The sequence below is a fragment of the Micrasema longulum genome, unplaced genomic scaffold (assembly GCF_059751315.1).
Source record: "Micrasema longulum isolate JH-2025_06_02 unplaced genomic scaffold, ASM5975131v1 h1tg002619l, whole genome shotgun sequence".
NCBI classification, from domain to species: domain Eukaryota; kingdom Metazoa; phylum Arthropoda; class Insecta; order Trichoptera; family Brachycentridae; genus Micrasema; species Micrasema longulum.
Genome location: NW_028279754.1, coordinates 1 through 116,215, shown reverse-complemented (window position 1 = coordinate 116,215; position 116,215 = coordinate 1). Strand labels below are relative to the sequence as shown.

General features: G+C 32.3%; 7 protein-coding genes across 13 annotated transcripts; 4 read left to right on the top strand and 3 right to left on the bottom strand.

Annotated features, from left to right (window-relative positions):
* Positions 1-10,888: 10,888 nt before the first annotated feature.
* LOC148271863 (uncharacterized) lies at positions 10,889-22,360 on the bottom strand. The gene is made up of 5 exons (XM_088240827.1): positions 21,826-22,360; positions 20,127-20,224; positions 12,818-13,092; positions 11,384-12,705; positions 10,889-11,296 (listed from the first exon to the last, which is right to left on the bottom strand). Exons 1-5 carry the CDS (start codon positions 21,826-21,828, stop codon positions 11,177-11,179), a joined length of 1,818 nt encoding a protein of 605 aa, XP_088096953.1. The 5' UTR covers positions 21,829-22,360; the 3' UTR covers positions 10,889-11,176.
* A 2,872-nt stretch (positions 22,361-25,232) lies between these two features.
* On the top strand, positions 25,233-27,937 carry LOC148271862 (tRNA ligase complex-associated NAD(P)H dehydrogenase PYROXD1-like). Of its 4 annotated transcripts, none has more exons than XM_088240828.1 (2): positions 25,233-25,339; positions 26,312-27,937. In XM_088240828.1, the coding sequence occupies exon 2, from the start codon at positions 26,395-26,397 to the stop codon at positions 27,811-27,813; it is 1,419 nt and encodes a 472-aa protein (XP_088096954.1). In that variant the 5' UTR covers positions 25,233-25,339; positions 26,312-26,394; the 3' UTR covers positions 27,814-27,937. The 4 variants fall into 4 exon arrangements, with proteins under 4 accessions (XP_088096954.1, XP_088096956.1, XP_088096955.1 ...); XM_088240830.1 differs by having other exon boundaries at positions 25,233-25,423; XM_088240829.1 differs by lacking the exon at positions 25,233-25,339 and adding an exon at positions 25,397-25,529.
* Positions 27,938-34,498: 6,561 nt separating this feature from the next.
* LOC148271861 (protein catecholamines up-like) lies at positions 34,499-35,965 on the top strand. Its single transcript, XM_088240832.1, has one exon. It carries the CDS (start codon positions 34,660-34,662, stop codon positions 35,713-35,715), a length of 1,056 nt encoding a protein of 351 aa, XP_088096958.1. The 5' UTR covers positions 34,499-34,659; the 3' UTR covers positions 35,716-35,965.
* A 1,926-nt stretch (positions 35,966-37,891) lies between these two features.
* Positions 37,892-45,534, bottom strand: LOC148271860 (tetratricopeptide repeat protein 19 homolog, mitochondrial-like). Of its 2 annotated transcripts, none has more exons than XM_088240833.1 (5): positions 45,093-45,534; positions 43,563-43,751; positions 42,378-42,538; positions 39,555-39,702; positions 37,892-38,367 (listed from the first exon to the last, which is right to left on the bottom strand). In XM_088240833.1, the coding sequence occupies exons 1-5, from the start codon at positions 45,363-45,365 to the stop codon at positions 38,116-38,118; spliced, it is 1,023 nt and encodes a 340-aa protein (XP_088096959.1). In that variant the 5' UTR covers positions 45,366-45,534; the 3' UTR covers positions 37,892-38,115. The 2 variants fall into 2 exon arrangements, with proteins under 2 accessions (XP_088096959.1, XP_088096960.1); XM_088240834.1 differs by having other exon boundaries at positions 44,881-45,533.
* A 1,429-nt stretch (positions 45,535-46,963) lies between these two features.
* LOC148271859 (kinesin-like protein KIF14) lies at positions 46,964-61,489 on the top strand. Of its 2 annotated transcripts, none has more exons than XM_088240836.1 (3): positions 46,964-48,230; positions 48,352-48,528; positions 49,329-50,176. In XM_088240836.1, the coding sequence occupies exons 1-3, from the start codon at positions 47,166-47,168 to the stop codon at positions 49,863-49,865; spliced, it is 1,779 nt and encodes a 592-aa protein (XP_088096962.1). In that variant the 5' UTR covers positions 46,964-47,165; the 3' UTR covers positions 49,866-50,176. The 2 variants fall into 2 exon arrangements, with proteins under 2 accessions (XP_088096962.1, XP_088096963.1); XM_088240837.1 differs by lacking the exon at positions 49,329-50,176 and adding an exon at positions 61,214-61,489 and having other exon boundaries at positions 46,974-48,230.
* Positions 61,490-72,113: 10,624 nt separating this feature from the next.
* On the top strand, positions 72,114-95,981 carry LOC148271858 (aromatic-L-amino-acid decarboxylase-like). 2 transcript variants are annotated; one of them, XM_088240838.1, is made up of 7 exons: positions 72,120-72,274; positions 74,966-74,997; positions 76,853-76,937; positions 84,778-85,012; positions 89,404-89,653; positions 94,312-94,460; positions 94,550-95,981. In XM_088240838.1, exons 2-7 carry the CDS (start codon positions 74,967-74,969, stop codon positions 95,264-95,266), a joined length of 1,467 nt encoding a protein of 488 aa, XP_088096964.1. In that variant the 5' UTR covers positions 72,120-72,274; position 74,966; the 3' UTR covers positions 95,267-95,981. The 2 variants fall into 2 exon arrangements, with proteins under 2 accessions (XP_088096965.1, XP_088096964.1); XM_088240839.1 differs by lacking the exon at positions 74,966-74,997 and having other exon boundaries at positions 72,114-72,274.
* A 3,863-nt stretch (positions 95,982-99,844) lies between these two features.
* Positions 99,845-108,482, bottom strand: LOC148271857 (aromatic-L-amino-acid decarboxylase-like). The gene is made up of 5 exons (XM_088240840.1): positions 108,397-108,482; positions 106,806-106,926; positions 106,063-106,176; positions 101,104-101,223; positions 99,845-100,954 (listed from the first exon to the last, which is right to left on the bottom strand). Exons 1-5 carry the CDS (start codon positions 108,474-108,476, stop codon positions 99,845-99,847), a joined length of 1,545 nt encoding a protein of 514 aa, XP_088096966.1. The 5' UTR covers positions 108,477-108,482.
* Positions 108,483-116,215: the final 7,733 nt, after the last annotated feature.

Genomic DNA, 116,215 nt, shown 5'->3' with positions numbered 1-116,215 from the left:
TATCGTCCCAGTCCACAAGGCACGGTTAAATTGAGGTGGGTAGGGGGTGGGTTATAATTTAATTTTTTTGTCACATTTAGTTTCTACTCGCAGATAAAAAAATTGCAAATGGAAATCGAGTGGAGGGTTAGTCGGCCTCGTGGTGTACTGGTTAATGCGTTTACCTGCCATTGAATAAATAATAATTAGGATACGATAAAAATCAAACCGCCCTATGTTACTTTATCGTGCCGGGTGGATTTTTACTGTGGTGTGAAAATAGTCTTAGGTGTGCTCTGACTGGCGACAAAATCTCTTACAGTATTTCGACTAATGTGTTTTTCCAAAACTAGGCAATACTGCTTGTATAGACGCACAATTTTAGTGAGAGTAAAGTTTGTAGTTTTAGAGAGCATAGAAGCCTCAAGTTAGTAAAAATTATTGGCGGAAGTTAATTGCAATTTATTATAGAATTCCACAAATTGGGGATAACAAATGACCGGTTTCGCGACACCTTTGAGACCGGTATATTTTAGAACATAGACGCCGGTTTTCGACAGTATTGAAAAATCTGATTCAAAACGCGATATTGACTTCTCTATTACCGAATTTTCGATATAAGACGAGTTTGATTTTAAAGTTTCAAACATCAAACGTGATTCCTTGTACGCCATTCCGCTCATTCAACCAATCAGAAATCGAAATGCTAAATTCGTTCAACCAAACTCCGTCACTATAAGCGTCAGTAGCTTCCTAGTCATCTTAGTTTGTTGACATTACTACTACAAGCCATGCTCGCCAGCAACACGCTGAATATTTTCCTTTTTTAGATTGTATTTAATGCCTACAGATTTGATTAAAAGATCCTAATTTTTGTATTATTTATTGTTATCAAATTTGTATTATTTGTTTACTTATTTTCTTACTTTCTCCGAATTTGAGAATATAAGTATCACTAGTCTTTTAGTTCAATAATAGCATAGAAGCTAAATAATTGTGTTCCACGTTTCATCGATATTAACCCTTTGCACTCCAGAACTGGTATTCCGAACGCTCTCGCGAGTGGAGAGAACCTTTCGCTTGCACGTAATTCACATACTAATTACGTGGTAAGCATTCTCTATACCCGCGAGAACGTTCAAAATCGCACCCCAAATTACTTTTTGTCACAGACAAATTCGGTCCAATAAAATCCTTGAAAGATTTGTATGCCCTATCACGTCTGATTCAAATAAATTCTTATTCATTTTGATAGATGCGTGACAAAAAGTAATATTGTGTTACGCGTAGAAAATTGCGCAATTAATATAATACATGCGTCCGAACAACTGCAATGATTACTCTAATAGGTACATAATCATCATCCGCATGGTACATAATCATCATCCGCACCTTATGATGCATAGGGCACTGCATTGGTACAACAATCGCAGCGTATCTTGATATTTTTTAGGGACTGAGAAATACTCTAGTGAATAAACACTTTAAATAAATATTTCATGCCAACCTTGTCGGGAATCGAACCCGAGACCTCTTGTATGGTAGACAAACGCGCTGACCACTACACCACGAGGCCGGTCTCTTAGGTACTATAACCACTCGCTAAGAAAAAAAAAAAACCAACAGTCGCAAACAGAGTGCAGTAGATTAACATCTTTACTTTTTTTGGGTGCAAGTTGTAAGTAAAAAACCGTGAAATACAAGCAAGTTTGCGTAAGCTAAGTATGAGTTGTGTTTTACCCTGCCCTGCTAAGACACGGTGGTTACGAATCTGCACGGTTCGTAACGAGCGTAAAGCATCATCTACTGGTACATTCATTTAGACTTATCTGCGCGGTCAAAATCGACACGTCGGAAACCGCGTTTCCACTGAACACTTCCTTGCATACAATTGTTTTCTTCTAAACATGTTCAATTATAGGTTACCGATGAAAATACTTTAAATGTTCATGCAAATATACTCATTTTCGTACACAAATATCGATTTTTCTTTATAGACAGTCGAAGATAACTCTGTTAACTTCCCCATTCTAATCGGGGCCCTGTGAATCAAGGATGTTTGAATCCAAGTTGAACAACAAGTCATATGGCCAATTAGACTCCTCTTTCTTAAAAAGTATAAAGACATACGTGAGTGAGCACATCCGTTTGATATAATCAGGACTGAGGAGACTACTGTTAGAGATACGAGCGTTTGATGAAAACTTATCTCGCGGTTTAAGGATGAAAATTAAAACTGTCGTTTTTTCGATTATCGATCGCGTAGCATTTGGTGTCATTGGGGCATGATGGTTTTTATCATATTCTTAGCCCGTCAAATCAAGGAGAATTTGATACCCTAGTATTCTACTTTTCCACTTTTGTAACTCTCGTCATTTCCGATTTATCTTTTACATCAGCGTTTATAGATTTAGTCCGTTCCGAGCTAACAATTGATTCATTTCCTCCCATTTCTTTGCTGCGCATCAATTGTTTGTCTGCGTGAATTATCTTTTTTTAGGGGTTTTGACTTTATATGACGTTGACAAAATCTTATTTTGAGAAAATACCACTTAACTTTAACAAATAAGAGTTATCCCACCAACGCGTGAAAACGCTGCTTAGTACATAGTCGGTTTATAATTTAAGCCAGAGGTCTTTAAACCACAGCTCGCGGGCAAAGATTCTCCCGCGGACCTGCCTTGCATTCCAGTTTTTTTTTTTCTTTGAACAGTTGTAAATATTTTTCTTTATTTGTATCCAAATATTGTTTACTGTATAATAAACGTTCGACTGTTATGTATGTACGAATAATTGTTATGGCTGGCCAAGTAGTGGACCCGCTGCTTGTTATACCGAAATACATTGTTTAACAGTAATATTGGTGCGCTGTACTTCTAGGTGTTTTGGCCGACTGTTTTTTTAGTCAAATTGCGATTGACAAATTACCACTCTGGATGAGAGCACGTTTATTTATCATACTGATCCTCTCACTTAAAGTGCAGAGGGAACGGGGGTAGAATGCCGCACAAGAGCTATCAATTTCGGTATTTCTGTGCCATAAGGCCGGTTACACGTAGACAATATATTATTTTGTCCCAGGACTTGACCTTTGTCCACGTGTAAACAGCAATTGTAGGACAAAAAATTGTCTCAAGACATCGCCACCGAGATAAGACGGGCAGGGCAGGCTATCTCCGCGGAACAATGACTACCCCCAACACTGCACGCGGCGTCCTCGTGTGAACACGTGCGGACAGGACTTTGTAACAATGGCGATTTGCTTGACGTGAACACGTTGCTGCTGAAAATGACAGCAGAAATTCTTTTTTATTTAGTTCGTCCTTCACATCTTGGTATAAAATTGATAATATTTTTCGTGAATTCGCTCATAACAAACGCCGTCGTGTATTCATTTTAGCAGTGCCCACGTGTGAATTGCGGCCGAATTTTCGTATTGTCCCAGTGTTCTGTCCTGCGCGGTCAAGGCTGTTCACGGAGACGATATGGTCATGTCTATTGTATTGTCCACATGTAAACGGCCGTTTACCCATTGGGTGAATAGCGGGATGGGATGTAAATGAACGCTACACCACTATATATTTTTATGACCTCGCTTCCTCTACATTTATGCATCTTCTCATGCATCCATGTCGATTATTCTGACTTTTCCATCTCCAAGTACCAGTTGCATTTGGTCGTGTTATGTCCTTAGTTTTCTACATCCGTCAACGTTCACATTGTAAATCTTTTTTCCGTTTTTTCGGTCTAAATGTTCAATCTCGATAATGCTGTTCTTAGCAATACATTCCTAACATATAAGCATTTTACCACACATTCGCCTAAAATCGCATTAGGCCTACATTCATTCTTGTTTTTCCATTTCTAACGAAGTCGGTACCAATACTGTACACCCCTGAGACAAATAAAAATAAAAAATGCCCAAGGTTGATTTTAGCACACCCAAGTAACTTTTTTTTAAATTCTATATTCGGCAATGTACTAAAGTAAAATCAGAAATCGTATTTCAAGGTGGAATTTAATGATTCTGTTAATATTGTATTAAATGCGTTAATTATAAACAATAGTATGAGTTAAATAAATTATTTAAAATTACAAAAACTTTTTAATTTCCGCGAATTCATCTCGACGCCGCGCGCCGCCGACGCGACGTCACGAGTAGTACCACAGTTATTGCGTGCTGCATCGTCCGTAAGTTTGTTTACGTATGCATAAACGCATTTATAGCGCGTATTTAGTACGTAAATTCAGGCAGAGAATACACACAAACATAACTGCTTCCTACACATTCATATATGCGCGCCGATTAATTTATGACAATATGTCTATCACATTTAGCAATATTCATGTCATAAAACAAAACTACTGTTTTTATTTTAAAATTATAGTAATTGTTAAAAATCGAAATAAATAGTAACAACTTTTAAAACAGAATCTTTCTTGTATGAAGGAATACTTTTTTTAAAAACTTTAACTTCTTTTAATTTTTAACTATTACTACTGATCAAGCAGCAACCCGACTTTAGTCGCGCGATTTATTTATTCATTGTTTCAGTTATAAACAAAGATTAACGATAAAAATAACGTGACCTCACTGGGGTTAGCCGTGCCGAGGAAATTGAATGGTGAATTAAAAAAACTGGGTTAATCATTAGTTTATAAGAGTATTATTACGAATTTAGATAGGTACTTAAACTGCTCTCATATAATATGCAAAAAGAAGGCTTTACGACAAAAATCACAAAATTCATTAAATGAGATAATGTTTTATAAGAAATTCCGAACCATTCGATATAAAGCAAAAGGCAGCATTTTTTTAAATTTAAAGTTGATAAATAGTAAAAAGTTTCTTTATCTCAAAATATGGCTTTTGTAAATGGCTGCCTTTTGCTTACGTGGACAGTACAGTGCATCGACTTAGGTGATATTTTTCGTTAAAAATTGATTTATTATTTTTATCAAATCAAAAAAAGCTTTCTAATTTATTTTGACCGAACCAAAAGCCGCGTTTTTACTTTTTAAAAATTAATTTAGCGAACATTTTAGTCGATGTTATAAGTAATGATATTCTTTGGTATAAGAATATAAATTGTTTTTTTTTCCTTGAATCAGTTCGAAAAATCAAGGTAGTAAGGCCGCTTTGCGCTAAGCGTGCATGAGTAAAGAGCAAACTGTAACGTGTCGATTACAACTTCACGTAACCTACTATAGTCCTTAAAATATAGCTTGATTAGAAATACAGTTTTTAGCAAAAGTGACGACATTACTTTGTAGTAACGTCTAAGGAGTGATTTATATTGACACACGAAAAACCATTCGTATCTGGCATGATAATTTATATTTTTAATACAATGATTGCCATATAAATAAACATAAATGTATAAAATCAGCTTTAAAACTAAAAATAAACCTAATTATTAACGACGTTCTTACAAGGTTACATCACTTTGCAAAAACGTTAGAGATGGGACAAATTGATCGAATAAAAAAATAATTTTTTTGATATTGTTCATGAAAAAAAGTAAAAATGACTTATTTTTGCGTTATTATATCAATTTTCGGAAACAGGAGTTTTATGTTTGCATGAAAAGAACTGATAAAATCGATTAGATTAGATTATGATCAGTGATTTCCCGTCACTAGTGACATTAGTTTGGCAAGCGTTCTATAAGGATTGAAATGTTTTCATTCGGGCAAACTCTATCGATTAACTTGTCGTATGATCTCTGTCCAGTTCCATTCGTAAACCTACTACAGCCAAATGTCAGCGTATCCGGAAATGTAAAAGAGAAAGTAGCGACCCGCGGATCAATGAACGTAGCTTAAAAATGTAGTTAAATAAATCATTTTTTGATCGAATCCTAAAATATTAATTTTGATAATTAAAAAAATACTAGGATTTTACGCGTTTAAATAATACGAAATAATAATAAAATTATTTTTACAAGAAACAATTAATTGTTGTGAAATCAAACTAAACATCGTTGGCTTTGGGAAATCACAAATAATTTTAAAGAGTTATTTCAATACTTTTTGTAAAAAAAAAAAAAACACAAATACGAAGGCGACTACCAAAAACACTTCTCAATTATCGATGCATATGAGCAATCAGTTGGATAATCGAATAATTATTAAGTCATTTATTAATCGGTAAAGTACATCCTTAATTGGACGTAGTTATGCAGAAAGCGCCCAACCCTCAATATGATAAAAATTAGCTTAATGAAGATTTCGATAGCGTGCTGAAAACGTCCAAGCTCTAAGTGTTTTACTTATTTGCCAAATGAAAACATTAAAATAAAAATACGAAAAAAATTAAATAAAAAAAGAGCTGCAGAAAACAGTCAAACCACTTGGACGATTTTAGTGTTAATATAACAGTGATAGCCGTAATGTGGGTTAGAAATTTCGTTAATCGTCAAAAAAAATAATAACACTTGGAGCTTGGACGTTTTTAGCACATAAAGATGACGTAGTATGCTATTGAAACAACCATTACGCATTTTTAGCATTTTGAGGGTTGGAAGCTTTCTGCATAATTACGTCAAATTAGAAACGACCAAATTTTTATTTGTTCGTAATTTGGATAAAATAGCTGCTAATATTTGGCTTTAGCGCCTGGTTCATATTTCGTAAGCTAGTTGATAAAGTACAAATCAAATTCCAAAAACGAATTTGAAACCCAAGACTAAGAAGCAAAATTACAATGTACAAAAAAAACTGAGGTACTAAGACGTGCAAGTTAATTGGAAATCGAAAATAACATGGAGCGTTCAGATATGATTGCGCTATGCTTGTATAGAGCGTAATTATAAGGAACTAAAATATGTAAATTATACGTCCAAAAGCGGTCTCATTTTACAAATTCGTATTTTAACTAAACAAAAATTGTTCTCCTCACGGTCAGTGCGCGTAGATTCACGCGTGATGCGCGAGGGTTGTGTTTTGCTTTCACGGAAAAGTAATGGCCCGTGCTCCATTAGGTGCATATAGGCCGAGATGTACTAATGGGAAATGTACAACTACATAAAAGAGTGGGTACTTTAATAGTTCCACTGTCTAAAGGCAGCCGTACTCAACTTGCGGTCCGCCAAGCTTTTATGTGCGGCCTGAAACGCATTTATTATCAGGAACGTAATTTAAATTTCCTTGTATTCTATGTTTTGAATATGTTCAGATACGCGCGAACAATCATTGCTCGCTGCGAACCGACACCGGCGGTATACAGATATGACGGAAAAAATCATTTAGGGAAAAAATACGCTGTCAATGTTTGAGCTGGTATGCTGATAAGGAACCAGTATTAATATCATTACGTTTCAGTTTTTTCACAAAAAATATTTGTTTATTTATCAAATAGCAGTGCCCTAATCTTTAATCAAACAGTTTTAACAAACAGGTTTTAACCAATACTGTTTTTTTTTCCACACCATTGCAGTGCCCTATGCACCATTAGGTGCGAGACGGGAATGGTTATGTTTTTTTCCTATACGTATTTTTTTTTTGTCATATCTATAATGTTGCGGCCCGCGCAACTTAGCATACATAATATGTAGCCTGAAGAAAAAAAGGTTGAGTATGACTGGTCTAAGGCTTATTAGTATCAACCATTGATCTGTTTTGACTTTTCAAAAACATTAATTTTTTCGTAAATTAATTTAATCCTGTCTGTAGAATTATTATATTTTTTTATGTAATTAAAAATCTATTGTATTCCATACCTGCCCAATCCCATACATGGATAATTAAAAAGTTTTCCATTTTTGCAATGGAATATCAATTAAGCATTTATTGTTTAAGATGCAACGAAAACACCCAAGTCAACTTGTTCCAATCATTCCCCAATGTCTTCACATGCTTTTGTTTGTTTTACTGTGTCAAATCTTCCTCCTGCGCTTCTTCTCACATCTGACGAGGGACAGCGAAAATATTTTATATGAAAATGGGAAAACTTCAAAATGGCAACAAAAATGCCAATTATAACAGGGTGCTTTTCTACAGTCAGAAAACTTCCCTCTGTATGTACATGAATGTGGGCTTTAATTATTTATTAAGTTTAAATAATATTTCTAAATCAATAAAACATTTATAAAAAATATTATTATTTATTGCCTATTGACATTTGATATTAAAATATAATTAATTTAGAGGAACTTATTGAGTAAATTATTTTATAATTTGCTGTTTCTTTTGGAAACAAATCTAGGAATTTTATTGAAAATAATTTAGAAACGATTATTGGGCGTCATTTACATGGAGGTAGCTCTATAATTCCCGCATTCTACCCTAGAGCATTTACCTTGTCCAGGGGTACTACAACCCTTCTCCAGCGAGGAGATATCATATAATTTTTCTTTTTTTTAATGAAAAAAAGTATTTTACACTTGTGACACTCGGTAGTAGTAGAAAACATATCTTTTATTTTAAGTGTGAAGAATCCTTCCTTTTATGTTTTTAAATTCATTCGCTCCTTGACAACACTTCTAAATTATGTTTACCAATTCAACTAGAATCAATAAATCTGTGGAAAGATATTTAGGATTCCAGAACTGATTTCTTATTTTTACAAATTTAATTATTGTCTAGTACTACTTTTGAGTTTTTCAAAAAATAAACTTCACAAACGTGTAGAGTATGAGAGCTTAGAAGTATGTAATATTGAATAGTGTCAATTAATTTCTTTGCATTTTGTGTGTTAAAATAATACTGAGTTTAAAATGCAGGAAACTGATATTACACCACGTGATTATTTTTTTATTCCACTAGTTTCCTGTTTCTTTATGAACAGCCAATCTTACTAAGAGAGCCTGTGTGGTAAAAATAAGATTATTAACTAAGCTGATATATTTATCATAATATAGTTAATATCCCCTATTTTAAGCGTCCTGGCAAAACTATACTTAAGAAATTATGTTTTGATAAGAGCATAGTTAATATTGAATATTGCATTGTGCAACCGTTGCACTGAGGTTTCAAAGTCAATTCTAGCGGGAAATCGGGTTATTTATTAACTATTTTTAATTCCAATTATTTTTTACATAATATCTTTAAAAATAAATGGAGCATCATAAACCAAGTCAATTACCCACATGGCAACAATGCTAACGCGATGCGATGTTGCCAAAGTTGCTAATGAAGGCACCAAACATTCTTCATTGTTTTAATCGTGTTTGCATTCCCAAGTTGACAACACCTTTTTAGCAAAGCGTTAGCATTATTGTTTGATTTTACGTTATGGATATTTTGATTGAAGGTATGTTCTTAATAATTCACTTTATTATATTATTTTGCTTTTTTATTTCATAGGCTTAAGGGGAAATAACAAAACAGTGAATTATCGGATTATTAAAGTTTATCAACTGAGTTTGTGAAGGCCTACAAAAATATCCCCGAGACACCCGATCAATATTATTATTTTATTTTATTGAGTGATATATATGTTATAAAATCCATAAGAAATTAGCTGCCAGAAATTGCCTATTTAGAATGTATGTTACTTTTTATTTCAGATTGCTCAATTTCTCGAAGAATCTTGTTTGACATTTGGCAAAGGGGAAATAATAAAATTAAAGGAAAAAATGTTTTGGCTCAAATTTTTCAATAATTACAACTTAAAAAATTTGATAAAGAGACCGTTATGTCTATAAACAAAAAAAATGGAGTTTTGTGGCACATTAAGATCGAAATAAGTCGAAAGTAACGGAACACTACAAATATTTATGAAAAAAAAGTGGTTGAATGCTAAAATTTATTTTTCTGAATTGATTTCTAAAGAGATTCCTTACATATCAGAACTACCACCTATTTCTGGAAATACCAGCAGGAAGTAATCTTTTGGTAATTATACGAAAAAAACTAAGCGAAAAATAGTAAAGCCTATTCTTGAGTTGGTGTCTGGCGACGAGTTAATGTACGCTGCACAAATTAGTTTAAGATCTGCGGGAAGCAGAGATGCTGCAGCAATGATTGAGGAGATTACGTTTTCTCCAAAGAGAGTAACTAAAATAAAAAAAGCATACAGAAACTCTCCTAGGCCGGTTAAAACTTACTCATCTGAAAAAGCACTAGCTTTGTTTGCTGACGCAAAACTTACTAAACGACAGTACATGCTCATTCAATTCAGTTTTGAATCGGATTGTGGTCCCGTGGCTAGTGTTGCGGACTCACGGATCAGAGGACCGAGGTTCGAACCCCACTCGACTCCCAACTTGATTTCCATTTTCTAATAGTGAGTTATTTACAACTCGTTGAAAATGGTCACCAAAATAAAATATTTGAGTAAATATTAAGAACGCTAATATTGCTTTTTATTAAAAAAAATTTTTTTTTAAATCAGAAGCCAATGCAAGAAATTCACATTTCTTTAATAAAACAAGTATTTCATATAATAAATATTGCAGTTTCTGTATTTTAAAAATTTTCAAACCGTTAATTACCATTTTATTGTATATTTGAGAAATTTCCCGTCAGAATTGAATTTGGGACCTCTGTGCGTTGAAGAATAAGCGTATATTTTTCTTGGTGGTGGCTTTTTTTGGATTCAAACGAGAGTTACCAAGCTGTCCTTTATTTCCACAGATTTTTATTAAACAGACCATTTTTGTTTAAAACATTAAAACAAAAACAAGTATATTTTTTCATAATTGAATTACGTCTATTTGCAAAATAAGTATGCAATGTATACATAAAATTGTTTTTAAGTTAATTTTAGAAAATAAAAACAATTGATGCAACACAAGAGCAAATAATCACATTATTTCTTAATTGAGATTTAATGAAAATTGTGAACATTAAAAAATAAAAAAAAGCTTACAATATTTAGGGAAAATATTTACACGAAAGTATAAATATAGATCTATAATCAGGTGGGTGCCTAGCCTGGATATAAAATCCAAAAAAGACAACACAATTTAATCATTTTCTGATATAATTCCATACAGGTACAGATACATAACAACGACTGAATTTGAAAATAAAATTTTAAAGATATTATAATGTTGAACTTGATTAAAAATTATTACAAATGCTTTTAGTAACCTAACTATTATCTCGTAATCAAATACTCACACGCAGAATGATGTAAAGTCACATTTCTTCAGGTACAGGAGCATGGATTCTTATCAATATTTCCAAGACCTATTCACGAGAAAGTTTTTTTTACACTAAGTTGTGAAGCAATATTTAAATACACTTGTATTTAAATAATGTTACCAAACTTGCATATGCTGCAATAACATAGTTTATCCCAGATATATAAACTTACTGATGGTACATGAAGAACTTCGCAAGTCCCAGCAAATTGATTGTCTTGAAGATACTGTTGGAAAACATGGTTAGGAAAACAAAAATATCACTGGAGCTAGTTTATAATCTTATTGCTTTCGTACTAACTCATTAGACTTACCAAGTCACAAAACTCATGTATCATGAGAGCAGCTTGGCCAATAGGGTCAGTATCTGAAAACAAACAACTAGTTAAATTTTTCAGTAAAGTTTTGATATATATATGAAAATACTTACGTTTTGGTTTAGCAGGTATTAGTTTTATAGCACCGGGTTTCTCTATATTCTCCAAAACTTTTGCCTTCTTTTCTGGAGGTGCTTCAGTTGAATGTACAGGAGAAGATCTTTTGAGTATCACGGGAGGTGGAGTTACTACAGGAGGAATAACTTTTTTGACAGACCCACGCGGTGGAGGGGGCTTTGCTTCCTCTTCTAAACCATGGGATCTAAATTTGGAATGAAACATTTTGACTGTTTTTGGTCTACTTGGATCATTGGGTTTTCGAACTTCAATAGATATGGATGGTTTGTCTTTCTTAACATCAGTTTTATCTGTGGTATTAGATTTTTTTGGTATTTTACCCAATTTACTTAAAGGAGAAATATTTTTGGAATCTTTAATTTTATCTAATATATCTTTATTTTTGTCAACATTTTTAAGTTCTTTAGATTTATCTCTACTTGTGTTATCCTTCGTATCACTAGATTTATGTCTTTCTTTATCTTTACTATATTTCTTAGATGAATCTTTTTTAGGGTCGTTATCTTTCCTGGAATCGCCATCTTTTTTGGAGTCGCTATCTCGTCTAGAGTCACTTTCTCGTCTAGAACCACTTTCTCTCCTGTGATGTCCATTGGATTTAGAAGAACTTCTAGAATGTGAAGAACTCTTTTTTGAACTAGACCGGCTAGAACTAGTGCTTCTACTTTTATGAGATTCTTTCTCTTTGCTTTTATCGCTCTCTTTGTTTCCGTCACTTTCTTTATCTTTGAGACTTTTTTCAGAATGAGATTTTTTATCTGAATTTTTTTTATCAGATTTTATAATAGGTTTTGGAGAATCTAACAATTTTTCACCTTGACTGATTGGATGATTATCAGAATCGGAAGACATAGCATCAGATAGTTTGTGATCCTCATTTTTAATTTTGTCATCAATTTTCGACACCACTTGTTTACCATTTTTAAAACATATTTTAAACGGCGGAATAGGTTCATTTTTTATTTCTTCATCAATAGAAGGAAGTTCTTCTAAATGAGTTTCATCCTTTTCATCTCTAACGGGTTCTATACAGTTCTGATCACTAACATGATTATTTATAATTATTTCTTCAGGAAATTCAGGAAGGGGGGGTAACTCAGATGCTATTAGCGGTGGAACCACTTCACCTTTTACAACTCTTAACCAGCGCTCAACTAATTTAGAGGCCAAAAATTGCACACCTAAAAAAAAAAGACTTTAAAATAACAATAAAATAATAATGTATTGGCAGATTTTAGAAGAAAAAAAACAATAACTTAAATACTTGTAATGAGCGCATAAACTAGAACATACCTGGATTATTTCCTTCTTTGGAAAGACCTTTTACCCTTTTGGGAAAAGTATTAGTTTTTAATCTCTCAACGTCTACAGGGCAGAGAAAAAGTAACTGCAGAATTTCCAAAACTAAAGGCCAGTTTTTGGCTTCAATGCTTTCATCTATCCATCCCAGTGTTAGTGTCCATCCTCCGGCACCCATAAAAGAACCCAGCACATCGGTGTCTGTGCTCTTCAGAATTTGAATGTATATGCATTTTGAAACAAGTTTCTTGGAAAACCTCAACATAAGTCTAAAACAACAAAAAAATTATACATGAAGAACAACATTCAGACAGGTAAATAAGGTTAATTTATATGGGTGCACACCTTTGGATTTGTTAATATATATATATATATATAAAGTTAAATGAAGAATTCTGATTTTTTTACGATTCTGCAGGAAGTCTGAAGTTGTTTTAATTATTACATATTTTTTTGAACATTTTATTTATTCAATACTTATTTGTTAAAACAGATCCATTTCCCTAAAAAATAACAAAGCTAAAAAATAATTCAAGGAGAGAAAAGTAAAATCATTTAAATTCCACATCATTGAGCATCTGTGATTCTAAAATAAATTTAAAAGTTGGGAGCTTTTTTTGCATATCATAATAAACTAATACATAATTAACTATAAATAAGTGCTCTAGATATCCTTAAAAATTATAATTTATGTTCTAAATCACATCACTCGTATTAAAATTTTATTTGTTGTACCTACTCTACAGAATCATTTTTTATCTATACCAAGAATACTAAGGCTTTACAATGACATCAAAAAGTCAGCAGTAAACTACAAGCTATTGGTGCAAGAGATCTTTTATTATCGTTTTTCAGGTCTTGCCTCAGTGAAAGAAAACAGTTTATTCAAATTGATAATTTCTTGTACTCTCCAATCACTGTGACTTCTGGAGTACCTCAAGGAGCCCGCCTTGCTCCATTGATATTTCATATTTTTATAAATTATGCTATCCATTTTTTTCAAGATACAAAATTCTGGCTTTTTGCTGATTTAAAGTTATCGACTTTCCCAATGATTGTCTTCTTTTCCTACAGGCTATTGATTGTTTTGATGAATGGTACGATATCAATTGTCTTCAACTTAACACTGTCAAATGTAAAATAATATCTTTCTTGCGACTAAATAAACCTATACAATTCAACTAAAAATATTATATATTATAATGGTTCCTTCAATAAAGGATCTTTGTATTATTTTTAACAGTAAACTCTCCTACCGTGAACACATTGATAATATTGTAAAAAAAATCTTTCAAACATCTTGGTTTTATCAATAGAATGACGACGGTGAATTTAGAATATGCTTCTCCAATTTGGTCTACATTCTATAGGACTCATATTGACCATGTCAAGTCTGTCCAACACTGTTTACTAAGAAAAGTGGCACGAGTGCTCTGATTGCAAAGGGGTAATTATTCCTATATTGAAGTAGAAATATCTTTATCTGTCTTCATTGAAGAAATATAGAACGAAGGTGGACCTTATATGCATTTTCAAAATACTTAATGCTATCTCTGTTACAATCAATTTCTTTTTGTTTCTAACCGTTTCACCAGAAGTAAAAATTTGATATGTAACAAATCTTTTAAGAGCAACTTGTTTCTTGTTTTATTTCCCATGTCCAGAATGTGTAGATAAGTAAATTTGTCGCACAACTTGGAATTTGGAATAGATCTAGATTAACAGTATGGTAGAAGAAGCATCGGTGTGGCTTAGCTCGAAGTTTCATATGTTGATCGTGTTTTTGATTTATTTTATTGTCATTGCTGTTTTTTTTCTTTTTTTTTTATAAAAATAAATATTTGCATTCTTATAATTTATGCAAATATTTTTATTTTGGGGCCATTTTCAATGAGTTGTAAATAACTCATTATTAGAAAATAGGAATCAAGTTGAGGTAGAGTGGGGTTCTAACCCTTTGACCTCTGATGCATGAATACCACTAGCAACGAGATAACGGTTTGTCTTTACTACATGGCTTTATTTTCTTTTTGTTCAGTTTCTTGAACATATTTTTCTTCATATAACTGTTGTAATTATCTTAGAATGTAAATAAGAAAAAAATGTTACGTTTATTATTTAATGGATGAAACTTGCCGGAAAATGTCTTGAATCTCTGCAATATGGTTTATCTTATCTCCTAACTGTAAATATTAAACTGTTTAATATTTTCTGTTATTAACCTATGTTTACTTTTTTATGTTCACATAAGTAATAGTTATCAATCCATTAGGGTTAAATAAGTATTTTGTTAAATTATAGGTACAATATTTTATACAAAATTAAATAATGGACCGCAATGCCATTCTTGTTTTATTATTTTTATTTGGAAAAACAACAGTTAACAATTCATATTATAATATGATTTATGAGTCCAATTAAAGTTTTTACGACTATATAATACTTTGCATGGACATGCAAGAGGTCTCGGGTTCGATTCCCTACATGGTTGAAATGAAATATTTATTTAAAAAGGTGTTTGCATGTTAGAATATTTCATAGTCCCTGGACTGGTATCTGAAGCGTAAGACCGATCATTTTACCTTCATGTTACAAAAATGTTTAATATCAAAAGGAATTAGATACAATTTGTAAGTGAATTATGTAACAACGAGTGCCTGCATCTGTACAATATAAAAATATTCAATCCGTGGCTGGTAAGAAGGGTGTGGTTTCTCTACACAAAATATGACTGCCGCAAATGAGGAAACAAATCTACTAATCAGATTTAAATTTAAGGAAAATTCACAAACAAGTCATTTTTGACATGCAGATGTGACATGTAATTGAGGACAGCAAAGACTATATACAGGGTGTTCTTTAAACCCTGTCACATCCGAAACCAGGATGGTATGGGCAAGACATATTAGCATATTTAAAAAAATAAAATATAAAAATAAAAAAAATATTTAAAAAAATAAAATATTTAAAAAAATAAAATATTAAAAAAAATAAAATATTAAAAAAATTAAATGTTGAAAAAAATTAATTATTAAAAAAAAATCAAATATTAAAAAAAAAACAAATGGTTGCTAACTTCTGCAGGGGAGAAGCGAGGGGAGCGCGGTTGATGGTGTATCAGACTCCCCCTCTCCCCTCCTCGTTTCTCCCCTGCAGAAGTAAGCAACCATTTGTTTTTTTTAAATCCGTAAGGGTTTATAAATAAATTTTCAAATAAAAAAATATATATATATTTTATTTTTTAAGATTTTAGTCGTTCTAAAAATTTATTTTAATGTGCCAATATGTCTTCTTGCTCATACTGATCATCGTGGTTTCAGATGTGGCAGGGTTTAAAGAACACCCCGTGTATATATATATATATATTTTTTTTTAATAAACCAAAAGACACGCAGTACATGCTCAAGCTTAAATCACAAAATAAACTTAATACTTTAAATTCATGAACTAAATACAAATCTTCTTTTGCATGTTAGTGTAATTAGTGTCCCGACGAAGAAACGGGACATATCGAAACCGATACACATTAAAAAGTCGGTAATTATATACAAATATTTACTGACACAGAAAAAAATAAATAGTATATATACAGGTATTTAATATAATTTTATCTTTTAAATTTTACTTCATCTCTTTTATATATCCATATAATATGTGTATTCTAACTTATATACATGTTTATTTCTTTAGTTATACTTGAGGGAGTTAAAAGTAAAAACGTCACTGTTCACGATCACTGTTTTTGGAAAAAACCAACAAAATCAGTAGCTAAGATTATTTCTTTTAAAGTTAAATGTGCAACTCATGTGTGGTACGAGTATTACCAGCAGCGAAAAGACTATTAACTGTGAACTTAAAAAAGATAAGCCTAGTTGCTACTGGTTTTCCCAAAAACAGTGATCTTAGACAGTGGCATTTTTGCTGTTGACCTCCTCACTTGATCTATGGTTGTTATGGTTTTGTTTATTTTAGATGTTTACTGTTTCTCATAATTTTTCATTCCTACATATTTTACGACTAGGGCGTATAAAGAAATAAAAAATATATATTAGACTAGTTTCTACTAAAAAGATCATACAAATTTTATCTAGCTATTATATAGCCGATGTAAAACTGAAAGCCAAACACGGCTTTGCCATTTTTTACAATGTCACTGTACTTATCTCAGTGTCAGTTATGGTGATGAGTTTTTGTTAAAAATGAACACTTTAAATAAAAATAGGATCCTAAAATAAGAACCGATTTATTTGTTTGAAATTTAGATTTTTACTATTTAGATAATAAATTACTAGGCACTGTTTTAGACATTTTTATATGTCGACTATCTTCTTGTTTATGCAAAACAGTTCATATTTACACAGAATACTGCAGTCTTGATTGTATGTGTGCTCAACTTTATGCATACATTTTAATTTATTTGTTATGTTTTTATGATACTTTAGCACACACATTTTTAGGTAGGTAATTGTTTTTTTTCTTCTTTAAGTTACTTAAAAATTTCTTGACTTTCTAGGTACTTACTTATTAGATTTTCTTATACCAAGGAATAACTACACCTGGTGTAACTATTTATACCCGGTATAAGAAAGAGGTTACTTGTAAAAATATTTACAAACTAGTTCAACTATACTAAGCTTATTCCTTTGTCTATTTTTTGACACATACTGAAAAATGTGACAGGTGACAGATCACAGGTTTATTCCAGCGTTATACCACGTTGGACACAGTTATAAACGTGGAATAAGTTTATATGGTCGCTATCCCAGCTCTATACCGGGTATAACTTTATGCGAGGTTTATGTGTAAGAATTTTTACACCATCCTTATTCTATCACTATGCCTAGGTGTAATTTTATACCTAAGTCATTAAAAAGTTGATTGTTTTATCAAAATTTTAAAATCATGTAACGAACTAGTCATAACAGTCTCACTGTAGTAGGCAGAGAGAATAGAATGCTATACCACTCTTACTCGTACATACATATTTTGCGTAGTTTACAATCAAACATCTTATACATGCAAGCTGATTATTTCTACATTCATCATATCTACTCTCAACAATTAGTTGGACTTCATCATCCTATGTCAGTCTCTGAATTCCTCGGCTTCTGCAGCCATCTACAATCACAATGTAAATCCTTTTAGTTGTTCTTGTGTCCTCTATTAGCCCTACCGATTGGAGATAGTTTATGGTACCGTGCTAGTGTCGTGGATTCCAGATCCATAAATCTGAGGTTCGGACCCCGCCCTACCTTTTCTTAAACGGTTATTTATGCCCAACAGAAAATAACTCCAGAATGGAAATATTTGGGTGAATCATAAGAACGCAAATGTATCTTTAAAAAAAAATAATTCACAATTCATTATTGTGAAATAGCTTATTATTTCACAAAAATAACTAGCCTAAAATATTCAAATTAATTAGTGTAATTTCTAGATGAAAGTTTATAGTAATTTGATAAAATAACAACAATTTAAAGTTTTTATTATTTACTCAAATATTTAAATTTTGAGTGCCTCGAACCTCTGATCCGTGAGTCCGCGACACTAGCCACGGAATCACAACTTGGTTCTAATGACGGGCTGACACTAGCCTAGTCAGTTTAGGATTACAATGGAATGATATTAAAATTTAGATATTTCCCATTCTATTTTTACAGTATTATCCTAAAATACTAATAAAATAAATTCGAAATGTTAACACTGCTGAATATTACACTAAAACAGAAAGATCTCTTAACAAAGGTGTTTTTTTTTTTATTAAAAATTAAATAATACTAATTGCAAACAATTTTTAAAATTGACAATTGTAATTAAAAAGAAATAGGCTGTGTTGACTTGTTAGCATCGAAGACTCACAGATCAGAGATTCGATGTTCAAACTCCGCTCTACCACAACTTGATTCTACCACGATTATTTAAGATTAGTTAAAAGTGTCTCTATAATGGAAATATTTAGGTAAATCATAAGAAAGCAACTACCTCTTTAAAAAAAGACATCCAAATAACTTAATGGAATTGATTACACTTTTAAAAAAAAGATACAATGATTGTTTGAAAATAGGAATTATGAGGTTAATTTTTAGGAGAGTAAATTTGATCTAAAATTTATTGCCATGTTCTGGATTTATGTAGTATTGTTATTAGAATTAAACTTGAGAAAACACATTTACTGAACGAAATGATAAAATTCAGCAAATTCAACATTGAAATTGAACCTTTTAATATTGAATTTCCTCTCCTGCAAAATAACAAAAATTGACAATCTTCATCGAAGCAGTTGACCTAACAAAACCTTTACGATTTAAAAATTGTGTTGAGCAAAACTCAAGTTTGCATTATTTATCGATTGCTTAGAATATTGGATAGATAATTAAACAAACTGAAATAACAAATTCTACATAACAAAATAGAATTGGGTCAGTAATCCTTTATGACTGTCCACAGCATGTGAGTTACAAAAATCATGAGGAATTATTAAAAGTTAAATCAAAAACTTGTACAAAAAAAAAATAAAAACTTAAAATACAAAAAAAATGCAAGCAAAAGTTAGGTTTATACAAAAAATAATCGAAGGCAACAATAATGAGGAAATTCAGTGCTACAGGAAATTGGATATAAACAATGTTTTCTTACGTGCGGTAAACATTAGGGCATTTAATTGTACGGTGAAGTTTCTCCAAAATGTATGAAAATGATTTAAATATAAATGAACTACATCACAAGTTTACTCGGATAAACCAATGATAGTGTCGAGATAGATTTCCGGTTTCCGAGAAGCCAACTCACCTATCAGCAGAACTCTCCGACGAGAACTTGTGATGTCATGTGCGGAGCATTTCAAAACTTTAAAAAATCATAGCACCAATAATATGAGACATGAAAATTTTTATTTTTTGGTTTAGTTTGATAGCCATTAACAAATATTAATAATAAAAAAAAAAACCGTTAACTTCCTCATTGGAACGATCCTCTTGAAAATGCTCAACAAGTCTCTAAAGATATCAATGTTTCTCGCAGTGTCTTATATTGTCTTGGTGAAGAAAAGAATTAAGCTACAATATCAGATTTGATAAAAATTAACAAAAAATACATCTTTCGGACATTTATTCAGTATAAAATAAAATGTTATGAAAAAGTTTGTTACATGATATTAATTATACATATTTTACAAAATTTAATTTCCACTAGAATGAAATATATATATACATCAAAAACTATTTCCAACAGGTGTGCACTTATACTAAAAGAACATAAAATATGAATATATAATTAAAAGTGGAGGATTTTAGGTTGTACTTACGTAGCAAGGCGTTTAACTTCCTCTGTGCTCCTGATTCCACCATTAGGAGACAGAAGCACACTCAGGCATCGGAGGAGTTGTATGGGATCAATTCGAGGCTAAAACAAACCAAACATATTTTTAGTTTGTACCCAAATATAGAGATTATCTAATTCATTTGGGGAAATTACGAAACAATAAAAATACTAGGATCTTAACAATGTAACACCTATAGACAGGAATTGAGCTAGCACAACCAGTTTTAAAACAAAATATTAACCTTGCATCCTAAATATTGTTTCATTCATGGATAAAATAATTGAATAAGTTTAAACAAAAAAAAGACCCTTTGCTTTAATTAACCTGTAAAAGTGCAAAGAGAAATTGATTTATAAGTTAATTTAACAGTTTCTTTAAGAATTTTCAAAATGAATTATGTATTAATATAAGGGCCGGTATGCATCGAGGAGGGGCTGTGTAAATCTCCGAGACCACATAGCAAAAATATACAGACTTGGTGGGCAACAAAATAATTAAAAGGCAAAACAACCTCTTACCAAAAACAATAGCTAAAATAGATCAGATCTTGTCTCGAGGTTGTTATTTTTTGGACCTAGTTTTATTATTATTTTTAGTTGTGTTTTCTTTCAATCATATTTGTACATTTAAAAAATGTAACTAAATTGACTGTATAGTCCGTAAATAAACAAATACTATAGTGAATAATGCACTCTTATGAACTAACTGTACAGTATGCAAACTGAGTAGATTTGCGGCCTCCGTTGTGTAGTGGTTAAGAACTTGACATACACATGGAAGGTTCTGTGTTCGATTCCCGACGAGAACACAAAAAATAAATTTGATTTTTCTCAAGCCTGGGTGTACTGTGCCGTAATTAACCTCTGTAATTGGGCCTCAAGGCCTGTTGTGGTGCATAAATTAAATAGAAAATAAAAATACGCTGATGCAGAAAGAAGTAAATAGCTAATAAAGTCAAAATAATAAAGCATAATACCTGTTAAAGCAGTGGAATAATGGAGAGATTGGGAAGAATACAAATATAAATAGTATTTTGAGAAACAAAGATTGATGTGGAAAGTTTCTATAAATAATGTAAGTGTATAGAAGAACTACTTGGTAATTTTACCACTTTTATTAAGCACATTATTGTTAAAAGAACCAACCAATATATTTTTAAAAGAAAAAATAACAATCAAAGTTTATTGTTACGATATCATTAAATATTTAAAGAATAATATAAATAAAAGCTTAAATGCAGTTTTCGCGTGTGAATTGGACGATTAGACAATGAACTGCTTGATCGCTTTTAATTTGCAGTACAACTGCTAAAACTATTTGTTTTTTATGTGTATGGAGTAGGATAATCAATAAAATGTATGGGCATTCCTACTTTATTGCTTTCGTAATCAAGGTTTTTGGGTCGTCAATGATCGCATCAGTTGTTATGCTGGCAAATGGCAGAGGGAAACGCCCGACACACCATTCTTAAGCAGTTAATAATGATTATGCCAGAAAAGGCGCTATATCCTTGCTATGGAATTATATTGGTAATATTACCGAATTCGTATATTTAAATCAGATAAGTTTATGATATTCGTTAACGAAACCCTATGTCCAATGTTACGGAGCGCTCGCCATTTGTCACGATTCACGTGACACGGAACTATTAATAGTTTTACAAGTCACGTATTGAACTTACCATTATACTGAGTGTGAATATCCTCAAATACAGTAGATTTTAGCTCATAATGCACGATGAAAATGTCCTAGCGAATGCAGAACTAGGCAACGCGAGCGTTCGATGACGTCAGCATCTAACCACAAAATGGTGGAAAAACTGGAAAATGACGATGGTGCCCTCTCACTAAATTACATTAAATACAGGTCTTTACGTATCACAAACACCATAAGATTACTATAATTTAGCGCTCAGTTTCTTAACTAGAAACGAAAGCTATCATTTCACTTCAATTGTTATTTATGACGTGGCACACATTCCAGGTCAACCCAAAGCTTTCTACAATAATGTACCTATGCCACCTATGCAGTATAATTTCAACTTATTATAATTAATTTTTTAATAATTAAAAAGGATGAACTGTAATAGATTTCTTAAGTAAGGTATTTTAAGTATTACATATTATATAATGGCAGAATATTAAAGAAAAATCCTTATTTTTTTAACACGCCTAGTATCCTCGGCTTCCGAATCGCAACATGAAATCGACGGAAATGATTATTCAGGAACCAAGAACAGAAATTTATATCTCACATAGAAACATAATTGGTGTCTACCTTAGAGTATTGTCTATGCACATCTTAGCTAAGGACAGCGCTCCAAAACGCAGTCACTACAAATTCGCGAACAATGGTAAATCTGACAACGGAAAAATTACGGAAAAATTATATTTATTTATTTACTGATTCATATTTTTTCCATTATGAACTATATTTAATAATAAAAATGATGTGACCTCACTGGGGTTACCCGTGCACGAGACACTTAAAAAAAATAATTTTACATTTGAGAATAAACAAAAAAGACTATCTTAATAAAGAGAGATTATTTTTTTTAAATGTTCAGACATTAAACACTACGTTTTTATGTTTATAATTCATTTATGCACATCTATATTATTAACATAACAAAACGCGCAATGAAAGAACAAAAACAAAATATAAGCTATACACTTGTGGAGCAGTTGATTCAATATTGGTTTAGGTGAATGAGACAATCCATTTTACTTCTACCTAGCTTCACCATCATTTTTTTATGGCCTTTTTGAAAATTTTCTGATTACTAATTGTTTTAATAGATAATGAAAATGGGTTATAGATTTTAATTGAATAATACTAAAAATCCCTTTGTCCGAAAGTGGTATTAGTTTGTATTTGTTTAAGTTGTCTTTGTGTTGAGGATCTAGTGATTATATTATTTGTATGTGATGTATTATAGGGGCTATTTCTTTCATTTGAGTAAGAGTACTTAGTTTTTTAATCTGTAAGTGAGTATTGTTTTAGCGTTTAATTATTTTATTTTTATCTTGATTAGAAATTTTATTATTACATAAAGGCAGTCTTTGTGAAGTAGTGACTAAGACACTTCAATCACGCCTATGAGGTTCTTAAAACAAAAAAATGTTATTGTTCTTAAGCCTGGGTGTTCTGTGCTTAGATTCACTACTGTGATTGGGCCTCCTAGCCTATTATGGTGCAAAAAAATAATAGGTACTGAGAAATTTCTTAAAAAAACAGTATATCAAATAATATTAAATCAGCTCGTTTCAAAATTTACTTTTCTTTTAGAAAATGTCTATACTTATTAAAAATGAAAATGACAATCAGTAATTATAAAAGGTCAAAAACTTCCAATGCCTTATGCGCTCTAAAAATATAATTAATTATTTTACCTGTAGCGTAGAGAATTTCAATATTATTATAGATTATAGATTCAAAATGATAGATTTGGTCACTATATAAGCAAATAAACTATTTAAAGGTATAAACACCCTGAAAAAAAATTACTACGCATTTGTTAGAAGTTGGCTTGAACTATGCAATTTTAATCTGGCCCTCGTACTATGAAAGCCACAAATATAAACTAGAAACAATTCAACATAAATTATTGAAATGTCTATTTTACAAAAATAATTTCCAATTCAATAATAACAATGAAGTGAGAATACATATCAAGAATGACTCCTTGAATAATAGATGACAGATTGCTGACTCAATGTTTTCATTCAAGCTTTTAAATAGCATTACTGAATGCCCTAATTTACAACGAGTTGTAAATAATTTTATTTTGAAAATGGGAATCAAGTTGTGGTAAAGTGGGGTTTAAACCATCTCATCTGCATTGTAAGTTTGAGATACTAGCCACGGGAGCACAACTCAGTTCGAATTCAAAGTTTAATTTATTTCCATGTACCCTTTAAACGTAATCGTCACACCAAATTATTTTACAGAGTCGACGTAAACACTAATGCAGCAAAAATTCATGCATACATAGAATTTGCAACTTCTACTATAACACAATAGGAGCTAATGCGAGTGATAAATTCAATTTATATAATAATAAATTTTAAAGGGAAATCAGCGACAGCATGCAGGCATTTTAATTGTAGGGGAGTAATGGTAGGTAAATACATTGTATTTTCAAAAATTTTTTTTTCAAACTTACAAAGGTAAATATATAAAAACATATTTTTCTGTTTTCCAAATTCTATTAATGTAAAATATAATTTTATTTATGACACATTAGGTGTATTGTCAATAATAGGTTTGGAATTTTTTTTTTGGTCCAGTATGAAGTTTTTAAAAATATTTTTACCGTATTATTATGTACATGACTGAAGATTTAACTAATAAATAAACGATAATAATAATAAATATGGTTTGAAACATACATTTAAAGGAGACAATAAATTGATATACAATCATAATATCAATTCGCAAAATACGACAATATTTTATGGAACATAGTATATTATCATAAATGATATTGAGTTTAATAATGTATGTTATGTTATTACGTGGCATCATTAATCACGTTATTCTATAAATCAAAACTGTTTTTCGAGAACGCTGAGTTAAAACGATTGATGACGATAAATAATTATACACTCTATGCTTATAAATTAAGTGAAAAGAAATATTTGCGTTATGTTAATTTACCCAAAAATTTCATTTTGAGGCCATTTTCAATGAGTTTTAAATAACTTACTATTAGAAAATGGGTTTCAAGTTGGGGTACAGTGGGATTCGAACCAGGGACCTTTGGTCCGTGAGTCCGAGACTCTAGCCACAGGACCACAACCCGATCTTTTTTCCAAATTTGAGAAAACAACTTGAAGCTTTAGTTGTGTTTTTAAATAAAAGCTCTTTTCTATTTATTTGATAAATCTATTCATGTGATCTTTGTTTATGTTCAAATGATCCTCATAACATAATAATGTAAAATACAAAATTCATGTTACGTTTGTAAATGGCAGCATTTTCGCGCACTAATATAGCCATCAAAAATTTTGTTTCCAGTGCCCAGACCTTAAGCTAGGTGGTATAGCCCTGACAGTCAGTGAATAATATTTAATTTAATCTATGGTCAGTCACTGACAAGTGTCAAGACAAAAGACAAGTGACAGCCAGCAGATGACTAATTGGCAAGAATGCCTGAGAAGAGCACAATTATGAAATTTGTGCCCAAAACCATGGTCAGACGCCCCAAATTAAACTAAATCATAACATATTTCTACTAAAAGCATCAAATTGTTTTTTATTAATAAATTTCATAAATGGTACATGTTTTTTGCATCACAATGTTAGACCTTAGCATTTAGCATTAATGAAATAATTAGGAACCGACCATGTATGGGTATTATTGTGGCTTGAGTGGTGAAAAGGGTCAGTTTATAATCAACCACGTCTTGAAAATCACTGTATTTGTTTTATAAATCATATTAAAATGAAGGGGTTGTAAACTCTTCTAAAAGTTCTTCACTAACATGTTCACTCTGTGTTCTTATTTACGAAGGGCGTTCATTTAAAAAAACAGTCTAAACTTATATGTACGTATATAAATATAATATATATTAATTTATTTTGGTGAAAAAAATAAACATACTAAGTATACAAAATGTTGCAATGATTAGATGTTACACCAGTTAAGTACTTTTTATAAGTAGGTTAACAAGTAATTACCTACTGTTTAGTAGTAATATCCATTCAATTCTGAACTATCCCAAATGCCAATTTTTTAAAATATTTTTTACGGTATATGATTCTCTGAGAAATTCACTTCTGTTCTGTATTGCCAAAAATGCAATACTTTTTAAGACATTCAATAACTTCCATTTATCTAATATGCCAAATACTCGAAATCATTCATCTGAATTATCCTAAACCCCTAGGATACTATTAAAAGGCAATTATACTTTGAATTATTTACTGGATTTTTTCGCTTTTGACAATTTTACAATAACATGGCGTTTACAATACTCTGGAACGTGTCGTTTGTGAAGTTGAAAAATTGCTCTCCTGCACATTTTATGTTTTGGCGTTGAGGATAGTTCAGAAGTGAATAGACGATATATTACCGATATGACTCTTTCAGTCTAATATTTTTTATTATCCAAATTAGCCTTCTTTTTGCACAGTAATAAAAAATAACATTCAATTTATTCCAGGTAAACACATTATTCAGGTATTCACATTATGAAGACATGATAGAACCACATCATAAAGTGATTGTTGTGACCCTCCCAAATTAATGACAAACATGACTTCTGCAACATTTGTGGTGATTGGTGGGGGAATTGCCGGAGTTACGTGTATAGAGTACCTCTCATTTTGTGCTCCTAATGAAAAAGTTATTTTAATCACAGCATCTTCTTTAATAAAGAGTGTAACCAACCTTGTTCCTTTAAGTAAAATGGTCTGTTCTTTTACTGTCACCGAAAATGATGTTGAGTTACTTAAAAATAAACATCCGAATCTTACTATTGTATATGATAAGCTTTCAGAGATTATCTCGTCTAACAATACAATTGTAACTGAAAAAGGATTATACATCAAATATAAATATCTTTGTTTATGTACTGGAGGTTTGCCATACATTATTCCTCAAGCAGAGAATAACCCTAGAGTTCTTGGCATCAGAGATACAGATTCCGTTGAAAGATTTCGAGGTAAGATTAAGGAGTCCAAAAAAATTATGATTGTTGGAAATGGAGGAATCGCATCCGAGCTGGTGTATTCCATTGAAGGAGTAGAAATTATATGGGTTATAAAAGATAAATACGTTACTTCTACTTTTATTGATCCGGGTGCTGCTGAATTTTTTAGAACCAATTTAATGTCATCCAATAAAAAGGGTAGTACTCAAAATGTTAAAGGTGCAATAAAGAGAATAAAATACTCTGAAGAAGATATTCAAAATCCACTAAAAACATGTGGAGCTGCTGCACTCGGTCCAGATTGGTTAAAAGAACAAAACATTTCGGGAGTTAGTAATTATTCTCTCAAAATCATATATGAAGCGCAAGTTACTAGTATGGTAGAGCATTCTAAAAATGGTTCTCTAATGGTCGAATTAACTAATGGGTGTATTTTCGAGTGTGATTTGGTTATTTCGGCCACCGGAGTAATTCCATCAATGCAGTTTGTATGTGACAATGTGTTAAAGTTGGGCACAAATGGGGGAATTGCAGTAGACTGGCGAATGGAGACATCAGTAAAAAATATTTTTGCAGCTGGTGATGTATGCTCAGCTGATTGGCCCGCAGCCGCTCATTGGTTTCAAATGCGCTTGTGGACACAAGCCTATCAGATGGGTGCTATGGCTGCCAAGAGTATGCATGCCGACCACATTCAAGAAGTAGTTCTACAAGATTTCTGTTTTGAATTATTTTCACACACAACTAATTTATTTGGATATCAGATTGTGCTTTTAGGTAAATACAATGGCCAAGGTCTTGATAAAAAATATGAGATGCTAATTCGCACTACACCGAACATGGAATACATCAAATTTGTTCTTGTGGATAATAAATTGCAAGGAGCTATTCTAATTGGAGAAACGGGCCTCGAAGAAACTTGTGAAAATTTGATATTGAACCAAATTGATTTGTCCCCATATGGAGATGATATTCTAAATCCAGATATAGATATCGAGGATTATTTTGATTAATAAATTAAGTTTTTTTATTATATGAGTGCAGCGCACATAGACATTATTATTGGTAAAAAAAAAAAGTAAAATAAATATGAATTTTTAATGCAAACAAATAATAAAATATTTTGTAATACCAAAACATTTTTTATTTCACTACTTAAAATATAGGTACCAACTTTAAAATTACTATCATTAGAAAACAAAGTGTGGTTATTCTCATACTATATGAATTATTTTGGATATTAAATTAATGTCTCATTCCTCATTATCTCTTCTCAAGGTAGTAGGGCACTCTAAGTACTTTTTAATAAAGGTCAATCATGATGATTAAAATGTTTATTTTTTCTCCTTTTATATTATACAAAAAAAAAACCTAGGTATTCATAATTCAACAGATAAAAAATAAATAAAAAATAATCACTTGATCAATTATTAACTAAAGTTCAGAGTACACAGAGTATCTATGTACAGATATTATACTCTATATTTATAGCGCTAGGGCTCCAGTTTTATTGCAATTCTTTAAAAAACTGTTCAATCATATTTTTTTTTTCAAAGAAAAAAAAAATTGCCTTACGATTTATCCAAATATTTCATTGTGAGGGACATTTTCAGCGAGTTGTAAATAACTAACTATTACAAAATGGGAATCAAGTTGGGGTAGAGTAATTTCAGAGGTAATTTCATTTCGTAAGTTCAATTGTTCGTCATGTATCCATCTCACCCTCGTTCCCTCATATAATACGAATGAATTTATGAAACGAGTTAGTTACAGAGTATGGCCACATAGTTTTGCATTTCATGAACAGTGGTGAGGGTAGAGGGTAGCTGCTGTAATAACATAAAAATTGACCATTTTTTAGCAGCGCTGGGTGAGAGCGAGAGCCGTCCACTGGGCTAACACTTGTGATACCTAACTTGCTCTTTTAATGGCTTTCACATTTCGTATTGGCTCACTTTTCGCCAGAGTTTCCAGATCCGAACTGGCATGGCGTCAATATTATTATTTATGATGAGATCAATAAATTGAAGCAAAGATTTATGAATCAGATTTTTTCAAAATTATCAATCAATTAAGGGCATAAATTTTGGAGAATTACCAAAAATAATTGAAATTTTTTATCAATCCCCATTAGTTAGATTTTTGAGGAACCCCTTTTTCCCTTAATATGGAGACAAAGGTGAAACTGCTTATCAGGCGACACGGTGAAGATGAAGTTAGTTTTAAAGATTAATTATAATAATATGCTTTGCCAAAAATTTATGTTTTTGAAAAAAACAGAATAATCTCATACAAATACAAATATATATGAATTTAATAATCAAGCTGGGCCCTACTATTGTAATTTGGCATACTCAATTTTTTATTTTATTTATTTATTTATTTATTTAGTTCTATGTATTTACATAGTCTAATATATATTTACAACACAATATTTACATCTATACTTATTCTAACATTATTTATCACTATTATACACTTAAAATCCTAATTTATAATATTCACTGTTTCATATGTACATTTTCATTAATTATATTCACTATTTACACTATTTACTACCTAATATTTTTCACATATATACTTTTTACATTTCATTTTAAATATATTTATATTAATTTCATTTTTTATGCTTTCTGGCATTTCTTCAAACAGTTTTATTCCCTTGTACATAAGGCAGTTCTGGGACATTGCTTTTGATTTTTTTTCCAGTCTTATATTTTTAGATCCTCTTGTTGCATAGTTATGAAAGAACTCATTATTTTTTAGTTTATCTTGAAAATATCTTGGAACTATTCCTTTAATAATTTTGTTTATTTCATTGGCAACATTGAATTTGATTCTTTGATCAATTGTCATGATATCTAGAAGTTGAATCATTTTCTTAACATTTGTTCGTCTCCCACATCTTAATATTATCCTCATCGCTTTGTTTTGTATTATTTGGAGTCTTTTTAGATCTCCTTCATTACTTAAATATAAAATACTGGAGCAATAATCAATGTGGGGAACGATAATACTTTTAAATATCAGCAGAGAGGTTTTAATGTCTAATTTATTTCTTATCCTTCCTAACAGGGATACCTTCTTTGCGATTTTCTTACTCGTATAGTCTGCATTTTTTGAAAAAGATAATTTAGAGTCAATCCAAACTCCTAGATATTTTATGCTTTCAACATTCTCAAGAACTTCTCCATCTAATTCAACACTGTGATCACTGTTAAAACAGCGTTTCTTACCCATTATCATACATTTTGTTTTTCCTACATTTAGTTTTAGCTTATTTGCTTTAAGCCATTTGGAGACTGTTTTTAATTCTGCATTTATTTTCCTTATTGCTGAATCATATTCGTTATCAGCTACATAAATTAAGGTATCATCTGCAAAAAGTCGAACTTGGCAATCAGACAATGTTAAAGTCATATCATTTATGTACAAAATAAACAATAGTGGTCCCAGAACAGATCCTTGTGGAACTCCCAAATCATTTTTTTGTTGATCTGACGTTTCATTATTAACCTTTGTCATTTGCATGCGATTGTTGAGGTAATTTTCAAACCATTTTATTTCCGTGTTTTTAATACCAATATTTTTCAATTTTTTAATGATTATATTTCGGTCAATAGTTTCGAACGCTCTTTTAAAATCTAAAAACACTGCAACTACATATTTATTTTTATCGATGTTCTCTTTCCAGTCATCTATAACAATATTAAGGGCCATTTCACATGAATTTTTAAACCTAAATCCCGATTGTTGATCACATAAAATATTATTTACATCTAAAAATTTTGTAAGCTGCATCTTTACTACTTTTTCCAGAACTTGTTCATATTTTGGTAGAGTATTTATAGGTCTAAAATCATCACATTTTTTTGGTTGTTTTATTTTTGGTATGGGAACTACTGTAGATATCTTCCACTTCTCCGGAAAAACTCCTGTTTTAAGTGATTCATTAATTATTTCTACAAAAGTTTTTCCAATTACAGCAAAAGCATCACACATCAAATTTATGGTTATTCCATCGGGACTTGCCTTGGATGTCATAGATTTTAGAATAGCGAGTAATTTTTGTTCACATATTTCTTCAAAAGCAAAGTCATTATATAAATGCACATTATTATTTTGTTCTGCTTCTTCCACCGGAATACTCTCATTTATTTCAATTATGCTTTTTATATAGTAGGTGTTAAAACGATTTGCCAAGCTTCTGTCGTCTCCCAAGTCCTTTGGAAATTCTATATTTTCATCAATATTGGTAATTGGTTCACTTTTGATCATACCTTTAATATTTTTCCACAATCCTTTTGAGTTATTTTTGCTTTTTTCGATTTTACAAACATAATAATTATTTTTGTTTTCTTTTAGTGCTTTGACATATTTGTTTCTACTTTTTTTATAGTTTTCCCAGTCTATGTGGCTTCCCGTGAGCTTTGTTAATTTATAGTACTTATCTCTTTCCATTCGCATTATTTTTAAGTCTTTAGAGTACCATTTGTTGTACGGTTTGTTTATTATTTTCATTTCTGGTATAACTGTATTGACAGTTTTTTCAATGAACTGTATCATTTTATCAACTTTTTCTTCGAATGAAAGTTCGCTCAAGTTTGACCATTGATTTTCTTCTAATTTTTTCAGAAAAGATACTTTATCATAACATTTGAAGTTTTTTATGTATTTACATCCATGAATATTATCTTGTTTAAAGCCTTCTAATCCTATTTCAATTGTATTGTGGTCCGTGATCTTATAATCGTCAACTATTTTTACATTCAGATTAAAATCATTACTTATAACATAGTCAATTAAAGTTGAGGATGTCTCTGTAACTCTTGTATCATTTGTTACTAGTTGTTTCATACCGTTTTGTCGTATTATTTTCAGTACCTTTTTGGTATAGGTATCATTACTTTGATTTAGATTTATGTTGAAGTCACCTGCAATCACATTAATATTTTTTTCTATCAGCACATTTTGGCACCATTCATCAAAATATTCTAGGAATTTTTTAGCACTTGAATTTGGTGATCTGTATATTACACAGTAATATCCCTTTCTCGGTCCTTTTCTAATCTTTATTCCTAATATCCAGTACTCTCTCTCGTACGATTCATTAGTCACTTCATCAAATATGATTCCTTGTTTGATAATTATTATTACCCCTCCTGTATGTCTGCTATTTGAGTCACACCTTACTGTAGTATACCCTTTATAATTTATTTCAAAATCTTGTATGTCTTCCGTAACATGGGTTTCACTTAACATTAACATCAGCGGTTTAGATTTTTCCAGTAATATTTGTACTTCTTCGTGGTGCGAAATAAGACTTTCTATGTTCATATATAGTATTATTTCACTTTGGTATTTTTTTATAAAAAAGAATATTTATTTTTTTCGTTTTCAATCTTTTTCTTATAAACTGCGCAGTCGTAACTCCATGCTGCATGGTTTGTGTCTATATTAAGTTTTAGTAAATTTTTTGCCGTAGTGCAATTGATGCATTTTTCATTTCCTGCGGGTTCTTTACACTCCCTACTTTTGTGGTCACCCATACATTTGGGGCAAGTCGGATGCTCATGATTGCATTCACTTTCCTTATGATTGAATCTGTAGCATTTAAAACACCTTCTTACATCAATAGCATCGTATACTCGACACCTTTCCCACCCGATGTTTACTTTTTTATTTTCAATAAATCTTTTGTGTGTCGCTCCATCCACCTCAAGATAGATGGTAAAATTATCGAATTCTTTTTTCGGTGAAGAATATATGTTAACGACATTTATTAATTTAGGTTTATATTCCTCCATGAAGTCATTTTGGTTTAATATATTATGTAATATTTCATCCTCAGAATATTTTTGAGATATATTTATTATTTTTAATCTTGGTAATCTTTCTTTTGGTATTTTAAATTTATATTTATCTCCTATTTGAGTTTGAATAGTTTCTATTTTTTTATTGTTTTTACATTCCAGAATGACTTTTCCGTTCCGAGCATTTTTTATTCCCGTAATGCCTGTTATTACTGGGTCAATCTTTTTTTTTATTTCTCTACGAATTTTTCATGATCATTCCATGTCCGCTCCCTAGTTGGAGCATGTGGTGTCCTCAAAGAGCTTCCATGCATCTCTATCGGCTGCCAGCTCCTGTGCGTCCTCCCAAGTCAGGTTTGCGTCCCGTAGTTCTGACATAAACTGCCGACAGACAGTCAGCGGTGGATGTCGAGAACCTGCGATGCCTTGTAAAGTAAGCAAGCGCGGTTAAGGCTTTTAGAAGACATCCACAATAGCCTCCGTGGTGTAGTCATCAAGACGCTTGACTAACAAACGAAAGGTTCCTGTTTTGATTCCCGGTGAGAACACAAACATTAAAATGTGATTTTTCTCAAGCCTGCGGGTGTTCTGTGATGTAATTCACCACTGTAATTGGGTCTCCTGGCCTGTTGTAGTGCAAAAATAAAATAATAAAAATGGCTCAGCCAATTGTATCACCTCTGCTTGATGACCATTATCACCGAAGTTTGCTGCGCCCTTTCTTTTATTACTTCATTCCTCACAAAGCCAAACCACCGCACACCCAAAAAAATTCTTCTGAGACACCTATTCTCTAAACTCAGTATTTTGCTGTTTTGGGCCCCAGTGAGATGCCATAATTCGCATATGTAGAGAATATGTGTTATGCAGGCGTTATATAGGTGGCATTTGGTTTTCACCAAGTAAATATCCAATCTCCTAACAGCCTTCATATTGTTGAATGTGGCGCCTCTACTCCTAGCCGCTCTTCCAGTTATTTTTGAAAGCTGCCATTTTCTGTAAGATTTCGATAATTTGGTTTGACAATCATCATCAGGGGTTTTTGCAATATGGTGCTCTATGAATAAATCTTTTATTAATATTATTTATTGAATCGGCATTCACTTCGTAACACTTCATTATAAATTATTGAAACTGAGACTGAAATTAATAATCACACATTTAATCACCCCGCGCCTTTATTGACTATGTTCCCTTTACGACCTCCCTCACTCCACTTACCCACTTAGACCCACACGTCTGTTAACACTCTCTTAGCCGAATGATATGTCTTCCTACATATTAAATCTTAGGCTTAATTATTATAACTTCCACTTATGTGTTAAATTTTAAGAAATAAATTCTACGTAATGTCCTTTCCCTTATTGATCATATTTTCATATCTGTAGGTACTTTAGATAACTATCCATACATATGCTAACACCTTAGATAAGTGGAAAATAACCCCCCTCTGCTTTAAGTTTCACTGATTAATTTGTTTATTTTTTGTTTAAAGTCTATGTCATTGTGAACAATATTTTGTGTTTACTATATTAGTTTTATACCACTCGTCGATGGGAGAAGTGCTCTCCCGAAACTGTAGTAGTGTTTTTTTGTAAAATAATAAAAATTGTGTAACGCTAGTAAAAAAGTTTTATTTTCACAATAATTTATAAATCTTTTATTGATTAAAAATACCGAATTTTCTGAAATCACCGGGCTTGTCCTTTTTGAAAGGTGGCAGCCTGCATAGTGCTTTTTTTTATGTTCACCAAACAGCAAAAAATAATAAAAAAACAACGAAAGGATTTGAAAAAAAGTGTAGTTCTTACATTGGTACTAGGTTTATTTCGATTACTTGCAACATTACTTAGTTATAATTTTTTACTTTTTTTATTTCAAATATAAACATTTTGAAAACGTGGCAACCCGGTTGAGCAGCCGGCGCGGCGCATTATTGACTTGACATTTGTCATTTTTTTAAATAAGTGTGTTAACTGTTAACCTACTCAATCTTTGGTGTTAATAGTTATTGTATGTGTTTTAGATATCGTAAAAATATTCAAAATGAACAGTTATACAAGTATGTGGCGGACGTTATTTCTAATTACGGTACTGTCGTCTTCTTGTCATTCTCATGGACACACGCACGGAGGCTCTCATGATCACTCTCACGATGAACCGCCAAGTTTTAAATATTCGAAAGCTGCCAACCAGCCTGTCAATCATGATTCGGACCCTCGAGGAAAGCAGGAGGCATCCCACAATACGGAAGGAAACTACGATTTGTGGCTCCACGCAATGGGATCGACACTTTTGATTAGCGCAGCACCTTATTTTATTCTGTTTCTGCTTCCAGTTGATGGCACTTCAGAAAGAAAGCCACTTTTGAAAGTTTTACTAGCTTTCGCTTCTGGTGGACTTCTCGGAGATGCGTTTTTACACTTGATTCCCCACGCTCTCGCCCCTCATGACCACGGAGGGGAACATTCACACAGCCATTCTCACGAACATGAAGACGAAGGTCATTCGCACGACATAAGCGTCGGTTTAGCTGTATTAGGAGGAATAATAACGTTTTTAGTAGTGGAAAAAGTGGTTCGATTCTTGAATTCAGGTCATGGGCATAGCCACGGAAAGAAAAATAAAAAAGATGAAAAAAATGATCAAATTAAAGTGTCTGGTTATCTGAATCTAGCGGCTGATTTTACGCATAACTTTACAGATGGGCTCGCCATTGGAGCTTCCTATATTGCGGGCCGGAGTATCGGAATTGTCACAACATTCACTATTCTTCTGCACGAAGTGCCTCACGAAATAGGCGACTTTGCCATTCTGCTACAGTCGGGTTGCTCGAGGAAGAAGGCCATGTACCTGCAGCTGCTGACGGCACTGGGAGCTGTGGTGGGAACGGCTGTGTCACTGTACCTCGGAGGTACCTCAGATACCTTTACGGCATGGGTGTTACCCTTCACGGCTGGTGGCTTTATTTATATTGCCACAGTGTCCATTATTCCTGAACTCTTAGAAGATGCCACAACTAAGTATTTACAGTCTTTGAAGGAAATAGTCGCTTTATTATGCGGCGTTTTTATGATGGTGCTAATAGCTAAATTTGAATAATTTTTGATAATACTTAGGTACCTATATGCATTTTAATCACCTAATTGCAACAAATATCTTGATGCTGTATGTATATTAATGAACTCCGGTAACATTCTGCACAAGGATTGGCGGGCTGTTGTAAATACACTACAATACGTACTTTGGACTTCACGAATACACTCTTAAAACTGTGCTGTAAAATAGTGTTACCCTAAGTGAAAATTATTTTTATTTTGAAATAAATAAAACAGTAAATGTTTATATTTTTAAATGACAAATATTCTTTGTTGAATTTCGATGTTAATATACTTAGATATATTAATATGTTGATATGTTAATATACTTAGAATATACATAAAATATAAGGCTGTTATTTTAATCCATGAGATATATTTTTAAAAATTTCTTTATGCAAAGTAGATGGATAAGATACTGGGTTTTCTGTAGTTAGCTGCTTTCAGTATAACTAAGAAAATAAAAATAAAACCAAACTTACACAAGGAATAATACACGCATTGACTGTCTGACAGATCAAACAATCTGAATAAGTTGAATGCTATCGGCTTGTTGAAATAAGCAAAACATTTTAATTATAATGAGTAAAAGGAAACCAACACAATTTTAGTTCTAAGTTTTCCATACAATCCTCTTTTATAATAATTAGTGTAATTTATTGTTTTTCTTAAAGAATAATTATTTTCATAATGAAAATTATGATGATAAATTATTTGAACTCATTTCTGAAAATATAATAAGTGATAAAATGATAGGCAATTAATCTGCGATTGCCTATTATTAATTATGATTAGTTTACACCCTAATTGTTTTTGAAAATTCATTTGTCAATTCTAAGGAATTCTTATAATAAAAATGTCTGAAGAAATATGTAACAGATATTATAAACACTTAATTGAATGACCTAAATTTAATCAATTGAATAGTGTTGCTTAAATACGACAATAGAATTTGCATGTCGGAATATTATAATTCAATGTAATTGTAATAGTGCAGATCATACTCCTTTTATTGTTTTATTATAGTGTAGAATGAAATTAGTATTATAAATAAAATTATTAGAAAAAAATATGTTTTGCCATAGATTTATTAATTCTCTTACACAAATATTGTATAATTTCAAAACACATGTTTATGAACCACAAAAATTATTTAATGTGTGATTCAAATTTGGTAATAAAAATACCTTGATGAATTTTAATCAATTCTGCTAACAGTTTTAATTTATTTTTAGTTTTTCTTTTTTAATGTTTGAAATAATAAAAATTTGAACCAAAAATTGGAAAAAAACTATGATTTATTGACGCTCTGACGCATCTCTTTTTGCTTTCTAAAAAATAAATTTTATAGCAATGTTTGCATACCTAAAACGATAAATATATCATTTGTGCATTAAAAAACACAATCTTAAAATGGTACAAAAACAAAGGCCTAGATATATATTACATATTACTCGTGGAATTAGTTTTATATGAAAATTAGGAATCTTGTATGCTACACTCAATATATAAATATGTATATAATGAATTGCTGGAATTAACAGTTACAAACCCCAATGGATGAATTAAGAAAAAAAGAGATAAGGGTGCCATTATTAACATTTTGAAAAATCTACAAATTAAAACGACTGTGTAACAAATCCCACTCTATTGTATTGAAATATCAAAATAAATATTCAGGTTAGTTGCAAAACCCACTTTGACTCGTACGTAAATCGTAAAGCAATTGTCTTTTGTTATTTGCTCATAAGTAGAAAAAGCCACCAGAGTGGGTTTTGTAACTTAATTAATTAATCAGTGCAATGTATATAATATTTTTTTCTGTGTTTAATCAAACATTTGTAAAATAAAGGCAATACGATCATTCTTACACTTAGATCGGTCCATGAAAATTGATGTATTGGAGTGAAAAAATATCCTTTACATAAATCTTTATTGTAGCCAAATGAGCTATGTAATCACTAAAATTACCACTGAAAAATATTATTTCATAATAAAAAATATAAAGTAAGCATGTTTAACCAACTAAGAACTGTAAAATCATAATACTATTTACTAAAAAAATTCAGCAGCTGAAAAAAAAGAAATATAATTAAAATTAAATAACTTTTTTTAACCACTTATTATTATTAAAAACAAAGTTGTTTAATTTTAATTATAATAAATAGCCACAAAGTAAGTGCTTTAAATATATTTTTTTATTTAAAATGAAATATTTGTAACTTTATTTGTCAGCATGAACTCTTATGAAATTTTACATAGTAAATGTTTATTTTATTCAGTACCTTTTTAAAGCTACATTGCACACTTAAATAAATTAAACACTGTTTTTGGAAAATATATACTGTGAAAATAAATGGTACTTTACATATTTACACATTTCTATTTGTGAACTTACAATTAACTATTTCCGATTCATTTTATTTATTTCTTCTAAACATAAACTTGCTTCATCTCGGTATTCCTGGTTATTTCTATCAATACCTAATTTCCAGCCGTAGCCACAACATTTTCTTGCTTTTTCAAATAATCGTTGTCTTAAGTAGATTCTTCCTAAATTAACATATATTGGGCTAAGTTCTGGCAATTCTTTAAGCAAGTGTCCCCGCCTGATCGCTTCTTTTAAATAAGTTTCTGAAGAAGTCAGGTCATCCAACTGTAATAAATATAGTAATAATTATATTCATATAGTAATGTGCAATATATCTTAAAATGAGAACACTCTTTAGCAATGACAACCTCCTGAACCTTAAAATCAAGCAGCGTTTGGTGGAATGTTACATTTGGTCCATATTATTGAAAGGCGTTGAAATATGGACCTTAAAGAACAATATTTCCAACAAGCTGGAAGCCTTTGGAATCTGGATACACCGACACATGCTAAAAATCTCATGGATAGAAAGGGTAACGAATGTAGATGTACTCCGTAGAGCAAGAGTGGATCGTGAGTTGATCGGTATAATTTAACGATGTGAATTTGGGGTACATCCTGCGTGGGTACAAGAATAGACTGCTTAAACTTATTACGAAAGGCAAAATAAAGCAACACCAAGAAATGGGACGGCGTCGGATTACGTAACATGCGAGAGTGGGCTGGCATCAGGAGTGTCAGAAAATTCTTCCAGATGGCAGAAGATAAAGAGGCCTATTGCATAGTGGTCGCCAACGTCAGAGGGATCTGTTGGGGAACTCGAAGAAGAATAATAATGTATACTTACTATGCATTTCTTTATATCAAATGCATGTTTTTTTGGATACTTGGCAATTTATAAAAAAATATGTTTTAAAAATAATATTTGATTTATTTACGAAATATAAAAATGTAATGACTGGCTAAAAGTCCATCTTTGATATCCTTATTAAGTCCCAAATAGACTTCATCAAGGCACTTCAAACGTATTTGTCGCCAAATGTGAAAATCATCAAATGTTTAAGCATAACTGGTAGATACTTGTTACAGTCAATGTTTTCCCAATTGTCAGCCATATTCGACAGTCAATATTTGTTTGCGACATTTGACGATCGTATCTGGTATCAACTAGTGACATTTGATGATTTATTTGTTGTTATTTAACATCTAGTATGTTTGTAGGCACCTTCAGAGACGGAGAACTCCTTTGAGAGGAGGATTTTAAAGGAAATTCATTTACTAGGTTATATGACTTATCGGCTGATTTGAGTAATCACTTTACACACTGTGTAACATTCACCATTATTCAATATTGTGTAAAAACATTTGGAAATACTCCAAATATTGTTTAAAACATAATTATTTTTAAAAGGATGGACCAAACAATAAATATAATAATCAAATTGAAACATTCCAACATTTTTAAAACTTACTTTTTCGCACATAGTTCCAATATCACTTAGCAAGATAACAATTTGCTCTTCATGTCCTTTTTCAAAATGGGTTAAAATTTCATAAGAGATTTTCATGTGTTTCAGTGCATCCTCATATTTTTTTTCATCTACAAGTATTCGAGCATACCTGTAAAGATATTTTTATCAGAATGAAACATTTCATCGGCCGGCGTGCATTACCATCAATCTACAATTTTGGCAAAAATGATATTTTCATATTGGGGGATTTTTAACACCTGTCTCCTGGAAAAGGGTGATTTAGTAGATTGACGGTAATACACGCCAACCGACGATTCATTAAATAAAAAAATTATCTCCTCTGCAGTACTCTGCACAGTGAGGTTAAGTTTAAGTTTTAAAAAATATATTTAAAAAAAAACTAAATGCACAGTATGTAGGTAAAGTGTGTTGGAATGTTTAATAAGCATATGTTTATGTATTAGTGCCTGTCGGTGAACAAAGTAAACATATGTTAGTAGGCTCAGTCTTTTGCTCATTCGGCTCATTTAGGCCATCATATCTCCCCATCATCGTATCATTTGTGTCTCCATATCTTTCATGTCTTTCATGTCTCTAGTTCGTTTCGTTCGCTTGAGCCAAATGTGTATGAGTGGTGAATAAAGCAAATAATTCTAAACCTTTGACTGGTTTGTCAGCATGATTTTCTTTATAGATTTGATAATATTGTTCTTTAGATATTATAATATCACAAACCTGTAGAAAACAGATTATTATATAGTTATATTATATATTATAGAAAGTTATATTTCATGCTAGGTTTATTTATTTTTTATTTACTTATACAATTAATTTTTAAAATCCCTTAGAGGGTTTACATTTTTAAAAATTAGGTTTTTATATTTATAACGTGTGCAGTTATAATACATATATTTCTAAATAAACTAAGGCAATAAAAGGAAATGAAAAAAAAAAATACACAAATAAAAATTTTAAAAAAACATTATTCGGCCTCTAGCACAAAATGGATAACTGACCTAATAAGTTATTCCACAATTAGGTTGTTATGTTTTACATTGTTTCATTTGTAATTATTTTTTAATGTTATATCGTCCGATTGGACTGTTATTCTGAAATTCATATATTTTAATCACTATTTATTTTAAGTTACTTTATATTTTTTAATTTTAATTATTATGGTTTAACATGGGCACAGCCTAAAAAGCCATTATTAGGTTAGTGAGTATGAATGTTTTCATAATGAATTAATAAATAAATTAATTCATCAAATTGTTTCTGTAATTATTTATACTGAACAGAAAAATATATAATCTAATAAACTGGAGTGAACAAACTAACCTCTTGTTCACATTAGAGGGCATTAATGAAATACGAATACCTAATGTTTTCATCTCAACAATTCATAAAATAGCATTTTTATCATGACATTTCATAATTAGTGTCAATTAAATTTCAAGTGTGATGCTCAGGAGATAAAGGAGAACAAAGGAAGCCAGTATAGGCATTTAGGTACCTACTATAGATATAGAGTGTATATGTAGGTATCTAATCTACCCACTAACCACAGAGATAAGGACACAATCTCGTTCAATGAATGAATGAAATGAGCTAGAGATCCATAAGACACGAAGATATGAAAGATCCAAATGACACAAAGAGCCATTTAATTCGGCGCTCTTTTCGTTCGCGAACTAACTGACCAAGATGAAAGAAACAGGTCTCTAGTTCAATGTTTCTGGCCTTCTCAGTATGACAGGGTCGTTCGCGAACTACACACCTCTAGTAAATATACCATCTGGAAGGCACTTAACGTCTGGACAAGAGGTTTCATAATTGGAGGAAGGAAATGATCCAACCTGAGATATGCTGATGTCACCGCATTCATTGCATCGTCAGAAATTGAAATGAAGGAGCTAATTGACCGAATAGAGGCTACTAATTCAGACCTGGGTCTCTCAATGAATATGAGCAAAACTAAGCATATTTATGGTTATTGGTCGAGCTAATAAAGTAGCAACATTATTTTTGCTGCATAACTTAGAAAGAGCAACAATTTAATTTATCTAGGTTCTCTCTCTCATCAGCGATGGTGGTGGGTGTGAAGGTAAAATACTTGACTTGTTGGTATTGCCAAAAGTACTGTGAGTCGGCTGGTGAAGATTTTGAAGAATTGCAGCATTACCATTAACACCAAAAAGAGACTGGTGAAGGCCTTGGTTTTCTGTGTTCATGTAAAGTGTGGAGTGATTGACACTGAGAGAATCTGAAAAAAAAATCTAAACTTTCAAGTGTGGTGTTTGCGGCAAATGCTGCAGATTCTTTGGACAGCCAGACGTACAAGCATATCTATACTCCAGGAACTAGACATAAGAGAAAGACTAACATCCATATGTGAGAAAAGAATTCTGCAGTTCTTTGGACATAATTCCAGAGGAATTTTGATAGTTTGGAGAAAACTATCCTTCTGGAAAGTGTCGAAAGGACAAGGTTACGTGGACATCAACCGACAAGATGAAGTGGCTCGGTCACTGAATTATCAGAACTATCACTGATAAATGCCTACAGAACAGCACAAGGCTGTTCCGGGTGGAAGGAGACTGTCCACAGACGAGTCGTGCCTGGAGTCGGGCGTGATCACCATCCTCAGACATGAGGTACGGATTAAAGAGACCTACATTTAATTTTAAAATGTACGCTTTTGCCTACATATACAAAATTCTCGATTGTCACAAAACTGTTATATTAGCTAAACAAATCTGATGTTTATATTCAATAATTTGTGGTATAGACACAAATAATTAACATGAATTAAAAAATACTTACCAGTCATTAGCAAGTGCTATTAATACATTGTTTTCAGATTCAGTGTCATATCCAATATTCTTATGTAAATTTTCTAAACTCCACTTATATCCCAGAGTTGCCCTTTCTTTATCTCCTTTCATATGGTAAATTCTTGCCAATTTCAAACTTATATGTATGTTCTAAAATGATAAAAATAGAGTGTCAAATAGTTGGAACTAATATTTATGACATACATGATGCCAAATTAAGTTGCCTGTAAAAAAATACTACGTAAAACAACTAACAAAGAACCTCAATAATCATTGTTTGTCCTCAAAATAAATAAAATATATTTAATTAATTTAAATCACTTTTGTAAAGCACCCTTGAGGTATTATTTTATGAAAATGGCACTTTTTCAGAAAAATAATTATATGGATTTTACTGGATACGCATAAGCGATCAAGAAATTATATATTTTTTTATTAATAAATTTCATAAAAGGTACATGTTTTTTTAAAATTCTATACAGATCTACTTTTATACATCTAGTAAATGTTATCACTGCAACTCTCCAAAAAAAGAGACTAACTCTTGTGCTTGGAGAGTGACTTACACTGTTGTAGTTGTTTATTTATAAGAGTTTATATAATTTTAAATATACAAGTACATGAGAAAAAAAAACATAGGATATATAAAGAAAAAACAATAATACATTCATACTAGAAAATTTTGAAAATAGATTTTTTACAGTATTAACTTTAGACCTAAAGCAAATCCAAAAGTGTCGCAATTAAAAAATATTACTTAAATCTTTTTGATAGTGATAGTTATTAATGTAATTTATATAGATAGTGTAAAGTACGGTGTTTTATGTTTCTTATATTATGTTTTCCTACTATTTCAGATGTATAAACTATGTATGATATTATGTATTGTCACAAAAATGATTTCTTTTTTATGTACGGTCCCAAATGAGTTTTTTTTATAACTCCTGTGAGTATAATATCTACTAAATGTAATATGTTTTATTAAAAAAATAAAGGAAAAAGACATACGGATCGTGGTAATTAGATATTTCCTTCCTAAATAAGTTCTCCATCTCTATTGAGATACATGTAAATAAATTAAGTATTTAAATCTTTTATAAAAAGTGGCTAAGTTTTCCATTGCATATGTTTCTATTTGTATGATAATATAAGTGTGATTTAAAAATATAAAAACCTTTATATCATCTTGTTTTAAACCAGTCGCGATTAATCTTTGCATAATTTCAACAAAGAGTTTCTCGGCTTTATCATACTGACCCAAACCAAGAGCAAGATTAGCCATGACATCGTAGGTATAAGTAATGGCATTCTGATTTTGTGTTTGTTGTGCCATACGGAGTGTTATATGTAACAATTGTTCAGCCTGAAATAAATACGCATTTGTCATTATAAAAACCACTAATAGAAACAAAATGAATACTGGAAAACTAATTTATATCAGACTATGTATAGTTCAGCTTTTAGAGTGTAAATAATAGATTTGAAAATTCAGTAAAATTATAAATTAGCATATTAATTTTTTAAAGATATGGATCATGGAGTTCACTCTTCATTCACTCTGAATGAATTCGAAAAAAAAAGAGTTAAGGGTATTATTTTTCAATGTTTCTGAAAATCTACAAAATAAGATGACTGTGAGTCCCGTTCCATTTATTTATTTAACACTTTATATACATATACAATATATATACATATAAGGGCGGGCACACTGCCTTAAGGCAATTTCTTCCTACCTATCAAACCCGTTCAGTTTGAGAAAATTACAAGTACACGGACATATTGAATCTTATGATTTTATACAAAATTAAAGACAAAGATTAACTAAAGAAATAAAAAAATTAACTCTAACTATGAAGAGAGTCCATTTCGTTGAAATATAATCAATATTCAGGTGAGTTACAAATTCCGCTCTGACTCATATTGTGAAAATATGTATGTTGGAAACTAACTGAGTCGTATTTTTGCAGACGGAAAGTAAATTTAAAAAAATATATATACATAAAAATAGTAACAATTGCGAAAATGTCCACCATATTGTGCATCTTGCGCTTATGGTAACCATGCATGATGCCCTAGGTATGATTTTGATTTATTTTATTACAAGCTTATTTTATGTCAAATGATGTTTCCTCACTGGGAGACCCCCGTATTGAGGGAAAGATTTTATATTTTAAAATTCAAACTAGTTTGTAATTAATTGAATTTAAAAACATTTTCATTTACCTATAAATATATAAGCTCTATTAACTCGAACTTACTATTAATCAAATATCTATATTTAAGAGTGGAAATTCTAGAACTATTACAACTCGCTAAATACATTCATTTTAATGGATTTTAGGTCAAGAATTTGATTTGTTGTTGATAAATGTTTTAGGTATGAGGGAGCAGCGCCTCCATAGCCCCGACTATCAAAAATTATGCAACTAAGGTATCCGCATTAGGGAAAACCACAAGGGTCAGTCCAACCATAGTGTACAAAAGGGCCTCACCCTTGGGGAACCGGCTTATTGATTACAATATTCTTGACGCCATGTAAATATTTAATTTTGCTACAGAAATAAAAGTCAGGTGACATGTAAATCCTCAAACATCGGATAGTCAGGTTGAAGAAAATTTGGAAAATAAACTACCACCCAATTTGCAATGTCATAATAAATGACAATGTACCTACAGTGACAGTTATAATATACACATTACTAACTTTGGCATATTCTTTTCTCTGAATAAGAAGAATAGACCATTTTAAATTCACAATCATTTCATCTTCAGCGTTTGTCTTTTTATCTATCTCGGGCCAACTGAATAGAGTCAAACCAAATGCGGTTGTAAAAAGTGGTTTGGCATTAATCTTTCCCTGGAAATATTGGTTTCTAAAAGAGTGTGCTGATTTTGTGATTTGCGTAGCAGAGTATGATGAGGAATATTTTAGTGAATTCTTTATTTTATGAATGGCAAACCAACTTCTCCTGTACATTTTTCAACTATTGATTTAACTCGATTAGACTTTTATTGAATATAACCTAAAAATCTAGTAAGAATTCACAAAATAACTGTGACAGTTCCCAGTATAGAAAAATAAATCAAGGAAGAAAGTATTGTACAAAAAGCTGAGCTGAGATGATGTAAATGGTAAACCAAAGAGAACATTTAATTTAGAAATAAAACCTACCCACCAAAAAAAACCAAGCAATTGGATTGTTAGAAAATTTTATTTGGGGCTCGTTAAAATTAATTTAAAAGTTACAATTCACTTGATGTGAATTACCAAATTAACTTATGGAGAGTATTTTTAGAATAAAAACTCCTAAAAAAATAACTTGAAAATAAATAAAAAATAGATAAAACACAATTAATTACGTTATAAAATCTGACACATTTTAAACTACCATTGATGATGTCCTACTTTAAAATAATGACATGCATTCAAGAAGTTTATTTTTTGTATGATTTTTTTGGTTTTAGCTTTCATTTGCTTATGCCATAGCTTTGATTACAGTTCCTAATTTAATAAGCTGCAAGATGAATTTAAAAACAAAAAATCAATTATATCTCAAAGCGACGCTCTAAATATTATTTGCATTATTTTGATGGTTTATAGTTTTTATAAATAGTGTGTTTTGATGCTTTAAATATGTGTTATACTGTATTGGAGATATTGTACTATCACAACAATGTTTTATTTTTATTTACCATCCGGATTGATTTTTTTATTAACCTCCTGGGGTGGTATTCTGAATTTTCTTCAACCCCTAGATATGTAATGGGCCCCTGATGATTAAACGTCAAATTTAATGATGCATAAAACTGTTTAAAAAAGGGAAAAACTAATACGGTTTATTCAACTCAATCTAATGAGGTGCATGTTTTGGGTAATGTTTGAGTTTGCAATAATATTCTAAATGAAAATAATAATATTTGTTTTCGAGTGTTCATATTTATTTTAATTTTAATCTTCAGTGTGGCCATATATGTTGAAAAGTGTGAACGTATGTAAAAAAATAAAAATCTGCAAACCGATCACTCTCTGGGGGTAGACAAAATTCAGAATACCACCCTCTGCTGGTATTATGAACGCATTTATAAAGCGGTATAGCGCGTCTTTATGTTCTAAATGCGCGTTTTATACACGACAACTCACCGTGCATATAGTTGAACTGTAAATAGGAGTAGTTCAGCAGCTGCTATTCCGCTATCTCAGACGAGATAAACTTCTCAGGCTCAGGCGGTGATGTCCTCCTAAAAGAGGCAGGCGTCGGAGTCAAGGTGGAGAGGGCCTATGTACATAACTGCTTATTAAAACATGTTTGAATATGATATTACCAGTTTCTGCTTTTAAGAAAATTGGGTTTAATTTTTTTTACTAAAAGGGGTCACCCTCTCAAGTTTTTTATTTTTATATGACCATTGAATGATGTTAACATTATACTTTTTAAGTACATTAAAAATACTAATTGTTCAAAAAATGTGTACCAAAACACTTTAAAAAATAGAGAGAAGTAAAAATTAATATTTATTTGTGTTTATTGTTTATGACATTTTAAAAAGGTTTCAAACTGTCTACCGCTGTCAACTGTCACTTTGAGGACTTTTGAGACATTTGAGTATCGCTAATGAATGTTTAACTCTAAACCACGGACATCTGTATATCTAAACTCTAAACTTTTGGTGTATCCGGCTGCTGTATTTAAAATTTAAATACTAATGCGACATAAATATAAAAAGTGAAGTCAACTTAAAATAAAAGGAACAATTAACAAAAATTAACTTTTTCAGTATGAATAATTTGCGAATGAAATACCGAAACGAATCCTCGACTCCGGTTAAAGTTTTATGCAATTCACGGAATACTCCAAAGGAAAAAAAGAGTGCTAAGTTTGAGACTATAGAAAATATGAATACCCCAACGCGACCCAAGTTAAAATTGGGTGATAGTTCTACCGACGTTCGCAAAATATGTGTTGCAGTTAGGTTTCGCCCCATGAATTCCAAAGAAACTATTTCTGGTGGAGAATGCCCCTTTAAAGTTACGGATAAGGAAATTACGGTTAATTCCGGTTCAACTTCCACCGATGTCGGAGGATTTGAAACTGCTTTTAGTTATGATCACATATTTTGGTTTGGCGACGATGATATGACTAATTTTTCAACTCAAAAAAATGTTTTCGAGGATATTGCACTGCCTCTATTAGATGCTGCACTAGAAGGATATAACGCTTGTTTATTTACCTACGGACAAACCGGATCAGGTAAAACATACAGCATGATGGGATCTGATTACACGCTGTGCGGGGAAGGGTCTGGTATTATTCCGAGGTTTTGTAATGAGCTGTTGATTCGAAATCAAAATAAAGAACATGAAGTTTCCATTAGCTATTATGAAATATATAATGAGAAAATTCACGATCTTTTAAACGTTTCAAATGAAGTAGAGAATAAAACAAGTCTCAGAGTCAGAGAGCATCCATCCACTGGACCCTATGTAGAAAATTTAAGCCGGCACGGAGTAGATTCTTTAAACGAATTGAATGTATTGCTTGCACATGGTAATAGGCGCCGTGCCACGAGTGCCACATTGCACAACAATTACTCGTCTCGCTCCCACGCCATCCTGGAGGTTTCGGTATGTTCGCAGCAGAGTCTATGTTCTAAGGTGAGCTTGGTGGACTTGGCCGGCAGCGAAAGAGTGGCATCTTCCTTCGTCAGCGAGGAACGCTTTAGAGAAGGCTTGAGCATCAACAAGTCTCTTCTTACCCTAGGAAAAGTTATTACGGCTTTATCAGATCAAAGGAGAGGGAATTTTATTCCTTATAGAGAGTCTGTATTGACCTGGTTGCTTAAGGTAATATTCATTTAGAATTATTTTATTTCAAAATCTATTTGGATAATAATAAAAATATAAAAATGTGTACAGTGATACATTCCTGCCTTCAATATTAAATTGTTTGAATGATAAATTTCAGGAGAGTCTAGGCGGAAATTCCCGAACTGTTATGCTCGCCACTGTATCTCCGAGTGTCTTGTCAATCGAGGAAACACTATCAACACTGAGGTACGCTTGTCAAGCTCGCCATATTGTCAATCGAGTGGCCGTGAATGAAGATCCTCAATTGAAATTGATTCGGGAATTACGCCAAGAGGTGAAAAGTTTACTTATTCTTTGTTGATCAGTATTATGTAGAAAATTATTGTATTCTTTTTGAAAGGGTGACAAGTGTAAACTTTACAGAATATCTGATAAACCTATACTTTAAGGACCTGGGCCGCAATTATAAAGGCTATCTTCATCGGTACATATCGAGATGGTATACTTAGCTTCTTTACTATTTCTATCTACCATGGTAGGTTCTACCGACTTGTCACATCAACGTCATATAACTATGACGTCATATTGAAGATATGAGACTTTAGTGTGTAAATATGTGTATTGCGGCGTACTCATCCCCTTGTTACATATCGATTTACCTACCAAAAACTTGAAGGGGGGGGTCGGTATTGTATCTTCGTAATCGCTCTGGAGAATTTATCATTAAGTATACTGTCATGGTGAAGGTATGACGTCCTTTACTTCCCATTGTAATCGTGGCCCTGGGCTTGGAAGAGGCGATCACTCGCTCTCCACTCAGTAGCACGGCTCTTTAAATATCTAGACTTTGAGGTCGAGAAGTAATTTACGTCGATCCGTCACAATAAATCTACACAGGTCGCGGTGACGTCAGGAGCTTATATGTATAGCACTGACCCCCATCTTCCAGGATAAGAATAAGCCAAATACTATATTTATTTCATGTAGAATAAAGGCTTATCGAACTCACATTTTCATTGTTATTTGATATTAAATTATTGTCCATTTGAATTCAATGGATTACAGTAATTTTAAAATGAAATGTTTTAACATTTTATGTATATATATTTTAGTATAATGTTTTATTTTCAACAGGTAGTACGTCTTCAATCGGTACGGAAAGATTTTGAAAGCAGTGTTACAGAAAAAAAAGATACATTATCTGATGCTAGAAAATGTTTGATTAAAACCGACATGATAAAATATCAGAATGATCTCCTTAATATAGAATTAAAGCAGAAAGCCATCGAGGAAAAATTACAAGTAGAGTTGTCTCGAATAGGAATAAATTTGCAAGCAGCAGAAAAACGGAAAAATGAATTAGAAATTCAAAATGAGGATTTATTCAAAAAAATTAAATGTGACAATATTCCTGTATTTAGGAGTAATTTTTTTGAGAACTTGCAAAATATCCTGGAGCCTGGTGATGTAGATAAGGTGTTTGATACCAACGTTTGTAAAAATGACATAGCCGTGCACTTACAGCATTTGGATACATCAATAAATGCATTAAAATCTTTATATGCTTCGAAGGGTTCAAAAAAAAGCTCTGATAATGCAGTATTAACAATTTTAGAAAATATGTCATCATCCTTTATGGATTTAAAGAAAATAGTAACTCTTGAATCCTGACATTTTAAACATAATTGTGTATTTATTATGTTATAATTATTTAATAGTTTTATGTTTTAGTTACCATATAAACCACAAACATCAGTTGGTTTGACCATAGGATTGGTTCAACAATAAAAGATTATAGAAACTTGCATGGCTTCTATAATCAAATTGTTTTTATGTAAATTTAATTTATGGCTTGGCTCTTTGAGTATCTGCTTGATTTTATTGGAAGATACTTTTACACATACTAACTGAACCGTTGTAAACTGACAATATAAATTAGGATGCATTTGTTTATAAAATAAAAATACTAGTCTAAACCAAAAGGGTTTTATTTTATTAAATTAAATAATTAAATTAAACAAAACTTTAAATTGTATCAATATACGAAATATGTTTTTTGGTAAGGTATCCAAAATAAAAAACTTTTTTGGATTTAATTCTACTTTATTTAAAAAAAATATATGTGATGCGTTCGCGTTCGCGTTCTTGTTATTATTATTTATGTTTAAAAGTACCCTTGATTGACTATTTTTTTACCTCAATTTATTTGATAAAACTTTTCATGTCCGGGCGCATAAAGAATACAGTTCTATTTGTGAAATAGGAATAGAATCCTGATCAGGTGTTCGATTAGTTGGCTAAATTCAGGTATCGAGTGGAGTAATAGTTTGCACGTTTGCTTAATATCCTGGGTTTAATTCCTCGCAATATTTGTTTTTTTTCCCCCAGCAATATTCCACTGTTGCAGATTGATCACTTCACTGTAATGTGGCAGGTGATCAAGATACGGTACATTTAGTATGTGTGCCAATGGAGTGCCCTATGCACCAACAGCAGATGGGAGCATGATAATGATGATTCTAAGTATATAAATGTGACATTTGATCAGCAGTTTTTTTAGTATTTCCCCCAGGGAGTTTGTAAATATATTTGTTTAGGCATTTACAGGGATTATGATCTGTCGTTTGTTAGCATAAATATTATTTAAACATAGGCAGAATGGTATGATGATGATCATTTGATTGAAAAAAATCTACAAATAGTTAGATATTTATATTTTATTTTGATTAGCCTGTATTTTAAAGACATAATGAATGATAAACGTTTTTAGCAGAAGGCATCACTCCTTTTCATCCTTAGTGCTGAAATAATCCACAACATATATTGTGTGAAAATGGAGTAAAATAAATATATGTATATCTATTAAAAATGAGATTGATAACATTTAAAAAGAGGGAATATGGAAGTCTAGGCATTAACCAGATACTTAATCCAGACAATGAGAGGTCCTCAGCCCTGTAAACGATGCTCATTATTAATGGTAATACAAATATGACTATTTTGAATTTTGTCTTGATTTATGATTTTTTAACACAACCTGTTAGAAACATAACTTCTAACTGATGATTGAACTCTTGATTTTAATGGTAATACAAATATGACTATTTTGAATTTTGTCTTGATTTATGATTTTTTAACACAACCTGTTAGAAACATAACTTCTAACTGATGATTGAACTCTTGATTCTACACGGAAAGTCAGGCAGGTAAATATTTAAGTTAGGTGTATAATATAGTGATTTAAATCTCATATTGAAATTTTAAAAATCCTATTAAAAAAATAAATGCAGGAACTGACGTAAAAACATGTAAAAAAGCCTTCTCTGCCATGCTCCGTTTGCCTGTTACAGAGATTTTATTTTAAAAATATTTCTTAATCCCAGATAAAATAGGTTAAATAATACTCTAAATGCATTTAACCGCCTCAAAGTAGTTAAATTTTCACTGTAATTTAATTAAACGTTTTCGCAAGTATGAAGGCTACCAATCGGATAATACACAGTCATTTTTGAAGTACCTATATCAGATTTATTTATTTCAGAAACATTTAATTGGTGAGTATCTAAGTGAGTAGGTACCTTACCCATCCCGGCAAAAATCGTTATCAACAATCCGAAATCGCACTTCTTAATTAATTACATTTTTAATTTTATGCTGTTGATGTCTGATAAATAGCAACAATATCATTTTAGGACAGAAAAATATTCACATAAAGGTATGGTAATAATATAGTAACAAGTAATAATATGTACATAAAACTGAAATAACATAGCAAGTTAAGTATATAACACAAAGAAATTAAAACAGATCATAATGATAAACATTTACATACAGTTAGAAATATTCGAGGTAAAAGAAGAACTTTAAAACTAAATTTCACCTTCCACGTACCTCCTCAAGTAGTATTTAAAAAAATTAATATAGTCATTTTTTAATGTTCTATAGGACTCCGGTAGCCTGTTGTACTCACTACAAGAAAGGTACAGCAGATACCTTAGAGCCCTAGAACATACCTTGTTGTGTGTGATCCAGTTACGTGAATATTTTGACTCTGTTGCGTATTATACTGGTGGATGTCATTGAAGGTATAGCCAATATTAGTGAGAGAGTTTTTATTTACGCCTTGAAGCACCGGTTTTGCAATCTCATAATACGGTACGTCCAAAAATGGGAGAATGTCAGTAAATTTGTAAATGTCTTTGACATGCGTTTCCATTGGTATTCCGTGTTTGTTTCTTATAGCTCTATCTTGTATTACTTGTATTTCTGATACACCCTTTTTTGTGGCAAATCCCCAGATGTACGACAAGTATACCAAATGAGAGTGTATCATTGAATAGTACACTGCACGGCGTGATGAGATCGGAAGAACTCCCTTTGACCTATGCATTATGCAAATCGCTGCCCTAGTTCTTGTATGTTCAATAGACTACTTTGCAAATTTTACAAGAGACATTTTTTTTGTTTTTATAGTTTAATAAGTAAAATCAGTAAGTGGAGATTGGCACTCAAAAAATGATGAAAATACTATTAATAATGAAAAAAATAATAATTCTTTAGCTACATAGATGCGTAATAAGATAATGAACATATTGGCATTTATAACTCAATTTTTCTAAAAATGGTCTATTGAACATACAAGAACTAGGGCAGCGAAATGTAATGTAGTTAAATTTTTCAATGTTGAGACTGAGTCCGAGTCTGTTGATACAAAGCAAACTTGTAAGATGGTGAACATCTAGTTGCATTTCATTTTCAAGGTCCTTTAGATTACGATTGTGTAGTAAATAATTGTGTCGTCTGCATACAGTTGAGGTGTACCTTTAATACCCCAATGTGTAACATCATTTATATAAATTAAGAACAGCTGTGGTCCGAGAACGGAACTCTGGAGTACACCACATGTGATCCCCCCGAAGTCACTTGATTGTCCTCCAATCTGAACTAAGCAACTTCGATCACTTAGGTAATTTCGAAACAGCTCAAGAGAAGTCCAAGATAGTATTTTATGGTAGACTGTATCGAAAGCTTTCTTTAGATCTATAAATATACCAGCAGTGTATTCACCCTGGTCTATATGTTGTTGAAGTGTTGCAACAAAATCAAAAACTGCACGAACTGGCGTATTAGATAATTTGCCTAATCCACATTGTTGTGATGGGAGAAGATTATTGGATAAAAGATATTTCATTAGTCTGTCTTTAATGACTTGTTCAAAAATCTTAAAAAATACAGAAAAGACCGAAATCGGTCGATAATTAGAGACGTTTTTACGCTGTCACTTTTATATAAGGCAAATCCCAGGCAAAATCCCTGCAAAAAAACTGCTTTTGCAGTTTGGCGGGCATTAAAAAAAAAAAAATTGTTTAGAATTTAAAAAATAAAAAAATTAAAAAAAAACAATTTTAGTTAGTTTTAATTTATCAGGAAATATACCACTCGCCAGTAAATCGTTGGGTAATAAGGGAAACAATATGCCCTGCTAGTTGATTTCTACAGTAAGGAGTATTTAGCTGTTACTCCATCCAGACTGGGAGCTGCTTTTGGTTTTAGTTTTGGAATAAAATTAAGAATTTTTTTTTATTCGTTCGAAAAGTCGTTTTTTTCCGAGATTACAAAATTTATGTAAATAGTGCACTGTAACCTCATTTTACACGGTTTCGAAATAACATGTTTTTGTAATGAAATTAAACAATTTTTTGAACATAAATTAAACAATGCGTAATCAATTTTTCCACACTATCCATACTAGTATTATCAACGTGAAAGTGTGTTTGCCTGTTTGCCTGTTTGTTTGAGTTTCCTTCACGTCGCAACGGAGCGACCGATCGACTCGATTTTTTGCATAAGAATAGCCGAAGAGCTGAAAAGTGTATTAGGCTACTTTTCACCCCTAAAAATAATCACACCTTAGAGAAAATTCTTAGAGGAAAATAAATTAATAATGAAACATACTAACGATGCTACGTCGCCATAGACTTACACAGAGGTCGGAAAACTATATCTCGCGAGCCACCTGCGGCTCTTTAGCCACTTGAGCACATCTCACAGCGCAATTTTCTCATTTTGTTCGATTTATTTCGTCTACCGGTTCTAAAGAAGAACTTTCAGGATTATTGCCACTGAAACGTCCAACACGTGAGGAGGATATTGCAAATGCTGTCATTAAATACACGAAGAAACATCATATTAAACTTTTATTCAAATATGATGCAATAGTTTCAATTTCAACACAATATGGCGATAGGGCAAAAATTATGACCGGAGTGAGAGAAGGCTTTTTATTTATTTTTAAGGCAAAGACGAAGACGACGCGCGACGGGCTTAAATTAAACTTAACTTAGTTCCCAGCACTATAGTCCTTAAAATATAGCTTGATTCTTCTTCTTCGTTTTTTAATGGCCTTTTCACCTCTCAACTCGGGTGTTCTGGCCATATATAGCTTGATTAGAATAACAGTTGTCAGCAAAAGTGACGACATAACTTTGTAGTAACGTCTTAGGAGTGATTTATATTGACACTCGAAAAATCATACGTATCTGGCATGTTATTTTTTTTTTTAATACAATGCTTGACATATAAATCAACATAATTATATAAAATCAGATTTAAAAAAAAAAAAAAAAACCTAATCATTAACGATGTTCTTACAAGGTTACATCATTTTGCAAAAATGTTAGAGATGGGACAAATTCATCAATGTAAATCGATCGAATAAGAAAATAATTCATTTGATGCTGTTTGTGAAAAAAGTGTAAATGTCTTATTTTTTTGGAGAATAATTGTCTTAAACACTCTATATTAAGCTTGTTTTTGTGTTTTTATATCAATTTTCGGAAACACAGTTTCATGTTTGCTTGAAAAAACTAATCAAATCTATTTGATCGGTACATAGTCAGTTGTCAGTACTTTCCCATCACTAGTTTGGCAGCTGTCATTTTAATCAAGCTATATTTTAAGGACTATACATTCTACAAAAACGAATAGAAATGTGCCTACTGTCGACTGCGACGCGATACAAATTACTAGTGCTTTAACACTGACTTTTTCTACAAAAAACCCAGTTTACCCTAATGATGGCTCCTGCAATGGCAGTCGAAACGTCGGAACAAATCTAACACACACGGTATCACCCAAAAAAGAAACATATTGAGGCTATTTCTTATTCCGAATAAATAAAACATATATATATAATATTCCATTCAGAAAAATCTCATTGTTAAACCACAAAATAATTAACTAACTTATTTCGTAATGAATTAACCACCCGAGAGAAACCGCGGGTAAAAGCTAGTAGTAATATACCAATTGTTATTTACATTGCTCTTTTACATGCTTGGCGTATATGTAATATAATATTTATTTGTTTATACATCAACGGTTCAACATATGATAGTCATAGTAAATAATCTTTGTAACGTTATATTTAAGAAAAAAATGAGCTACAGCAAATTGTACCGTAAAAGCATACAACTCGAGACAGTTTTCAACTTCAACTGACTATATCTTTTTATATATTTCATATTACGCTTTCAAATTTTAAAACAAATTTTAGTCTATGTTTCAGGTTACAGAAGCATACCGCACATGTGGACATATTAATATCCTTCAATTTTTTTTTTTTTTTTTGTTGTTGTCCCAATTTACCTGCAAATTGTTGCAAATATGAGACACAATAAGAAAGTCGTAGTTTCCTATGTAGCATTTTACTGCTTTAACCATGAGACAATAAAAATTAAAAAAATATTCAGTTTCCACGAATAATATTGTAAATATGTCGTGCACAATTAGAGAAATTAAATAAAACAAAATTTCAGCTTTAAAAAGCATGATATAATTTAAAAAGCTTACGTCCACAAATAAAAAAATCCTATCAAAAACAAAAAACCTCTTTCAAAAATCGTAAAAAAAAATCAAATTTAAAACTTAAAATTGAGACTGTGTGTAATTTAAGACACGTATATTGCTAGAACAATAAACAATTATTAAAATGCATACACTATCTTCACCTTATATACTTTAAGATCTTCACAGTCTGTACTTTTCTGTAATAAAATAACTACTCTAGTCGTACCTACCTAATTACAAAATAATTGAGTTTCTCCTAATTATTAAAAATAACTATCAGTAGAGATTTGATACAATTCGAGACTTAATAATTGAGACTTATGCACCTAATTTGAGACATCTCAATTTACCTTTAAAAAAAAGCCTTTATTTCTTGGAATTTTTAGTTTCACTCTGCCAACCTACGCCAAAAGTGTCGAACATGGCATTTACTTGTTTACGGAAAAGTGCCTCTCATGAGATCGTATTATTAAATCGATTTATATCCCTACAGTTTTTTTTTTACTAATAATAGAGTTTTGAGGCACATGTAATTCAGAAATATATTTGAATTAAAAATCAATGTCAATTTCTCAATAAATAATAATAATAATAATAATAATAATCATAGTTTATTAACAAAATAACAATGACTTTATCTACTACACACACACTTAGGTAATAGATTTGTTTGGATCATGTCTAGTCTGCCTAACTAGGTACAGCCTGTTTTAAGGCAGAAATTTTTATGCGAAAATAAACAATAACATTACTACCTACTAGTTAATTTACTATACTAAATACCACTTACTTTGTCTTAATTTCATCTTGACAGCAATTATACGTTCACAAGCAAAACCATTTGAAGGACACTGTCGGTGCTGCCAGAGTAGCAATGATACCACATGTAATTATTATGTGCCGCGGAAGTTTCGTCTCAAATTACATTCAAGTCTCATGTTGTATGCTTTTACGGTATATATTTTTTTCAAATCACGAATTGATTTTTGTCGAGCTAATATTGACTCCATATATATTTTCGGCATACTAAATGATACAGTCGATGTGCCATTAGCATTCCATATTCCGACTCGTAGGTTGAGAAACAATGAAGTACTCTTCATTTATCATCATACAACAAACTATGGCCTTAATTCTCCAATGACCCGTCTTTGTCGTATTGTTAACTCAAGACAAGATCTGGACTTTATTTAATCGAGCGCCAACTAAATAGTCCAGATCTTCTCTTGATGTCCCCTATGTCAATGCTTCTTTTCTTTAAAAAAAATGTTTTTAACTATTCTTATATTGTAATATTAATACCCTATGAATTATATAAATGGAAAATGTCCGTTAATAAATAAATAAATAAATACAAGGAGACCTATCCAGCATTGTCCTTTTTTAGTATACTAGCGTATCTCCCGTTTCAAAGAAGTTCGAGTGTATGTATTTTCAGCTAAATAATGTACCCCAAAAACGCGCTACCGCTTATAGAGTCGCCCGTACGGACAAATACCATTATAGTGTTATCAATCACAAAGTTATAAAGCTACAGTTTGCAGCAAAACAATGGGCCGTAGGTACTCCGGTCGAGAATTGCCAAATCGGTATTAATTTGCATTGTAATTGGTTTCAAATATACCTATTTATTTCCTTAAAAGGCAGGTATTATATATTTATAATTGGAGGGTTATTCCGATTTTTTATTTCTATTATTCTTTGTTTATTATTATAATAAGGAAATTGCCACGTTATTTAAGAGCAAATGTCAAGCACAGCGACGAAAGCATTCGTTACGCTCTCTTACCAAAAACCAAGCCGAAAATTTGCAAGGTTTTAGTTTTTTTTTAGCCAATCAACAGGCTTATGAAAGCCCTAACAGATTGGCATTATTGACTATATATTATAAAATAAGGCAAGCAAGGACAGTATTGGTACGCAAGTTACGGTGAGGTACATTAAGGTTAATATAAGTAAGAATATCATGGGCATCTATCTATACAGTTTATTCATTTGTGCAAGAATATCGAACCAGCCCAAATCCTTCTGAATTCCAAACTGAAGATATGAAAGTACTCTAGACGATCATAATAGTTAATTAGGAAAGTATTTGATCCAATTCTAAATATGAACGATTTAAAAAATTTACGTTGCACCGATTCAATCCGCGTTATGTGAATATTATAATTAGGAGACCATATTATAGAATTAAACTCAAGCAGGCTGCGAACAAATGATTATATGTTATTGCAATTTTTGGGCTTTTGAATGGCTTAGATATTCGAAAAATAAATCCACAGATTTTGGACGCTTTCTTGAAAATGTGATCAATGTGATGGTTGAATTTAAGTTTGTTATCAAAAAGTATCCCAAGATTTCGAAACGTCTCGACGTTCATTAAAATTGTGTTGTTGATTGAATAATTGAAAACGATTTTATTTATTTTTCTTGTGAATTTAATAGACATACATTTTTTAAAACTAAAAATAAGTCGTTTTCATGACACCAAGTAGACATAGTTATATTCAATACATAGTAATATATAGTAAACATACTCGTAGTTATATTCAATAGAGCGAAATGGCATCTCTATAAGTGGTAGAGCGGCGTGTTGTTACTCTTAGTAATATACCTTCCTTCCTACCTAATATTATTATGGAATATAATGTTTTCTTTGTCGTTAATAATTAATTAAATATGTTTAGGTAAATATCTGTAGGTATCTTAAGGCTGAAATTCTGGAAGTCACATTTGGTAAATTGTTCAGGAGAGTGGTTTGAAGTTGTAAAACTGTTTCAAATATATCTCTCGAAGTAAAAACACAATTTATTGCTGTTTTTTTTATAGGCTTTTGATAAGAATATTTAAGAAAAAAACATTTAAATTATGGACTATCAAATAACTATGGGACTAGTTTTGTTCTAACCGCCCGGCCCGCACCCTAATTCTTCCTCGGACTTTAGTATAAAAAGTAATGTAGAATATTGAATTAAAAACAATGTACATATTTATGAAATTTTCTTTGGGCATTCAATTACGATAAAAACATTCAACTACGTGCCATTAATTAAAACATGAATTATTTACGAAAATAACAGGTAAATATAAATTTAGTGACATGATATTAATAGCCATAAAACAGGAATTGAAAGTAAATAGTACGTGAAAAAAGGCAAAATAAAATAATGACAATAAGACTTAATCTTGTGCAAATTCCCTCGCTGCGTAAGAGGTAGTTTGTTATAAAAAATGTGGAATTTATTCGGTAGGTTTTCACTGCTTTAATACCGGCAAACCGTTGAATTTTGTTGAAAGCATGAGTATTATTACTGCACTACTGGTGTTTTAGAACAAGCTACTCGTATTTCAGTAGTGGTACACCGGAGGATTCCAATGTTTTATCATTAATATAATCCGAATATATGAACGAAATGACATTCATAACTCAATTTTGCAAAAAAATGTGACTTCCAGTCTTTCAGCTTGAAGGTACAGATATATTAATGGCATTAAATAATTTACACGTTCTATTGTTGATAACTCATAATTAATGTTAACATATTACAACAGAGATGAAGAACATTTAAGAGAAGGTAATATAGAAGTCCAGGCATCTACAGGGCTTATGACCTGTCAATGACTGGTTTAAGTGGCCACTTTACACACTGTGTAACATTCACCATTCTGCCTATATTTGAACATCTATATTCTTTAAATTCTTTCATCTGTTGATGTTTGTGAAGTTAAAGAGCTGAAACCTTTATTTATGCGGGTGAGATTCAACGAATTGAATTATTTCACCTACATACTGGGCAACGCCTGAAAATATTATTTTTTCAACTTCTATACTTCTTCATGGACCAGGTAATTTATCAACAATATTTTGAGTTTGTCCAAATTTTTGTAGACAAGGACTGGATTCAACTCCCTGGGGAGCTGTTTATATTAACATATTACAACAGAGATGAAGAACCTTACCTTAACATACCTTCTCTTAAATGTTCTTCATCTCTGTTGTAATATGTTAATATAAACAGCTCCCCAGGGAGTTAAATCCAGTCCTTGTCTACAAAAATTTGGACAAACTCAAAATATTGTTCATAATTAATGATTGTTAGTAAACCTCACTTAATGACTAAACGTTAAAGAAATGAAAGCCATGACAAAGGAATACCAACTTTAACTTTAAACATTAACTTTTCTAATCATGCTGAAAGTATGCAGTACCATGGAATAAACTCTCTTAAAAATCGAAGAATAATGTTGGACCAGTTATTTTTATTCAAATTAATAAATAATAAAATTGATTCTCCTAACCTACTAGAAAGACTTCCATTCCGTGTGCCATCTAGACCGACAAGACAAAATCTTTTGTTTTACACTGAAAACGCCTCAACAAACTATTTTAAACAATCTACAATACCTAGAATATGCGACCAATATAACAATATATTTACCGAGGCTGATATTTTTTGTGACAATGTATGTAAATTTAGGTAAAAAATTATAGAAATTTTGAGAGAAGCAGACATTTAACATTATTATTATATAAATATTTTTTCATTTCGTTTCTTTTACATTTATTATATTGAACATAATTTAAATTCTTCTATTAAGTGTAAACAATTTTTTTGGTGTGCGCATGAGTTTCTTGCTCTAATATACAAAGAAATTGGCAATATATGTGTACATACTGTTTGTTTACCTAATAAAATAAATAAATAAATACCCAGTTGTGTTCCTAAACAGGTCAGCATACGTAATTATTATGATTAAATGAATTATTACTAGTATAAAAATACTCAATTCCCTACGAGATGATCAATTTCACTCTTCAGACGCCAGTCTAGGAACTACGAAATATTACAACCACCTATTACACAAATACTCTAAGTTGACTTTTCCGGGGACTGAACTCAGGATCTCAGGCATGATAGCCAAACGCACTAACCAGTACGCCACTCATGAGTGAAATATTAACAAAAACACAGTTCGGGTATTTAGAATTACCCCTCATCGGGTGTAAATACCTATAAAATAAAATACAATAATTATACAGAACAGTACTGAGGCTTAGGTGGAGGGGATAAGCCAGGGTGAGTTTTTTGTTTACTTATTAGGAATATTAAAAGCAGGGGTGCAGAATTATGTAACATATGTAGATACATATAATTTTTTTTTGATAACAGGTAAATTTTTTTAATCTCACAATTTAGTTTTCAAGTTTTTACTGAAAAATCTCACAATTTACCTTTTGACACTTATCTCCACTATTTTATTTGCTAAACTGGGTTTAGTACTGCATCAAACGTCCAAGTCGTATTGGGAACGAGCTTTAACAAAATTGACCCAATCATTTAAGAGCCTTCTCTACGAGAGTGCTCAAATAAAGGAATAAAGACGATTGTGAAGAAGGTCCGTGGGGAGGATCGGAGGATGAGAGGAATGGGTTCCACTTAAGTCGAGTGCCGAGTGCTGCTACTTGTTGCCGAGATTGAGGGCGGTTTCCATAGCGACGGCATACAGCCCCCATCGCCCCCCTGCCCCCGTATCGATCCAGCAATCTGGACAAGCTCGCAGTAGAGTGAGGTAAACTTTATTTTATGCGATTCACCTTCCTGGCAGATTTATTCTGAAATATGAGAGTAACAATATTACACGGTGACGTTGCTCTATGTATGATATACTACTCTGCAGATGGATATAATTTTGTCTATTTTTATCGAATTAGGTTGGGAACAGGAGGAAATTTCAGATGTGGTGTTGTGGACTTAATAATTTCTCGCTTGAATTTTGAAGAAGAAACAACTGAAAACTCATTAAAGAGAAGCCATCTGTTATCATTGATATTAATATTCCACATTACAATAAATATATAAGTATGTATTGTTGAATCTAAAAAAAAAAAATCAAAGACTTTTATTGCAGAAATGTCAATTGAGTCCACACTGAATAGTTACGAAAAGAGACTTTAACACTTTTACTTCAAAACGTTAGAAACTGTAAGAAAAGGAAATGACTTGTATTTATATAAGATTGTTAATGGTAAATTGGAAAGTTCAAGCTGTTTGAGTAGTATAAAATTTAGTGTTCCTAATAGTCATACCTTAAGGAACCCAAAAACATTCTACATATATTCATTTAAGAATAATGTGACCTATTTCGATCCAATATCAAGAATGTGCAGATTATACAACACCATTGAAAACGTAGGGATTGACATTTTGACACTGAATTCTTTAGGTTTAAGAATTTTATACAGGATGCGTTTTTAAATTAATGTATTCATTTTTACAATAATTTTATTTTGATAACTTACATTGCTAGTTTTACTTCGATGCATATTTTATTTATTGTTTTATTAGGTTTCTATAAATGAATGAATTTTTAACAATAAATTAATTTTATTTTAATGTGTATTTTATTGATGGTTACATGTGTCTATAATATTGATTTTATATTAATTGATTTGTACAGTAACTAAATTTTAGTTTTAGTAATTTATATTGTTAATTTTATTTAAAATGTATCTTATTAGTTTTTACATGTAATTTATGAATTTTTTATTGTTTGCAAATAAATAAATTAATGGTCATCGACAGATTTTTACTTTCAGTTGAACAGATCACGATATCTTTTCTGCAGTAATATATATTTATTATATTTCCAATACGGATTACGAAATGGAAGTGTCCAAGGTATTGGTTCTGCATCGCGCCTCCTTGTTGTATCATTCGAAGCTTAAAAAAAGGACAATGTATCAACAGGAAAACACCTGTGTAGTTTCATCATAAATTTTCCTGGCATGCAGCTTGAAAATAAGTTTTTATTAATTTCTCGGTATGTAAAATATTTTTTGCACAACAAACCCAAAAGTGCCGTTACAATGATGAATTACAGAACAGATCCTGACTATAGATAAATCGCATGAAAAAGAGAAAGCGCACAATGAGATAAGAATAAAACAAAAATGCGTTTTTAGTATTTGAAAAGTTTATTAATACAACACTGTTTTTATATTGACTTATTTACTATTATTATAGAAATTGTTCAGTCTTTAAAACAATACAAATAAGACCAATTACAGATTACACATTTATATTTATTATGGATACAGAAGGAGACGATTTCTTATATTTTTTAAATTAAAAATGAAATAAAAAATATATGAAAAGGAGAAGACGTGGTATAGTGTCGAATAAATGATAGAACTCCCCACAGTCCTCTCCTTTCACTTTATTTCGATGAACATTTACATTTATAACTAACATTTCAAAACAATACCCCGATCCTTCGTACGTAAAATAAAGTAACCCACAAATTGTGGTTTTTTAGCTTTTAATGTAATTCGTATTTAGTTCCAACGAAGAAAAAAATAGTTTTGCAATTAGATCCGTTTTTTTAAAAGCATGTTGTCATATCTCATATTTTTTAGATAGTATGCTACCTAGCGTATGACAAAAGAGATGACAGGAAGCGGCGTAAGTTTCAGTTACGGTTGTGTTCTTAGAACTATACAGACGTCCGCCACGTGTATTGTTTTTTATTTGTAGTAGGATTTTTTTATATATTGTTTCAGAATCTCGCTTATGCGAAAAACAAATTAATAAATCTAACTAGAGCACAAACATGTTATTTAGCCGTAGAAACTAAATTATACGTACAATAGACAGTTCTACGACAGATTCATCGTATAGTACCCAAAACCTATGTTTGTATGAAATACGAGAATGAGAACGTATATAATCGTAAGTGCTTCTTACGATTATCTACATCGTTTGTGAGTATTAATTAATTATCGTATGTTACACAAACAATATTTTTTCTAATCAACTCCGACGTACACATAGGTATCATTAATAATATATTTTGCTTTATGTTTTTTACGAAGCATAATATCGTATGTCATACGTACGATATTTTACTTTACGTCTTTTCCAAAGTAGAATATCGTTTGTGCATGTATACAAAAACCGCAAAACATTTAATATTTTTTGTAAGCTTACATGAAAAAGATATAAAAATAAATATGCATAACAATTATTTCAAAAATCGGTTAGTATTTAGATTTATACTGAACAAAAATAACATTAAATCCTTCTCCTGTAAAATCTCGTGTTTTAAGTTACGATATTATATGTATAAGGCGTTGATATAGAGATACATATTTTGTAAGTACTTCTTGAGATAACTCCACAGTTAATTATTTTCGATAAATAAAATTGTAAAACTAGACCAAGAAGTTTGATTGCTATCTTATGTTGGTATTAGGTATGTATGTCCATAATTTATTTTGGCGCCTAATTACAGTGGTGAATTACAGCATAGAAAAGGCTTGAGAAAAATTACATTTTAATTATTGTGTTCTCACTGGGAATCGAGTCCAGAACCATCCGTGCGTGTGTTGAGCGTCTTAACCACTACGCCGCCATTCTATGTTATATTTACATATTCCAGGTTTTTTATACTTTAGTGTATTTTTAGAAGTATTTTGCATATGGTCGGAAATAGAATCATTACCACAATTTTATGAATCAACAGGTTGTTTTGCAAAGAAGCTCGGTTGGAAATATTCTATTTGGATATATGTATGTATCCTATCCCATGCGGATAGTAAAATGATGATTATGATTACTCATACACGTTTGTTGATTACTGATAGTAAATTTGAGGAAATCAAGATTGGGGTGGCGGTAGTATCATACATGATCAATATAGTGCAGGCAATTGGTAAAATAAATCAAAGTAGGGAACAAAATGCCGAACACTCTTCTAGTGGAACGGAAGGCCTGTTGACAGTCGTCCGGCTTCTTCTGAAGAGTTTTAAGTGGTTTCCTTTCCAAATGAGCAAATGCTGTGAAGTTCCTGCTTAGCCCACATTAGAATATTCCTCCTGATCCCAAACAGTTTAGCTAAAATAAAGTAATATAATAGCAGAAAAATCTTTTTTTGAAATATAAACTTTGTATATTATAAGCAAGGTAAAAAACAATGCAACTCCCATAAAAAAAAATATTTAAAAAAGATTGGGGTGGCGATTTCTAATTTGGGTGGGATTATTTGATTAAATCGTTGATCTGTGTTAATTTTGCAGAGGAAAGAAAAAATGCGGTGCGCGAAGATGATAGATGCGGTTAAAAAGAGTCTGCGGCCAAACGAACTACAGTCGACAAAAATCCTACCTTTAGGAAGTCAGGAAAAGCGATCAGGGACAGGAATCCGGATGCTCAAATCTCCAAGTCCTTTCTTCCGGGTAGTGCTTCGTTTTTGTCAGCGAACACAGAACACAGTACTTTCACCGAATCAATACGGGGATGAATATATCTCTATGAATGCGGCGGCGCGGTGGTCAGAAGATGAAAAGGCATGCGGATGGGGGCAGACGATTAAAAAGGTGAGCGGATGCGGGCAGAAGAATTGTAAAGAAAAGTATGCGGATGCGGGCAGACAAATTAAAGAAAGGAAAAGCGAGAATGCTGTTATTGGTTGCTATGGATTTGTATAATTGTTCTCATCGCAACCGTAGTTACTCATGGCCATAGCGATGAGGAGAATAAATAAATATTTGGGGATGAGAAGTTGAGAAATCACAGGTTGAGATGTAAGATAGGTGGGTCTCTATCAACTGGCGGTCCATCCAGCCACAAACCACTCAATCCCACTAACCACTCGCGCAACCAAGATTAATATATTATAACAGATCATTTGAAAAGGGAACATGGAAATCTAAGCACTTACAAAGCTAATGAGCTAGTGTTGGCAGGTTAAAGTTATAATATTTTATACTAAATTTGTTGCAACAGGGAGGGAAAACATTTTTGAGAAGGGAATACATAAGTTTAGGCATTTACAGGGCTTATGACCTGTCATTGGCTGGTTTAAGTGGCCACTTTACAAGATGTGTAACATTCACAATTTTACCCATGTTTAAACATTTATTTTTCTTCAACGGCTTTTGTGATGTAATAGAGCCGAAACCTTTATCATGTGGGAGAGATTCATCCGGCTGAACCATTTATGATAAAGTAAAAACTGCTCGGTGGAACAAAATAATTTTTCACTTTTAATGAGCAGATATGTGTACCGTAGGGTATTAGACCTGTCGGTACATATCGATGTACCTACCTCAAAACCTTAAGATATAGCGTCGGTAGTGTATCTTCGTAAGCGCTTGGGAGAATTTATCTTCTACTATACCGTCGCGGTGAAGGTATGACGTACATAACTTCCCATTGTAATCGCGGCCCAGGGCCGTGATTACAAACGCTATCTTTATCGGTACGTATCGAGACGGGATAAAGTAAAATCGATATTTATATTTGTATAAAAATTCAAGGAATCTTCATCGGTAACCTGTAATTCATGTTTGGAAAAAAAATGTTTACATATCATGTTTTTAAACAGAAAACTTCATTTTACCATGTAGATAAAATTTAAGATAATTGGTAATTTCCCATAGTAAAAAGGGCTAATGGCCCCGATTTCAATAGGAAGTTAACATTTATCTTCAATATTATGTAGAAAGTAAAATTATGTTTTCTGTATAAAAAGCAGAACATGCATACAATTTTTTCTTCTAAACATGTTCAATTATAGGTAACCCGCGAAGATACTTTAAATGTTCACGCAAATATACTTATTTTCGTACAAAAATATCGGTTTTTCTTTAAAGACAGTCGAAGATAACTCTGTGAACTTTTCATTGTCATCGGGCCCTGTTACGCGTTGTTAACATTCGCTAATGAGGCTTGAATATATGTGAATAAGAGAGGAAGGGGTGAGATAGGGTATTGATAGGTTAAATGAGGGTGGTTCTTGTTAAAGTAAAGATGGAGAGGAGAGGTTGGATGCGATTTGATACCTATTATGTATAACAAAGATCTTTTTGTGGCACAGTTATCGACATAATATATGACATATGGCTGGGATGGGGTAACAAATACACTATTCATTTTTTTTGGATTTCATTTTGTAGTTCGCAACTATGTTAACTCTTAAAACACTGTGGAAAATGATTCCTTTGCACGCGGGGATGTAATATTGTGTTACCACAAGCAAAAGATGAAATATTCTAAAGTTCAGACATTTGAAAAAAAAAGAAACACGGATACATACTGTTCAATAATTCCTTTTACACAATTTATGAAATTATACGTACAATTTAGCCCTCTTATAGCAAAATAATTGAAAATCATAAACCTGCCACTCATTTTACATGCGTGTGTCACCTATCACTGTCAATAACCAACTGTATATATAATATGTTTCACATAAACACTGGCCACAGAACAGCGTCTTTGTTTTCCTTGTTATGATTTCTTTTTTTGTGCTTTCTCTTATACAGATTTATTGCTCTATTGGAGAACATTCACTCATCATCTCGCTCTTAATCATAGATAGATACAGCGAAACTCCATTTATCCGGATTAATGAGTGCCAGAAGTTATCACATAAAAACTTACTTAAACTCGTCGTGACCGCAGAACAATGAAGGATGTGCCAAAAATGCGACATTGACTTTCTTTTATAGGTATTTGATCTTGAAAAGGTTTTATAAAGGCTTTATATTCCAGGTTAGAATAATATGATATATATATAACTAACCCAAGATCGTTATTTTTCAATCATGACGACATCGACAAAGAAACTCACCGGCCGGCAGCGCCCTTCTTTATTTATTATAACATCTCCTTTTTTAAATTTCCTGATAACGAGCCTGATATTTGGCAATCCGGATGAATAAAGTTCGGATAAACGGAATTATTCTATATTGGGTTAAAATGAAAAAATCTGTCAGCCATAAAAACTGTCTTCTCTATAGCTGGGCGTTTTGAATTACATACGTATATGATTGTTAATATCCATATCGTATATGATTAAAAATATCGCGTTCATTATTTGTTACGTGAGGGGAGATCAATCTGTTGCTTTAGACGTATTTAGTGAAAAACCACATATTAAATAAATATTTCACTTCAACTTTGTTGGAAAACGAATCTGAATCCTTATGAAAGTTGCGAGATTAAATCTATTGTACTTTTTTATTCATTTCAACTAAAGATACTATTTAGAGTTTGTCCAAATTTTTGTAGACGAGGACCGGATTCAACTCCCTGGGGAGCTGTAAATATTAACATATTACAATAGAGATGAAGAACATTTTAGAGAAGGTAATATAGAAGTCTAGGCATCTACAGGGCTTATGACCTGTCATTGGATGGCTTAAGTGGCCACTTTACACACTGTGTAACATTCACCATTCTGCCATATTTGAACATCTATATTTCTTCAATTCTTTCATCTGTTGATGTTTGTGAAGTAAAAGAGCTGATACCTTTATTTATGCGGGAGAGATTAATCTAATTGAATCATTTCACCTACATACTAGGCAACGCCTGAAAATGTTATTTTTTTCAATTTCTATACTTCTTCATGGACCAGGTGGATTAATCAACAATATTTTGAGTTTGTCCAAATTTTTGTAGACATGGATGGAAGGACAAGAGGAATTTTTGAATCCAGTCCTTATCGACAGAAATTTGGACAATTCAAAATATTGTTGATAAATCCACCTGGTTCATGAAGAAGTATGGAAATTGAAAAAAAATGGGCAGAAGGGGGAATGTAACACAATGTGTAAAGTGGCCACTTAAGCCAGCCAATGACAAGTCTTAAGCCCTATACTTCTACATTACCTTCTCTAACATTTTCTTCATCTCTGTTGTAATATCATCGCGTTGGAAAACAAGGTTCTGTCTGACAAAAAATGTTTTTTTACATCAAACTTTTATTATTTTTATATTTAAATATCGGTTCTATCTGCATGAAAATTTTAAACAAAAACAAAATCAATCCTTAATTATTATTAAGTTTAATAAGACAATATTAATAAAAAATATAAGATGAAATAATGTCTTCATTTTAAACATTCATGTCTTTAAAAAAATATGAATCTACATAGAACCGTGTTTCCCTCACGCGACGATATGTTAAACTAAAGAGTTGGTTTAAAATCTGATTTCTGAGTTATCCTTTATAGGGAAAGTCTCAGGAAAAACTTGTTGAAGTTCGAGCTATAACTGTTAGTAAATATCTCGTGACGTGGACCAATTTTCACCTTTTAAATTGGTGTGAAGAAGTCCAAGCTCCAACACTTATGTCAATGGAAGGACATTGATTCGGTCGGTCCATTCCCCTCACTCGTCCTTGTCCCCTCTCTGACGAAATTATTGGAACGTACGGCTTTCGTATCTACCTCTATAGTGTAGAGTGCACAATATACAGTTTACAGTAGTGGTTCTCAAAGTGTGCGTCCCAAAGTAATAATCGCTTACCATTTTTTATGGGTCCCAAAAACAAATTTTCAACAAAGGCTGCTGAAGAGTACATTACTTTTAAGGTTTTTTTTAAATAAAAATGTTATAAACCTGTATTTTTTTTTTGTTAAAACAATTAAACACATTGCTTGCTATTCTGCCATCATAAGCAAAAATACAGTTTTTTTTTAAACAAAAATCACAAAACGAGTTAAATATGAAGTAATGTTCTACAAGAAATTTCAAACCATTTGATATACAGCAACGAGCAGCAAGAAAAACGAAATAATGTTTTTCAGTTTTTGAAGCAATAACACAATATCCAGAGATCCATAAGCAAAAACTCAGTATTTATATTAAATACACAGGTTTTATGTTTTAGAAACAATTTACACACTATGTTTTTACCAGTTTTCACTTATGATTACTTATAGTTTTTTTTAATTCGCATGAAATTGATAAATACTCAAAATTGTCACATCTCAAAATATGACTTATTAATAACTGGCTCTTTGTTTATGACGGCAGTATTAATCGGACACACAGCTTTTAAAAAAAATAATAGGAGTTTTTGCGTTCTTATAAATTACACGAAAATGACAATTTTGGAGGCCATTTTCAACGGTTGTCAATAACTCACTATTGAAAAATGGGAATTAAGTTGGAGTAGAGTGGGATTTGAACCTCGGACCTCTGATTTGTGAGTCTGTGACACTAGCCTTCTTTTTTTCCACATTCGCTCTTAAGTGAAGCATGTGGACATCACCAGTTGCCTCCAGGAGACTCTATTGCCAGGAACTCTTGGTAAATTTGGTAAAGCTGGTAGAGTATTGGGCTTGAATATCAATGTGGCTGAAACAAAGATGATGGTGTTTAGCCGAAACCCTCACAATAATTCAGTATTGTGAATAAATAGCCAAACAATCGAGAAAGAGAGACTAACTTTAAATATCTCGGCAGTCAAATCACTTCTTATCTGGATCCAGATAAGGAAATTAGATGCAGAATAGAGATAGCACGGCCAGCATTCAATGGCATGAAATCATTCTTCTGCAGTGATAGTTTTAATTCAAAACTGAGATAGCGGATGGTCAAGTGCTGTGTGTGGTCAATACTGCTCTACGGGGTTGAAACATGGACTCTCAAGGTGAACTTCATGAACCGATTAGAAGCTTTAAATTGTGGCTTCACCGAAGAATGCTGAGAATTCCGTGAACAGATTTACTGACCAACGTAGAAGTGCTAAGACAAGCGCATGCCGAAAAAGAACTACTGTCCTAAAAAAACCAGAGAAAACTCACATATCTGGGCCAAATCATGCGTGGAAGCTAATATCCGCTTTTACAGCTGATCATGATAGGGAAGATTGAAGGAAAGCATTGAGTTAGAAGGCGACAGATGTTTTGGCTGAGAACGTCCGTGACTGGACGGGACTGCGCGGAGTTAAGGCGCTGTTCCAGTTGGCACAGAACCGGAATACCAACTCTAGAGTAATTGCCCACTTCGGGGAGATCTGATATGGCACAGAAAGAAGAAGATATTCATTAGGTCCACCGCTGCATTCTAAAGATGCTCGTTATAAGAGGCTGCTGCGTCCCTTCTCGGACTTCGATGTTGGTTATAAAGTCGATCCACCGATAAAGCTTAATATTGTCACTTGGAAGTTTGATGTTCTGACCTTTGGCAAGGTGCTAAGATTCACACCTATATAGGAGTACTGGTATTGTACAAGAGTTAAATAATCGGTATTTTGTTTTGACCGGGTACAAACTAAAGCTCCAGACAAAACGCATCATGTTAAAAGTTGCTCCAGCAATTTCCACGCGGGTTGCGAGCTCTTTGTGCATGCTTCCATCCTCAGTCATGTGAACTCCCAAGTATTTAAAGCTGTTGACTTTCTCGATTCTTTGTCCATTATTGTGGAGAGGCTGATCAGGGTCAGGACAAGATTTGTTGCACATAATTTCTAAGAGTCTTTTTGGTATAAGGCTTAGATTATTATTGAGACCCAGACGAGTAGAGTTTTCCTGCAGTTTGTCAACAATTTCCTGTAAATCACTAACAGACTTTTTAAGAAGAATTGCATCGTTTGCGTACTCCAAGTCACACAACTTTAGGGGGAAATCACTTCTATGCCTCGATCAGGTGGTATTGATTTGCATATGCAAGGACGCAGCCTTGTCTCACTTCAGTGGAGAGTGAAGACCCCGAACCAATCAGTCAAAGATATTATTTTGTATAGTTATGCATATGTAATGGTATCTCTGGAGGCTTCTTTTGCACGTAAAAACATTTCACTTTCTCAGTTTCACTTCATGAAATATTTTTTTTTTTATAACGAAGTATCAAAAGCATTCTCCCTTCCACTACCTCATACTTGTGTGATGTGAGATTTTCAGCCATAATTAATATTAAAACTGAATGCTGAAGTGCATAAGACTTATAAAATTCGTTGCAATCAACTAGTAAAATCGACTGGATAATCTAAGTAAATGCTAACGCTGCCATAATAAATCATATATAATATATTTTATATTTTTACAACTTATAGTTAACATATATGTCTCTCTAATGAAGCAAAATGCTCGTCTTGGCTATGTAAATGTTGAATAAGTCATAATATACGGAATTTCAAATGATTTTTTTGGTATTTTACTTACTCGATAAAAACTTAAGCAGTTGTTAGAAGTGGTTCTTAGTTTGGGAACAGTTGGTATACAGGGTGCCCGTCAGTACCCACGACCCACGACCCACTCTCAGTATCGCGGATTGTGGCCTTATTGTACCGTGGTTGTGACAGAGAGCGCTCGTGTTCACTCCACACTCCACACTCGACACCCGTCTCATCTGTCAATATAATTTAAACCCGAAAGCCTCAAACTTGTATTTTCAAATCATTATTTTAGTGAAAACTAGTCAGTTTTACAACCACAGGTAGGTGCCAATATATATTATTACAATACTATTACGTTTTTTGGCGATCATCCAATAAAATATTTTTTTGCCAGTGTCGAAATTGAATTATTATTTTGATAATTAATCTCTTATGAACAAAATAAAATGGCTTTATTATTTTGATTCCATTTAGAATTACCATCTTGGAGATTATGGCCATAAAAAATACAAAATAGAGCATTAAAATAATAAATTTACTAGTTTTATGGATTATCCGAATATAAATAAACTCAAAATAACATTTCAAAATACCGTTCTTTTTGGCAATTTTTTTATTGATTGCAATGTAATAATATTTTATTAATAACTTGACACGTCTAATTTGTTATTTTAAAAGTTTCAAGGAATATAATAAATATGTACCAACCTAATGAAGAAGTTCAGTGTTACGGGAAATTTGATATAAAAAATGTTTTCTTACGCGCGGTAAAAGTTAGAGCATTTAATTGCGTTTTATTATTTATCCAAATATTTTAATTTCGGAGCCATTTTCAACAAGTTGTAAGGAACTCACTATTAGAAATTGGGAATCAAATTGGGGTTGAGTGGGGTTCGAACCTCGGACCTTTGATCTGTGAGTCCGTGGCACTAGCCACGGGATCACGCCTGAAGATACCCGTTTGCGAAAGAAAGCAACGATTTATTTAATAAGCAAGTAGAATACATGCTTCTGAAATATTAAACAATATTTATGTGGTTTGTTCTTGAAACTTCAATGATTCAGAAGATATTAAATAATATAATATAATATTTTTTGGTATTATATTTTCAATAAAGAATTAATTCGAAAATTAATGATTGGCACGATCATGATTGATGAGTTTTAATAATTCGAAAATTATAAATGTAATAAGATGAGTACCTTAAAATTCATTTAATAATCTTCTACTTTCCTACTACGGTTAATAATTTAATATATACTTTTCCAATTCACGATTAAGAAAATACATACATTTAATCATCAAAAATTTTTTTGTCAAAGGTCATATTGTTAAAATTACTTTTAAGCTGTCAAATCCAACGGCGTTTTGTAAAGTAATTTAATCATCAATAATTCATATTGTTGTGTTATCTTTTATTATGCAGGGAATGTGTTGGGAATAACCCAAACATGATCGTGGTACAAATTTGTGGGAATCCAATCTGGGTATTTCTTAATAATTTTGTTTTGATATTTTTCACCTTGCAATAAATAACATAATACATAATCGTGGCTAGTGCCGCGGACTCAACTTGATTCCCATTTTTAATAGTGATTTATTTACAACTCCTTAAAAATGGAAATCAAAATTGAAGCATTTGGGTAAATCATAAAAACGCAATAAAAATATCTTCAATAATGAATTAACGTTTAGTTTTTATATTTTTTTGATAAAATGATACATTTTTTATTAAATGTTTCTTTTACTCTTTTGTTAAAATGAATTTACTGACATCGGTTTAATTTTTTTGTAAACCTTTAATATAATACTATGTAGCTAGAAATATGGCCAATGGGGGTGGTGGTAGATACACAATTTGACGCAATAAATAAACAATATTTCCTGAAGACGGAAACCGAGTGCGGATAAGTCCGACTCGTGGTGTAGTGGTTGGCGCGGACGACTACTATGTTTGAGGTCTCAGGTTAGATTCCCGGTACTGCAATACATCATTGTTTCTGGACTGGCATCACTGATCACCGAACCTTCCGTGTAACAGAAATTAACCATATGCACTGCAATTTGGCTATGGGTGAAAAATGATGATGTAAGACTAATTAGAATAACAATCACCGATGCTCTATAGCCGCAAAACGTATTGGGATGTTTATTGTTCAGTACCCTTGAAGTAATTTTCACGAAAATGGCGCTGTATAAACCACCTTTAATGATAAGTAATAAGGTTGATGATAATAAACTTGTTCTCATTGAATTTATTTATCAGGAACATTTCAATCGGTGTACTAATTTATTTCAATATCATGACTTATCAATATAATGCTTAAACTACTGGGAGTCTTCTTTAATTCTGACCTTTCTTTTGACGCTCAAATTAGTAGAACGATAGGTTCATGCTTTTACCAGCTGAGACAGATTAAATGCAAACGAAAAAATTTGGCTATGGGTGAAAAATGATGATGAATAAATAAATAAATAATTCTGGTTAGATAAGAACAATTTACACCTTTGGGATCTTTCTAAAATGTTTTTAAATGTCTGTATAAAAATTGTGTAGTGTAACCTTAAATATAATTAAAAATGTTTGATATTATTGTATTTCATAGAAAAAAATAAAAATCGTACCTCATTTTATATCTATACGATCAAATAATAAATTAGTAAGTATACATCACATTACTAATAACTAAATAAAGTTGAGAATAAGTCTATCTGTTTTCATGAAAAATCTATGTTTCAGTATGATACAAGCAACATTTTTTTTTCTTCTGTATTAATTTTTTTAGATATTTGTAATTGGCCAGTAACGTAGCAAACACGTGGTACATTTGGTACAAAACTGGTTGTCAATAGTACGTTAAACTCTATTCCGAAGTAAAAGTATATTGTTCTTTTTACATTCATGTAAATAATTAATATCAACATGTCAGACAGGTGTACCGAATAGTTTAGTCAGGTATCAAAAGTGTGTTTTTTTATGTGTAATATTGAACACTGAATATTTTTTCAGTATGTCCAAGGACGACGTATATTTGAAGTTCGGTATGTTATTCATATTGTGTGTAATTTTAGACGGGAATATTCTAGCCTATTTACAATATTTCAAATATGTACATAAGTATGAATATTATAATAAAACGTAAAAGGTACATAATATGCCACTCATCTGTATCGTTTTATTATATTTCTCTTACTATGAGTAAGTTAATCGTACCCTTGTCGCAATAAAATCAGGGCCGAATTTGATTTATTTGAAAGTCAAAATGTAATTAATATTTTTTTATAAACTATTTGAAATATAAATGTACGAATGTTCCAGTCTAATTATTTTGTACATTTTAGTACCGAATTGTTTTCAGTGTGCCTTGCATGTTTTCAGTTGCTTAATTTTTGCCCCACTTTTTATTTGTGTACAATAATTTCGGTAGTCGGATGGCAAAAGGGACCGTCTATATTTAAAAAAATCGTTAAAGAGAGCCGAAATAAGACATTTATTCAATCTACAAACAAAAGTATTTTAGTGTTTTGCTCAGTTTTTAATAATTATTAAATAAGAGTGTCGTTTTTTTCCGTGTATTTACTGAAACATTATCAAAACCGTTAAAAACTAAAAAAAAATACAAAATTTCAAATGGTCCCTTCTGCCATCTGATTACCAATTTGTAAAATATATTTATTTTAATTACTAGTAATGATTTTGATTTGTTAATTGCTAAATACCTAGGTAAAAGAGCTTCTTAAACGTATACGAAAACATATCATACATACTTGTACATAAACAGTATAATATGATAGGAGTAGTCATACAAACTTCAGTATCTACAATTGACTTTTCTTGTATTAGAGCCCCTCTGATCCAGGACAAAAAAACTTAATAATGCTCCTTCTCTATCATCTCACACAGGAACTCTGTTTCTGACAGAGCTTTGACGCAAAGCAAAGCTTTCATATTTGATCATTACTACCCCTACAGTTAAATTGTATGCTTTGAAATATTTAATACTATGATCTTAATTCCTAATGTGTTGAGGATTCAATGCTTATTATTACGATTAAAATGGTAATTTATTGCAAATTGATTTTCGCCGAATGAAGAAAGAGGCTTCAATTATTTTTTAAAATAAGAAGTAAGTACCTCCATACTCATTTTGGATGATTTTTAAGAAATGAAATAATTTTGTTTTATGAACCACTTTATTCATTTACACAATTGACTTGTTTCGGTAACAAGACGTTTCACTCTTCAGGGTTATTTAACAGGGTTGTTAATTTAAGTTCATTAATAATAACTGATATGATAATTACCTACTTATATATTTTTTTCGGAGATTTTAACTTACATTTGTCACGTTACAAATAGAACAAATTATTAAATTACATATGGTATATTTATTGGATTTCATAAAAATATTAGTTCGTTGTGATTTCATATGTTGTAAGGATCATAAATGTATGATTTTTATTGTAATGCTTACTAATTGTCTGTATATGTAATGGTAATATAATGTGGTTATTATGTATAGCATTATTCGGTGTAATTTTTTTAATATTTTAAAAGTAAAAGTATTGAAACTTAGTCAATTGATTTTGGTAAACCAGTGACTGACGACATTGTTTTGAAGACTTCTAAAAAAGAAGTAAAAACTAATGTTGATGGATTGAAGTGACCATCACAAGTCCTATATTTGTATAAAAAATTGCAACTGATTGAAAAATAAAATAATTTCAAAGAAAATAAATATTATAAAATAGGAAAAAGGAATTTAGTATACGACAAATCAACAAACACCTTAATAAGCTTTATAAACTGTAACCATAGAATTATATGTTGTTTTCGCTGTGATTGATGTTTTCGACCATAAATATTTTATAATGTGTGACATTGTTATAATTCTAGAAATGATGGAGGCCCCAGAATTCACTGACTTTGCCAAAGAGATGGTTGAATACATTGCGAAGTATCTAGAAAATATTCGTGATCGGTAAGTTTAACTAATTTAGAAAACTTGACTTATGTAAACAAAAAACTGATTTCTCAGTAAATTTGTAATTTATTGTTTTATAAATAAAATAAACAAGACCCTTATAGGGAAATAAATAAAAAAACATTAACTGGTAATATGGCTAATTTATATTTTAGGTTTTAATAAATATAAATATGGTTTTATTTTTTAATATCGTTTCAACCATTATTTTGTTACATTATTGATTACTTTAATTTTAAATTTATAAACCATATTTAAATTACCATAACGATTATATTTTTGTACAATACCATTCTATAAATTTTAATGATATTATTATTTTGTATACTGGTTAATGTTTGTTAATCATATGAGTGATTATTATTTTATTAGTTTTATAAGTACCTATTTAATGTTATTTATTTTATTTAGATTGTTATGTTTAAATTTATGTATTGAATCATATTACCTATGTAATTATGAATGATTTAATTTACTCGATATTTTATGCTATGAATTATTATAGCTTAACACAGGCACATCCACAAATGCCATAATATTTCAGTATACAAATGTAATTTAAAATGAATAAATGAAAAATAAAACGTAAAATCAACAAAAGGAAATATCGAAGAAATGATCTTGTTTAAAGATAGACAGAATATTAAATTATTAACACTGCGTAAAATGATCACATAAACCAGTTCATTATATATCGAAATGCTAAGATCATTTTTTTTTCAAATCCGCCTTGAGTAACTTTTGCAAATTAAATGTAAGGCAAACCAGAAATTCACGATTAACCACGGGAGTCGTTCAGGAAACAAGATTTTGTAATAGTGCGATTTTCAAAACATCATTACTTATAAACCAAATAAGATAATTTCAATTTAAAATGAGCTTTTGATGAAAAATAACTCTTATTTTGATGATTAAAGTACACATTAAAATGACGACTGATGTTTTTTTGCATTAAAACAAAGTGGACATTCTTTTTCAACTAAGAAAAGCATTTTTACGACGAATTTGGACTTTGGTAGTTTAGTCAAGTATAAAATAGCTAATTGCAATTATTTCTGCATCTTTAACTTCAAAATGGCCTCTTATGTGTTATTCTCTAAGGCACAGAATGTTTTTACTCTTTTAAATTATTAATGATTACCCTTTGAATAAGCCTTGTCGACGAATTAAAGGATAATTAAGATAAAATTTGTTTGTTATTTCGTAAGCCCTGTTAAACAAGTTATTATATTACTCGTATTTATTTAAAAATGTGCATTATATATATGTGTAATTTATAACATTTGACCGGTTAAGAACCGATAAATACCTTTTCTTTAGTTGCAAAATATTTCAAGGCTGTTAACTCTGGGTGTAGCAGCTGCATTGATTATTCCATATAAAATTAGATATCAACCAATTAATAATTTCTCCTCGTACTTACGCACGTATAATACCTATAATATAAAAACACATTATCGTTTACAATAGGTGTATATATTTGATTGGGTTTAACTAAAAAAAATCACCAATATATTTTAGGACTATTCCGTAAGACTTATTAGAATAACAATCACCGATGCTCTATAGCCGCAAAACGTATTGGGATGTTTATTGTACAGTACCCTTGAAGTAATTTTCACGAAAATGGCGCTGTATAAACCACCTTTAATGATAAGTAATAAGATTGATGATAATAAACTTGTTCTCATTGAATTTATTTATCAGGAACATTTCAATCGGTGTACTAATTTATATCAATATCATGGCTTACCAATATAATTTTAAACTACTGGGAGTCTTCTTTAATTCTGACCTTTCTCTTGACGCTCAAATTAGAAGAACGATAGGTTCATGCTTTTACCAGCTGAGACAGATTAAATGCCTACGCAAAAATTTGCCAGTTGATGCCATCCGTCAATTATTAATAAATGCGTTTGTAGTGTTTAGAGTCGATTATTGTAATGGTATCTACGCAGGTCTACCAATGAATAAAAAATTACTTTGTAAAGCGCCCTTGAGGTATTATACTATGAAAATAGCGCTATATGAGTTATCCATAATAATAATAATAGCACACCATGTGGCGCGGATAAAAGAGCTAATATAAATTTATATAAAAAGTATATTTGCATTTGGACAAATTTATCTTTGCCAAGACTACGCGTTTGCCTACCATGCAAGAGGTATCGGGTTCGATTCCCGACATGGTTGACATGAAATTTTTATTTTAAAAGATGTTTTTACACTAGAATATTTCTAGACTGGTACCTGAAGCGTAAGACTGATCAACTTACCTTCATGTGACAAAAATAATCAAGATGCACTGTGATTGGTGTACCAGTGCAGTGCTCTATGCACCATTCGGTGCGGGTTAATAAATAGACAAATTGAGTTCCTTTCCATACTTATTTATTTGTACCCACATAATATAAGACGATGTATTTAATCGGTATTTGTAAAAAAATACGTTGAAAACTTGCGAATATCAAATATCTGACACTAAACATGGAAACTAAATTTTTGAGATATTCATTTTATTTTAATATTGTAATTCCAAACATCGACGCTGGGACGCCGAACTCGAACGAAAATCCGGTCACACATACGCTGAAAAGTTCATTCTGAAAAAGTGTTAGCGCATTATATTATACGTATAAATGGTTTGGTCAATTGGAAGATGCTTATATATTGAAATCTTGTTTTCATACTTTTTTATTGATATAATTTTAGCTAGAGTGAAGGCAGTTCGAAATCATTAATGAGTTTATTTCGTGTAAAGAAAATACATATCATAAGCCTTAAAAAAAATGTTTCACTGTTTTTAGTTACAAATTAAAATTTGAACAGTAATACAGATGTTATATTTAAATTTCAGAAAAAATGTAACAAAAGCTTTTAAAAATTATGTTACGAGTATTATATTTATAGTAAATCTTACATACGCGCCTTACTTCATTTTGACCTGATTACCTGACATTTTTAGATTTTCACGGCCATTTACATGATGTTAACATTCAATTAAGTTACTATACTATAATGTGTCACTTGATACAATTTAAAGTAATTATTACACTTGGACTATGTATGCTGCAATGTTGACCATAACGTGTACGTGAATGATCACAACATGTTTATCAAAGGAACGGAAAACCCATCGCTGAATTGATTCAAACTGTACGAAAAATTTATTTTATTTATTGACAGTGAATGCCGCCCTCCACACACCCCAACATTAAAAAAAAACCGAAGGTGTTCTTCTCAGTTTTTCTCTACATCATCAACGTGTTTCTATCCGTACTCTGTTGTGCATAGGGCACTGCATTGTTATACGAAATGCAGCGTATATTGATCATCTGTCAAATGAAGGTAAGGAGATAAGTCTTGCGCTTCGGGTGCTAGTCCAGGAACAATGAAATATTGCAGTGTAAAACTTCCATTTATTTTCTAAATATTATAATTTTTTTATTTAATCAAAAAAATGAATTTAAAAAAAAAAAAATACATATTATAATTTTATATTAAACGTTTCTAGCTCTCTAATGATTGCGTTTTACAAGTCCACATTATTTTTGTAATATTTGTTTTTAAATATTAACAAAAATATCTATGCGAGTATTTTATTTTAAAATCAATATTTCATGTCTACCTTCCCAGGAATCGAACCTGGGACGTCAAGTATGGTAGGCAAATACGCCAACCACTACACTACAAGGCGGAATCATCTCCACTCTATTTACTTTTTCAGAATTTTTACTTGAGAGTAGCCATCGAGTCAAATACGCTAGTCCAGGGCTGGTATTCCAAACGCTCTTGCGGCCGTATTATCTCGTGTATTTACATACAAAATACACGAGATAAAACATTTTTCTCGTGCTGTGAGAGTGATTCAGAATAGTACTCCTGGATTCTGGTCCCATTTCATACACAAAATTGTATTTCCCAAACTTTGCTCATACTTGAAACAATTTTTTGCCAAAATTCGAGCTACTTTTTCAAATTACAATGCCATAAACCGTGAATTCATTTCAATCAAACTCTACTGCTTTTATTGTTCCTTTACGGTAAGTTTAGCGATTTGTGAGGCTTATGTCGGATATTGTCATCTGCCTCATTTTGCAATTGCGTAAACGGTAGCAAAAACTGACTTAATTTACCTGTATTCTTAATTCTATTACATAAATTAAGTTTCACATTGTGATTTTTAATATAAATTTAACATTATTTATTACTATTATTATTTTGAAAGCCCCGTTAAAAAAATGTTTTTAAAATTTTGTAAAGAAGAACATAAAATTTTACGGTTTCCCAAACGTTTAAATATTTCAGCAATTTTCTGTTAGTTCTAGGCAGATGTATATACACTAAGGTAAATAGCCGTTTTGGAAAATTCATCTTAATCACAGAACAACGACGGATGTGCGTAAAATGCGGCATTGACTTTTAAAAATATTTGATCCCTCAAAGGTTTTATAAAGACTTTATTTATTATAAACGCCCAGAGGGCTTTTATATGACAAGTACAAAATTACAATTCCAGCGTTTCCTTACGAAAGTTAATACGTACCTAGATCGAATATGAGATATGTATCTAATTAATATATGTATTTTTTACTTAAATATCAAATTAATTTATGTTTTATAGATCTACATCAATATATTGTGAATAAAATTAGAAAAAAACACTAATAAAGATAAAATTTTAGACAAAAGAAGGTAGGGACATAATGAAATATTTTCAAAAATTATCACAGTTTTAGGAAAAAAAAAACAATAGGCATTATTTACATTCTAGGTTTGAAAAAAAAAGTTTAAAAAAGGATCCCAAGTAACAAAGGATATAAGTACTTTTGTAGTTATCTTATTCCCCCTCCCCCTATATGTCGGTTCATCAAGGGTCAGAAAAGCAAGCGCTAGGATCTTCTGTCCAACTTCTTCTCAATAGTAGACCGCCATGTTCTTGGGGGTCTACCTCTATCTCTTGTTTTAGCTGGGATATTGAGCGCTCTTCTTACTGAATAGTCCTCATCTCTACGCATGACGTGTCCATGCCATCTCATCCCGCTTTCCGTCAGTTTTTTGCAATAGGTACCATTTTGAACGACCCTCTGATATACTCATTGCGGATCCTGTCTATGCGTGTTACACAACCTGCCCACCGCAACATTTTCATTTCAGTACTTTTGTACTTATCAATTTATGAATTATGAATTATACTTAATTTATAATTTGATAACAAACTAGTAAGTACTTATTAAAAAAATAAATAAAACGCTCTCATGAAAATCACACGCGTCGTAGTTTTACGATCGCCGATCGTGGCGAATTAGAAACAAGTTGTGGTAGTGCAGTATTAAATCTACATGATATTAACAAATTATATAAATGTTGCTAATTATTATTAACATTCCATAATGTGTGCAATATTAATGATATAAGCTAATTGAAGGCGATTCCAATATTGTAGAAACTGATTTTCTAGAACGAACGAGGTACAGGCCATGACCTACAGCGGTATGATTGGGGACCTTGATGGAGCATTACACCAGATTATTCAACAGTTGTGTTATTGTGGAAGTGACTGCAGTGGAACTGGCCACCGGATAGTGTTACCGTTTTTGAAAGTCGTAAGACATTGAGAAATGTCGTAACAATAAAAATACGCGTTCCGTTCATATCGGCCCAATTCGAAAGCAATTTGTTATCAATGCAAAACTTGGCCAAATTAGCAACGAAGCACACAAACTAATTAAATCGACACCATTCAAATGCTGTAAAAGTATTCGTTTTAATATTTTAGTAAAAGTTTTTTGTCCTCCCCTTAAAATATGTCTGAAAAACTTTTTCTTATAATACCAGTAAAGAGTTGTCGAGTTTATTTTACGGAGAAATCAATTTAGTGGATGGGGTAAAAAGTTGCGTTTAATCGTTTTTTCTTGCATTTGTTGTTTCCTTATTCCTTTTTTAATACACGGTAAAATTGCAACTATCCGGATCAACAAGTACCAGACGTTATCCGGATATGAAAAAACGCGGATAATTAGATTGGCCATTGAATTAAGGCAATGGTTTGAAAGAAAGCGCAAAATTTACTCTAATATACCTATTTTATCGCTTTTGAAATAAAACAGCGAATTTGAATCACATTGAAAACTTACTTAAACATAAATGGGTGCGTAGGTTTTCACGGCCACTGTTATTAATATGTTTTGGGGCAAATAGAGCGCACATCAAAGAATAGAATTGAGGACAATAAAAGAGCGTGTAAACTTGGGCACCCTGAAAAATCTGCATTAGCGGAACACTTTATTCACACAGGACATATTTTCGGCTTTGAACCAAAGATTTTGCATAAACCTAGAAATTACAGAGCACGAACAATAAAAGTGGCTATTGAAATACACAAACACCCAAATAACATAAACAATGACGACGGGCTGAAATTAAACTCAACGTGGTTCCTGGCACTACACACTACTTAAATAACACGGAATGTGCCTACTGCCGACTGTGACACGGTACAAAATATTAGTACATAAGCTTATATTTTTTCTACAAAAACTCACAGTTTATTCTGAAGCTCCTGCAATAGTAGCCGAAACGTCGAAACGAATCCAACTTACACGGGATCATTAAAAAAGAGACATATTGATTACTTAAACATCTCCAGAAAAGTTAATTGCTTTGACGAAGAAACCCTTTGACGAGCAGTAGTTTGTTATTAAAAGATCTTTATTTTCTGGATATTTGGCATCCGGATGACTGGAGTTCGGGTAAACAAAGTTCTATTGTATTACATATTTATAAATTTTCAGTGAAATAAATGCAAATAAAAGTTTTATAATGGTAGTAAATAAACAATTAAATTAGCCTTACACGTTTATTCTTTGGAAAGAAAACAACTTCACTATGGAATCTTTTCATAGAATAAACGCGTAACTATAACAGCAAAGTTTTTTCTTATAATAACTTATCACAAAGTGTGACGAAGTGAATGCCGATTCAATCAATAATAGCATATTTAAAGATTCAAGTTTGTTACTGAAAATTCTTGGTGCAAGTTTAAACAAAAATAAAAGACGAGTGATACTTAAATTGGGAATACTGACCGGTTTTATCGCTTTCACGATATCTACGAGACTGGTATCTTCATTATGAAATTAAATCAATTAGTAAAAAATCTAATAAATTCAAAATTATGTATTAGTAATTATTTTTATTTTGTAAAAAGGTTCTTCTGACAAAAATATTTTAGGTAGCAAATGATAGGACATTTGTTTTTTTAAGTGTTTTTCAAACATACGCAATATGACTAGTTGAACCAGCAGCGTTAGATGATATGCCCTGTAAAGCCTAGACTTACATATTCTACTTCTTCTTCTTCTTCCGGTGCCTTGTCGGGTCCCCACGACTTTGGCGTTAACTGCAGCGAAGGCATTTCTGTCCCGTGCTATTTTTTTTATTCTGCAACCAGGACGACTGCTTATGTACTTGCTGTAGTGATTCCTGGAAAAATATGACCAGCGTGGTTTCCCGTTGCCTTCTCTAACGGTTTTTTCTGTCGGGGTTACCTTCCCTTAGCTGGTTGGTTCTAGTTTGAAGGTGCCCGTAACTCGCCTTTCATACTCTCGTAATCTGCTGTGATCACGTCGTTATGAGAGTGATCCGATTGCCCACCATTCGTGACGTGGACGCGATTTAGTGTTGCCGGTGGAATGTAACTGGGCGTTCCCAGCATTTTATAGAATCACACCCTCCAGCATGATGTGAGTCACTGCCACCGTACTGACAGCCGAACCCCTACATATAAAAACAGTTTTCTCTCTCTGTTATTTATGAATGTTTTTTTTTTTGCTAGGCGGGTGTTGCCCACTGTGGAGCCTGGCTACCTGCGGCCGCTGGTGCCGGCGGAGGCACCCCAAGAGCCGGAGCAGTGGAGGGCGGTGATGGAGGACCTTGAGAGGGTCATCATGCCAGGAGTCACCCACTGGCACTCCCCGCGCTTTCACGCCTACTTCCCCACGGCCAACAGCTACCCGGCTATCGTGGCCGACATGCTGAGCGGGGCGATCGCCTGCATCGGCTTTACATGGGTATTAAATTTTTTTATTTCACTGACCAAACATTGTAGACGAAATATATTCAGGTTCAGTGCCGAAATAAGGCGTTTATTGGCAAAAAATTAAAGTAAATACAGTAATACGAAATAAGTGTTTGACATCGAATTGAATTGCAAAAAAATAATCATAGCAGCTTCACTAGATACAAAAATACCCGTTCTAAAGCTACATTTCTTATATTTATATATATATACACACTATACTACATTATAATAACAATTATAGTACTACGAGAACATTGTAATAAAAATATAGAAATACCAAAAAAACACAAAAAAAAATTATAAACGACTTAAGACGAAAAAAAAAAGTTATAAGATATCAAAGATAATATGACAAATGAGTAAATAAAATATAATAAAATTAATAACTATTTTTTTTAAATAGGCAACTAACAGTTCGAATTCCAAAAACTAAAAAGCTAAGTAAAAAAAATAACAGATATAAAAATAATGTACAAATCAAATAAAAGAAAAATAGACATTGAATATTGAAGATTGGAGGCAGCATTAATTCCTATTCTTAGAACCTCATCCGGCTGACTTCTGCCAATTCTGATGAGCCATTCTTTAACTTCAGATGGGAATTTATTTTTGAAAGAATGAGTAATTTCTTGAGGTAGCTCACTCATAGCATCGAGGTCATATAAAACTTGAATGTCTTTGGGCAAAAATTGTCTTCATTTGAGGAACCACAAGATTACCTTTAGTTATGGCTCTGGTTTTTTTGGAGTGTATTTTAACCAGGTGGTTTCTTATCATGGACATCTTTTAACAGGGTCATTATAAATAACTGTTTCACATTAAAAACTTTTAATTTCTAAAATAGTGGTTCCGAATGACACAGAAGTAGATTTTTGAAAATGATTCGTATAATTGCTTTTTGAACTTTAATTAATGGATCTTGTATAGATAAAATGGCTCCACCCCAGCCCACAATTGCCAACCTCGTGAATTTAACCCAGGACCTCATGCGCAGTAGCCAAGTGCGCTAACCACGTTGTATTTCGAGGTGGATACCGACGCACAGTTTATTTATATTAGTTTAAAAATTGATCGAACATAACTTTATTTGGATCACTAATCTAATGCCCTTTGCACGATTACGTGTGAGAGTAAAAAGTGTTGTAATAATCAAATTAATATAAAAATATTTTAACTTAAGAATGTTTGTCTGAAACTAAAGGTATGTTTGAGATTGAAAAAAAACATTGTAATAATATATGCTCGCTAGATTGCCCTACTTTTCTGAAAAACCTTCTATAAATAGCCTTGACTTCTTTTCAAGAAATAATGTAGCTACATTAAAAATAATTTTTAACTGCTTATTACGGGCATTATTTACAGAAGCAAATATTGTTTCTTTAAATTAAAAAAATAATCTTTATTGATTTCCCAAAATAGCGCACTGATCGGAATTCATACAAGAAATGCAATTTACACATTTAAAAAAAGTGAAAATACGTTTTTAAATTCATATTTCAGCCGGGAACTGACCTCGGGACCTTGCGAATGATAATATGGCCTTAATGCAAACTAAAAATATTATAATAAACAAAATTACTATCTTAATTAATTTTATCAATATAGTTTTGAAGAGCAGGAAATTAGCGTTGTTTGAGAATCGTATTGCAAACTACTCGTATATTATGTAGTAAAAATGCAAGTCAATTATTATTTGTAGATGACTACTTACCGACTTTTATATGTCTACCGGTTTCGTAACGTACACGAGTCTTCGCCAGAATACTAATGAGGAAGTTCAATCCAACGGGAAATTGGATATAAAAATATATTCTTACGTGTGGTGAAAATTAGAGCATTACATTGTACGGCAATGTATCTTGAAAATGTACGAAAAAAAAATTATTTGACATGACGTCACTAGTTTTTCCGAATCATCTATAAATAAAAACAAAAAAATAAGTCGGTAAATGGTTATATACAAATATTGACCAACATTTATAGAAATAAAGGTTAACCACAAAGTAAATAATTATTAATCGTATTATGGTGTTTTCGTAATCGGGATGTTTTAAAGAGACTGAACGATTGGTCCCGCGCTCTCGAGATCTGGGCTGCAAGGGCCCTGAGGGTCGGCTAGACCCGATTTTTGTTTCAGGAGTTGCCTTCCCTTAGCCAAGTTGAGTTCGGTTTTAAGGCGCTGAAGACTCTCCTTCTCCCCTGGCGTTTGCTACAGTAAGTTAGTGCTGCATTGCCCGGTGGCCCTCACGAGGAGGCCGACAGTAGGATGTGCCGGATGGAGTATCTATGCAACATTTTTACGTTATTTTCTTCATAACTGTTATAGTTACAAGCAGTTTGTTATCGGTTGTTCAGATAGTAAAGCGTTTAAAATTCAATAAATAATTAACTGAGTACCTCATAACTAAGGTTTATACGAATACGAATAAATAATTCCATGGAAACATAAGCAAAGGTCATCAAAGATTTCAATGAACTGTGGACTATAATTTATAAAAGAAATATTAAAAAATATAATCGAAAATAAAAATATATTTTGATCCTGATACTAATGTACCTAACACAAGACAAAACTAAAACTAAGGTAATAATTGAAATGAGTTTATATTAAATATGTAAATTTGACTTGTGAATTAATGAAATTAACTTATATTTTTAAGAGTAGTCGTCTATTGTTTTAAAGAGTAGAGAGTAGAAAGCATTCGATAATTTAATAGTTTGCGCACTTGACCTACGTAATATATGTATATATTTATATATCACAGTACCCAGAGGTTGAGAATCCGATTTGATCCAAGCTTATCTTCGAGAAGATAAATGTATTTGAGGCCAACATAAATAATGTATTTCATGAAGTAAATTCTGACCCCGAAAATGGAGATATAATTCGTGAACTTTCCTTCTTCCTGCCTTGAATCTTCCGCCAAGAATCAATACGTATCACGGAAACTGGCTGAAATTCATTTCCTGGGGTGGATTTATCCTTACCAATATAATGGACTATCAATTCATAATTAAACGACGAATTATTTTATCCCCAAAGGTTTTCAAAACCATAAAATTCACCATAACGTTAAGTTGTCAGATTGCCTACGTAAATTAAAAATTAATTGACATATATATTACAATGGAGATAGAGAACATTTTTGAGAAGGAAACACGAAAGTCTAGGCATTGACAAGGCTTATCACCTGTCATTTTACACATGGTGTAACATCACCATTCTGCCTGTTTAAACCATCCATATGTATTAAATAATATTGACTTTTGTAAAGTAGAAGAGCTGAAACCTTTGTTGATGTGGGCAAAAATTCATTTGAATATACTTTTTTTTTTTTATACTCCAACAGGTTGGTTTACTCAACGATATTTTAAGTATGTATGTCCATCATGTTGCAATACATTTCAATATTAATAACCTATAACTTTCTTAATAAAGGGTGGGTCCAGTAGTAAACATTTGGACACACTCAAAATGTTGGCTAAAATCAATTGATAAGATCTAAATTTCTTGCAACCGAGAGGGAGAACTCATGAAAGACATTTACAGGTCTCACGACCTGTCATTAAACAAAATCAAACTCATTAAAAAATTAAACAAACTTTTTTTTGTCTACTTATCATAAAAGAGATTGGCTTTACTTCTCCTCAAAATGCTTAGTCATTATTACTTTGCGGGACTTGTTTTTAATAGTGTGTGAAAAATAGTAGTAATCTGGATTCGCAAAATGATACCCTGATAGTGTCAAACTAAAAAAAAATTACCGCATTATTTTATGATATCAATGGCAAGGTATCTCAGAGGTTAATAGAAGCTAGCTGACAGGTACTTTTTTATTCCATGTTTTTTTTCAAATAAAATTTATGGCAATTATTAAATTAAACTTCAGGATATGTGGGAAAGGAGTTGTAAGCAGAGCAGTATATTTACAACTAGAAAGTATTAACAGGCCCATTTCTCGCCATGAGAATTATCCACATGGCACAGTAAAATAACACAGGTGGATTGATATTTATTGGGGCGCAATTTATTTATTTTTTAAAAAAATATTTTACGCCAGGAAAATGCAATAATCTGTGCACCTTAAGGCCGACTAATCTCCACTCGATTTTTCGGCAGATCTTTATATAGATTGAGTAGCCGCTAAATACATTTTAAATAAATAAAAGATTGCAGGATAATAAATATTCATCCGCCCTAGTTTTACCGTGCCGTGTGGATTCAGACGATACGTGTGAAATGGCTGGACGGAAAAGGTTGGAGGTGGGGACGATCGAAAAGGTATAAGGAAAGTTATTGACACTTCAGACGTTTCCAAAATACCTGTCCTAAATGTTTTCTTGACGCTGTTGAAGTTATATTTATGTTTCTACCCTTAGATCGCAAGTCCCGCCTGCACGGAGCTGGAGGTCGTTATGCTAGACTGGTTGGGCAAGATGCTGGACCTCCCCGCGGAGTTCCTGGCCTGCTCGGGGGGGCGCGGGGGCGGAGTCATCCAGGGCACGGCCAGCGAGGCCACCCTGGTAGCCCTGTTGGGGGCCAAGGCCAAGGTCCTGCAGCAGCTGAAGGAAGCCAACCCGGGCTGGAAAGATGAGGATATCATACCCAAGTTGGTCGGGTACTGCTCCAGTAAGTATAAATGTTGAAATTTACACAAAATTTTTAATTGCTGAACAAGAAATAGACACGAGAGAGCAGATATGGTACGGGCACATCAGTCGGAAATCAGCAGATCATACGGTAAGGCAATGTCTGTGGATCTTCCTCGACAGTTATCCAGAGGAAGACCAAAGAAGTCCTGAATAACTCGATGCTCCAAAATCTTGCACAGAAACGGCTTAGATGAAAGCGACTCCCAGAAACGAAGAATATACAACATTAGAATGAGAAGTGTCGACCCCAACAGCATACTGATGCAGCATGGGATAAAACATTAAAATTCAAACAGAAGGTTAAGAAATATGTGTTTAACAACTTATAAATAAAATATATGTGCATTGTTATTATTAGAGCACACATAAGAATATGTTTATGAGTGCCCTATTTCAGATTCAAAATAATAAAAATAAATAAAAATACTTAGACAATGAGTTGGGCGAGTGCCAGGAAGAAGAGGACACCTATGCAAGCATTAAAATTTTCACACGGTGTCGTATTTTAGAATATACGTAAAAAAATACAATTTTAACCATGACAACGCACACAACACAATATCTAATGTACAAGGGTAGATGGGATAAGATCACCCGTTATTATATTATTTTTGTCAAATGGTAAAAGCGATAGGTAATTTTATGCAGTTGCAGTTCCTATAAATAAAGTTTATTTAAAGGATCACTAATATGGTTTGGGAACGTGGAATGAATGGATGACGAAAGAATGATAAACAGATGCATATATTGGGAGAAAGAAAACAATTTACAATGAAAATATTTAAGATCTTGATTTTATTTATTTATTTATTAATGAAATCATACAGTCTTTATATAAAACAAGGTACAAAAGAACAATTAAAAAAAGTAAGACCAATTACAGATTTCACACTAATTAATTATGAATGCACGAGGAGAGGGGAAAAATAATTGAATTCTAAAAAAGTAAAAATAAAAATATAATATAAAAAGTTCATAAAAAGGAGAAGACATTGTATAGCTACTTTACTTTCCTCCCTCTCTCGCTGCTTCCATGAACATTTAAATTTAATTGTAAAAAATCACAACCAACAATAAATTATTAGATGCAGGTAGTAGATGTAAGTATAAATTAAGAGTTGAAATCAAATGTTTAAAATTAAAATTAAAAGTTAAAATTAAAATGAAAAGTTTAAATTAAAATTAAGTTAAAATTTTAAATTAAAAGTTAAAATTAAGAATTATAATTAAAAAGTTAAAATTAAAAGATAAAATTAAAAAACAAATTAAACGTTAAAAGTCAAGCAGGAGATAAATAAAAAATGTCTTTAACAGATCTGATAAAAATATGGTATTTACAATGCAGTATGTCGATGTCACTAAAACTGTCATTATTGGTAATCTGTATTCTTCGTAGAGTGCTATTTTTTAAATAATTGGTCATTAAGTTAGGAATGTCGAAGAGTACAGATTGACGAGTTCTACGGACAGGGAATCGATATGAAATGCCTCTAATAATTTCTGGGCTATCGATTACGTTATTAACAATTTTGTATAGCAAGCTCATATCCAACATGGTACGCCGAGTTGCGAGATTTTGAACCTTGTGAAAATTAGTGGACTCAGTCCTACTTGAGAATGAAACATTATTTTTGAAATCTAATTGTCTAAGAAAATAGTTTTGAATATGTTTAGTACGATTTTTGTAAGTATTACATTGAGGATTCCAAATCGGCAAACCAAACTCGAGGACACTACGTACATATTAAAAAAAAAAGTTTTCTTAATGCGTCAGTTCTTGTGAAAGGTTTGGTTGATCGTATGACAAACCCTAACATTTTGTAAGCTTTTTCTACAGTATTTTCTATATGTTTGTTAAATGTAAGTTTACTATCAAGTACAACACCAAGGCCACGGACTTCCGTAGAAGAATTTATAGTTAACTCGTTGATTTTATATAAATAATTATTTTTTTTAGAACGAATGCGGTAAAAATAAATTTGCTGACACTTTTTAATGTTAATAGACAATCTGTTTTTAGTGCAATATGTGTTTAATCTATTAAGGTCTTCTTGAAGATTTATACTGTCTTGATCATTATTAATAGGTGAGTATACTTTCGTATCATCGGCAAAAAGACTTAATTGTGCGAATTTGAAAAATTGACTGATATCATAAATATAGACATTGAAAAGGAGTGGCCCGAGGTGTGAACCTTGGGGCACTCCTGATGGTATAGAAGAAAAGTTTGAACAGAAGCCACCGATTACAACAGATTGACAGCAATTTGTCAAATAAGAAGTAAACCATCGCAAAAGATCTCCGTGAATACCCAGATGTTCGATCTTTAATAAAAGAGTAAGATGGTTTACTTTATCAAAGGCTTTCGCATAGTCAGTGTATATAGCATCTACTTGAGTTTTATTTTCAAATTGAGAGAAAATGTATTGAGTGAATACTGCTAGATCAGTTGTTGTTGATCGTTTTCTAAGAAAGCCGTGCTGCTGTTCGAAAAAGCATAATTAAGTAGGCCAATCCGTTTGAGAAAGACGCAGTTTTATAGCATAGTAATCCACCTTATGATACAAAAACACTGTATGCGATCAATCGATGAACCGATGAGTCGTTGTTTTTTCTAGTTGAACATTAATTGTGGGGTGATGACTATCCTCCGTTACCAATGAAAAATCTGAACGCAATATCTTTATATCTCTATTACATAGTATAAGATCAAGGGTCCTTTCATTTTCATTGAGAATGTGATTGTATTGATCTAGGCCTGTTAAAGCCATCGTGTCAATAAATAAAGTTATTTCAGCATTACTCGAGTGAGATGAGAAAAGGTAATTATGGCCGATACGTTTACTCCAAATCAAGTTGGGTATATTGAAATCGCCCATAACCATAAAATCATCCGTAGCAAAACTGTTATCACTGATTGTGTTCGAAAAAGAATGAAGCAAACAGGAGTAAGTTGACCCACCGGGGATACATGTACATACGATGTGTGTTTTTTTCGATGGGTAGAAAACCCCACACAAGTTCATTGATGGTATTGATTCAATGTACTTGCTTTGCACAAAATTCACGACGGACTGCTACAAGAACACCACCACCACGTGCGCCCCCCCCTCGATCGCGTCGAAAACTTGGTAACGTTGATCAAAAAGTTCCCTATCAAAAATGCTTTCCGTTAACCAAGATTCATTTTCATTTACAAATCTAATTATTCTGGGTAGAGGCGCATGGCAACTATAATTAGTGTTATGATGACCGAGAAACAGAATTTCATTATTTCTGTTGTTGGAGAGTAGTCGGGACATCAAATAAACCAATATAATACTGTTTCTTCCCATCAATATCCCCTAGTAATCGAGGCCCTAGTCTTTAAACTGTTGTAATGAGAGTTATTACCAACCCCAGAGGGTTGTATCCAAGCATACCTTTGATAAACTCAGTGGGATAAAGCCGTGGATAATATCTGCACTCCCTCAAGTAGAGAATACATACCCCTTTTTTATAAATTAGCACGGATTACGTATTGTTGTATTGTTTTTACTCAAATACTACATAAAGTCTTTGCAGAATGAAGAAGTTCAATGGTTTTTTTATTTTTCTTATTTTTTAATAGACTACAAAACTCAGCCAAAACATAAAAAATATATCTATCGTATTATCAGTGGTATGATTTTTCAAAGTTTTGTAATTTTGAAATTACTCCGCTTGTGATGTCACAAATTCTAGTCGGTGAGTCCTGCTGATTCATGAAACCATCACAAAAACTTGTGACGTAGTTCATTTTTATTCAAATCATTTTGTACGTTTTCGAAAAACCTACTGCGTGTAAGAAAACATTTTTATATCCAATTTCCCGTAGCACTGAACATCCTTATTATTTATTTCTAAAAACACATAAAAGTATAGGTAATCATTTCGGGATGACCCGTGCCGAAGAAACGTTTCAATAAAAGTATTTTGGTAGGCAGGAAATTATTTATTATATTTCATTAGATATTTGTATTATATGATATTCAAGCTAAACATTCATAAGAGCGTTCCTACAATGGCCACCCTTAGTACGTGTACACGGATTATGCTTGTACCAAGCGAAGCGCCTCGCTCTGGTAATTGAATCAATGTTCGCTACTAAACCAATTATTTCTCAACAGAACATTGAAAGTGGAACTGAGATCACTTCCAGAGTAGCTTAATTTTAGAAGGTTGATATCAAAAATCCACCTCGTCCACGAATCCACGATGTCATAACCTTCAAAATAATTTGCGGTGAGAAATTAAATATGGCTGTTATGTAATATTGGGGAAGGTTAAATTAAACAAATCAACCAAGTTAAATCAATATTGATCTAAAAAATGTGACTTTATTTAATGTCCATAGTTAAAAAAAGTTCATCGAAGCATTACTTGATGCATAAATGCATAATAATTTGAAAATAAGTTAACAATACTGTATCTTAAGGACAAATCAAGGAAGTTCGTTTTTGAAAGTTTTGCAGCAGGTATAATCTAGTAGAACTAGGCATGAGTATTTATTATTGTACCACCGCAGTTAAAACTTTTACAATATAGAAAAAAACATTATCTTATATTAAAGTGTATTAAAATACTCGTAGGTATATAATTATAAATGCTTTTTAGATCAAGCTCATTCTTCAGTCGAGCGAGCGGGTCTCTTAGGAGGAGTGAAGTTACGTCTCTTGGATTCTGATGAAAGGAGAAAAATGAGGGGAACCACACTACAGGATGCTATTCGGCAGGATAAAGAGGCTGGGCTGATTCCCTTTTATGTAAGTGTGAAACTATGTTTTAGATGTCAACATGGAATTCGTGATGCAATTCATTAACGATACAAAAAATAATTACAATATTTTTCTAGGTTGTCGCAACTCTCGGCACGACTTGTTCTTGCGCGTTTGATCCTTTGGAAGAGTTGGGCGCTGTTGCCAATAGGGAGGGGGTGTGGCTGCACGTGGATGCGGCCTACGCTGGCTCCGCTTTCATTTGCCCCGAGTACCGCTACCTCATGAAGGGCATCGAGACGGCTGATTCCTTCAACTTCAATCCTCACAAGTGGATGCTCGTAAACTTTGACTGCTCCGCCATGTGGCTCAAGGACCCCAGCTGGGTTGTGAATGCCTTCAACGTGGATCCGCTTTATCTGAAACACGACATGCAGGGCTCTGCCCCCGACTACCGCCACTGGCAAATTCCTCTCGGCAGAAGGTTCCGCGCTCTCAAACTTTGGTTCGTGCTCAGACTGTACGGAGTCGCTAACCTCCAAGCTCATATCCGCAAGCAAATCGCCCTAGCTCACCAATTCGAAGACCTCTGCAAGGCTGATGCTCGTTTCGAGGTAGTCGAAGATGTCATCATGGGACTGGTTTGCTTCAGACTGAAAGGAGGTAACGAGGATAATGAAGCTCTCCACAAGAAGATAAACGCCCGCGGAAAAATCCATCTCGTGCCGTCTAAGATCAAAGAAACGTATTTCTTGCGAATGGCTGTGTGCTCCAGATTCAGCGAAAAGGAAGATATCGACATCTCCTGGAAGGAGGTCGCTGACAGTGCTGATGAAGTTCTAGGAAAGGTTTAACAACTCGATGGATCACTTACTACACAGTATTACTCGACACTTTGAAGAATAATACCCGACCAATAAATAAAAGTAATATATTATATTCCCATGTATGCGAAATACTGTTATAAACAATATTAAAATGTTAGAATATAGTCTAGCATGCGCTTGTAAGTATTAATTTGCATGTTATTAAATTGTGATTTTTTTAAGCGTCGCAACAAATGTTGTAGTAATTTATTGGAATAAATTGTGAGATTAATTTGGGTGCTAAGCATCAGGAAAAAAATACTACCGATTTTGTGATCGTTTATTAAATGTATGATATTTATTATATTACAATGTTAAAACTAGGAAGGTTAAAAGGAATTACATTAAACAAGTATCACAAAGTGAAAAACTGGACATTTTATCTACTTTCTGTAATATATTACATCGAAATCATAGGTAAATCAATTATGTACACCTATGTACATAATACAATAACACGAAACCATATTTATGTTTGTCAATCAATAGACACGGTCTTAAATGTTAGTTCCTATGACAGGAAATTTTAAATTACAAATAGAATGTGGGTGCGAATGTATGCAATAAAAATGTGCTTTGTAATATATGTTTTATGATATTTTTTGGGACCAACACGTATTTCATACGTAAATGTATAAATTTTGTTACGTATACATTTCTTGTTAAAAGCTGTAATCGTCTAATTAAACAGGTACTACTCAAATTTCCCTATTTCATTTAATACCAACTGTTATGATTTAAAAATACACATTCAATAATATTTTTATGACAAAAACTAAAATATTTTCATTCCGGGTGTTTCAAAAGTAAACTTAATATACACGATATGATTTATAGCTTTTTTATCTTGATGAATTAAAATTATTAATTTGGCTTTTCGCGCACGCGTTGTTTATTTTTTTAATGCACAGTAACTTACCGATAATTTTTAAATAAACAAAAAAAATCGTACATACATTCGTACATAATATATTATACCCATGTTTGTTTTACTCGTGAGTATGAATTATAAAAATGGGTAATTTACTAAGCTGTGACAACTTTCGTGGCATTACGCTACTTAATGTACCGGGGAAGGTGCTTGTTTATATAATTATATTGACAAAAGTTCGAGCCCCTATAATGCAGTGAGAACCAGGCGGTTTTGTGCGGATCATATCCACAATATACGCCGTGTTATAGAGGAAAACCATGATGTAAATTGTTCCTTGGGCTCACGCTTTGTATATTAAAAAAAGGCGTTTGATAGTCCGCACAGGCCTACACTCTGGAAAATACAAAAAGCATATTGGGGTACCCAAAAACTATAAACATTGGCGAAATAATTAAAGACTCTCACTTGAATAGCGAATGCCAGATTATAATTAACAATATTGTTACAGAGTGGTTTGAAGTCACCGCCGGAGTTCAATAAGGCTGCGTTCTCGCACCATTCCTAGTCATAATCCATATGGATTTCATATTAAGAAAGTCAATACCAGACCGAGAAATATCTATCTTCTCTAACACGAAATGTATATATTTGATGGGTAAGAGGATACACCGAAATTCTATTCAACGAAAGAGCGGATAAAAAAGATCGGGAAGCTACGCTCAAAAGGTCAGCCCCCGATTTGGTGTTTCCGAATTTTCTCTTTGTTTTGCTAAAATAAAAATAAGAAACAGGACTCTGCAATTCTGGAACGAACGTTATTTGAACGTCACCACAGAACAGAAAACGAATTCAATTTTTGTTGCCTCTGATTTCAATAAAAAACAGCGTATGAGCTGCGAACTCACACAAATACTCCTAGGCCATGAGGGTTTTAAACTTTTCGAGATCAACAGCTGCTGACCATGTGATGATAAAATCTCCCAAGATGTACCCACCTGTTGATGCAATGCCCCCTTTACAGCCATAACATGGAGGTGCGATGCAGAAGTGTTGGTAAGGATCCTTAGATGTGCTTAAGCACATCCATTCCGTAATAAGTCATAATGACTTATCATAAGAGGTAGTATCTTTCATGGTTAGGATAGTACAGGTTATAAGGACAATAAACGATAAGAGGACACAAAATGCCTTGATCTCTTTAAGTGAAACGGTAGGTCTACTGATATCTATCAATAGTCTTGCTTCTCTTGAATGAGTTTTCTGTGGTTTTCTTTTCATTAAGCAAACGCTGAAAAGTTCCTATAAGGGTCCAATGCCGAAATTCCCCACCTTTCCCAACACTACTTAGATATATAGATAGCCAAGAAACAAAATACACTTGTGAAATATAAACCTTTCACATTATAAGCATGGTCAATAATGCAACTCCTATCTAAAAATTATTTTTAAAAAAAACCATCTCCTCTTCACAAAAAATGTGATCTGGAGTACGCTGGTGACGCGGTCATTTTTGAAGACTCAGGCAGGGGCCTTTAAGTCATTGTTGATAGGCTAAATATTTACTCATCAAGCATTGGTTTCGTGGTTTAAACGCTTGACTCGTGCACGGATGGTTCCAGGTTTAATTTCTGGTGAAAGCGCAAATATTACATGTAATTTTTCTTTCTGCTGTACCACGAAGCGAAATTGAAATTCTTCTAGCAAAAATGAAGAAATTTTTGTTATCGACTAGATGATTTCTTTCAGGAAAAAATCCTGAAAAAGAAAATAGAGTTTTCCAGCAAGGTCAACATAAAATAATCTGCAAGTTTTCTTTGTTCCTAAAGTGTTATGTCATGGTTATGTTATTACTTATGTACTTACTCTGCGATTTAAGTACCAATGCAGAGCTCTATGTACATTATTGAAAGAATTCACAGTTGGTTAGACGGCCGACTGTGAAACTGGCGTCGCAGGGTTCAATTCCCGCCAGTTGCAAGAAAAAAAATCCATGAAAGATTTTCTTCTCAATTGATCTGGGTGTTGTGGTGAATTATTCTCCACCTCCTTCCATATCCCCTCTTTCCCACCTGTTGACAAGCCTCTAAAATAGAGGCTTAGCGGGTCATTATTTTTTTTTTAAAAAAGTAGAAACTAAATTTGAGTAAAAAAAAATAACATCAAAAGTTATCCATTTTATCAAATATAAAGATGCACATAGCGCCGTATCTTGTGTACCACGAGAACGATATATTTTACTGTTAATTTTTTCGTCTTATGTTTGCCTTGAAATACATAAATTGTAATTTACATCAACGTATTAAATAAATAAATATACATTTTGTAAACTAGTTGATGTTATAATTGTATGAAATAGGTTTACGCAAGAAACAAGTTGTTATGGTCGTGGATAAATATCCACAAGTAACATTTAATTTTATCAGACCATAATAAAGTTGATACACGCTCCTAGGTGTCGCTAGTGTATAATGATTGAATTTTTATTAGATTAATCGATAATTTTATTTTAAAAGTTATGTATTAAAACATTTGTCCACAATATTCATATTGATTTTGAAAATACAATGAATTTTTCGATATTCATTACACATTTATATTTATTAGTGTTCGTATATTGTGAAATTTCCCTATTATAGTGACATCTTCGAAATAAAATAATAATATGTATTTTTATGTGCACTATGGTTTTATCTATTTTGTATGTAAATACACGAGATAAAAGTGTTTTCTACGGCCGCGAGAGCGATTCAGAATAGCACCGCAGGCGGAACTGAGCATACTGTTCTGTTGGTGAAATATAATAACTTTTGGACTCGGTGGTTGCTCTCATATAATGATTGAATCCTAGCTTAAAAGCTGGTTAGAGCGTTTGCCAACCATACCTGAGGTGCTGTATTTGATTCCCGCCAAGATCGACATGAAATGAATTTTACAGTTAATTCACTGTAATATTTCATAGTCTCTGGTTTGGATATAAAGCGCAAGACTGATAATCTTGACTTCGTGTATCAACTGATCAATTGGCCGTTGATGCAGTGTCCTACGCATCACTGGATGTGGATAGGGGATTGATGATGATGATGATTGTGATGCCCTTTGGAGATAATAAAATTTATTATGTGGAAAATACTACTTTGTTAGTTTATGTCCCTATATATGTGACCAAGAAACTTAGGAAGAGATCATGACAATGCGGTTTAAAATAATAAAATTTCTTATTTCTTTTCTTGCGGTTTTAAATGTAAATAAAATCAATGGAAAGACATTTTAGTACCTTCTGAATCTCTCTTGGTATCTGGAGTTGTGGACGTTACGGATTCGATTCGAAATTAATACTAATGTATTTTTTAAAAAAGGTATATGGTACAGGTATGTAGATTAGGTAATGGAAGAAAAAACATGGGCTTAAATATATTTAATAATAGCTACACAAAAACACGATTTCGTATTTCTTAAATTTTAAAACAAGAAAATTTTATAAAAGTTTTAAAATTCACAGTAGGTACCTACATATCCATAATGAATTATTATTACCTATAATACATTATGTCTTTTTTAATCACTTATTATACCTTATATTCAATCAAATCATTCTTCACTGTTATTCTCTTATTATTTATTATAGGTAATCGTATTTTTTTATAATCAACTTAGGTAACTTTATTTACACACTCATGTTATTTACAAAAATCTTATTTTGATTTTTCCTCCGCAGCCGATGTTATAATGAATTCATTAATAGGATTCACTTTGTCAGAAATATCTATTTTTTCCAATTTGCTTCCGAGTATTTCTACGTCAGCATCACTCGCTATATCCAATATCGTGGTAGCTTGACTTTGTATTTCTTTCCAAGCAAATTCGATATCTCGCAATTCGCATAATCTACTGCATACAACAAAACGAAGAATGAAATCGTTTTTATAAGAACACGATACTAGAAATATGTTTTTTCTCTCCATGAGTCTGTTAAGAAGGGCCTTAGTCAGGGTGTCGTTACCTTTCAGTCTGAAACAAACTACGCCTAATATTGGGTTAGTGACGACTTCGAACCTCTTATCCGCCAGCACTAGAGACTTGAAGTGGTCGGCTAGAGAGCAATGTTTTCTGATGTGACTTCTGATTCCGGAGGCTCCGTACAGTCTGAGTACAGCCCAGAGTTTTAGCGCCCTGAAGCGGCGGCCGAGGGAGATCTGCCAATGGCGATAGTCGGGTGTCTTCTCTGATCCGTTATCTTTAAGGTATGCCCTCTGTACATCGAACGCGTTGATCAAGTCGTGAGAATCTTTTACCCACAATGCTGAGCAATCGGCATTTACCAGCATCCATTTATGAGGGTTGAAATTAAAGGAATCCGCGTATTGTACACCATTCATGAGGTATTGGTATTCCGGGCAAATAAAAGCTGCTCCGGCATAGGCCGCGTCTATGTGCATCCAAATCCCTTCTCTTTGACATATAGCACCGAGTTCGTCTATTCGGTCGAAGGCGCAGGTTCCTGTTGTACCTAAAGTTGCAACCACGTAGCAAGGTATTAGGCCCTTCTTTTTATCCTCAGCGATCGCCCTTTCCAGGGTCTCCCCTCTGAGTTGACAGTCGTCGTCAGAAGGCAGCAGACGCATGGGAACTGTTCCGAGGAGTCCAGCTTTTTCTACTGAGGAGTTGGAGTCTTCTGACGTGTAGGCAACGAACTTTGTCCTGAGAAGGTTTATGTCCAATTCTGGGTTTTGTGTTGTTAGGCGCGTCACTAATCTCTGTTTGGCAGCCAGTAATCCCACTAGGGTACTTTCACTCGCTGAACCCTGCAAAATCATAATCTTGAATTATTTGAAGTATGCATCAGTAACTTATCTTATAAAGCGTGTTTATAAGTAAAGTTAGGTTTCAGTTCGGAAATTAATTAGGTAACGATTACATATTTTTGAGAAAACAACAATTAATTGATATTCACCTGTATAATTCCTCCTCCTTTGCCTGAAGAAGAGTTAAGAAACTCCTCGGGTAGGTTTAACAATTTTCCTAGCCAGTTCATCATTTCTACCTCCAATTCTGTGCAAGCAGGGCTCGATAGCTGCAATGTAGAAAAATATTGAATTGACAGATTAAAAAAAATATTACTTGTATGCATAATAAGTTTTCCTTATTTCGCGATGTTCATTTGGTAAATTATAAAAAAAACATGTGTCGTGAATCAAGATTTTGTAATCTCCGTTATACAATATTACCGAAGCATTACATTTGAAAATAAAAGTACTGGGGCGAGCGACGAGACGTGCTGGCCCGGGGCAATATTACATTACTTATTGCTTCTCTGAGAAGGAAAGTTCCGGCAAGCGTATGACAGGGCACTTGTTTCCTGGCCCCAGCCACTATTGGATTATAATTTGCGCTACTCATGTACTATAATTACACGCTACTTAATGGATCAATCTAATGTAAGTACGTGCCAAAAATTGCAATACAATAAACTTGAATAAAGCAGATATTATTATCGACACTACGTATAAGAATTTCTACTTACTTTTTAATATTAACATTACAAAGGGGCTCAAATTTCGAAACATTCGATTTTCACTGAACCGGGTTGAATGAATAAGCTATATTGTATTTAGATACATTCTTACATAACGTACATTCTTGTGAACGTTCACACTCTTGAATTATATTTATTTACGTTTAGGTATTTTAAATATAAAACTTGTTCGTAATTACTCTAAAAAGACAAAAAATAATACTTTAATAAATAAATTTAATAGTCAGATAGACTGCAGTAGTAGATGTTAATCAACATTTGATAGGTATCATTTAACTTTATGCTATACTCGTTGTTAAACATATAACTTTATAAAACAACAATTAAAAGTGAAAAACAGAAGTTTCATTAGAATATAAGTCATTTTTATCTTCGCTAACATTAACAATATTTAACTGTGTAATGACTAATGACACGTGTTATATTTGCGGTTATAGAAAGATGTACAATACTTCATAATATGAGGTAAACCTACAACAATTTGCATCTTATCTACCAGTCCAAGTATGACACTTTCGCTGAAGAGTAAAAATAGTTATTACCTACATAACTATAACAACTTGTAAAATGCCGCAGAATATTACGCAATGACTCATATTAAATTAACTTGCGAGAAATTTAGAAAATTATGTTTTCTATGTAATAATGTGAGCAACACAAATTATAAGAAAATTGGATGACCCATTACGAGTTTCACAGATCGCTGCTCTAGTTCTTGTATGTTCAATGGACCATTTAAAAAAAAGAGTTATGAATGCCAATATGTTCATTATCTTATTACGCGTCCACCTGGCTAAAGAATTATTCTTTTTTCCGTTAGTAAATAGTATTTTCAGCATTTTTTAAGTGCCAATTTCCACTTACCGATTTGACTTATTTGACTTTAAAAAACACTCACCCAAAACACTTAAAAAAAGATCGAAGCCTTTGAAATGTGGTGCTACAGGAGGATATTAAAAATCTCCTGGGTGGATAGAGTCCTAAACGATGATGTTCTCCGATGGATGGAAAAAGATAAAGAGGCACTGAAGACCATAAAGAAAAGAAAACTTGAGTACTTTGGGCATGTGATGAGAGGCGAAAAATATACAATTTTACAAGTCATTCTACAGGGAAGGATTGAAGGGAGACGCAGTGCAGGTAGAAGGCGCATCTCTTGGCTTAAGAACTTGCGCGACTGGTTCCATTGCAGCACTCAGTCCTTGTTTAGGGCAGCTGCCAATAAAGTAAGAATCGCAATGATGATTTCCAACCTCCATCGGGGAGAGGAACCATAAGAAGAAGAAGACTTTAAAAACAAAAAAAATGTCTTTGGTAAAATTTGCGATTGAACATACAAGAACTAGGGCAGCGAGATGTTAACATTAAAACATTTAATGTATCCTAAAGATATTTTTTTAAATAAGCTTTTATTGCATAGATAAATTATTTTGCAGTATGAATTACTTATGGATATTCTAAACATGTTGATGAACTATTTGCGTTCCTATAGCTTACCCAAATATACTTTTTTCAACTAGTCCTTTATTATTCTGATAGAAATGAATAAACAAGTTGTGGCAGAGTGTTGATCGAATTCGGATTTTTTAACAAGATGATTTAGAGATGCTACCACGGGACCATTATCCAGCTCAATCGTTTAATCAATTTTGTGAATAGTACCGACTTAGATTTCTTTTGTTAAAAATGAGTAAAATTGAAGGGTTTTGCTGAGTCTTTTGCTTTCGGCGTAGGTCAACGTACCACGATTTAGACTTTGTAGAACTATGCCACAGAATGAGGTTTATTATCGAGTCAAGTTAATCAACACGTTACGTCTTTTATCATCTGAAGGAAGTGAAAGAGTAAAGGAAGCGGAGTTTGTTAATCGAATTTTTATGCTGAACTTTTCGTTGGCCGCCTTTAAGATTGTGTAATGTACGGCGAAATAAAAAAGGAAAATTGCATCATTTATGAAAGTCCATCGATATGATGTTAGGTTGAAACAAAAATAATGAAGAAATAATCGAATTTAATAGATTAAAGTATGGCTACATTCCTGAACATCAACAAAACTACCGTATACTTTGTATGTGAATACGAGTTCTCGTTAATACTCGTATCTAGCATCTCTGATTTAATTCGGTGTTAATAAGTTCAGGTTCCTTACCAAATTTATTCAAGAAATTTCAGTGAAAGTGATTGATATTGAGAAGATCGTTAACCGGCGATTGAGTCCGGTTTGAAGACTCGTTTTTGGAGCATCAACCAAAAAATGGGAAATTAAGTAGAGCACGAAGCCACAACGCGAAGGTCTCTTATATTCCGCATTTCTTTGTACTTGAAACAATAAGGAAAAACCATAGGATTATAATATACCAGAAGGCGCATAGAACCAAGTTTGCATACATCGAACTGTGTTCGTAAGTCTGCCGTACGCCCCCCCCCTACCCGACATCCCGCCTGCGCACATGCGTGGAGTGGCCGCGTAATGTTGCCAGACCGTGAACAATATACTATCGTAACACAAATGCAATAACATTTTCTGTTATGTCATGTTATGTTTTACCACAAAAAATATTTTACTGACGACCAAAAAAAAGGTACTTTTTTTCATCATCATCATTGCTTTTCCACACCTAATAGTGCATAGGATACTGGATTGGAATACCAATCACAGCGTATCTTGTTCATTTTTTGTTACATGAAGGTAAGATAAGCAGTCTTACGATTCAGGTGCCAGTCCGGGGACTATGAAATGTTCTAGTGTGAAAACACCTTTTAAATAAATATTTTCATTTGAACCATCGGGAATCGAACCCGAGACCTTTTGCATGGTAGGCAAACGAACCGACCACTACACTACGAGGTCGACATTTACAAGGCAAACGTACAAAAAAATCGTTAAATAATCATTAAGAAATGAAGTAAATTAATTCCATTTAATATACAGGTGTTCTTTAAACAGTCACATCCAAAACCAGAATGATCAGTATGGGCTAGAAGACATATTAGAATATTAAAACAATTTAGAACGAAGAATATTAAAAAAATTAAAATATATATAAATGGTTGCTTACTTTTGCAGGGGAGAAGCAAGGGGGGCGCGGCCGCGCGGTTGGTGGTGGATCAGACTCCCCCCTCCCCACTACTCGTTTCTTCCCTCCAGAAGTAAGCAACCACTTGTTTTTTTTTTTTTTTAAATATTATTTCTAAAAAATTATTTTAATGTACCAATATGTCTTCTTGATCATACTGATCATCGTGGTTTCGGATGTGACAGGGTTTAAAGAACACCATGTATATACTCAGGCTTATCAATAGAAAGCCGGGTAGAAAATTCGACAACTCAGGTAATACTAACAAAATGTTCACACTAATTATTAAACGTCAAATGATGTATGAAAGTGCTTCAAAAACGGAAATAAAACTAATACGGTTTGGTCAATTCAACATAATTAAGTGTTTTGGGTCGCAATATTTTGAATGAAAATCATGATGTTTGATTTCAAGTAATCATATTTTTTAACGTTTAATCATCAGTGTGGCTATATATGAAGCAAAAAATATTCGCGTGGAAAAAATAAATATCCTCAAATTAACAGGGGTGCTATTCTGCACGCTACAAAAGGTAACACATTTTGTGTGCGTTTGTAGGATGTGCCCGGTAAAATTACTTGGCCGGGTGGATTGGCGTAGCATGTATAAAAGGGCCTTACTCTTGTAGTAGGAAAACAACGGGACATATGCATATAGGAAAAAAAATTGTGCACGCTCGGTTACAAACATATTGACCATATACGAGTATATTAAATCTGCTGATATTCAATTTGACTTTTTCATGTGCTTCAAACGTTTTTTCATTGTACGTTCTTTTATATGTTGATTTGCCATGTATTTTTTAATAACTATTTTTATTCTGTAAATTAAATGTGGTGATTGTTAAAGTGTTATGCATATATTCGTCCCAACTCAACACAAGACTTTGGTTCCATGGAGTTGGGATTGTGTCTCAATAAACGTTACATAAATATACTATGAGTAAAATAAATAAATACAAATTAAATAAGTTTATGTTATTTGCTAAAAAGGTTAAGGCAATGCACAAAACTTTTGGTAAGTTTGGTGGCAAAATAGACGAGTTAATGGACCGTTGTATAGTAATGATATTTTCGCTTATCACTTTACTATGTACCCCTGGATTACCTTCTTTCAGCACAAATATGCTAAGGCTACCAAATTACAAAGAGCCGCTTCGGGTAGTTTTTTTCGTTCGGCAAAGAGCAATTTTGCCTTGTATGTGGGCACCATCAAGGAGACTTAATCCCTCAGATGCGGTGTGCGGTATGTGGTGGGCAAGCTATCAGTTCACCTTTTCTAAATAAATGTAATATTTACCCAGCTGAATCCAACACATCCAAGTCCCGCACATAAAAGTTCCCCGACAACTGCGGGGTAACTATTGGCCGTCGGATAAAATGCATGGAATTGAGGTGAATGCCAATGGGTCATCTGAAACACAAACCACTCATTTACATTAGAAGCCTGAAGTTACGTGAACACTGTTACATAACAAGCCACGGACGTATTATACACCTGTTAGTGTACCTGTAATGTTCCAAACCAGTTCTGAACCATGCACCAGATTTTATTCAATTTTATCAAATTTTTACATCGACCATTTCCCGTAAAAGGTCGAATTTTTGAAATTATTACAATAATTGTTACATGAAACAGATAAAAAAAACAATTAATTACATTTATAATTTTATACCTCTTCATATTTTTCTACTTTTCTTTATACCTACGCTAACAGTAGGCAAACAGAAAATTAAAATGAAAAGTAATTGAAAAGTAACCTTCATTGAAAATTACCCCAAAAAATTAAAAGTCTAATTATTTAGTTGCTATTTTAATATAACATTTTCATTTGTAGTGAAAAAACCAGACGGTAATTGAACTCGGGATCATATTATTTGTTAGCTTAACAAATTTTTAAGTAGGTGCAAAACAATAATACGAGATGGTATTGATCGATCGCGTGAATCATTTTAATTGATTTAGACGAGGTTTATTCTTGCAAACATGTTATTTTTCATGGTACTCATAATAGTAAAAGAAAGTGTAATTATAAAGGTTACCCCCGGCATGATGACTCTGTCCATGTCCTTCATAAAATCTTGCCATGTTTCTGGTTCTTCAGGAGCCTCGGACGGAATAAGGTCCTTCATGTATCCTGGCTGAACTGAAGGTAACACTGGCCTTGAAAAATGAATTCCAAATCAATAAAAAAATATATTTATAAAAATACATGCTTGGACCAAATGATATAAGATAATTCAAATTCATGGGCGCTATAAAAAGTTAAAGACGAGTTGATGAGGAAGTTAAGTGCTACGGGAAATTGGATGTAAAAATATTTTCTCACACGCGGTAAAAATAAGAGCATTTCATTGTACGTCGAAGTTTCTCGAAAACGCACATAAAGGTAATAAAAATTGTGTACTTTGAACTACGTCACAAGTTCATAAGGATCAACCAATGATTGAGTTTTAATATATTTCCGGTTTACGGGAAGCCAATTTACCAATCGATTTAGAGGTGGTTTTCACAAAAATGGCGCTACGTAAATTATACAATTATAATTATAAAACTTGTGACGTCACAGGCGGAGTAATTTCAAAATCACAAAATTTAAAAAAATGATACTGCTAATAATACGATGTATAATTTTTTTGTTTGGCCTAGTTTGATAGTCAATAAACAAATAATAAAAAAAAACCACAGAACTTCCACATTAGTGTGCGATATATTTAAAGCTATTTAAAATATCTGTCATTACCTGAATTGCTAACTGTCACGGTATCAAATTGACATAATAATGTTAACACCATTCGTATTTAATTATTTCAATAAAAGTTGACTAATAAAATGTGTATTATTTGTATGAAATACGATAAATATTTTTCATAATAATTACTTAATGTCATACAGAGCTTTTAAAGCTCACCCAAAGAATTAATCTGGTCTTCGGTAAATTCTAAGTTTACGTTAATTCTAATCATTAGTAATTTATTTTGTCAAAAATCAGTACTACATAAAAAATGAATAATGTAAATAACCGAAATGAAATATAGATATTCCAGGTTTTCAGAAAAATGACTTATAAAACTTTTATTAGGTTTTATTTGCATAACAATATTTGTCAATAATATTTAGAGTTTTTACAAACGATTGTAGAGAAAGACTGGATTTCATCCCCTAGGGAGTTATAAAGGTTAACAAATTACTATTGAGATGGTATTTTTTTTGAGATGTAAGGCTTATGACATTCACTGGTTTAAGTGGCCATTTTACACGCTGTGTAACATTCATCGTTTTGCCTATGTCAAATCTATATTTCTTAAATTCTTCTTTTTGTTGATTTGGTGAATGTTTCAACGACAAGTACAGCCCTGTAAAGGCCAAGATTTCCGTATATTCATCTCTAAAAAAAATCTATCTCTGTTGTCATATGTTAAAAATGTTTGTATTTAGTGTTTCGACAGTTTTTCTTTAGTCATTTTTAAGACCTAATTTCTGTTATTTAAAGCAATGAAAATTTAGAACACGATAATAATTTTACTTATATCGGTTACTGGATTCTAATAAAACTTCCGATATATTTAAAAACTTAATTAACTTAAAAACTGTTATAAATAATAGTATTGGTAAACGATTGTATGTACTCACTGTTCACGCACATTGTCCAAGTAGTCGACTATATAATCCACAGCGGCTCTCCCGAATTCCCGAAACTGCTCGCTATCCATAATGGGATGGATAGATAAGCTCTGAAAGTATTACCAATATGCAGGGGAGATGTCACTTCACACTCCGCGTCCGTAAAAGCGAATGAAGGCTCATTTGGGTTTGTCCACGTTATATTAGGTCGCTTTCATGTAACTTTCACGTAATCTTTCCGGCCGCACGGCAATATTTTGGTGCCGGAGTTGGTACCCAGTACCCAGTGGCCAGTGGCCAGTAGCCACATACATGCGCTACTCTGCTTCATCATCGTGAGTAGGAAAATAATAAATATTTTTTATTGTGTCTTACTGTGGAATGTGAGTCTCGTAAAGACAAAGTTTATATTACGCAAACTTACTACAAGTTGACAGGTAGATCAAAAATATACAGCGTGTATGGTTAACCCTGTCGAATCTGAAACCCTGATGATAGGTATGAGCATGAAGACATGTTGGCACATTTAAAAAATGTGATTTAGAAGCGTTTCAAAACTATTTTTTTTTTCTTTTAAAAACCAAATAGTCGCTTTCCTCTGCAGGGGAGAAACATGGATGCGGAGGGGGTAGCTAACTCTGCAATTTGCAATTTTGTAAGCAACCGTTTGTTTTTAAAAAAAATATTTAGGAATGTTTCTATTTTTTTTTATGTGCGAATGTCATCTCGATCATGCCGATCATCGTGGTTTCGGATGTGACAAGGTTTACCATACAGCTGTATATGCATATTCACGTTTTCCAGGAGCAGACTGCGAAACTTCAGAGGAACATTTTTTACAATGTACCTTTGAAAACATCCTAATAATTTTTTTGGAAAATTATATTTTTCAATATTTAAGGGAAAAAAATCATTGTGATTAAATACGTATCTGACCAACGAAGCGATGCTCGGACAGGGACTATGGAAGCCGCTGTGTAGGGGAGGGGTAGGGGTTTGTAGAAGGCATGCTAGTCCGAGACATTAAGGATTGTCTCCATTTCCAAATAAAAAATTCACAAAAACAGAATTTTTGAAAAAAAATTACGAGGAATAAAAAAAAAAAACCATGAGGGATGTTCCTTTGAAGTTTCGTGGTCTGGCCTTGAAACACATTGTAAATCGCTAGCACAAAGCAACACTGAGATATCTCTGAAGAACACGTTCTGAGATAATCGGACTTTAATGAGTGCAAAGGATCTGGCTGAATTAAATTATTTGAAGTAGGTTATGAATAGTATATACTCACATTAACTATCTAACGTCAATGTTACATTATTTGAAAATATTTATTTGTTTAATTTATTAAAATATCTGCGTGTGTATCTCAAAATCTAAAGTTTTGGGTTTATCTCACTGCGCGCTTATTCCGTCACAATTTCGTTTCGTAAGTTCGTTCATTCGCTACATATCCATCTCATTCTAACGCAATCAAAACCAAGTTTCGCTCTCGTTCCCTCCCATACGATACTAATGAATTTACGAAACGAATTAGTTACGGCTAGCGATATATAGGTATATATATATTTTTACTTACGAACAAATTATGTAGGTGCGAATTTATTGAGAATACAAAGAGATGTACAGATTAAATAAATATAAATAGAAACTATAAAAATGTAATTATATATAAAAATATTAGGGCCTGCCATCCAATAACATACATATGTGCAGTTAATTATACTAAAACAAAGCGACGACGCGCGACGGTTTAAACTATATAAAAAATAAATATACTATAAGTTAAATGAAAGAAATATGCACAAAACAAGGAGATAGTGGAAAGGAAAAGAAGGAAATTGGCGAGGAGTTGTGGAGGACGAATGAAGGAAAGTAGGAGTGGAAAATTGCATTTGATTTGATGACGTGAAATAAAGAGAAGAAAATGACAAAACGTCTATTCTCTGCTATTCTGAATCAAGCTCATTAGTTCTCTTCTGTAGCTATAATATGGAGTGTTAAACACATCAAAACTATTAAAATTCTTGTAAAATGTTTCACATATACAAGCGATGGTAGAATGTTTTCGATCATAAGTATAATGTTAGGAATGTAGAAAATATCAGACAGTCTAGTTGGTCTGGAGGAAACACGGTAAGCAAGTTGATAAATTAGTTCTGCAAATTTATTATTTACAATTTTGTAAAACAGGATCTGATCGAAGATATCTCTTTGTATGTAGATTTATCTCGATTATAAGTAGATGTAAGGAATCGAATATTATTATTGATTTTTTAATCGATTATAAAGTTATTTAAATTACAATCAAAATAATTCTTATCCCGATTTCCTTTAGCAAGGCTGATCATTCTGGGTAGAGGTGCCTGAAAACCATAATTAGTCGTATGATGACCGAGGGACAGAATTTCACTATTTCTTTGAAGGAACGTCAAGTAGTTATTTGTCCGAAAATAGTCAGAAAATCGAATAAACCATTAAGTATTTTTAAGATGCAGATTGTATTATTAAATTCCATTTAACACTTTGTTATAAGACCATTTGAATTTATTTTGAAGCGCTCCTATACAGTTTTGGAAAGCACATATCTCTTCATCAAGAGGACTAGTTATGAACTAAATCATAAATTACACATAATTGATATATTTACACCTGTAAAGTAATGTAATATATTTATTTAGATAGTGTACAAATAAAAGTTGAATAGCTTATGCCTTAACTAACAAACAATATATATTCAAAAATAATTTTAAAAACAATACATTGTTAAAAAAATCAGACGCTTTCAGATGACACTCTATCTACCTATGTAGATGTTTTTTTTTAACAAAAATCGTCGCCAGCCCACGAAACGATGTGATAGACCCAGAATCCCTAATATCCTTTGGCAACTTAGATGGAAAGATATGTAATTTCCGAAACTGTATAGAAGTGCTTTAAATTTAACTAGTCTCATAATAGTGTTTAATATATTTAATCATGTTATTCCTCAAAGTTAATTCCGATTCTATCAATAATATGACAGGCAGATTGCTAATTAATTATAAATATTCAATTTCGTAAATTTCATATGCAAGATACGTAGGATATGTAACATGATATAACAGGATATGTAACGAGATGTAACAAGATAAGGTTCCAATTTGTCTTAGAGAAAAAAATAGAAAAATCACAAGGAGAATATGCACAAACTCAAATTATGTTTGCGGGTAGTCAAAGATTGCTTAGTAAGTTAGATATAGAAAATTTGAATTTGAAATGGATTAATCAGACCCATTATCTTATCTGTCTAAATATGCTTTGCCTGTTTTGTGGTCTAACGGTCAGCGCGTTACCTACCATGCAGGAGGTTTCGACTCAAGATGGTTGACATTAAATATTGACAAGGGTGTTTTTACATTGCGATATTTCATTGACCGTGGACTGGCACCTAAAGCGTAAGACTGTTTTGTTTTCCTTCGCACACGAAGTTACAACTAAAATAATCCAGATACGCTACCAATTCTGTACTGTACCTATGAATTATTAGGTGCTAAAAGGGAATGATAATGATGGTGAAATATACTTTCGTACGTGAGTTAATGGCAATCACTTATGCGAAAAAATAGGTAAAACGGAAACTTGTATTTCTGTACTTTAAAGGGTGCCTTCTCAAGCTTTTTGATCTCCATTGAACCAGTTTACTGTTTAGTTTTTTTCTTGAAATTTGTTGCAGTAATATATTTTTATAATTTGTCATGGTCAGATTCCGAATAAGGTGAATGAATTTTTTATCGATTTTGTACCGTCTCCTTACTCTAAGGAGCGGGTGTTCACATCTGTGCCTCGATTATGAACGCTATCGTCATCTGTATATATCGAGACGGTATACTTAACTTCTGTACTATCTGTATCTTACCTCGGTATGTTCTACCTTCTTGTCATACCGACATCATATGACCGAAACAAGCCAATGGAATGACCGCAAACAATTATTCCACGTTCCTTAAGTCATTTACATTAAAAATAGTTCTCATTTATATTTTAAATAGGCTTCTGTAATAAAAAGTGCTCACTTCAAAGAGATTAGAAACTACAATAAATCCCAATTCAAGCAAAAAATGCTCGCTTGAACATGAATTTTGTATGATGCTTAACGATCGTCTGTATGTATCTACCGATCGACTACAAAGCCGGCTCCTATAACGTATCGATACATACACTCGGAAAGATAGTAAAACAGATGGAAAAAATAAAATAAATAAATATTTTTTTAGAGTGGTAATTTTCTGACGCATATAATCTGTGTGTGACGCCTAGATACTCTTATTTGTTAATAGGAGAGAACCTAGCGACATTATTGAAAATGACGAAAAAAAACGAAAGCCTAGATGTGAACATCTAGGCTTTCGTTTTATTAAAGTGACAGTTATGTCGCAATTTAATTCGACTGCAAAACTTACTTATTTCTCTCTCATATTTTTAAAAGGCTTTTAAGAAAACAAGTGCCAACCTCAAAACGTTTAAAAAATGTAATAAATCATAGTTAAAGGAAAAATTGCTCGGTGGAACCAAATTTTTTACACTTGTAATTCGTAGATAAACGTATAGAGGGGTTCTAGATCCGTCGGTATAAACCAATGTACTTACATCAAAATTTGATGGTGGGGGGTATCGGTAGTGTACCTGAATAGTCGGTCGGGAGATTTTTATCTTCAACTATGACGTCATATTGAAGCTATGTCATTTAGAGTGTAGATATGTGTACCGTGACGTACGCTTCCCCTTGATTCATATCGATGTACCTACCCAAAACTTGAAGGTGGGGGGTCGGTGGTAAATCTTTATAATCGCTAGAGGGAATTTATCTTCAACTATACCGTCAAGGTGAAGGGTATGACGTCTTTATCTTCCCATCATAATCGAGGCCCAGGAGAGGTCTAGTGAGCCGTGAAGGGACTCACTTAAAACCATTGAACCCGGGGGAAAAGCGTCTGAAATAACCTACGGTAAAAGGTTCAATGATGAAGTTCGGTGGTTTTAAAAAAAATATGTATTTGTTAGTAAAAAAAAATTGTATTTTTATTAACCTTATTATCAGCGCTATGACTTTTTAAAAAGTTTTTGTAATTACTCTATCTGTGACGGCACAAGTTCTCTTCGGCGAGTTCTGCTAATTGATGGGTTGGCTTCCCATAAATCGGAAATCTATTAAAACAGGCTTTTATTTGTTGATTCGGAAGAACTAGTGACGTCGCCGTCGTTGAAAGTAGTGAATTTTTATTAAAATATTTTTTTACACATTTTCGAGGAAATTTTATGTACAATTAAATGCTCTAATGTTTAAGAAAATTTTCTTAAATCCAATTTCTCATCGCGCTGAACTTCCTCATTGAATTTCTTCCCATAAAATAAGAACACTAAAACACCGGCACCCCGCTTCAATAAATCGGTTGTAAAAGGATGATTAGATGTTATATGTAGATGTAGGTACTAGTCTAGTTAATACAAAAATATAGTAATCGAATAGTTAGACGTCCAAACCAAGGTTTCTCAACCTTTGTAGCTCATGGCCCACTAACTTTTAAGTTCCATTTATGTCTGTGGCCTCCTCCCCTTATGGTCACTTTAAGAATAAAATTATCTTATTATCTGTACCATGTATTTGAAATATCATGCGCCCTTGAGGTAATTTTTCTCAAAAATGCTGCCATTTAATAATTTTTTAAACGTTCTTATACCTATATTAATACCCTTTAACAAGTTGTTCTGTTTTGATGAAATACATTTAAATATACGTCTATCTGGTCCTCAGGTCATTATCAAGAAGTGAAATAATCGAAGGTGAAGGTCACCTTTCTTACATTTCCATGAGGCCGTTACGAATTGCGATTACAGATAAAAAACTAACAAATAAGTTTGATATGAAATGTGTACAGCAAGTCAAGTCCCTTATACTAGTATTACATACTCGCGTATTACGCATGTAGGTTTACATAGCGCAAGAGCTCTATAAAATACAGTAGAACTCCGTTTATCCGATCTCCAGTCATCCGGATTTTCAAAGCAATTAACTTTGCTGGGCATGTTTTAGCTAGTATTTATATGATAATCTGGCGCTAATTAGTCCGGATAGTTAGACTTTTACTGTATTCGTTTTTTCTTTATTATAAAATATCATCACCTGTATCATTGTACCATTGAATATTATTTTTGGATGCTGTCATTCTAATTTTTAACCATCCAGAAAAAACACGTATGCTAACGTTTTACAAAATCCAACAACAGTTTTAAATACTACAATAACTTGATCATTTGCTGTTAAATTCTTTCATGCCTAGATATAATTAAAATTATTATTATAGTTAGGTGTCACGTTAAATTTTAAGTATTTTAATCCCATGTATTTATACATGGGTTGTATTTTTTTAAGATCAATAATCATTTACTTACTCGTATATTGTGCGGGGTATTTTTAGGCTACTGACATTAAACATAATATATTGCATAAGAACACCGTTTCAGACATGTATTAGTTTCTTTTAAGAAGTACTAAGTATTTAACTAGCCACAAGATCCTGTAAATCGTAGAATTAGACAATTACACTACCGACATCGAACATTATACGCTAGTTAAGTAAGTTAATACATAGATCAGACATGTGTTTCATGCTAACATTGAAGGAGGATGAATCCAACTATGTATGTGGTTAACAGCTGGAGGCGCGGTGCAGAAGCCTGGGTGAAGACCTATGCGACATCCCATCGGTGATAGGTAATAATGAACGCACACGAGAGGTAGTATCATACATGATAAATATAGTGCAGGCAATTGGTAAAATAAACCAAAGTAGGGAACAAAATGCCAAACACTCCTCTAGTGGAACGGAAGGCCTGTTGACTACTGCCAACATGCCGGCTTCTCTTGAAGAGTTTTAAGTGGTTTCCTCTCGACGAGAGCAAATGCTGAGAAGTTCCTGATTAGCCCACATTAATATGTCCCTCCTGATCCCAATAGTTTAGATACATTTAAGATATTTAATTTCAGAAAAATCCACTTTTTGAAATATAAACCTTGTATATGCAAGGTAAATAATAAAGCAACTCCCACATTGAAAATAAATCAAGCATTCGAAATAATATTTCGAAATTCGAGTATTTTAGATGAAATAACATTGAAAATAACATTGAGGTGATCCTCTAAAGCATTTTATTAAGCCAGTGATCCTTTTTAATGTTATCCACAGCACGCAAAGTACATAAATTCTGTACCTAATAGACTTAGTACCCATATAAAAAATAAATTGTTATTAAAGATTTAAGTTTGATTTTTATCACTAGAGTTTTATAAACAAATGACATTTAGAGAAGCAGCTGTATGGTCCATCATTTTACAGATTGAACTCATGTGGCCCCTAAATATACTCGTATACTGGCGTGATTTACAAGGGGACCACCTTGTCCCCGTTGAGATACCCTGGTGCAAACTATCTACATACTTGTAGTATTGTATTTATGTCCGTCATGATAAGTTATAGTCTTCCGTTTTGTCAATGATCGGCCATCTTGGATGCAGCACATATTTTGAAGAACTAATATTTAACACATGTTTTACAATAGTTACGCGAATCGGATAATTTATGGAATTCAGAATGCCTAACAGAAATTTCCCAACAGAAAAAAAAACTGTTGTTAAATGATATTCTACACAACGAAAAGCGGAATGTTCTCTTTTAATTTTAGGAAAAAATTGCTACAAAAATATACATATTAATTATACTTTCGAAGCTCAAAACATATTGTTCATGTTACGTAGCGCATGTGCGAGATATCTCGCTCTTAAAGGCCCATA

What these genes read in the sequence shown, in the direction of transcription:
- LOC148271857 (XM_088240840.1), bottom strand. Translation starts at nt 108,476, where the DNA reads ATGGATAGCGAGCAGTTTCGGGAATTCGGGAGAGCCGCTGTGGATTAT. An exon ending in TTGGACAATGTGCGTGAACA is followed by an intron (nt 106,927 to 108,396) that starts GTGAGTACATAC and finishes TCATTTTTCAAG; the next exon opens with GCCAGTGTTACCTTCAGTTC. An exon ending in AAGGAGGAGGAATTATACAG is followed by an intron (nt 100,955 to 101,103) that starts GTGAATATCAAT and finishes ATGATTTTGCAG; the next exon opens with GGTTCAGCGAGTGAAAGTAC.
- LOC148271863 (XM_088240827.1), bottom strand. An exon ending in GAAGTTAAACGCCTTGCTAC is followed by an intron (nt 13,093 to 20,126) that starts GTAAGTACAACC and finishes TTGTTGTTTTAG; the next exon opens with ACTTATGTTGAGGTTTTCCA. An exon ending in TACATGAGTTTTGTGACTTG is followed by an intron (nt 11,297 to 11,383) that starts GTAAGTCTAATG and finishes GTTTTCCAACAG; the next exon opens with TATCTTCAAGACAATCAATT.
- LOC148271858 (XM_088240838.1), top strand. Translation starts at nt 74,967, where the DNA reads ATGTCCAAGGACGACGTATATTTGAAGTTCG. An exon ending in CCTGCATCGGCTTTACATGG is followed by an intron (nt 85,013 to 89,403) that starts GTATTAAATTTT and finishes TTCTACCCTTAG; the next exon opens with ATCGCAAGTCCCGCCTGCAC. An exon ending in GTTGGTCGGGTACTGCTCCA is followed by an intron (nt 89,654 to 94,311) that starts GTAAGTATAAAT and finishes AATGCTTTTTAG; the next exon opens with ATCAAGCTCATTCTTCAGTC.
- LOC148271861 (XM_088240832.1), top strand. Translation starts at nt 34,660, where the DNA reads ATGAACAGTTATACAAGTATGTGGCGGACGTTATTTCTAATTACGGTA.
- LOC148271859 (XM_088240836.1), top strand. Translation starts at nt 47,166, where the DNA reads ATGAATAATTTGCGAATGAAATACCGAAACGAATCCTCGACTCCGGTT. An exon ending in TATTGACCTGGTTGCTTAAG is followed by an intron (nt 48,231 to 48,351) that starts GTAATATTCATT and finishes GATAAATTTCAG; the next exon opens with GAGAGTCTAGGCGGAAATTC. An exon ending in TTCGGGAATTACGCCAAGAG is followed by an intron (nt 48,529 to 49,328) that starts GTGAAAAGTTTA and finishes TATTTTCAACAG; the next exon opens with GTAGTACGTCTTCAATCGGT.
- LOC148271860 (XM_088240833.1), bottom strand. Translation starts at nt 45,365, where the DNA reads ATGTACAGGAGAAGTTGGTTTGCCATTCATAAAATAAAGAATTCACTA. An exon ending in TAAAACAAGATGATATAAAG is followed by an intron (nt 42,539 to 43,562) that starts GTTTTTATATTT and finishes TTATCATTTTAG; the next exon opens with AACATACATATAAGTTTGAA. An exon ending in TTGGAACTATGTGCGAAAAA is followed by an intron (nt 38,368 to 39,554) that starts GTAAGTTTTAAA and finishes TATTTATTACAG; the next exon opens with TTGGATGACCTGACTTCTTC.
- LOC148271862 (XM_088240828.1), top strand. Translation starts at nt 26,395, where the DNA reads ATGACAAACATGACTTCTGCAACATTTGTGGTGATTGGTGGGGGAATT.